We start from the raw sequence: 130,063 nt of genomic DNA, 5'->3' as shown, positions 1-130,063 counted from the left end.
AAGGAGTTTACGTTTGTGCCCAGCAAACTGGAGATATCGTCACACAATGCACGATCAACACCCATTCATCTATGTCAACAATGCAATGCATTTGTGGGATGAACAAGCCGCCGAACTATCCTCCAAGATGACAATGGATGTAATGTCTCTTAGTTTCCAAAAGGTGCTGGAGTTGTTTGTCAAATTGTGATAACCTGCCGCTCATCCCACAAATGCAATCTCCAAGGAAATGTTTTTGCAAGACGCAGTGTTAACACAAATTTATATGTATTCCAGATCTTTTATTGGGAAATTATATCTTGTGGGGTTTTTTTTAATCAGGTATGTAATGCACTTTGTGAGAAAATGGACTGTAAGGTGTGGAGGTGTGGAAAGGACAAGACATGTAGCAACATATAAAAGGGAAACAAATCAGGCTTTTTGTTTTGTCCATGTTTAGCAGTGTTACAAAAACAAAATATTCCACCGAGCACATATTTACTATTTCTGTGCATTAGATGGATAGATAGATAAATAGATAGATAGATAGATAGATAGATAGATAGAGGAAACAAAACAACCAGCGTCACATGCAAACAACCATCACAACATGCAAAAGAAACATAAGAGAAAAACAAAACATTACACAGGGACAGAAATGTAGTGGAGGATGACAGAAATGACCACAAAGCAAACACATTTAGAGGAAAATTATCCAAATATGATGAAAACCTGGAAACCAGCTCAAAATGTGGTGTAAAACGATCACAATTGCATTAAAATGAAGTCATGTGCAACAGACATGCAGCAGAGCCTAACCAAGCAAAAGCAGAGCATAACCAAGTTCAATCCAAAAACATGACACAAAATTGCTACATAAACTAAGAAGATGCCAGTAATAAGCAAATGATGGCTTTTAAAACAAATCAACCCAAATAAGGATAATAATAATAATCACACAAATATGAAATGTAAATTCAAATGCAAAATGACCGAGTTGAAGCAAAAAAAGAAACAAAAAAACGAAACAGGCATAATGATGTGACATCAAAATACACTGCTGACCCAGATCATTTTATAAAACATGGCCAAAAACTGAAATGCTTCATTGAGCTGCCAAACTGCTAAAATAACAGCAAATGATAAATAAGCCGACGCCAAACTACTGAAATAATGCAAATATGGTCACGCAAAACAAGCAGAGACACAATTCACCAGATCCTGTCCACAAAATGACCACATGGAAATGAAATGGAAACCTGAAAGAGACATAAAAAGACCAAGATGAGGCGAAACATGATCACACACAGACGCAAAATGATGAATAACATCTGCAGGATGGAGACAAAACAGCCACAAAGTCTTCCCCGGGTGTTTTTGCCTCCATCAGTTCGGCATCACTGAGTGGGATGATGTTTTATGATTCAGCCCTAATTTGATTTACGCACACTTTTATACTAACCTTCACTTTTATTAAACACTTTTGCTGTTGGTCTTCCTCGCTGCAGCAGTCTGAAGTTTGGAGATTTAAAAAAAATAAAAAAATAGGGGTCAACTCCAGCATGGACTCTCCAGGACGTCTACATCTGTGCTGCTGGATCCCCACGGAGAAGTACAAGCTGTGAATACAGCGACTCAACGTTGAAGGATAGTATTTGGGAGATCACAACATCCCATGCTGTGTACATAGTTGATGACTCTGCTGAGGCCAGTGCCCTGTAAATGGTCCGAAACCACTCCGACTCTCTCCCCCCTTTACAAATCGCCTCCCGTACTACAGCTAATTTACCAAAGAGATAGTGCGTTAAAGCCTTTTAGTGCATTTCAGCGTTAAATGTGTGCAGCTCATTAGAGAAAGAAATCTACCGCCGCATATTCCTCTGACAGGTTTTGACAGGCTACGCTAATTAGTTTCAGCTCATTCTTGCCGTGTAATTCAGATTATGTATGAAGTTATTCCACTTGGACAAGACATTCCACAACCTGTATTTGCCACATAAATATATGGCACATTCCAGGCGGGCTATATTGTGACCTAAATTTCAGCTGCAGTCTTCCTATGATGTCAGATGGGATTGTTGTTTTTTTTCTTCCCTGTGTTTTTCTTTCTGCTCTGCGGTTTGGGAGACCCCCTCTAACCATCAGGATAACCACCATCTCTTCATCCAGCCATCACGGAGGAGGAGGAGGAGGAGGGGGGTGACTGTTTATTTCTTCTGGACTCTGCTGCACTCGGGCGCATGTCTGGATAATCAAGCCCTCAATCTCTGAGATGCCCAATTTGTCAGCTCGGCGATAAAGCACGGGTGTTTCTCACTCGCCAGTTTTCATGTCAACAGCTGTGTTTCATCTGCAGCCAGATTCCCAGAGAGTCAAACGAAGCCCGAGACAAAAGACAAACGGACCGGTGAGCTGTTTTAAAAACTGTCACATTTGCACGAGAGGCATGTCTCACGATGGCCCGGCAAAAAACAGAAGAAGAAGAAGAAGAAGAAAAACAACACCTGCGTCGTCCTCTTTGAAGAAGTTATTAATATAACTGAGGGCGACTGCTTCAGTGGCTTCTAGGCCCACATGAAAGGCGCCAGTGAGAGCGACTGCATCAAGTGTTCAGGCTTTGGAGATTTCAAAGGGGCGTCAAAGGGTTGAGAGACGCACTGCAGACAATCGTTACGGGTCTGAAATGAACAACAGAAAATCCTTGAGAACAGAGAGCATGCTGAAGGGGGGCGGGGGGGGGGGGGGGGGGGGGGGGGGAGAAAAATCCTCATCAAAACTGAGGCACTGTCCGGGGACTGCCAGATTAATTTTGCCCGGCAATATGAATGTTCAGCTTTGATTAAGAATTCAAACACACTTGTGCCGGAGCAAACCTTCAAACTTGTGGGCTGATGAGAAGCATAAAATCATTTCTAGTTTTTTTTTTTTTTCTGTTGCCTGTAAGTAGTGTGATTTAAGGCAGGATCAGATTGACTTGAACTAATTGGACTGGAGCACAGTTAAACTGTGCATGTGCTAATGTCAGTGATTCAAACTGTGTGCTTCATTTATAATGGGATTATTAGATGAAGGCGATGGATATTCATTCACACGTGCTGCTATTTATAACACCAATATAATTACATGCCAGGTTCTTCCTTCTTGCTGTGATGTACATTTTTAGCTGAGGCATAATTCATTCTGCCATCACTGGCATTTATTACTGTCATGACAGGGCTTGAGTCAAACCGCCTGGGAAAAGGATATTTTGCGACATATCAGATGGAGAAATTTAGACAGAACCTGCTTGTTATCTTTATAAAAAAATTATTTTTTAAAAATCTGCTTGATCGTGAAACAATTTTAAACATCATTAACAAAATAATCAACAGTTTACGACACAAAGTGAGGAGGCCAGTTTCCTTTGCAGCCAGGGGATCTCACCTCTCAGCGTTTCTCTCTCCACAACAAAGTCAGCACTGAGGGCAGAAATGGCAGCGCCTCAGCAAGGAGTCTAACGACTGCCTGCATTGTTGGAATTCCGGCTTAACTTCCTGAGTCTCTGTCCACACCTGGCCCTCCGCCAGCACCCAGTTTTCTCTCATTTTTTTTTTCCTTTTCCCGTCCCTTTATCAAAATCATGTGCAGACTAAAACCTACTTTTGAGACCTAATGCAAGCCCTTTCAGCCTCGCCCAAGTGTAACATGAAGTTGAAGTGCTTTCTGTATCCTTATTACATCACATATCTAAGTGTTTCAACTGGATTTTTTTTGTTATCAGTGATATCTTAGACCAGAGCAAAACGTCAGTTTGATATATTGTTTTGATCTATTTCACACTGATAAAATAATGGGTTGTTTTTTTTCCCCTTCACATTACTGTGCTGCAGACTCGTGTGTAGCTTTAACCAGGAGACGGTTTTCATGTGGTGATTCGTGCTTCTGTGGGTGTGACAGACACATTCACACTTGTCCAGTGTCCAAGTGAACCCCTGTAACGAAGCTGGCAGCGGCGCGGCATCGCTGGAGCTCAGGCTCAGTCGACCATCTGTTCGGTTGCACGGATTCATGCGGAGTACACTAAAGTGGACCTTGTATGGACATGTTCCAGCACGACTGTCATGACATCAATGTTCACCACGAAACAGAGAAAGAAAAAAAGAAAAAAAAGAAAAAGAACCAAAACATTCCTTTCTTTTTCCTAATGGAAAGCGCATGTGAGGAGACTGACTCTCTGCCTTTCATGTTTAATCCAGGTTTCAGTGCTTTAAATAAATTGGACGCAGACACATGATAGGGCACGTATATTATGCACATTTTTAATCTGTACACATGGTTTGAATTGTGGCATTGCTAATAAGCCAGGATATTTGCTCTTTGATTGCACACCACAACGTCAACACAAAGCACTCGTGTTGATAACGCCGATGTGAAGTTTTGTGGACCTTCCCAAGGATGAAGGACTCGGCCGCGATACGAACTCTGGCAGCTGAGAGACACAAGTGATCCCTTTGTCGTGAATATAGACGTGGAGCTGTTCTCTCCCACACGTCTCCCCGCTGATAACAGACACCATCTCCGACCCTGCAGGGAAGATATGAAGCGTCATAGCTCGGCCTCTTCCGCAAGGACGAAAGTGGCGTTTGGCTGCAGCCTTCACACTAAGTACTCTAAACCCCAAAGGTGAATTGTTGCTGACCAGCCAAGTCAAATGCGGCTCTGCGAGGAAATGCTGAGTCTTGACTGTCGAAAGCCTGGCCAGTGCTGAGCCCTCCACTATACTTCAGAGCACATCGCTATCTTTCCAACCCTTTGTCCAGTGCCAGATAAAAAGCTTGAGGCTCACTTACATATAAACTAGACTTAGTTCCAGGAAAGATGTGTGGGAGGTGGAATCAAAGTATTTCCTGGGAAAAAAAAAAAAAAAAAGGTTGGTTGGGTACTGGGGTGTATATGGGTTGCCATAGCACTATATAAAGGAGGAAGAATAGCAGCATTTTCAGTGGGAGGACAGAAAGGGGAGGGGTTCAGAAGAGTGTAGAACTCCCATAAATAAAGCTAATGAAATGGCAGTTGAGTCTGGAGAGAGGTGGAATGGCTGGTTGGGTCTTACCCACTGTCTGATTTATCCTCAGTGTCCCTGTGAGCACAGTGGGGGGATCCATTACCTCACCTCATCAATAACATCCCATAGACAGGGAAAAAGGTCTGCTTTCCACACCGGCACCCACCCCGGGGACCTGCTCAGAAGGCTCACATGGAAGGGGGATGGGAAACTGGTGTAATGTAGTCACACATATAGAGAGCAGAAATGTCTCAGCTGGGGGATGGGTTACTTTAGGAGAGCTGCACATTGGGGGGGGGGGGGGGGGGGGGGTGCAGAACGCACTCAGCACATTGCTGCGGCTCGTGATCACATGCATATGTATCTTTATAGGCTGTGCAAATTGATGCATTCAGCCTTTCCCACTGTGTTTGTTCTTAATCTGTGGGCGGATGGAGAAAAGATAGATGTGCATCCTCTGAGTCAGATGATGTGGTGGGCTTTCATCTGCAAGGACGACGACTGACAGACTCATAAATGGTTGACAAGGTTCACCTGATTCATAAGCAATGCTGCTTATTGCCGCACAGGTGTATGCGTGCCGTGATTTCAAATGATTCCTCAAGGCATAGCATGAATATGAATGCACTGAGAATGGCTCTTCAATGAAAAAAAGCGAGTTGTGAAAATCAAGCACACGCATGTGAAGTAGATAATAAGGCCTTGGAAGTATTTTACTCCAAAAATGGGGTGAAACGTCAACAGAGCTTATGGTCCAGAGGGAGTTGATAACAGCACGGCGATAAGAGAAGAGTGCAATAGTAGATACTGTGACTGAAGTAATCTCTGTCACACATCCCTCTCTCCGTGCATGCGTGTGTAGTTGAGAATAATCTTTTATGTGCTTTTTGCAGCGAGATCACAAGATAGTGGCAGTGTCTGTGCAGGCTGAGTAAGACACCCTGAGGGAATGGCTTTTCAGCAGTGCAGTTGAAAAGGAGGAAAGCTCGACACTCCAGCATGCAGCAGAGAGACACAGAATGAAATCCTTGTCAATCACCCCACATCTCTGAATTCTCTGCATTCTCACTCAAGCTGCTCCGGTGTCAGCTCGGAATAACGTCGGACTTTCATCACACAATTGAGGATTTCATTCGTATCAAGTCGAGAATTCAGACATTCTCCGGAGGCATGACCCGTCGCTTCGAGGTGTCCGGGAAGGGAAACCACAACAATTCTCTGCTTTTCAGCTTTAGACAGAATAAACGACGATCCTCGTTCCTTGAGGCTAAAAGATAATGTGCTACGTCATCTAGTTCTGTCTCCTCCGTGTCAAAGTGAGGGTAACCAAGGTTCAGTTTGCTGTTGACTGCTTAACAGTGATTTTTAACAACTCAATTACATTCCATGTCAAAAAAAAAAAAAAGCCAGACCCCCCCCCCCCCCAGACTTGCAGAGGCTGCTCTTCTATGAATTGCTGCAGACCATTGAAAAGGCCAATGGACGAATGGGCTATTTCTTTTATGCCATTCTGCACAGATTCTTACACAGATTTAATAGTTTCACTCCCATCTGTATATGCCTCCACAATGATAGTGCTCCCTGTTGAATAGTCATTTCTACGATTTTTTTATTTGCTTCAAGCTCAGAGCCACACAAGAGACCAACTGCACAAAATATGATCTGGAATGGCTGAACACTCGAATCCCACTGTGCTGTCTCACTCAATGAAAATTAACTATTGCATTGTTTATTGTTGTTTCAAGCTGATTTAATAACTGTGATCTGCAAGGTTGTTTCTTTTTTTAAAGTTTCTCTCAGGCAATGAAAGAGACACCTATTTATGGGGATTGTCTCATGATAACAGAATTACGTATCATGGTATTGACTCTTTGGCTTCGAGGCAGTAGCAAAAAACGGTAAGCACAGTCTGTCAATGCTTTTATAAGCTGATACAGTGAATGTCTTAACATACAGCTGTCGATTTACACCGTTCATTCAGAGTCCTGTTTCTCAGCACAAAGCTGGGTTAAGTCTCACATTCGCACTCCTTTCAGGTTCGTTTTTAGTTTGAACTCCTGTTGGCGGTGTAAGCTGTGAATGTGCCACGCTGATTTTTTTTCTTGAACACATCAAAAAAGATTTGTATTGAACTGAATCCTGCCGAGTTGCAGTGATTTCCCAGGGTTTATGATGTTTCACATCAAGCAGTTGTTGAACACAGAGGTCAAACGATAAAAATAACTTGCATGAAAGCCTTTTTCTTACAGTCTTTACACGGTCGCATGAAGAGTTACATGCTTTGTATCGAGATATCAGCAGGTCAGGTCAGTCTTGTTTTTCATCTTATTCGCATGCAGAGGGGAGCACTGGTTGGTTAATCGGTCTCTGTCCAAGGTCTCCTTCCTATTCAAGGTTATTCCTTCATTTTAACCATAACAAAATTCATGCGCTATCTTGAATGTGGGAACATTTTAAAAGCAACGACTTCAATACCAAATGTGCCTGATCAAATTTAGCAAATATCCCAAAGGAAGTAGGAAGACATGAGAAAGATTTAGCTTAATCGTTTGAAGATGAGAAATGTTTATTCCCATCTTTACTGAGCTATCTATTCATCCACATAAACAGGTTGCCAGTTCATTAAAGGGTGAAAGCAGGGCAACCGACAATGAGTCATGTACACATTTAACTCTTATGATCAATTTGTAGTCAACAAATCACATAAAGCATTCCAAGCCATAAACCTTGCTGTTGTGAGGCAAAAGTGTGAATCATTGTATCTCTGTACTACCAGGATCTGATCTGATATTTCAGATAACTTAAATACCACACACATTAGAGTTTGTGAAAACTCACATGTTGAGAGAATAAATCTATGTTGAAATATTTAACCAGGGAGGTTACATTCCTTTTATTTGTTTGTTTGTTTGTTTTGTTGCTGTGTGCTGCGAGACTAGTTCAACTGCTGTTTGATGCCAGGCAGCTAAACCTTCGGAGGAGGACTAAAGGAAGTGCATGTTGGGGACAAAAACCTTTGACCTGCAAAACAAAGTTTGAGTCATATATTAACATAAATGCAAAAAGCTTTTACATTATCTGTATATGTATTATTTTAGAGACGGGCAACCACACACTCAGATTCAAAATCATGGGCCAATTAAAGTCACAATAAAAACCTTAAAGCTTCTCTGGACTTTGTGGTACAAGCGAAGAACTGTGAGGAAAACACAGACATGCAGGGACAACATCAACATGCAGAACTGCACACAAAAACACCCAGATGTGATTGCCATACGTCACCTTGCAATCTAAACTGGAGCCAGACGTAAAAGTTTTATCAAACCCAATCAAGTGTGTATTGGTGACTTCCAATGTTCAAACACATCTTAACTAAAAAAATTCAAAGCATGAATCAAAGCATAAAGTTTGGCACAACAATAACCAGTAGCTATGCTGACAGAGAGACACAGCAAATGTGTGTTTACCTGAGAGAAACCAGAGCTGTGTCAAGATTGAACCTTTAAAAAAGTAAGTAATTGTTTCCAGTGTTATCAAAACAAGACTATGAGTTCATGATGTGTGAGGTTGTACTGAAATGTGCATGATGACAATGTTCAGATGCTATTATGTTGCAGTGATAAGGGTTTTTAGGATGTCCAATATCTTGTGTACTGGAATGACATAGTCTGCTAATTAACTAAAAAAAAATCCATATTCCATATCAGGCTGAAGGGAACTTGATCCATAAACGGATGAAATGGGAACGATTGTAGCACCAAATTAATATAGAGGGAAAAACAACATTTGTATGATTTCTCTTGAGTGCAAGATCGATGTCGGTATTGGATTCCATGGCGATCCATCATAAAGTTGAGACATTTCAGTGGGAAAAAAACCCACCAAATGTCAACTCTATGGTAATAATGGGAACAATCCATTTGATAAATGCTCTGTTTTTTTTCAGTCAAGATCAAAGTGAAAGTCTAACATTGCTGCATATATTTTTTTAGCTGCAATAATTATGGGAGACATATTGTGTATCAGCAGGCTTCACACCTGAACTCACACTTCACGCATGAGCTACAAAAATACAAAGACATGCTGAGTATTGAGATACAATATAGGTTTAAAAAAAAAAGAAAAAAAGAAGCAGGCATTTTCATCATTTCCATCAAATATAATTCATAAGAAAAAATAAGGGTGAAACAAAGCAAGACAGTCTTGTGGTGTATGTCCTTGACGAGCAGAGGGATACCGTATTCAGCAGCTTTTGTTTGGCTGTGCTGACACCAAGGTCAAAATGTACAAACCCTGCTTGGAAGAAGCGAAAATAGTCCATCAAACAAGCAATGAACCAAGAGGCTGCATCCTGGAAACTGTTGAGGCAGGAATTCACGGGGTCCTCTGAGAATCGATGCCGCTCTGTAAGCATCCACCACGCTCCCTGAGCATTCACAGCTTGGCCTGTGGTCCTCTTTGCCCCCCGTGACCCCGCCTTGTGTCCTCTACAGACCAGGTGCAATTTCACTCAGGGTGTTTGCTCAAAATGCGTTTTCTTATGCTCTGATGAGTGAGAATCAAAATCGATAGGTTAGAAAATTCACTCCATCTCACTACAACGCAAAACAGTAGGTTCTTCAGGATAACGACATAGCATTAATATTTTATTTTTTTTTATGAGAAATTAGGGAGAAAAAAACTAAAATGAAGGCAATGGAAAAAGCTGAGCGAGCGGTCATTGTAAGAGAGTAACAGAAGAAGAATTTAGTCTTCCACTGCCAGAGTTAGTGAGTCATATCCGATCTGAGAGATTCGTGTCAGATGTGGGAGAGTGGGAGGCGTGTGTGTGGGCCGCAGAAATATGATATAGAAGCGCCAAAACAGCCCGCTCGCATTTTCTCTTGAACACCCAGAAATGAATCCATCCACCTTGGAAAGCCCTCAAGGCTTTTCACACTGAGGACATAATGTGTAAGTAGCAGACTTGTAAAGAGTCTTTGTGTGCTTGTGTCCCTGCGAGACACAGGGGAAATGCAGAAGGCAGGGAACAATGCACTGTACATGCTGGGGGAAAGAAATGTTTCAGATGCATGTTTGTTTGGAGATAACTCAGTGATACACTGGAGCTGCTGTGATCTTTGACAGGAGCAGTTAATCTCCCTGCCTTTGAGCAGCAGCGCATTCATTGACCTTTGCAAACATTTCAAACTCCCGAAGCTATTAACATCGCCTTGTCTCAATTATTATGTTCACCATTATTTCCCCCTTTTAATTTAATCAGCTTCTTGTAATTATTTGGTGGGAAATGATATTTTTTTTATTCCTCTACATCCCATCCATTCACTTGCACAGAGTAACAGCACTCATTTTGATCCTGGTAGTGATTGGTGCCCAGCCAGGTGGCAATAATGTGCCCATTCTACTGTGTTTCCTTCTCGGGGTCAGGGGTTCAGGGTGATTAACACACAGGATGTGACCTTTAATCCACGAGCAGCTCCTTTCAGCATTAATCTCCCCCAGCCAGCATTCAGCTCTGATAATGGCATGTTAATTAATGACGCTCTTTTGAGGCAGCGTCAGCCGGCACTAGAAGGTCCCAGAGCTGTTTAACACTTCACACATGTTTGCGAGCATTTCAGAATATCACACAAATGATGCGCGCAGTCAAAACCGATCATGAAGAGAGCAGGTGACACAAAACGTCTCCCCAAGGATCAGCTTGTAAGCAAACATGGTCAGCATGCACATATTTCCTCCTCCTACAAAACTCTGCCGCACGAGTGCTGACGAGGACCAGAGGGCGGGCCCACATCACGCCTATTTTAAAATTGCTGCATTGGCTCCCCGTTCGCTTCAGGATCGATTTTAAGGTTCTTTTACTAGTTTTTAAGTGTCTTAATGGTTTTGCACCCTCTTATTTATCCGAACTACTTTTATCATATCAACCCTCGCGGGCCCTGAGGTCCTCCGGCACCGGCCTTTTAATTGTCCCTCAAACAAGGACCAAGACTCACGGGGAGGCTGCGTTCAGCTCCTATGGCCCCCGTTTGTGGAACAGCCTGCCGGGGAACCTCAGGGCTGCAGAGTCCATTGAGGTTTTTAAAAAAGGGTTAAAAACTCACCTTTTTAATCAGGCTTTTAACTGATTTTATACATGTATGTGTGTATATAGTTATGTATTTGATCAATGTATTTATCTACTTCTATTTATTTATTTCAGATAATTATCTAATTTTCTTTTTTATCTCCAGTGGTTCCTCTAGGGGGCGCTACACTGGTGGTGGCCGGTTTTTGCCACTGGTGGAGCCGTCCCATGGGTTTCCCTGCCCGGGCACCTGGCAGGTCCCCCGCGTATGCGGTGGGATTGGCTTGTCTGCCCGGTTGGGGGGGGATCTGTGGGGCGGCGCCCCCTGTGGTCGGAAGTTGTGCCGCCCCCAGTGTGGACGGCCCAAATATGTCCCTTTCCTCACCTTAGTCCTCAGTGTCCTGCCATGTCTCCATATCACTCGGCATGTCTTCACCTATGATGTGTGTCTGCATGTGTGCGTGTGTGTTCACCTGCTTTTTATTCATCTATTTTATCTTTGCACTGTTTTTAATTTTTGTGGAAGCACTTTGTGTTGCTTAATGTATAAAAAGTGCTATAGAAATAAAGATTATTATTATTATATTATTATTTCAGAAGACGGTCTTCTAGTATTGTGCCTCAAAGCCTGGAACATGAGAGAGGCTGAAAAATGAATATGCTATATTGTGCGTGTTGATTCACAAATACACGTTCCAGGAACAAAATGTCAATCCATTTTCTGCTATCGCGCCGATAAAGCAGCTCATTGAAACACATCCACAAGCACACGAGCGTGATCCACCCAGAGGACTGTCACCACACCAGCTTATACATATTTAATCAAATATTTACATTCTCCTGCTCACTATTCCCCGCTGATGTAAGAAAAAGAGAGAGCTGATGAGTTCTGGGCTGAGTCTCAGTTTTGTGTGAGTCACAGAAGAGCGGCAAGGGCCAGGACTGTCAGTGTCTGGGAACTGTGACAGGATTTATGGGTCCCTCTGCCTCAGGGTGTGTGTGTGAGTGTGTTTGTGTGTGCATCTTTGTCTGTGATGGGGGTGGATGCAGCAGACAGCCAGTGATCAGTCACTTCCCATTCTCAGTTTCACTCTTTCTGCAGACTTCTGTTACTTCATCTCATGGACTTCTTATCTGCAACAATTGTGAAGATGCTCTAACGGCGTGCTGGTGAGTGCAGAGGCAGCAGCACTAAGTACTAAACACCTGCACACATGTTGTGAGTAAATTCTGAATACAAGCTCTCACCATGCTGAGGTTTGACGGCGATGTAAGCACCATCATTTCTGCTGATATTTGTTTATTTGTTCACCAAATTGGAAAAGTTGGGACTCTCCTGCGTCACCAAATTCACAAAGGTTCATCCTCTGCAGACAATGAATGGACTCTTTTGCAGTGTTGTATTTCTGTCTTGGCTCAGAAGTGAAGGAAATGCCCGAGTGACTGAATCTCACAGACATTTTTGCTGAAAGACAGACACAATCACGGACAATTTGTACACAACTTTGTATGTTGACATTTCAATTTTAGTGTTGAACATTATTGATGCGATCATAATATGCAACACAGAACAATATGTCAGTACTGTTTAGTTAACAAGTGACAAAAGTATTTTCATGCATGTTTTGTCCAGTTTCAGCATGTTTCTGTTGATGACTAGACAGCTGTAGAATCAATATTATAAAATGTTTCTTTGCTTATCCAAAACTCCCAAGCTTAACTGTCACATTTGATCATATTCAGCAGGTTGAACTAAAAGAAATGAGCCAAAAAGTCCGTATTGAAAATAAGAATCAGATTGCTTCATCAACAATTCTTCCTTGAATTGAATTTATTTCCCACAGTATGAAGATGTTGTGTTTACAGTTCGAGCAATTACTTACTGCAAGGTGGAGCTGAAAGAAGTTGAGATGAAACTGAAGCATCAGGAGAAACCATCAAACTCACTGAGAAGTGTAAATTAATATTAAACACATGCATTTTTATTATGTCATAAGCAAAAGGAAGCAGTGTTCAACACTTCCATGAGTTAGTAGAGCAGTGAAAATGAAAACATAGTAAAATCTCACTCTTTTATAACTTCACTATGCTTTAATATTTAATTTCAGGGAAGAAAATAGAACTAACATCTTGTTTGTAATGTTATATGATGTAATGATGGTGTAAAAAGTACATTTTACACCTTCCAACAGCAGCAGAAACCACATTGGGTGAGTAAAGAGGAGCAGAGTCTTGTGACACATGAGCCGTCTAATTTTGAAAAAGGTGTCATTTAAGGATTCCACTGACTTTCATAATACATCCAAATTATACGCATGTCGCACCACATAATTTCTTCTCCCACCAGGCACAGCAGGACTGACTCCTGCTGCTCGGGCAAAATATGATTTTCTCCCCCTCCCTGTTTTTTTTTTCTTATCCCTCCCCCACTTTTCCCTGCAGTCTCTTGTCTCGGCGGTTTAGGAGGAGTCAGTCTGTTGGCTCGTGTCTCTTTAAAGCCTCTGTGACTTCCTGGCCGAGGAGCTGGGATCTGCTCAGGCCTGATCCGGCCCCAGCTGCTGTCTGGGTCCGAGGCCGAGGCCCACAGCCTCCGCAGGTTGCGGAGAACAGACAGTCTGCATACGCAAAAACCATCACAGACCATTTGTGAAAGTATCCTGTCATCGTAGATTTTATAATGGCCTTCTAGCCGCTGATATCAGGCTGTGACCTCTGTTACGTTTGTCGGTTTGAAAGTTTTCAACTGCGGCCAAGAATGTTGTAGTTCAGCGATGGGAAATCTCAACACGATGTCTGAAAAAGTCATTGGCGAAGGAGCATTTTGGACGTCTCATACACGGAACTATCAGCAGCAAGGATTAATAAAGCAGGACAAACATCTGAGATCTGACTTTGAAAGACATTTTGTCAGAAGATGTGAGTTGTACTCTGGTGCAGGACAGAAATATGCAAAATTAAATTGTAAAGGTTTTTGTTTGGACGACTTTCAGTCAACTTGTTATTGTTCTCAGAAGAAAGAAAGGATACATTTAAAAAAAAATGGAATAATGACAATGTGTCATCTGATGTTTCACTTGATACAAAATGAGCCACACACTGATGAAACCGCCGCTTGTGAAGTAAAAGAGAAACACAAACAGTCACACACACATTTTAATTCTAACACCAGTTCTACGATAACCCAGTTGAGTGTTGCACAATGACGAGTTTCTCTACAGCGACACACAAAACCAACTCTTTTTACAAAGTCTGCAATATTATGTTGTGTTCAAAACCAATTTGAACACAATACTGTCTGGTAGCTGATACTATTACTTCAAGATATAAGTCAGTGGTGCCCAAACTACGGCCTGCAATCCAATGCAGGTCACAATTTGATTGGCTCATAATTTACCTCTATTTCATTAACATTGACACATTTAATACACTTACAGTAAACCAATATACTCCAGATTTAAAAGATCGACTCAGTGATCAAACAAACACTGTATTATCGTCTTGCTCCTGGAAGATAATCTCCTTCTGACAAGCTTTGATAGCCCTGCCAATGAAAACGTTTCCTGAAGAATCTCAGAGATTAAATTCCTGTTATTTATTTACAACGAAACTTGATTACATTAGCGTCCTGGTTCCATCTTGTTCTCTGCTGATGATCCCATTTTATTACCGTACATGAACTGTAGTGCATTAAGAAAATGACAAGAATCCACAGTTTTGCTTATCCTATCATTTTTTCTTCTTCTCCCCAGTTCTCTCCCGTCTCTCCATGTCTTCTTTCTTTATTTTCAGACTCTCACCACACTTCGGCGAAGAGAAGAGGCCCCCCAACTCAGATACTGGACTCCATCGCCTCATGACACTGTGTGTGTCTGATTTATGCATCATGTCCAGCCCCCCCACCCACCCCACCCACCCCACCCACCTTGCCCAACAAAGCCCTCTAAAGAAGTGTGTGAGGGGTTTGGGGGAGGTTCCCCCGAGAGCCAAATAGAATTAAGGAGCCAACTGGAGTCACTGAAACTATGCTGGAGCCTCTCAGCTGACAGCAGGAGCAAATTTGAAGGGGAGTAAATATTCTGTCCTCCAGCCTTCCTATAAACATACATGCACATCTACATACAATACCTCCGCATAAAACCCCTGAAGAATCCACTTAGATCAAGACACTGACAACCAGCCTTGACAAACGACGCATTTAATTTCCTCTCGACTAAGACACACCCGTCTGAACTCACAGGCTGGCATAGCTGAAATAAAGCAAGCACGCACAACAGCACCGGCATCAGTGCTTCCTCTGGCATTAATCTCCCACATTTATTCTGGTCAGTCTGCTTGCAGGCAGGAATTCACCAGGACATCTCATGTTGCATATCAACACTTCCATTTGTGCAGCGAGAGGCTTAAGTAGGTTAGAGGCACACATGCACACTCCACTTTCGTCTGCGAGCCCTCGGGGCAGTAAACGATTCTGTCAGAGAGGCTGCTGCTCGTTATCGACGGGCTCGCAGGCTGGAAGGAGCAGGCACCGCGGCGGATCCTGCACATACCAACGCGGCCTCAGCCGCACAGCCGCCACGAGTGATCCTATACTTTATGGATTGTATATGAGCGCATATGCACAGCATGCAACAAAGTTAAAACCAGAAGAATCTGTGCATGACAAGTAGTTACCGATTCAAGTGCAGCCCGTGGGAAACATGCAGCATGGAAAAATGTGAAGGCATGTGGTAATGGCTTTTTAATGATTGCTCAATGCAGCGCACAGTAAACAAAATTCTCAAGCGATGTTGGCTTTACCATCGCTGCGAGGCTGACGCTCGGGCAGCACCTCAGGCTGAGCACTGCCATGAACAGGCTAACAAGGTCCCAGTCACACATTATGACGTGCTCATGCTCACACTGCTGGTGCAGATTTTGTGTTTAATTCAACTTTATCACATGATATGAACTAACTGACTGTTATGATGGGGAAAAAAACACCCTAGAAACATAGGGCCTGGTTTAACTTTACAACGATGTAGAGAAGAGAGCTGTTGGAAAGAATTCCTAATTGTCTGTGAAATTACTGTTTCTGCAGTTTATGATCAACACAATGACAGAATCGATCCACTTTTGAGCTTTATCAAGAAAAAGATCCCAGAATGTAAGAAGGATTTAGTGAAAAAGAATTATGGTGTCGGATCTGGACCCGGACAGTCACTCTGGTGGCTTCAGCCAATGGACCTGACAGTCAACCAAGTAGAAGTTCTGTCTTTACATGGAAACGTTTTAACATTTTTGCGCTGAAACTGCAAAAACGCTGAATGTAGTGAGCATGTTGGACCATGTGTATGTTTTTGTAATGAGGCCACACACACGTACAAGCGGAGAATAATATGCTAACTCAAACTCTAATATATATATATATATATATATATATTGTTGCTTATATATATGTGTGTATTGCATTATATATGCATATGTATTGCATATGTACATTGTTGCATATGTATGCATAAGCAACAATCTAAAAACCTGTCTGCCCACAGTCAGCTTGGATTTGCTATTATAGAAAATGGCTGGATGGATGCACATGTACACATAGGCTACTGTCTTGAAAGGATTGTGTCGTTTTGATGAAACCACCTTTGGCATGTGTTGTTTAGTTTCCCACAGTAAAGCATTGTGGCTGCTTTGCTCCCTCCGGCTCTGTAAACGTCAAACGTATCAATGGAGTGATGAAGTCTGGAGATTACCAAGGCCTTTGCGGATAAATGTGTTGCCCATTGTGAGAAAACTACGTCTGAGGTGAAAGTCTGGGGCTCTTTAGCAGGATAATGACTTTTAGAAAGATGTTTGGCAGAACAAAGGAGAAGCTGAAAAGACAGAAATGCCTGTTTTAAATTGCTCAAATGAGTCATGAGGACTTGAATCCATATCACAAGGCATTTAAAAAAAACAACAACATATGCATATCAAAGCTGCAAAACCAAGTGTGATTATGGGTGAAAGCAGGTAACAAACTGGACACAGTGAGACAGACGCATTCACAGCTACGGATAATTGTAACTGTTGAAGGAATTCACAGGAAACAAAGTTCAACACAGAAAAAGGAATCAAATTCAACCTGGACTTGCACCGAGGACGTTCTCGCTGCTAAAGTTTGAGCTGGTTGTGGAGAAACGCTCATTAGGAAACCTCTTCTGTGGGGCGGGAGTGTTTTGATCGTCTCCATCGATGAGGTGCTGGAATACTTCTGCCTGGTTTCAAAGCAGTCTTTCATTTCCGCCACTCGGCATTAACAGAAAAGTGCTGGGTCGCAATCTGCTACAGCTCAAACCACACCCCGCGTAGCCCGGAGGTCTTTGAGTGCATGAGCCTGCCTTTTGGCGCCGTCAAAAACAGGGACCTTACAAGATAGTTTGACTGCGTGTCTGAATCTTCTGGCTGTTCGCTGCTCAGGACACTGAAGCAGGATTTACAGATGCGGTTAGACCAGAACAACAATGCAGAGATTAATGACCCCCCCCCCCCCCCCCCACCACCACCACCATTCCTCCGCAGTGCTTGGTCTCACTGTTGCATTTCACAAGTATCTGCAGCTGGAATGTGTGTGTTTGGATCGTGTGTCTACTGTATGTGGTGGGAGGCGCAGTGTTTGAGTGGGGCCCCTCACGCACCCCGTGACATTCACACTGAGGAGTGAACGCCTCCAGAGTTAAGCCAGCTGGATTGTATGATCAGTGTGTGGTACCTGTGATCTTTGACTGCAGGACCCCCACCACCACCACTACACTCCCTAAAGGTATACATGTGACAGTGAATTACACCATCTCCCACCAACCAGACTCCTCAACGCACACACATGGTTTATATCACGGTTGAGACATTCCAGTCGTTCCAGGAAAAGAGATCTCTGGTGGATGAGAAACGTCCAGAATAGAAGAAAAGGTAATCCACACGGAGGAAACCTAACGACGGAGCTCCGTTTGCATGCACAAGAAGGCTAATTTAAACCGCGTGCTCATTGTCACATTGCAGCCGAGTCCAGCTGGGGCGTATTATTTTCAAACCATTTGCACGTGCTAAAAATGTTTGCCGACACATTACAGCTTAATCATCGGAATTATGCAGTTAATAAATGATTATTATATCACCATTAGAGACGTGAGGAGTGTCATGACCTGCTGGCCAGACTTTCATTGGAGGGTTTATGTGGTTTATGACTCAAATCTCTGCACACAGTTGTTGTCCCTGCAGAAAGAGAGATTACACTGAAGCACCACCATCAACACCAGGCCTCGGCAATTCATTTTTCCCATTATGGAAAACAAGGATTGTCGTGAAGGTGCTGAGCCGGAACTTGACTTTTCAGTATCGAAGTACGCTCATGTCTCAGGATTTTACATTCGGCATCATTCTTTCTCTCTTTTATTTTGTACTCTGTTCCATTTTAGGTCTCTCCCAGTTACAACACGCCTGACGGCAATGAGGAGTTGAGAAGCTCGACGATGGCATTTAGGTGTGCTGAAGCAGGGTCGAGACGATTATGTATTTCTGGATTGTAGGAGTCCCTGGATCTCTGTTTGGTCAGCAAGACCTTTGTCCTATGAAAAAAAATAGTAATACTGCAGGATTCATTTGCACATTTGACTTATTTCCCGTTTTCCCATTTTCTACCATTAAACACCCAGGCCTAATTAACACTCTTTTTGTTCACATTTTGCTCCTGTGTTGGAATGCAAATGTAATCAGTGTGAATCTGTTGAATCGTAGGGGGGGGGGGGGGATTATACCTTCTACACATCAGCTAAAACACTCCTGTCAGGATTTAGCTCCCAGCCACATGGCGAAGACCTGCAGGAAGCAAACAGCCCTGTGTGGCGTCGTCTCTCCGCCACAGTGTGGATTGTGTAGATGTGCCAACAAGCGTGGGCACACGTCTGTGTAGGGAGTTATTTTTGGAGCTTCTGGGATCCCTCTTTGGTCCATCCACCACTTTCAAACCCGGAGACACAAACATAAAAACCAAGAGTGGCGTTTAGTGTGGAGACATAAATAGCAGAAGATCCTGTGATGTTTCACACTTTCCTTGCTCAATGTCACGTCTTCATAAAAGAAATAATACAGGCGCGTTTTGCCTTCCTTTGAGTTTTCACCATAGAAATTACAGGAAATATCAAACTGTCGACGATTTTGCAGTTCACCACTCAATCAGTGTCGACACCTAAAACTTCTGAAGGCACCTTTTCTTTCCAGTTGGCTGACAAGTATTTGAGCACGCCTCTCTGAGGACCTAAAGAACTGGTTTTGGAAGCTTTAGCAGCATCTCACAGGTTTGAAACATTCTGGCATTAGAGAATTATTTTCCAAGCTGCCTCTACATATGTGGTGATTTTGTATAGTGCTACTCATAAATCCTATATTCTAATCTTTATCAGTAAAAGTTGGAGAAAAGAAGACATTAACACAAAGCTGATGTGTCATAATTTCACTTCTACACGTGTTTTGATAATTGATTATACTATAAGCTTAATGTCAAGTTGAAATTCAAACACAATAAGTTGAAACAATAATTAGATTAGTTTCTATTATCAAGCTTTTATTTTGCATAAAACCCATTCACTGTTAAAATATTCAGGTTTTTCTTGGTGAAGTCCACTTCACCTACGCTCAGATGTGCCCCTTCCAGACATATTGGGGAACCTTTGGCATCCAAGAAACCCAGTTTATGGTTTGCCTGGCTTTACTCCAACGTGTTTGAAGGTGAAGAAATTCTCAGTCTCGAGTGAGAATGCTACGATAAAATCAATAGAAATGTTTTATCTTAATGCATTTCAGTCCGTGTGGATCGTCCTGATCTCTTGTCCTCTGCAAGGGCGTGAACAAGTAAAGTTTTTTTTTTTTTACAGAAGCAAATGTTGGCGACCCAATGATAGAGCTAGAGGTCATGCATGTAAACAGTGACTCAACTTAAGTAAATAAATAAATAAAAAAGCCAAGCATGTCCAGCTGATGTCAGCCGAGCTGAAATGACATGAATGCATTATCTTTATTCCCTGCTGAGGTCAATTCAGGAGCGGAAGGCTTTTTACAAAATGTAGTTGATGAGAGGAGAGGAGGAGGAGGAGGAGGAGGAGGAGGAGGAAGAAGGGGAGTAGAGGCAGCAGGGCCATCCGGGGGGGGGATCAGGATAAGATCAATGGGAGTGACAGGGAGTGCAGGAGGCAGCAGGAGATTCAAAGTAGGCCAATAAATAACACCCTAGTGAGACAGCGACTGCCTCCCCCTCGACCGCCACCTCCCCGTTTCCACCCCTAACCCCGATGGCCCCACTGACTGGGCCCCCTTGATTACTGGCCTCTCAGAGAGGTTGGGTTGGGAGGGGGGTGTTGCACAATACAGCTCTCATGACGGGGCCCTCATTCACCTCCTGCCTCCATTTGTTGGACATTCATCTTTCAGCATGTGTGTGAGTTTGTTTAGAGGGCGGGGGCTCAGCGGATGAAGGGGTGGCAGAGACGGGTGGGGACAGGGGGTGGGGAGTGTGTGTGTGTGTGTGTGTGTGTGTGTGTGTGTGTGTGTGTGTGTGTGTGTGTGTGTGCGTGGTGGAGTGAAGTGTCTTCTATGTTTTTTACATCAACCCCCCCCCCCCCGTGTTAGTCCTGGGCTCGCCGGCTCTGTGCTGCGGTTCCTCTGAGGGAGCTGGTTGGTTTATAAACGTTAGCCACTGTAGGGTTTTGCTCCACAGAAGCCCGGGGAAGAAAAGTATAAAACAAACAAAAGTCTTCTCCCCCACAATCTGGCAGCAGACACCGAACTTAATAAAACAGGAATTAATCTGAGTGTCACATGACAGACATTTAAAAAAACAAAACAAAATGGGCAGACATATCAAAGTTGGTGTCAAAATGATGTGGAAAGATCTGCAGTACTTCCTTCTTATTGTCTGCAAATCACACTGGAACTAAAGCGTTGGATCACAAACGTGAACAACAATCAGCCGAGGGGAAAAAAATAAAAATAAAAAAAGGATTGGCCTTAGCTGCTCTAAGTAAAACACACACAGGTTCACAGTAACTTACAATAATTGCACCTCCCGTCAGCAGCAGTGCCTTAAATCAGTGAGATGAGAAGACGGGCGTAGAAATAGTTCCACGTCAATCAGCAGGGACGGTAGATAAGCAAAGAAGTCAAAGTTTCCAGTAGTGCCGTGCACAGCAGTGTTTACTGTCGTGGGTTTTCCGCAGGTTGATCAACTGTTGTTAATGCTGGCGAGTTTGAAGGTGGAGACAAACCGGCTGAAAGCCAGTGACTAAGAGAATCCATGCAGGAAACATGGCTCCTGAAACTGAAACCAACAAAGAATGAAGTAAAAAAAAAAAACAACAACAAAAAAAAAAGCAACAATTCACACAGTAGAGAGCAAATACAACAAGCAAATAACAAGAGCAGTTTGTTTTCAGTCTGGTTTAAGCCGATTAACCTTCTCGTGTTACTCAATTTGCCTTTCAATATGCAAGAGGAGCTTTCATTTCATTCTACGTCCTCACTGGAGCCAAAACACACGGCAATATCATCGCTCTGCCCTTATGTGACCTCTGATTTATTTATTTTTTAAATGTATGAACAATACAAATCCATTATTATTTAGATATTATCCAGACCATTTTCTTATGTGGTAACAAAACAAAGTGATTTGTCAAAAACTCAGCATCCATACACACCTTCTCATTTTAATGCTGCGGATAAAGAAAACATTAATGTCAACTCTGTTTCTTCTTAATCTTCTGTACTATTTCATTTGGTCTAAATATCGTCGGCTCAAATCGCATAATGCACAAACGCCAATGTGTGTTAAATCCACGTTGTGCTTGAGTCACAGTCGAGTTTAAATCGTAGAAGGAAATAATCAAGATTTAAACAGGAAAATCTGAATTGGGCGTTAAGACCTTGAAATTGATCATAGCTTTGTGCTGTGGTAGCTGTCTAAGACCTCATTATTTCTCTTTATCACGAAACTGACAGGGGAAAAAACACTGTTTGTTGATTTATTCAGTGCTGCATGTCGCATCAGCAGCGGCATGCTTTACTAAAAATATTTCATACTTAGAAATCTCTGAATGATCCTACAAGAGCAACCTGTAAGACTAATGCCAAAATGGCCAAAACGTAATAAAGCCAGCAACATAGTAACTTAGAATAATGTAAGATGCAATGTGATCGTATATAGATAACTGTGCTATAAAGCAATAAGACATGGAGGCAGGAGTCACACGTTTGCTGTGGTGCTGCGACTTCTTTCCATGTTGGCTTTCAGTATGAACTGAATGGATAGAACACATCATATTATGTTTTTAGTGTTTTGTTTTTACCTACAAGATACACAAATTATAATAATCTTCATAGTTATTCCTCCACAGGGAGAGAAATGAGAAGCTTTCTCAAAGTGTTTGGCTGCTCTTATCTCCCAAAATACCTGCTTTAAAAATAAACCACCGATAAGCAGCGAACGTCTGCTTATCTTATTTCTGTATTTACGGCTTCAGAACCTTCTTGTTGTTATCTGTCTTTAGCAATTGTAAAAAAAGACCATTATTATCTGTTTGGTGAACTCTAGTATTTATCTAGATGTAGGATAGATAATCTTTATTTTTTATTTTTTTTAAGAATCCAGGGAATTTGAGTTAGAGTTCCTTCTTACTAGTTGCTGGGTTTATTGTTTTGCTCATAAAGGTGCCAAGCCACATCACAATGTAGTGCAAGTGACAGCTTAAATTTGTAACATGTCCATTCCCAGCACTCCAGTTCCAAACAGGATACTTGAATGTATGCTGCAAAATGAGCACAGTGGACACACTGGAGGAGTGGATTTGGCATGCAGCTGCATACAACTGAAAAAAAAGAAAAACAGAAATGTCATTCAGTCTGAGAGACTTTCTTGTCCTGTGTCAGTGGAGTGTATCTAAATAATTCAAAAAGCACATACAAGCACAGAAGACAGGCAGATGACATGCAGGTTGACAGGTTGAGGAGAGGAGAGGAGAGGAGAGGAGAGGAGAGGAGGAGTGTGTGAGCAGGGCCACACCTCAGCCAAGGTTATCGCTGAGGCTCGGCAGGGAGACCGAGATCCCCTCTGTGGTTCACAGCCACTCGCGTACACGACTGTCACACCACAAGACATTTGCGTGGAAGATGAGAGCGGCGGAGCGCGGTGAGCCGAGAGGAGGGCGGGCGGCGAGGAAGGAGCAGGGGAGGGAAGGGAGCAGGGGAGGGAAGGAGTGGGAGGAGAGCAAGTGGCAGGCTTCCACTGGAGATCTCCGTTGTGTGTTTCCAAAGTGCCAAACGACACTTCCTATCACCGTGTTCGGGGGAAGTGGAGCGCGGCAGCGAAGGCGTGCTCTCGCTGCCTTCTCGCATGCAGAGCAATTACCACTGGCACGTATACCCCCCCCCCCCCCCTGCTCATCCACCTCCACCTCCACCAGGAGGCGGAGGTGGAGCTTCACAGCAGGAGGCTGAAGAAGAACAAGTGAACTGAGCAACGCTAGTCTGGTTATGGGATGGTGGGGGGATCATTCATTACTATGAATGATCATTATCCAGAAGCAGCTGTGAGGCCTAATTTCACCTCGTCACCGTCCCACAGTTTGCCACCCAGCAGCTTCCTGAGAGCCGAGGGGGCGGAGCAACCTGATGTGTTGCTGCTGTGAACGCCACGTGGTGACGTTTGGCGCTCACGTGTTCACCTTAAGCTCCCAGCAGCAACAGTTAGTTCTGGGGTACGGTGGTGTAGCGGTGAGCGCTCTTGTCTCGCATTGAGAATGTGTCCGATCCGACCCCGAGGCCTTCATGTGGGGAGATTGCATGTTCTCCCTGTGCACGTGTTTGTTTGTTGTTGTTTTTTTTTTCAAACATGCATTTGTTGTGTCAGTTGTTGCTGTGTGAATGTGAGCAGTCGTGACGGTCTCTCTGTGTTTGTCCTGTGATGAAGTGGTGACACGTCGCAGGTGGTTCCTCTTCTCTCGGCTCCAGATGGATAAAAACAATAACAATGAATCAGGAACGACTGAGTAATATTCATTGTCACACCACATCAGTCCACGATCCCTCTACATCTTACTACCTCATTGACTGTTTCAATTTTAATTGATGTTTTTTTTTTTTGTTTGATTTATTCGTTATTTGTGCAGGATGAGTTCCTGCTGCAATAGGAGAAGGTCTGGGACTGGACCAGATAGAGAGAAGCCTGGGTGCTATAAATACTGTATATACTCAGAGATCTGTTAGCGTGTCTCCAGTTGTATGTGATTGTATTGAATTTGTAACTTTGAAAAAAGAAAAAAGAAATCAATTAAAAAAATGCTTTGAAAAAAAATAAGAGGATGGATGATTGGTATAGAAGAGGTGTGGAGTTACTTTCTATAAATGCGATAAATCCTTGTGGTACACGTCACTATTTAATAGTGTATCTGTGACATTGCAAGGCAAAGCTGTCGAGATTAAAAACAACAATGCCCTTGAATATTTTGAAGTTTATCTAAGTTTTATTGAATTTCACAGTTTTAAGATTATTGAAGGAAAAGAAAAGTTTTAGTTTTTCAATTGTTGGGCGATGCGCCGGTATCATCAGTAGAGCCCCTCTAATGCATCCTGGTCACACAAGTTGTGTTTTGGAGAATACTACAAGTTCTTAGTTACATAGTTCTTTTTCCCCCCTGTGTTATAACGTGGAGAGTATTTATTGATCACACACTTTAATGAGACAACATATCCAGGGGGGACGACGACATTATTGGCAAGACATTGAATCGGTCAGGTGTGAAAGAGACAAGCAGCTTTTGACATTACAACATAAAATCTTGGGGTTTTTTTGTTGTTGTTTTTTTTAGTTCTTAATGTCACGTCAAAGAGAAACCAAACAGAAACCTCTGGAGAAATTTTCTTTCTTTTTTCTTTTAAAAAAAAAAAAAGAAAGAAAGAAATTGTCAGAAGGTGTATTTGTGCGTGCGTGCTACATAAGCCATTGTTCCACTAGCCCTGTGATTTGCGCTGAAGGGGTCGGGGTTGGTTGCCACGGCAACCTTTCAGTATAGATGGCCTGTTTCTTCTCCAGCAGCGGTGATCATCAGCATCATTGAAGGAGCATCATTAGCGGGGAGCCCCCCGGGCCGTGTGATCAGTGCCTGGCCGATGGACAGAATCTGGCCTTTTATACCGTCTGCACAGTGCAGCGGGGCTCTTCTCCCTCTACTTACCTGCCAAGCCCCCACCCCACCCCCCCGACCCCTTCCCCGGTGTGCTGAGTATCGCCTCTGTTTCTGCTGCCTTCAGCCCAGCTTGTCTCTGAGGCAACAACAAAGCCCTGGCTGCGCTGATCTCCTCACTGTAGCTGTGTCAACACGCGTAATGATTGTATCATCCCCGTTTTCAGAGGCTGTCATTCAGACGCTCGCTCTGCTCCTCCAACATGCTCAAGGGGAGGGGTGGGGGTGTGAGGGGGGTGTGAGGGGGATCTGTGCAGAACAGCAGCCCTCATTGACACTGTTCAGTCTTCAGAAAAAGACCCCACTGAGGTAAACATGCACACGGTGGGATGGCAGATAAAACCCAATGACTGAAATAAAGCAAGACTGTTTCATTGAAAATCAAACAAAGGGGGGAAAGGAAAAAAAACATCAAGACAGGAGCATGCACTCCAAAGTGCTGCTGTGGCAGTGGGGGGGGGGGGGGGGGGGGGGGCTTTCTACACACAAACACTGTAAATAAATGTGTCACTCTCAGTTCCTGGATCAGAGGCCTTTTGTCTTTTTTCTCCTCCGGTTTTCAAAAATCAAAGCAGCAATGTGTCTGTGTGTTTACTGTGCTGTGTGAAAGCTGCAGTTTGCCCCCACCTCCCTCTCTCCCTCTCTCCCTCTCTCTCTCCCTCTCTCTCCCTCTCTCTGCTGTAAGCTGGCATTTGAATAAAGAAGGTGGGTAACAGAGAAATGGGAAATGGCTCTCTGTGCAGCTTTTCCATCAAATGCTCACATTCACAGAGGAGGTGTGAAGCCGGAGAGGAGATGAATGAGCAGCATGAAAGTGACGAGGTTTGTACTTTACCACAGAGGTCTGACAGGAGTCTCTTCCTTCAGGCCCTTTGACTTTTATGTGCCTATTTCTTTTCTTTTCTTTCTTTTTTTTTTAAATCCACCATCTCTGATTTTTTTTTTTTTTCACCTGAGTCTAAATAAGAGAGTCAGAGCTCAGGGATGGAGAGTGATGTCCTGGCCAAAAGGAACCAGCTTTTGCCCATCTGTTCTTCTGTGAGCCCTTCGCTTCCACCTCACCTCCCTTGTCTCCCTCGTTCAGGGCTGAATGTGGACTGGCCACTGAGTGCCAGCACACAGCAGAGACGGCAGGGCGTGCACCGAGGAGCAGATGGGAAATTTCAATGAGCTGGAAAATCTGGAGCAGTGTTTCTAGTGTTGGCCTTCTCCTGGAAGCAGGGGAGAGAGATGCTGGAGCAACAGTGACCCCTTGTGGGGATCCACTTTATGAGGTGAGAGTCTTCAAAACAAGTTGAGGGAGGGGAGGGAGGCTCTTTCTGCAACATTAAGAGCTTATACAGTATATATATATATATATAAAATCCTGTTGGATGAGTGTGACTCACTCAATGGACGTTTCTGCAGGTCATGCTGCTCTGCTGCGTGCAACACACCAACACTGCGCTTTGATAAATAATAGTATTATTCATGTGCTGACAACCTTTGACTTCCACCTCTTTGTTTGAAACCCTCGTATGGAAATGATCCAGAGTGTTCTTTAAAAACTCACAATACTTTGAAATGACGCAGGAGAAACAAAGCACACTTTTCGCCAATAAACACAAGACAGAACAAGAACCGTGAGCCGGAGTGACTCAGCTGCCTTAAAGATAGTGAGTCACTCAGTCAACATTGTATTAAAGCTGCTTAGCAGGATTCCAGCCATGTTTACGGAGTATAAAACCACCAAATGAACCCATGTAACCTGTACTCCATTAAAACACTTGTGTGTTCCATTTACAAGTGATATTAAATTATTAAATAAATTATATATATATATATATAATCATATTATTTTTCATATTCTTCAGATGTGACTGAGGCAGCCACACCGATATTTAAGAAAAATGTTTATCATGTATTATATGGTTGTCGTCAAAATAGAATTATTAGTTTGAAAGAAGAAATGCAGAAGTTACCAACTTCACTTGATTAAATAAAGGATTGTTTCTTTTTTTTCTAACATTTTGAATAAAGGCTTCTAATTTTTTGGTGTTTGAGATTAAATTTGCTTTCATCATCCAAAACTTCAAGACGAACGGGGCGGGGGTTTGTGGTAAAATGGGAAAACTTTGATTCCTTGTTTGCACGTTCTTCCTGCGGCTGCCAAAGTTTCCTCCTGATTCAAACCAGTGTGAGTTGGAAGCAACAAATCACACCATACTGCTGTATTCAAGTAGTAAGTCGAGGTATTTTCTATACCTGAACTGAAGGACTTAAGTATAATCCACACCATATCATTCTTTATTAAGGCTCAAAATTAAATCTCTCAAAACTCAATTTTACAATTAGCAACTGTATAGAATATATTTCAATAAGTCTTTTACTTACAATTTAAACAAATGTAATCATTGTGGATGTGGGGAGACTCGACTTTGTGTGTAAAAACCACCCGAGACAACAGTGGAAGTTGCAATCGAGACTTTTAAAGTCAACTGACGGTTCATTAGTGATTTGTCTCCTTTATTGCGCCGTGATGTATTGAAGTGTTTTCTACTTTCCTCTCAGTCCGCTGGAACGGGTTTCAACTCCCTGAGATTCTGACTTGAACGAAGCGTCGCAGATGACAAATGAGAGGATGGATGGACGTGACAGCAACACGTAGAAGAGACGATCCCCGTGAGAAACTATCGGCACGTTTAAAAACCAAACAGACGGAGTGTTGAGATGAATAACTCAAGTCGCGAGTCTGAATTTAAAAACTAGTTTCTGGAAATGCCCTTCGAAAGGCTTTTTATTTATTACATGCTGGAATATTTTTTACATTTTAAGTTGTTTTGATGGAGCTCAGTCAGGCGATTTGCGTGGAGAATGTCATTTTCCACTTTGGTGTAACAAATTGAAGACAAGAAACCTCAAGATTGGGCTGAAAAGCCACATTCCGCCTTATTCCAGTGTAAACTAAATACCAGACTGAAACCAGGAGCACATTTTAAGAATTCACAAGATTTTAAAGTACGTGAAACAATTTAATGAAACAAAAAGATGAATTTGTGTATAAAAACAAAACACTTTTATTACAATTAGGCTGAAAAATCCAATGAAAACACAACTACTTTACAAGTACAAATGTTTTTTGTTGATATTTACAGGTTTTTTTTTTCCTTGAACATCAATAAAAAAAGAGTTCATGAGAAAACAAAATACTAAAGTACATGTTTACAGTGTATGTGCTGAAATAAACAAAATGACTAAAGGAACGTGCATTAGTCTCCATTCAGTATCTACAGACGACAAGAGAATCAAACGTAAAAAGGGACTATTTATGAATACACTTATTCTAATGGAGAGCTTATGATCCGTAACCTTCAGCCTGACGTCGCTCGACGTGTGACGGATCAGGACACGACTGTTGGGTAAAAGTTTGCAAACTTCCGTCGGAGGAAACTTTCAATATCTCGTGAGACGAATGAAAAGCGAGAGGTTGGGATCCCGCCGTGCTCATGAACGGAAGGATCCTTGTTTGATCTGCAACAAGAGTTCAAGGTTCAGAACCCCGGAAATATACTGAAGTGAACGTTTGAAATGTCGGGAGTGGAGCGAAGCTCGGCCGATCCAAACCGACGCCCTCGGCTCGGCTTCCTCTTAACTGTTCCCCCCGCTGGGCTTGGCGGGCGTCTTGGCCCGGACGCCGCCCTGCCGGGCCTGAGCCTTGGTGGTCTGCTGGGGCTGGGCGGGCTGCTGCGCCGGGGCCTCCGCGGCGGCGGGCTGCTGGGCCGGGCTGTGCGGGGGAGGGGTCTGGATCTGCGGCGAGGCGGCGGCGGTCACCACCTGCTGCTGGAGGATCTTCTGCTGGACCACCTGAGCCGTCGCCGTCCCCGCGGGGATCATCTGCACCTGGGTGGGCGCCGACGTGGCCGCCTGGGTGAGGGTGACGGTCTGCGCCTGGATCTGGGAGAGAGACGACAACAACGGCGACACGTCACAAGACTGTCACACGTCGAAGCTTCGCTTTCGTCGAGGTGCAAAAACAAGTTTGTACAACGCCAGCAACTGAGTCGCCAGAGATGTTGGGGCCAGCAAGTCAGGAGGGTTTTGGTCTGAGCCGAGCTACATGCTACATGCTAAAGAGTTTCGGGGCTCACATGCCGGCCCTGCTGGACGCTGCTGGAGGCGGCACAGCGGGGACACGGAGGCCGTGTGGAGGTGCGTCATGGCCACGTTTTGCCTTCAGCTGTCGAGTACGAATTAGGGATTTCATGGCATTTAATAATTCCTTGTGTCGCTACTCAGTACCAGCATTCAGCTTAAGGTCAGTACTCGTACTGGTCCTTTAGTAAATCGACATTGGTGCATCGCGAGGGGAGACGTTTGAGAAACATGCCGAGTCGCTGCAGGTTTGCCGGTTCGAGTCCTGAACCAGTAGCCGAGTGTCCCTGAGCAAAGTCCCATAAACCCCCAACTGCCCCCGGTTGCCCCGGCGAGGGCATCTTGGGAAAGGAAATGCGTGAAATCATGAGTCCAGACCACATGATCCCTCATGGCAACAACTTTGTCTGAGTTCCACCAAACGTTTAGCTTTTACAAGAGTCAACAACAATGTTTTGTGAAAACTCATGCACACTACAGTTCAATGGAAACTGATAATAGGAACCAATGTGTCCACGTTGCTTTATCTCTTTTTAAATGTGTCCCTCGTGAGATATTTTCCTTTAGGGACAGTAAATGTGTTGTTGCATTATTGTAAAAAGACCAAAAGAGAAATAAATCAATAGCGGTGGGAATCTCTGGCTTCCAATAAAACGGAAAAGGAAAAGAACAAAGATCTGACGAAGGCAGCATCGTCTCGAGCTTCACGGCTCGTTTAGTTTGTAGTTGAAAGAGAAGACGGCCTGCGGTGATCGACCGCACACGGTCCCCCGTGAGCCTAGAATCTCTACCTGCTGAGGAGAAGAGACTATTTGTTGAATATTGGCCACAGTTGGTTGCTGCTGCACTATTTGTGGGAGTTTAGCCACCTGAAACAAGCAGAAGAACATCTGACATCAGCACACCGACCAACACGTTCTCTACAGATGCAGCGCCGGCGGCCGCCCCGGGTACCTGGATCTGTTGGGCTCCGGCCGTCTTCTGCGCCTGAGGGAGGGACGTGGTGAAGAACTGGGTCTTGATCCCCGGCTGGAGCTGCGTGGTGGCGGCGTAGGTCACCTTCTGCTGCTGCTGAGCCGGCTGCGCCGCCTGCACCGTCACCTGGGTGCCGATCTGGAAGGACGACACAGGAAACAAAACTCACACACTCCATCTTATTTTCCCCACGGGGAGAAACATGGCGTCCTGAGTGCATTTAAGAAATTAATGAGTGACAATATTTGTTCTGACTTACAGTATGTTTTCATTTTTATCTGGTTTTTATTAAGATTTATTTGGACCAAATACACCACAGTTCAAAATAAGAGTTCCTGTATTTGGATTTTCTACAAACTGAAACATGATGTTGCTTTCAGGGTTTAAAAAAAACCAGGTGAGTGAGTGAACCCACATGGGGAGCAGCAGCAGCTGCTGCTCTGCTAAACCTGTGGTGCATGCCACACTAAAGACATCACAACAGCCCAGAACTTTTTACTTCATTCAGCATCATCACTGCAAAAACAAATGATGATTCTGGGGTAAAAAACCCCTCAATAAAACACTTAAACCACCTTTTTTTTGGCCGTATACAATAGTATAGACCTTCTCAGGCACGTTAGACGGTCAGTATTCCTCATCACAGTTTCATTATGATCAAATAAAACATCCCAGTACTGCGTCTTACCATTATTTACATAAAAGCGACATGAAGTTCACGTATTTAACAGGACATGTATGACTGTTGTTGCTCGACTGGGATGTGGGTTTCCAGACAAATATTCAGAGATGACTAGTGAAGGTCCAGCGCTGATGACTGCGGTGAGTTTACCTTCTGCTGCACGGTGGCCTGCCCTTGCTGCGGCTGCCCTGCTTTCTGCTGCGCTGCGGCCGCCGCCTGCTGCTGCTGCTTCTTCATCTGGATCAGCTGCTGGACCTGCATCTGGGGGAACGGTGCGCTCAGCACGGGGCCACCTGACCCAGAGGACAAACAATAACATGATGAGGACACAATAAATGATCATTTTCAACAACAAATATGGTGAATCTCTCAGTGAGTGGAATCGGGTGGCAGATGGCTCATTGAGCTCAACGCGCTTTAAACACAAACACACCTGTCTTCTGCGCCTGCCCGATGGCCACACTGATGCCTGCCACGGTCACTGGCAGAGTAGTGACTCCAGCTGACGAGACCACGGCTGGCACAGAAACAACTGGAGGCTTGGTGAGGGTCACCTGGGCCGTCTGCCCAGCCTGGGCCTGGATCTGGCCCTGAGTGGGCATCCGAGCCTATGAAGGGGGAAAAAAAACAAAACAAAACACACAACATTGCTCATTTGACGGATTAATTCCAAGGGTTTCTGTTTTTTGTCCAGCCACTGCCTTACCAGTCTGGTGACCTGCAGGTTGGCCACAGTGGTTCCGGTCAGCACAGCTCCCGGTCTGGGTGCCGCCACAGCTGCCAACTGAGGATTGGCCTGAGCCGCCTGTGCAGGCTGCACCTGAGCGGCCTGCTGGGCGCCGGCAGCCTGCTGGGCGCCTGCTGCCACCGCTGCAGCTACTTGCTGCTGCTGCTGCAGCTGCAGCTTATGCTTGTGCATCTTCAGCAACTCCTTTGAACAGACAATGCCGAGTCAGGGAATTTAACACGTTATTATAAACCAAAAGGTCTTTATCTGGCAATGTGAGTGTGACTAGTTCATTGATCCAACAAGAAAAGAGGATTTGACATCATTTAACTTTGAGTCTTTTTCCCCCCCCTCAAAGAAAACTAGATTTGGGAAGCATCACATTTCTACATGAGCTAAATCTCCTTTACTGCCAGATTCTCGACTCATTTAAAAGCCAACAGTGTTCTGTGTTCGTGTCTCTTCACAATGATGCCCAAACAATAAACAGACCCACCATTGTTACTTTTGCCAGAAATAGATGAAGCATTATGATGTGATGGTTCAAAAATACGCACACAATGCACAATACGCCCACTTAATCAAAGCTATTTATATTGACTTACTGGGGAAATCTGAAATACTACAATCACAGAAATAGCTCCGTTCAAGCGGCTGAAGACGAGCTGAGACGAAGGTGTCTCAATCTGATTGGGCAACAGTGTGTGTGGTGTACCTGGGGCTGTTTGCCTACAGTTTTGATTTGAGGAGAAGTCCCTTGCTGTTGTTGCAGCTGCTGCTGCTGCCGGAGCATCTGAAGGTGGGCCGGGGTGAGAGGCTTTCCCTGTGGCAACTGCATACCTGCGGCTGGAAAGAGACAAGTCACATCTCACACACACCGACGACGGGACACGTGGGACACAGCAGGTCGTGTTCAGTCGGGTACCTGGTGTGACCTGAGTGACCAGCGGGCGGGTTTGAGACTGCACTTGGCTCAGAGTGGTAGACACTACCGCCGACGCCGTCACCGGGGTAACGGCTCTCACAGCCTGACCTGTGGCGATGGCGACCACTTCGGCGGGGGCGGCGGCGGCTGTGACAGCCCTCTGTTGTGCATGGACCACTTGGGCTCCGGCTGCACCGGCAGGCTGCGTCAACAAAAAGGAGAAACACAATGAGCCGAGGTCGCACCATTTGTTATTATGATTCTGCCTACAGAGTTTGGCACGGCGTGCCAATCTGAAAGCTTGTTTGCGTCAGAGCAAACTAATTCCCGTTAGTCAGTAGGTGGCTAAGTGGAGCCAGAGCAGCAGTGAACATGACTCACGGAGAGAGTGCCCGATATGACTGGAGATGCCAGGCGCTTGTTGGCCTGGAAGGGACTTGGAGGAACTCCAGCTACTGTGTTCACAATCACGTTCCCCGCAACGGTGGCTGGAGGAAAGAAGGAGAAATATATTAACTACTGGAACGTCATCTGCAGAGTAATGTGGACCATATGTATGTCAGCGTACCAGCCTGGATGGTCGTGCCCACAGTGGAGTTTTTAATAGCTCCAGCCTGAAGAAAACACAAAGCATGTGTTTAAAGCTTCCAGTCGGACAAACGGAGATCCAAAATGAACTCTCTTTCTAAGAAAAAAAAAACATACTAGTGATGTTCATTTCGACTCACCATCACACTCACAGCTGCATTCGGCACAGCAGCTCCGGCTACGGCGGCAGTCTGGGCGACCTGGGCTTGTCCGGCTGCGGCCGCCTGGGCCTGGCCCGGTGCAGCCTGGGCCTGCGGGGCTCCAGCCTGCTGCTGGGCCAACTGCTGAGCCTTCTGCTGCTCCGCAAGGGCCTACAAACAGGCAGCGCAATGACATAAAAGACTTAAACCAGTCCACAAGTCCTCCCTGTGCACGCATGGGCTTTCTGAGAGTACTCTGGTTTCCTCCGGTAGTTGTGAATGTGTGTGGGATTGCTTTTCTGTGCTTTTTTTGCTGTGATGGGCCTGTCCAGGTTGTAAACTGGGATTTGCTCCAGCGCCCTGCAACCCAGTGTTAAAAATAAAGCACTGAAGAGGAAGGATAAATAAAAAACTTTAACCACGAGGGGTTGACGATGTCTTTTCATTTTTGAGGGAATCAGATTATTTCATAACACTTGCGGTGGGATTTCACTTTCTGGGGAAAAGCATCCAAGATGCTCGAAGACAGGACAAATGTTGGCAATAACCAGATTTGAGTGGAATAGCAATAAAAAGTATTGAAGTTTTGACGCTGACAAGTCATGAAAACAGTCACACTCCGGTATTGCTTTCACTTATTGAATTGCGATCTGCTACAGTGACGCCTCATTAAATAAACACATCCACAAAGCTCACTGCCGACTCTCACCTTCTTTTCTTTAGCAATCCTTTCAGCGCGTTGAGATGCCACCTGGATTGGAGGTAACGGCTTGTCATAACTGATCCCACTGAAGAAAAGAAAAATATATTGCAATTCCTTCATCCTGAAGGATTAGAAAGCTACAGTCGAAAAAAAAAAACAACCCCAAAACAAACCTTTCTGCCAAGACTGAAGCATGTTTTGGATTCTTCTGGAATGGATTCATGCCGAGCCTGCAACAAGTACAAAATATACACTGAAACCAATCAAAATTGATCCGGTCCAGCTTTCAGCATCGTCAGACAAGTGCTTACAGCGGTTTGATTGGCGGGCTCCTCTTGCTGGCGATAATCTTCATGAGTTCGAACCGACTGTTGTAGAGCTGAATGTGAGTGGCGTTGTCATCCTGTGTGTAGATCTGGCAGGTCCTCAGAGGTCGGCTGTTCTTAGACTGAACGAGAAACAAAAACAAATAAATAAATAAAGACAATTGAAATCACAAAAGCTTTGACAAAAACCAAAGACCCGGCAGAAAACAGTACCTTGTATATGCTCTTGGTCTTCTTCTTGGGGTTTGCCTCATACACCAACTAAAAAAATATTCAACGCGAACAATCAGTTTATTGTTGTTTTCTTTCGTTTGTTTTAGAAAATAAAGTTGACAGAGAGTAATCATTACCTTCCCCTCTTCTCTGGGAATGATGACGTTCTCGTAGCGGTTGCGACACTGCTTGGGGGAGCGGTAGATGCGGCTGCACGAGTTCACCACGTCGCTCACCAGATCCCAGTTGGGCGTGTGTGCAGGAGACACGATGGTCAGGTTCAGAGGCAACTCCAGGAGCTGCTTTACAGCCTGACGGGGATGAAACAGTGTTTGCTTTAGTCTGTGACGTGCATTTATTCGTAGTTTAGAAAGAAGGCTCATCAGAGAAAGTGTACCTGAAGCAGAGCCCAGTCCTCACTGATGAGCCACTCGGGGTTGTCCTGGCTTGCCTCCATCGCGGGTTTAGCCAGCGAGGGGAGGGGCTTGGCGAAGGGTGCCTGCTGCTTGAGGGAGAAGTTCTTCTTCTGGTCTTTGCCATCCCGGCGAACTTTGAGCATGCTGGCCTTCTCGAAAAGGGATCGAGGAGGAATGACCGCCTCCCCGTGACCCTTCTTCTTCTTTCTGGCAGCTGCGAAGACAGTTAAAACAATTCAGTGCCAACAAAACAAAAAACATTGAGATGGATCTACTCTACATATCTTTAATATTTTTCCCTGAAGCTTCACAACTCTACAAACTAAACGTACATAGATGCACCTGAAGATACGTCACCATATATAAACGTGCAATTAAACCCGTGGAGGTCTTCAGTAGAAAGTTCCTTACCTGAGGGATCCATCTTGAGTCTCTTCTGTTCTTTGCGGATGTAGATAGGAGGCAGCTTGGACTCTGGCATGGGTGTGGTGTCATACATCAGCATCATTACAGAATCGATGTAAATGTCGTTGTCATCCTGCGGTGGTGTGGGTGGGGTCCAAAGCTATAGTGAAACATCAAAATACAGTCAGACATAGTCATAAATACAATAAAGCTTGTCATCTATCATATTCCTAAAGTGTATAACTTGAATATGTGATGTAGCTTAAAACCCTACTGATAATTACGGGATCCGAACCACTCCTACTAACCACTCCTCAAAAAATATACGGAAAACTCCATTTCTTTCTTCAAATACATCCCATGTGGATTCTTACCGGCATTATTTCTGTATGGCCATCCTCTGTATCAAATACGTATTCCTGTTGAAGTGTAGAGACAAGGCTGATGTCAACAACTATTCTGCACAATGCAAACACCGCCTCGCTTGATGAGCAGAGATCACAAGTGCCACCCACCATGTTGTAGGCATCCTCTCTGGTGTAGGTGAAGAGATCTTCATCTGCCTCCATTATCTGCCTCCCTTCCTCCTCCTCCTCCTTCAGCTTCTGCAGCTGCTGCCGCTCCCACCCTCTCTTAGAACACTCCAACCGCTCCTGGGGGATGTAAACAAAGAGTTTGCGTCATCCACTCAAAATGTCAACATCGTCGAGTGCATTTCACCAGCTGACTCATTCATACGGGAGAAAATCAGCAAATTTACAGCTGAGTTCTACAGCGATGAAACAGTTTACCTTCAGAGCAGTTTCATCGTCACCGACATGCAGGTACTCCAGATAATGGAGGGCATATCTTTCGATAGGTGTGAGCTGTTTGGAGGAGAAGGAGAACTAAAGTTGAAAAAACAAATATATAGCTATTTCATAGTCATTTATTTCATCGTACTTTATGTGTTCAGCTGTGTTTACTTAGCAAACTCTAAAAGTAAATCTACCTGCTCCATGACTGCATTCAGCTCCTCGATCTGAACGGGCTCTTCCTTGACTTGGTTGTTTGAGTCCTGGTCAGCCTCGGTGGACTCCTTGCCTGCCAGCGGCTCCTTCTCCTCATGATCCCGGTTCTGCTGTTCGTCCTCCTCTGTCAGGGTGTCCAGGTTAATGCTGTGGAGAGCTTGGATGTACGGCCTGGCTACTCTGGGAGATATGGCTTCTGAAACCGAGGGCTCTTGATGAAGAACCACAAACTCCTCCACCTTCTCCCCCGAGCCGGCCTCCACTTCAAACAGATCCTGGATTGTTCGCTAGAAACACGACAACACGTTACTTAAGGTCCTGAGCTGTGCAAGGAATTATGTTCAACTGGGAATGTTTTCAATTCCTCCGAGAAGTTTTAATTCATCTTACCTGTGTGAGGAAAGCTAAGGTGTAGTCGGTGCCCTGAGCCGCCACCTCTCTAATCAGGTCCTTTGTGCCGTTCTTCAGTAGTTTCTCTTCAATGGAGTTTCCACTCTCCAGCCTGCGCAACACATAAACATTTGTATTATGTCGACCTCAAAACAGTCATCTCTTCACTGGGATGAGTCCATATCGAGTATACAGTTAGAATAAATGATTCACTGTATTTCTAAGATCACCTGTATATATGTATGTCCTTGGAGCGTCCTATTTTGTCACACCACTCCTGAGTGCGGGCATCCATGCTGGGGTTGAGGTCTGTGTCGTAGAAGATGATGGTGTCTGCGTCAAACACCGTTCCGACAGTGGAGCAGCAGCGATTTGTCAGGATGCTGCAGAACACCTGTCTGTTCCTGTTAAACTTCTTCATATTCTCCTGCAGAACAAAGAGTCACAGAACAGAGACTACATTACACACAGTATTTTTACTCATCCCTGACCTGTGTGTCGCATTTAAATAATTATGAAATCTCAGTCTTAAGTGACTACTGGTAACAATTAGTGGCGTATTTCAACCAACATTACTACAGATGAGTTCTGGCCCAGAAAGACGTCATCACAGCCAATCGATCCAGCAAAATCAAGAGGAGCAATTGAGATTTCAATTTCACGGTTCATGAGGTGTTTTCGAACCAAAAAAGCATTAATCTTTAACACACACGGCCGTGATCAAAATTCACATCTGTAGAAAAAGGGAGGGGGGCATTCTAATTAAACCCAAGGGATGTTAGATACAAATGTGCAGAAAAAGTTAGTTTCCCTGAGGTTTACAGCTAAATGCCTTGGAAGTATAACCTTAAATAACTTGCTGTATTCTAAATAAAACTGAGGAAAAATGACTTGATTTGGAATGTGGTAGTAATGAGTGGGGTTCGGTTGCCTTTGCTAGAGAAAATGTGAAAAGATACGAGTCTGAAGTCACCATCAAGGATTGATAATGATAAGAACTATCTGTTGTTTATGGTTTTAAAGTTTAATGCTGGCAGAAGACAGAATGACCAAGATTTAATAACAGATTTAATAACAATCCATGGAACATGAGTTCCTCTTTGAAGTCTCTTATAGGAGCTCTGCAATTATAAGACGGAACACATGATGTGGAAATGTATAAACAACAGAGACTAATTAGACCTTTTTACTTGATCTTCATCCCACTGTTATTCATTCATTCATTATTCATTGGGGCCCATCCAGCTTTAAATAATTGAGCAATGAAGAGCTTCATACCATTTACCGGATAAGTATATATACGCATGTGGGTAGATGGGGTATATATGATTGCACACATGTTAAAATACCACGTCTGAAATTAATTAAAAAAAATTCTTTGATATGGACATGATAACACTGCTGTCTCTCTTCAGCTCCAAGTTCAACAAAAAAATGCCAGTTTTTTGTGGCTCCAGGTATATTAGTTGTATTTTGTGGTACTTCTTTTGTTTTTCAGTAGAAAAGATAAATAATGTAATTTATGGTATTGAAAAATATCTTGAAGTGAGCATGCCCATCACTCCTACCTTCGGAGGAGGTTCCAATGAGAAATGACTGCACTGACCAAGAGACCAGTCTTCACTTACCTGTGGTCAATAAAAGGAATCTGTTCATTTCACACAATTGTCTCTTTCGTCTTTCAATGTACCTGTCTTTCTTCCAGGCTGAGGCTTTCATCTATGCGCACATAAGCAAGTTTCCGGTAGTCGAGGAAGGCCTCCAAGATGTTGAGCATCTTTAACATCTGAGTGAAGATGAGCACACGGCGATTCTCTGACCGGAGCTTCTGCAGCAGAATGGCCAGAGCTTCCAGTTTACCTTTGAAGGAGAAGAACAACATACAAAGTTAGTATACTTACAGAACGAGGGCATGATGTCTGTGATCCAACCAATGCATGTTCAATTTCGATTGAGAATACCAGAAATAGTGACTGATAAATCAATGTTTTGATTGATGAATCAATGTAACATTAAAAAAATAAAGGTAACAGGAATGAACATAAAGATGTCGGAATTGCTTCTTTAAAATCTAATTATTTGGAATAATATGGTGTACACCTCAGAAATGGTTGTTTGTGGAGAGTAAATTCCTGTGTAAAATATATAAAATGCTATAAGAACGAAGTAGCTCCGTTAGAGACTGATATGCAACAATGACCCAAAATGCTATAAAATATAATGTAATATATAACTGGCCGAATATGTAACAATGCACTGACCCTGAAATATATTTTATAAAAATGTATAAAACCAAACATCTAATTGGTCATTAATGTACAGTAATTAACAAGAATTTAAATGTGTTTAATGCAAATACATTATTTTGTACTGATGACTGGAGAAATAGATAACAGATTAGAGAGAACAGAAGAGTATTAATGACTTGCGTAACAGCAATAATACATAAATACCAGAGTCTGTATATAGATATTAAGCACGTGAAATCTAGATACAAACATGCGCCATGCGAGTATATCGGTGTATATCCTTCAGTGTGCATCGGTGCAATTTACGGGTAAATCTGAGAAACATCGGTCACTGCGTGCCTGCATCGGTAAAATCCACAGTTGCATTGATTTTTTCACGTATTTTTGGGAAACTTGACAAGACGCAGGCAGTTTGTAAAGACTGCTGTGTTGCTAAACCATAAACTGGCAACAAGTGTTCCTCTGAACTAGTGTTGAGCACAGCAGATGTAATTGACAATATCACTATATTATTGTGACATCAGAGGCAGTCTGCTTCTCCCTGAACATGTGGACGAACTAATCTTCCTGAAAGAAAAAAAAACAACCTTGGAAAAAAGCCACATGAAATAAACCACCAGGTTAGAAGTTAGCAGTGAGAGTGGCATTTACAGACAGATCGGTTTTCAAAAGTGTATTTTATTTTTAAAATGTATTTATTTGTTGTTATTTACATTGAATATGACTCAGCGAGTCAGTCTGTTTACAGTAGCTGCAACTGCCAATTAATAGTTAAATAACAGTTGTGAAAGACCTACCTTAACTGTGAAAGGTTATTTGTATTATTTATATTTGAAATCTTAGTTTAGTATCTGTCGGGCAGACAGGAATATGGACATTGCACTATTGAAAGTGTCACTTTAAGTTACTCATTGATAGTGATTGTTTTTGTTGTCTTACTGTTTACTGTTTACGTTGTGACTGTGTGATAAAACTAGGTCCAAATGTGAGGAACCGATTCCTGTTCCTTATGTTGAATCTGGTTCTAAATCCCACCGCTGTGAAAAGGCCTGTTTTTTGTCTTGTGCTTTTTAGGAGGACAAAAATGAGATGCATAGAGTGATGCATAATTCTAGTATATTATAAGCAAAACGTCAACTTTTTGTTAAATTTGCTGCTTATGAGGATTGGAATAAAGAATAAATCCTCCGCCTCTAGTACCATATGGAGTTGCAGCTTCTTATTTTCTATTAAAGTTTTAGTTATAATTTCTTTGCATCATCTTTGCATCAATCGTATTGTATCACACAAAATCACATTGTATTGCATTGTATAGAATTGAATCGCCAACAAATCAATATCAAATTGTATCAAATTGGAAACAGGTGCATCGTATCACCAAGAAATTCAATGAATCGCTAATGGGTTGTGTCGCTGGTCAGGTATCGAGATGCAAATCAAATTGTTGTCAGTGATGGAGATTCACACACCTAATAGATATATGGATAAACAAATAGTCAAACATTTTAGAAGTCACATTCTTTCAGTGTCATTGGAATTGAAGCAGTTCAAGTTCAAATCCAAACTACATTGACTCACTTTATGAAGCAATAAAATTATTTCACTATGAGGGGAAAATATTTTCTCTGTCTCATAATGTAAAATTAAAAAGCTCAGCATCTCGTTACATTATTGACCAATTACATTTCAGGTTCTATTCCATTGCATTTTATAACAATTTTGGGCCATTGGTACATTTTGAGTCGTCAACAACAAGCCCTGCTTCCTACACAGGTTGAATGAGTCAGACCAAAACAAAACAGTTTGACTTAACTATGACATAAGCTCTACATGTTTACTCTCCTCGCCTGCTGCTGTTTCATAAAAAAAAGTACAAGGCTCACCTGAGTCCATTTGCATTATCTGCAAGTCAGGATAGCAGATGACGTGTGTGGATGTTAAGCGATGGATGTCCGCTCGGTGAGGCGCAGACACCTCCAGCAGCCGACGATGAAAGGATTTCTCTTCCAGTCTGTAGGGAACTGGAGGATTGGCTGCATACAGGTGAGGAGGCGGGGCTACAGCTGGAGGCACCACGCATACCAGCCTGAAACGAAACCGTATTTGAAAGATGAAAACATATGACGCGGCAATAGTTGTTGATCTACAACCCAAAGGAAGAAATGCTTTTTGAATATGGTTTGGAGTAAAGAGGGAGGTGAAGATGTGCCTCCATACCTCTGGATGAGGCTGTTGGCAGCTTCCCGTTGATTCTCCACAGAGAGCAGAGAGGACTGTAGTGTTGACGTGGTAGCGACGCATGTCCTCTGAGCCCGGAGGCAGCTCTCTCTACCAACCCACCTCCAGCCTCCAGCCGTCAGAGCCGTGTGACCGGGCTCGGCGCTCAAAGTGCAGGCCTGCAGCAGGTCTGACCCGTACAGCACTCGCCGACTGCAGCGTCGCTCATTCGCTTCAAACAGGCGACTCAAGCGCTCCTTCAGCTGTTGGCTCTTTTCTTCCAAGGACTCCTGAAGGCCACATTGACAGCCGGTGCAGATAATTAAAGACTAGAATTATGCTCGGTGAATTGTTTCAGTTGATTTTTAAGTGACGCTGGACATTGTAAAAGTGATTTCACAACAGAGTGATGGACTGACCTGAGAGCCACTTAGAGGGGCAAGCTTGGAGGAAACTGCATTTGTAGTTGCACCCAAAGCTTAAAAAGGAAAAGAAAAAAGATGCAGTGTCAAAAACAACATGTACATGATATCTAAAAAGAATACGAATGCATTCATCCATCTAAAACGGGGCTTTAAAAAACACACTGAAATTTTTTTTCTCACTCTGCTGACTAACAAGCTCAGGGACTGAAATCCCATCAACTCTTGCGTGAACACTGAGCGGTCGGACCCCAAGAGGATGAGGTCCGTGTACACGTTTGCGCTCCACATCCAGTACTGAACAGGAAATCAAACAGCATGTCAAAGGGTTAACAGGACCCCAGCTGAAGAAGTCAGCTGACAGTTTGTCTTTGGAGCGTTACAGAAACAAACTGCTTCCGTGATGTTGTAGGTCAGCTTTACATGGACCAATACTGACACCTTCATAGAGTGCATATCACGATGTATTGCAGAGAAAACATGTTTTAAACAAATACATTCCTGTGTATGTATACGGCGACAACTCCAATAGTCCAAGCCGCACAGGTAAACATAGTGAATGACCTATTTATAACACTAGCAGCAGAACATCATAGAGAAAAGGAGAGGCGCTTGTGTTAGCAACATAACTTGTAATACAAAACAATGTGTTAACCTTCAACGTTACAGTGACACACGTTTTCCAGTTGATGTTATGAAAGCAAGAAGACGGTATTAGTGATGCAGTGTCTTTGTTGACAATCGGTCACCTTGCTGAGTGGCGGACAGGGGAGGATGAGGTGTGCCCGGTGTAGCTGATGCACTGGACGCAGGAACAGCTTGAGGAATTGTTTGCATCACCATGGATCCCTGTGGCCTAATGATCTGCTGCCCTGGAGCTGACACAATCTGCAGGATGTTGCCTAAATCCATGGTATATATATATTGGGCAGTTAATTAGGAGGAGCCAGACACATGTTCAAAATGTTAATGTAGAATCAAAAATAAAATTAAAAAAAGTAACTATATACAAAGTCCTTATCGAACGTTCTTTTCCTCGAATGAAAAGCTGATGATCAACATTCAGGATTAGAGGAGGGGCATGTGACATAAAACAATGACACATACAAAACTAAGATTTACATGTTTTGTGATGCTATATTAAAAAAAAAAAAAAAAAAAAAAAAACGCAAATTGCATAAAAAGAGTGAATTGGACATAAAGGAAAGAATGACAAAGTGGGACAATGGGATGTTCATTACCGAGTGTACCTTGGAGCTGCAAGGGCTGTCCGGTGGTGAGCTGGCGCAGCTGACTGGGCGACAGTGTGAACTTGTTGCCCTGAAACTGCAGTGTGACGGGAGTCTCTGGCTGCGCAATGCGATTCTGATTGCCCGCTATGTTGGCCAGCTGAGCAATCTTCACTACATCTCCACCTTCAACACAAAAGAAAGAAGAACGACATGATCAAAAACAAAACTCAACAGACCAGAAGTATTTCTTACAGTGATAGTTAGTTAAAGGGTGAAAAAAGACTAGCCATGCAGAACCAGGGTGGATTAATCGGTGGAACAAGCACAGCTCCTGTCCACAACAGAATCATAGCAGATCCTACTTTTAAACCTTGAAAGGGGGAAGACATTACTACAAAGACAGTCCTCGGGTGAGACAGAGATCCTAAAACAAAAGATTTAATAAAAAAAAAAAAAAACAACAAAAACAAGTGCACTGAATTGCTTGATATTGTGAGGCACAGCTAGTGAAACAACAAACACTGTCCTGTTTTTAATGGATATTTGTGATGCTTCTAATAGAGCTTTCGTTTTTGACTTTTAAAACATCGATTCCAAAACAAAATGTGTTATATAATAACGCTTTGTTGTACAGTGGTGTAGATGAAGCACGTTTAGAAGTCTTCATGTCCACATTATTGCCCTCATGTTTTGTTAGGCAGTGGTCAGAGATAAAATTGATTCATTTGATTTCAGTGATGCACCAGTGGCAGACAAAATGTGTACAAATCATCTGAAACTTTCGTGACATCTGTTGAGTTGAAACCCAATCACATTCAGTCTCTCAATCCTCGGCGCTGCAATTCTTTGAACAGCTAAAAACACCAAGACAAGAAAGAAAAATGAAGACGGTAAAATACTGCACGTAAACTAAAAAGGCTTCTCTGTCCACATTTGAGGCTGAAAGGTCGGAGAACCTGTGGGAACATTTCCGCATGCTATGCATTTTGCTCAATGTCAGAATAACATCATAACATCAGCAAAGGAAAACAACAAACAAACAACCAAAGCTTTGGGATTTCTTCCTGCAGCTGGGCTAACACAAGAGACAAAAGACTTTTAGTAAACTGGGGAAAAATAATGATTAAAAGCCGGGTGAAAATAAAAATTAAGTCCAACAGTATAGTGACGTGAGGTGTAACTTAAGTGGGACATTCACGGTGTACATGCAGGTTTCAAGGAAGAAAATGGGGAAGGCTGAGGTTATGGGAGATGCTGCTGATATGGCTGCAGGTTTACTATTTCAACTATGAGTAGCCAAAGTAATACTCAGTTGCATGTACAATGTACTGATGCACAAGCAGTGCCACATCTGTTGGAATGCATAAAATATATTTTTTCTGGACAATATAAAGACTGAATACATATCAGCAGTGCCTCGAGTAAACGCCTCAGTGCAGGGCAGCCTGGACTGTTGTGCCAAAGGTTGGAGGGGGAAATGCCGAGACGGAGGGGATGGCAGGCCACTTACTAGGCAACCGTGCCTGGGCCTGGGATGTAAGAACCAGCCTCTGGGACAATAAGCTGGGTTGGATGGCATGGCTGGGGGCTATGGCCGGCCTCGGGACCTGTGTAAATCCAGGCTGGTTGATGGGAGCCATAGAGCCCACCACTGTGCCAGCTAAGGTCTGACCCAGGGCCACCGGGGCAGCCCCCAACACATGCTGACCAACGCCAATGTTCCCAGAGGGGGCTACAGTGCTGTTGCTGCTGCTGCTGCTGACAGGTGGGGTAGCCTGGGATCTCTGAGTAGCTGTTCCAGCTGCTGCAAAGCACAAGGCAATACGATATGGAGCTCCCATGTTAGGGGGGGGGGGGGGGGACTCAATATTTTGTCAAACAATTCAAACATTTTCCAAATATATTCATTTAGCTGTGGCAGAACAACATACCAAGCGGTAATAGGAATGTTGCAGAAGTCACAGTTAAGATGGTTAAAACAATCAAGAATGAGACAAAATATTAAGGACTGGACAGATTAGACTAAAATGTTTTTTTACATCCTGATTTTTTTTACAAAATATTTATAATAGTATATCATAAGTTTTGGTAGCAGAATGAGCTCTGAAACAAAAACAAAAACAACCCCCCCCCCCCCCCACAAACAACAATAATCTTGTACCATAAAACTTTACACTGTAATGTTGGTTGTTTTGTGAAATGGCACACACACACACACACACACACACACACACACACACACACACACACACACACACACACACACACACACACACACACACACACACACACACACACACACACACACACACACACACACACACACACACACACACACACACACACACACACACACACACACACACACACACACACACCGCCCTCAGGTTTAAAATTGGTATGAACATATCAGGTAAAAGCACGAACAAAATGCTAATTTGAGCATAAAGTTTGTTCCTAGTGATTTTTTAATGAGGAATCTTGATGTTTAAAACAGTTTGCTATCTGCAAGAGCCCCAGAAAGAATCTTACCATGAGAAGTGGGAGTGGTTGTAGCAGTGGTGACAGGGGACTTGCCCCTGGTCTGGCCTGCCTGGGTGGCGGGGGCAGATGGTGTGCTTGTTGTCGGTGAGCTCGTTGGGGGTCTCTGTCCTGCTGCGTTTGTAACGGCAGCAAGACGACCTTCCGGCTTTGTGCCATACTGCACTGGCTGAAACAACCTGGACAGAAAGTTTATCAAGTGATCATGTTATTAAAATTCCAAAAACATAAATATCAATATGCAAGGATACTTTGCGGAGCAATTTGAAAATGTACGAGTTTTTACTTGGATTAGATTTCGCCTTACTAGCGCTTGGAGATGTAATGCTCACCTCATGGGTTTTATAGGACATGGCTTTAGTCTTGGTGGTGGATCTGGACCAGAGTGTATCTCCTCGATGAGTTGCTGAGTGACCTTTAGTTTGGGTAATGCCTCCTCCGTCTGGTACCGGGTCAGTTGGTTCTCATTATTGATGAGGTCAAATATGGACAAGTTTGCCATCTGGGATGATAAGTGAATGTCAAGACAAAACTTGATCAGTGTGGATCATTTATCAGCATGGATGAAATATAAAAACAGAAAACACATTCAGACATAAGATACATTGAAAGGAAGCATGTCATACTGTATATATACATTTATATAACGCAGAAAAAAAAACTCGACGAGAACTGGATAAATACCTTGCTCGAGTCATTCTGAAGAGCCTCCAGCACCATCGACGGTGCGTTGTATTGTAAAGAGGGAGAGTAATAAGAACTGCTTGTTTCCCGGGGCACCACCAGCTCGGGGTGGTTACACACTCGCTGCAGCTGCATCAAGACCTGCAGCACGCTGACGAAATGACCCGTCTTCAGCGCTTCCTGAGCTCTGGGGTGGGTGGGGGGGGGGGCATGTCAGGACAACAAATACACAACAGCAACAATTAATTAGGCTAAATATATACAACATAGACAGCAATCATATAGATATAGAAACTGGTATCAAGTACAGTCCATAAGGTAAGTTTCCATTTACAGTGCAAACTAACCTCAAAGCTTTTTATATAGACACACGGGCTGATTTATCAGTCCTGTTGTAAAAAGTAAAATAATCCATAAGGATATCTCACCCTGGTTGAGTGAGAATGTCTTCATAAAGGCTCTTTTGTCGGCTGGACAAGCGACACTTCAGTATGTGCTCGTACTTCTTCGGCAGCTGTTTCTCTACATCTCTTTTGGAGCGCCTCAGTATGAAGGGTTGGATCATCTACAATAAAGATAAAAATGAGGGTTTACATGAAATGTAAGGCGAAGCATGTGTGACAATAGGAAACACAACATTCAGGATCTATAACCCACCCTGTGTAGGCGGATAACCAGTTTATGGCAGTAGTCCTGATTCTGGTCTGTTCCTGCCTTCACAGGAAAGTCGGAGTAGGGTCTGGTGATTCCTGGCAAAAGGAAGTGGATCATGGTCCACAACTCCTTGAGAGTATTCTGGAGAGGAGTGTTGATGAGGAGAATCCTCTGCTCACTGAAAGAAGTAGACAGATATTTCAAGCTTTATAAACAGAAATAAAGTGACATAATGAAAGACTGTTAAAGAATCTCTCACACATAAATAATGCAATCAGAACAAATAGACTAAAACTAGTCAAAGATGAATAAGTATATTTGTGTCCCAAACAATTCTGCTGCCCCTTCTCAAGAAATCGAAACATTTTGAACATCCCTCTAAAACATTAAACACTCACAATCTAATTTAGCCTGGCTCAAATCCACACGTCTATCTATATAAAAGAAATACCCAGACGATCTCAACCAACTCATAACATTTTCATCCTTATGAAGGCAGGCTTTATAGCAAACCTGTGAACTCGATCATGATATAAGTGATACAAGCTTAACTGAAGAAAAAGTGCCTCTTGCATCCATCAGAAAACTCACCTTCTGAGAGAGAAGATTGTTTCCCAGTGTTTTTCCGTCATGTTTTTGATTAGTTGCACCTCGTCCAGAACCAGATGCCTCCACCTTCTCTTGAGAAAATGATTCTGGTCTTTCATGAGCAGCTTGTAGGATGTCACACAAACATGGAAGCTGTTTGCTTCCCCCCACCACTGTAAATCAATGACACGTCATTAAAAGACAAAAAAACTTTCACATTGGCTGATTTCGTAGCCATGTTAGAACATTAATTACCATTCTCTTGGATCTGCGTTCCTTCCTGTTGCCAAGGTAAAGGAGGATCTTCAGGCCTGGACACCAGCGCTTGAACTCGACCTCCCAATTGAGTAGCCTGCATGTTCTCACTATGATAAGATGGGGTCCCCAAATGCCTGTTGACAAAAACAAGCGTTTAAAGTTACTCTACTGGAAGAAATCTTTCAAATATACGCTCGATAAAAGCTTTCACTTGTGCATAAATAATAAACCAATACGCAAAGACAAGACCACGTCCACTCACTTCCAAACCGTAGTTGCCTAAATCCATCACATCAAGATCGATATGTTTAAAAACAAACTGGAATTTGTAGCCATCAAACTGTGTTTATGTTTCGCTAACTGCCGTCATGTTTGGAAACCTGTTCGCACAGGTTTCTGGGATGTCAAAGATGGTGTTGCACCAGCTCAAGCGAAAATATCAACATTTGACCAATTCAGCCAGATAAAGGTCAGGCTTTCTCAAAGGAGTGTTCAAGCCACGAGAATAGTCTTAAATGTCAGTTGATTGTTTTTTCAGATGTAAATTGAAATCTCGCGAGATTGTCTACAAACGGCAGCGCACACGAACTTCAGGAGTTTCCTTGACGCTAAGATGACAACAAACCAAGGGATGTTGGGAAATACGTGATTTGTATGAGTGCAATGACCAATTTCCTTCAGAGAGGTATTGACAATGTATTAGAGATGTACATCAACAACTAAAACTGGTCCTAAAAATTTTAACTTTTCCCATGTGGATTCTGGTAGAGTAACTTTAAGCAGTGATTTTTAATCTTTACAAAAAAATTATACACGTGTGTTCTGTTGAACTGAGACATACCTTCCTGCCCAGCTAACTGAGCCATGTAAGCCACAGTCTGTACAGTCTTGCCAAGGCCCGTCTCATCGGCTAAGATGCCATTGAGGTGCTTCTTGCGAAGGTTTACCAGCCAGTCCACACCAATTTGCTGATACTCTCGCAGTGAGCCATGTAAGAGGGCAGGAGCTGGGCCGCGTGTCTGGTTTAAAGAAAAAAGTCAGTTAATACATTTTTTTACATTTTCTCTTTCTTAATGTGGTGATTATGTGTGTTCCTTACTGAGGAAGTGGTTCTGAAGCTGCCCTTAGGCAGGATTTGTTCAGTCGCAGCTGCTACTTCAGCGATGTCTCTGCCAGACTTTCCACTGGAGTCAGAGGAAGCAGCTTTGTCGGCGCGGTACTGGTCCACACTAAGCAGGGAGTCTATCAACACTGGCTCGGGAGAATTGCCTGCAGGACAATCCATTTCTGGAAAAAAAAGATTATTGAATATCATACAATCACAATCATAACCGCTTTAAAGAAAAATCTGATTTTCCAGTGATAAACTACCTCCAATCTCTTCCATTACATCATCGTCACTGCGAGGACTCGGCCACTCAAAGCTGTCGGCGTAGGCACCGGCATACTGTTTGATCAGAGCATCTAGAGGCATCTCAGCTGTAAGAAATTTTTAAAATAAATGAATAAAACTTAAATGAAATGCTACTAAGGCTTTAATTCACATATCAAGAAGAGTTTCCAAAGCTGACAGGTCTCCAGCTCCGTCCCCGTCACTTGAAGTTAATTTAAACTATGCGAAGGCTCCGGTTGGTTCATTTGTGGTTCAGTTATTGTCGTCTTTTACATTTGAAACCCCTAATTTAATAAACACAAGTGTGATGGACAGCTATACTATGACGAACATAATCTAAAGATCAGAGCAGAACGGAACCACTCTCACAACATCTGGAACACAGGCAGCAGGATTTACTGATCCTCTATTGCAAGCTCTATTGTTGGCCTTGTTTCAGCGACTTCACCCGTCAGAAACAGATCCTCAATCAATCAATCTAGCTATGTACCCAATATTTTCAACTTAAGCTAGACACCAACATTTTGAAAACACAAGTAAACCAATAATGCACAAACAAAATATATATATAAAAAAAAAAACAATTTATCCAGTTCAATTAAAATATTTACACGATTCAAAAAAGACATCAAGTACCATCTTTAGCGAGGTCAACCAGCTCTGCTTTGTGGTCCGTTTCCCCTTCCATGACCTCCTGTTCCTCTATGGTGCTCTCCTCATCAGCACCTAGCAGCAGAGACAGTATTTAGTCATATATGCACGGTTTTACTTTGTCCTTTACCCAGTTCCATTGTTCATATCACATACCATGTCCTTCAGCCGAGGAAAAATTCACTTTTCTTTTTTTAGCTGAAGATGAACCCTCCTAAAAAAAAATTATAATAAAAAAACAAGCATAGGGTGTAAGTATCTTTTAGGTTGATGCATGTGTGTTTACATCTATTAATATGCTACTGCTCCACCTACCTCTTTATCAACTTTATCCCCTGATGACTGACCTGATGCTGAAATGCAAAAAGACAAACTCAGTGGAAAACTTCCACGAAAAAATTAAATCAAAAATTATACATAAAAGCTGAGGCGGGTCGGCAATCATAAGCAGAAGAAATGGATGTAAATTATATCTCAGAGAGAACCACGAAAGATAAATGATGAAATCGTCAACTTTTAACATTTTTAGCAAATCTGTTCTATTTTATTGACAATAGTTCTAATAGTCACATGTACCTTTAGCCGAGGTTTGTTGTAAGCTAAGCGCTTTGAGCCTTTTCTCATAAATTTCAAACTGGAGCTTGATTTCTACGACCTGGAGAAAAAAAAGGAAAACATTCACCAGGTAAAAACTTTATCAGGCATGAAATGTTTGCATACATCAGTAAATAATTAAACAGACAGACCTGCTCAATGTTCAACCAGAAGAATTCAACCTCTCTGGCAATTGTGCTGGCAATGTGACGAAGATGAATTTCCCTTTCTTTCTTTGCCCTCTCTTCACTTTGCTTCTTCTCTTGATGATAACGGGCACATGTGCGAACAAGCTGCAGCAATGGCAGTGAAGAACATTACGTTTTCAACAAGATACCACTTTTAGTTGTAAATCTGTGTTGAGCTCAAATACAATTTAAAAACATGCCCTCCAGCAACTCATCACGTATCCGTCATACCTTCTTGGCAGCAGCTTCCTTCCACCGCCTCTCCTGTGCAAAGTCAGCTGCCATCCACTGCATCTCTTCCAGTAGGTAGTCCCAGTGGGATTTGGGCCGTGAGGCCTCCACGAGCTTGGGTAGTCGACTGGCTGACCACTGACCTTCTTTCCTCAGCTCAGAGACGCGCTGATGCACTTGATTCTCCTGGGAGAATGAAGCAGAGGTTGTTATCGAAAACATGATTTTCCTCCCACAAAATGTGCTTTTTTTTTAAAGGAGATGTATTTATGTGTGCAAAAAAATAAACAATACACCAATATAAGTATACACATCAAATAGAATCACTGCAAGACTTGCATTCATGTGGAATCTGTATTCAGTCAATGTGTCTCAGGAACTCACCAGTTTGGCTTGTTCCACTTGCTTATCTTGAGAACCCTCCTGTGAGGACTGCATGTTTGTATTTTGACCGAATCCACCTATCTTGATGGCAGAGATGCCATTCGTTCCAGTCAGCTTAGACTGGGTACTGGGATTGAGGTTCGAGCCAAGAGGACGGAGAGGACTTGCAGTGTGCGGGGTTGGAACAGAGTTGGGAGCAGTAATTGCTGCATTAGACACCGACGCTATTGATATAGAGTTGGTCAAAATCCTCTGAACTGGCTGGTTTGTCTCCGTGCCAGGGCGTGCAAGTGCTACAGTCTGTAGAAAATAGACAGAAGTATAGCAATATCAAGATTTAGACCACACACACACACACACACACGAAAAAGTACATCTTTCAAGTTTGCCTCCGACTGACCGCTTGTCCTGGCTGTAGAATGGCCTGGGACTGCTGCTGCTGCTGCTGAGGCTGCAACTGGAGGTGAAGACCCGGCTGCATCTGCTGCTGAAGTTGAGCCTGGAGCTGTGTGTGAGGGTTGACTGTGGCGAGGACAGCGCCCCCTGCTTGCACTTTCACCTGCGCTTGAAGCTGAGCCCCAGGCTGGGCCGCGCTGTCCACTAACTGAGCCTGCTGCGTGAGAGCCATGGGAAGGCCGGCCATGGGGAGCGCACCCTGAGGCAACCTGCTGGGGAGCTGTGGGGGAGGGGTGTGCAGGCTGGCAGCGTTCTGGACTGGTGGTCCCTTCGACGGGTCATACTGCTGTTGGTTCTGCTTCTGTCCTGCAATCTGGACCGCTTGAGGAGTAGGCGGCATCCCGCCTGTATACACAGTAACCATAGTATAGGACAAAGGGGTAGTATAGAAAGCAACACAGAGAAAAACAGTTAAACAAAGTTGTTTGACATTGTCTTCGCAAGTGAAGTGCTTGAAAAATTCTTGTGCTTTTTGTGGAAAAAAAGTTTTAAATGGCATTTGTTTGGTAACTTTCCCTTAATATTCATTTGAGAGACCCCTTTGAAAATACTACTTTTTTTTGTTTTTTTTATCTAATACTTTGATATAAAAATGGAATTGAAATTTCAAGACTACTTGAACTTGAGCTATTAAAGCTCCTCAGCCTTCCCTTAATGAACCAGAGGAACTGTATCCATCGTATTCAACAGTAGTGTACTACTTCTTTATGATCAGAGCAGAAACTAATGAAACTCATACAGCAAAATGATTACAGAAGAAATGAAATCAATATGAAAATCTACATGTCTCTCAAATAAAATACTACTTTGATTAATGCAAAACCAAAATATTGCATTTCAAATGTTGAGAGAATGTGGTTTAAAACATCAAATTTTTTTACATGCAATCTGATAAGAAGGTCTTAGAGAAATAAGAAATGTTATAAATGAGTAGAACAAAAGCTAGGAAAATCAAGAGACAGGGAGAAGGAAGGGGAAATAAAACTACAGAGCAGACACTCACAAAAACACCCATATGTTTGGCATGCATGAAGCGATGTCATTCTGGCAATAAACAAGGCATCTGGATGCCTCACATAGCGACAAAGCACACAGGTGAGCAAAAGGACACACATGGGGTCTTGCAGACAGCAGGCCTAAGCGGAGCTGTGCACACTAAAGCAGCACCTGCCTTACCTCCCTGCACGCCACACCACCTTGCCTAGACGTCATCAACACCTGGCCCTGACACACCCACACAATCGCAAAAACCTGCGCCGTGACCACAACTCCTCCAAATGTCTCCCCTCCTACTTAGACTGAGGGAAAGAAGCCAAGTCAGAACAAAATGTCATGAAAGAACATGGACGGAAATCAACCAAACGTGAGCATGGTAAATCAAGACACCCTTGAAGATTGATGGCTGATGATGCTGAAAGTCCTTTCGATGGCGCGCGGACGGACAATCGAAGAGGGAAGGACTTGTGAAGGAATGACGATGGGAAATCAAAAAGGAATCGTGAAATGTGGATTTGTAAAAATGGGAAAACAAGCAAAGCCCATTGGAAAGTGCTTTCATTCCCACAGGGCGCCCACTTTCTTTGATCCACCTCCAAATTAGCTGAAAAATCCATCAGCACAGGAAAGTCGGTCCAAATAATGACGACTAACAGGAACAAACTTCAGAAAAGAAGAGATGAATAACGACAGGTGATCGATAGTTGAAACAAAAAAGGAAATAATAAGACATGGCATCTTCCCAAAGAGTGGCTACTCTTCTTCAGTCATGGATTGTCTTCTTCCCCATTTATCCTGACAAAGAGAGTTGGAGCAGGTACAGCTAAACCTGAACCTCCTTTGGACTGCTGAGAAATCCAGCAGATGGATGAAGATCGGTTTGTCGATGCTGCTTGGAGCTTGTTTGTCAAAGATGAATGTTGTGGTTCACGTTTGTTTTAAGAAAAACTCCTTACGTTTAAGGAAAGGCATGGGTCCAGCAGCATCGAACAGAACACAGAATGGCCTGGTAGTAGCACTCCTACCTTGCGCAGTTGGCATAAGCTGCTGGAGTGGAACGCCAGGTGATCCTAAAGGAGCTACACCAGGATGCTGGAAAATCAGCCCATGGCGACCAACGTCAATCCGGGACCTCTTAGCCTGATCTGGGATTTAAAACACACAATACCCTCATAACGCAAAAAAAAGCACTCGGCACAGAGGAATAACCTTCCGCGGACCTTACAGGTCACCTCTCCTTCCTCGGTTTAAGACTTCAACACAGAGCGCTAGTAGAGGATGCCAAATATCTAAAAGCAGAAGCAATTAGAGGGAGAAAAGAAAACAAACAGAAAACAAAGCAAACGGGGAGGAAACAAAGCAACATAGGTGAGACACAGGTCTACGATCCTTGCCCTACCTGCTTGCACCATAGCCTGTTGCCTCTTAAAGGCATCCATGTCTCCAGAGTTTACAAGAGAGCCAGCAGCAGCTCCTTGGTGTCCCTGGAAAAAAAAAACACATTCTCCAAACGTGTCAGTTATATATTTTGCGATTGAATAAATCAAGAGCAGGAAGGTAATAAATATATAATTCCATCATAATACTGTGTTCAAGTGCACTTTTAATTACCTGAAACTGCTGCTGGGTGGAGAAAGCTGCAGAAACATTGGCAGGAAGTTGTGTTGATATGGCAACTGGTGTCACTGCTTGGCCATCTTTTCCAGTAACAACTTTTACCTACAAACAACCAAATCAAACAAATATTCCAACAATTTGACAGAGACATTTTCAATGAAGAGTACACATGCTCAACATTAAAAAATCTCCTCGCATCTCCACACCAAAAGCAGTAATACCTCATCATTGATGACCTCAGACTGTTCTTCTTCTTCCTCTTCATCTTCAAGGTCCAAGTCATTCTGTCGTAAATAAGTATATAAAGGAACGCAAGGCTTTTTCTTAAAAGCTAGGTAATCCATCATGTTCCCTTGCAGCTGCTGCAGAAAGAAAAGTTCAATCAGATATTCTTTGAAGACTTCTTTAAGGCTCTCCATCTTCTTGCTGTGGTGCTCCAAGCACTGTTTCCTCAGCTGGGCAATCTCTGGTGTGGAGGGTGCAATTTCCTCTAACTTCTTGGTGACCTGCTTCTTCATGCCCACAGTCATGCCGCTGGATGCCAGAGGATTGTTGGGGATCCCTTGGGGTGTACTGGTGAGGGAGGGGCTCGAAGGTGTAATGGAGGCAGGGACGCTAAAAGACGCCGTGGCTGTGGCTCCCACTCCGGCAACCACACCCTGTGCAGTCTTTTCAAATATAGGACGCGCCAGCTGCCCTTGAATGATACTGCTAATCTGCGGAGGTAGGTGGGAAGTGGTGATGTGACCAGGGCTGCCCAGAGTGGAGAGCGTAGCACCAGTGGCAGCAGGGCTCTGAGGTCCAAGGTGGTGGATGGTGCCTCCAGTCTGTGAATGCGGTTGAGACAGCCGACGTTCCCGCACAGAGCCAGGTGCCCCCGGAGAGGTGAGTTGTACCTGGCCAGTTGTGGCAGGGGCAATCTGGGCCAGTCCTGTGCCCTCCTGGTATACAAAATGTCCACTACCCGATGGACTGCCTAAACTGATTTGCCGCATTAGCATACCAGCTTCAACAAACCGCGTTGGACTCTGTCCACACACACCCAAGGCTGACGCAGGAGCTCCAGGCCTCGTCACACCCTGCAGGGACACTGGGCTATGCTGGGTTGGACTTTGAGGTTGAATGGGCTGGGGCACTGGTGACGTGACCTGGATGTAGGAGGATGGAGCGTGCTCGAATCTCCACTGAGGTGTCGTATGCTGGAAGCCGGGGGAGGCCGGGTTCTGGATGGGGAGTGGCGTCAGTGTGATCTGCTGGTTTGCAGTCACCATCTGCCCCACGTTTTGCAACGTTATGTTCATGTTCTGCCCAGTTACTGGACTGCGACTCATGATGATCTGATAATTGGGTGACTGGGGGGCTGAAGGACTGGCAGCAGAAGAAAAAGTGGTCACAGGAGACTGAGGGTGGTTAACAGTAGCTTGCTGCTGTGTAACTGCCAGGGCAGGCTGCTGCTGCTCCTCTGCTTCTGACCCAGTGACAGACTTGGATCTCTGGAGCTGTCGTTGCATGTTCTGTGATCCACTTCCATGGTGCATTGCGTGATGTTGTTACTATGCCCAAACACAATAATCTCTGAAAAGCAGATTAAAAAACAAAATTAACATTTAAAAAAAAAATCCTGATTGTGATAAAAAAACAAAAAAAACAATATCGCAAGAGTGCTATACAGTCAGTGTTAATTTAGAAACCACAAAATTCTTGTATGGAAGAAAGTCGCAAAATTAGCGACAATGGTTGGTACGTTCAGCTTAATCGCCGAGTTTCATCATAAACTGCCAGTGTATTGTTGAACTAATCTAAAGCAAACTCACATCATTTGGTTAATTTCATACAATATTTCATTCTTATTTAAGCAAAGTTGGATGGTGGTTAATTATACATTTTACAAGTACATTTATTTATACGAGTCATGTAAATAAATATTCCAACCAATCCAAACAACATTATCTGAAATTTTAAATATACAATATAAGAAGAAGCTACTCAATTTATAAAACCCCTATAAAGAAAGACAACCATCTTTAAGTCACCAAGTTAAATGTTGCAAAAGGGTTTAGACATATCAATTATCACAGAGATCAAACCAAACTCAACCATACCATGCCATTTATTTACATGAAGATGTTTAAAAGAATGTTGCTCAATATAAGAGACGTTGGTAAAATTGCAAATGTATTGTAGTTGTTGTGACATGTCTGTGCAGACTCTGTCATCCAGGTCATGGTATCCCCGTTTTTCTGTATCAACAGTAATTTCAATTAAATATACATACAGCATGTTTGCAACAACTGAAACGTAACCACTGATAGATGAGAAAACATATTATACATCAGCAAACAAAAACGACAAGACTGTTCTTGCGCTACAATAATTCAGCAAAAATGAATTTGCATTTCAAACAAAGGTGACAGGGGGAAGCGCTGCTGATGCCGGTGGATCACTGTAGGTTTGGATGTATACTGTAGATCAACAGTTAACATATTTACGAGATGTTGGTAGACTTCACATCTATAATGACTCCAAAGAGACAGGACTGGGACAAATGACAATTGACAGCAGCAATCTCTTTGTATCAATTAATATCGCCTTATGGCGCTGGCTTTCAGTTCTGCTCCGGGGCGTAACGAGCGCGAGCGTTAGCATGGAAACATATCGAATGCAACTGCAATAATAAGCAAACTTACGTGCACAGCTGAGTAAAGTTCAACCAAAACAACAGAAACAGCTGCAACGGGCTGAACCCGAACCTCTGCATTATAATATGCAGTGCCGTTTCAGTAATTATGATGACCCATGATACGGGACGCGTGCTAGCGTGCTAGCGCTTAGCTTGTTTTGTGCTAACAGGCCAGCTCCGGATGAATAATTGCAATTATCAAGCAGACGGCGTTACTTACAAGAGATGGAGACGCTGTGGCGGTTTGATAAATCCTAAGTCATATTTACAGGTGGTTGCGTGCCGCAACGAACGGTATCTTGATGGGAAAATAAATATCGATATTGCTAGCTGCTACTCAATGTTTTGGAGCTAGGTTAACTTCATTCAGCAACATGGCGGCCGCGGCAACCCCGTCCGTGTGACCCGGATGTACTTTCAGGACCAGGAAGACGTCTGGAGAAATTATTATTATTTTTTTTTTTCGTCTTCCTTTTTTTTTTATTGAACAACAATATTTACAAACTCTAGTGGTGGCTGGTTAAGCATGCAATCATCCATCAAAAGAGAACATAGAAAAAGCAAATAGAACAAACAAGTAGAAATTCAAGGGGGGAGGAGCAGTCAAATGTGCGTAAATAAACTAAAACAGGCTATCAATTATAAACATCTGGACTTTTTATATTGAAAAGAGAAAGAGTCATATCTTTGCATATTTTTTTGGAAACAGCACTTGGCATTTTTTTAGAGACGAAAAATACAGTATAAACTTAATTTTAAAACAGTTGGAGGGTTTCTTATCCCTCCATTTATTACAGTGTAAATTATATTTTCCCAACAAGAGAAATATATCTATAACGTCAGATATTGCAGGGTATGGATGCTTTTCTATAGTACAATATTTTTTAAATGACAAACCAATTAATTACAAATAAATGTATTATAATATTTCAAGCCTTTCTTGATTTCCATTTTGATCACAGGTCAAAACATGATACATAACACAGACATATCAAGTATCATTTATTATGGTGTAGTATGATGAAGGATTGGAAAATGGCTCTGGAACCCACGGTGGTCATTTGGGCTGGAGGCAGTACATATGAACATAACAAAATTGTTTTGAGTTAATACAGTAGATGCAGCAAGTCCAAAGTAATTGATTACTTGAGGAAGTAACCAGTGTGTTACTTTGAAGGGTCTCACTAATTCATTGCAGCTACTTAAAAAAAAAAAAGATTCATGAAGTGAGTATAATGATTGTTTTTTTGCAAAAACAAGTAAAGATGAAGTCACATTATCCATTCATTAAATGATGAGTAAATATTAAGGAGATAAATCAGAGTTTAGATTTTTGGAGATTAAAAAAATGTACAGATGCAGAAAACTGTCATATTCAAGACACCTTAAACACCAAATATATTTTTTGTATTAATTTGCTCCGACTTGATTTGTTACTTCCATATTTATTTTTCCCTAAACCTCGGTTATGAAATAGAAACCTCGGGTACAAAATACCTGCTCAGTTAAGAATCAGATATTGATATTAGCACCAATTGATCAGCAGTCCACCTGATGACAAGGCTGTTATCAAGATACTGGAACAATCATTTACTCTTGTTTATAACATGAATTAGATGTTGAAACAATAAGCCTAACTTTACTTTGTATGATCAAAAGAACAGATTAATAAGTTCTTGGTTTGTAATCTGAAATCAGCTAAACCCAGATCTACTGAAACGTAATCCTGTTTACCGTTTACTTATTTATTTACTGTCAAATCCAGTTTTAAAATGTTGGTTTTCTTGCTGATGTGACAAGATTTTAAGTTACTGATGCGTCAAACAAGATTTCTGCTCATGCAAACGTTTCTAACTTCAGGGTTTAGTTTTCTGTGTGCGTCCGAGTAGTTTTGAGTTCTGATTTTAAAAAAGTGGTTTCATGCAAAGAGGCTGGTGTGTTTTCTTTGGATGCATGTCGTATTATCCTCACTCACTGAGTTTGTATATCAGTGCCACACAATCAATCAGCAAAATGTATATTTACACAAACAGACGCCTCCAAATGACAAACTGAAGTGATCTGTTTTATCGTCTGTACTATACAGTGCTGATTCAGCACCTGTTGACTTTCAGGCTTGTTGAGATGAAATCAGCTGTAAAGTCATTTATTGTAATTAAAATAGCAGAGTTTATTAAACTGTAAGTGATCGTTCAGTTGGTTGACGGCAAAAATGCAATTACAAGTGATGGTGAGACTACACACTCAAGGGATTTACTTTTTATACATCCATCATTGGATTGTTATTTATTTTCTGATTTATACTGAAGATACAATTGGTGTTAAAGTTTTGCTTAGTCACAGGTTTACAAATTAGTTGCTACAGTTGGTAGCAGTGAGACTAGACTTAGTCTAACTCAAACTCAAAGATGTCATCAAAGATCACCAAACAGAGGTCTCAACAGGTGGATGGTTTTTCACACCTCTGTCATTCTCATGAGCCTCTTTGATTCTCATGAGCTAAAAATATCCAGAGAGAAACACGAGAAAACAAACACTTTGAGAGAGAGTTCATGTATTCAGCTGTCACTGGACACATTCAGAGTCAAGACATCTTTCCTGCTGCAATTATGAATCCAGACACTGAGTTTGAATTGTTATTGCTTTTTATATATATATATATATATATATATATATATATATAAAGCAGCTGGTGGATCCACACGCTACATAAGGCACTTTTAAATTCATGCATAATTTTAAGAGTTATCACCTTAAACTGAGTTGGACTTGTGTGCTTCCTTTTAAAAACAAACAAACCAAAAAAAAATGCATCCTTGACATGCTGATGTGAAGAAAATCCATGTTATATTAATAAACATTTATTTTGATCTCACATGTAACAACTCATTATGCCAAATTCAAGTGACAATCTTAAAAATACAGAATAAAACTTAATACATTCAAACAAACGTCCAATATTTCTACGTCATATTGGAATCTATTATCTCTGATTGCCTAGTTTGCCTATCAGGCACAATCATGTAAAAATTCATGTGACAATCTCCATTTATTACATCAGTGACAATCTCTGTAGTCAAAGCAGCAATTGCAGCATGCAAACAATGTCACTCAAAGTCGCTTAGAGCACTCAGTGATGTCATCACATTCTGGCAGCCACTTGGCTGCAAAAGTGAAATCCAATTGAATTGTTCCAACATACTTATTGCACTCCACAGTGTACATCTGTATGATCATAAGACCTCCAGTCATAAAGCAATTATCCAGTATGAGGTCAAAACATGAAACTGGCTTTACATCCACAACTCTGCTGATTACAAATGTAAGAAAAAAAAAGGCACTGTTTGACTAGAATCGCTACATATCAGCAATATTTGGTCATCTCATCCAAAATATTCAGACTCCTGTTTGCCAGTGAGCGTTTACAGGACTCATACCACAACGATTGCAAACAAAAGAACCACTTTTTCGTTTCAAGTATAACATTTTTAAAATCAGTTAATAATCTATCTGATTATACTCAGTGCAAAACCAACAAACGCAAACAATCTGTAACGATACTGAGAACAGTTGACCTGATCTCGGGTTTCAAATAATCATAACACCGTCGCAAACAAGACTTCCAGTCTTCTCTGTGCATTCTAATCAAGATACCAGGCTCAGTGGTGGGGAAAGAGCAGACGCTCCAGTGGTCGTTTCTCTCAGGAGAGGTCAAAGTGCTTGTGTACGGGACAGTGTCAAAGGATCCATCAGCATTGACAGCAGATGGATGAGACAGGACAGTCTTTGTGGACGCTGTCACCGAGCTCATTGACACAGTTATGTCTGCAGTGATGAGAGGCGTCGCTCAATACACTGCTTACCTGAAAATGTGAAAAAAAAAAGATTCAGTCATTACACTGGAAAAGGATGTATGTCCATCATTTCTGTGTCAGTGCGTACACCTACATTTATCTAAGGTTTCTATGTCGATTTCCTCTGTCAGGTTCCTGGACAGACCCTCCATCAGCAGAAGGGCTTTTTGATAACGCTGCACTGAACCAGTTCCGCAGTGAAACATCTCGTCGAAAGCAGCAGACTGCACCTAAACACAGTGAGAACACACATGGCAAACCTTAATGCTCAACATACAGAGGACAGATGATGATTAGCGGTATACATTTAATACTCTCTCACCATGTCCACAGTGTGACTGTAGATGAGCTTCTCTGCTGTGAGTTCATTGAAGTGGCTCATTACTTTCTGTTTGTCAAGTAAGAAAGTCTGAAGATGGTCGTTGAGGGAGCGGCAGAATGTCACGCAGCTCTTGTACAATTCATTTAGTTTCCTGATCACTGTCGGCACACAAACGAAAAATGCGAAGACCGTTTTAGCGTCATGATATATAAAACTAAACACAGCACAACTCTGCAAGACTGGTTCTACAAACGCAACAAGTGGTTCATCACTTTACCATATATTGGCTTTTATGCAAACACTTGAGGAAATAGTATTTTCAAGGGAAGAATTGAGATTATACAAAAAAAAGTATGGATTTGTGGCTAAGGACCATCTTGAAAATGGCAGTCGCCCGTAACCACTCTGAGTCTGAACAGAACCTGATTGAAGCATTTAAAGAATTCCTCCCAGGGATTTATAAAGTGATTCTGATGATCAGACTTTTCCTGCTTGCACAACATATGGTCACAATCTCGATGCTTCGAGTTGAGCTGGAGTAACAACGTTGAAACACAAAGCTGAACCAATCAGTGTTGCACTTCAATGCTCTTATAATGTTCACATTATGGAAAAAGACACAGTTTTGGGGGCACCAGGCTCCAGTCGCAGTTTACCTGTCTCCTTTTCACAATTTTAAGTACACCAGCCTACTAGAAAACAAGTAATAGATACTATTCAGATCTGTAAAAGTGATATGATTGATAATCAAAACGACAGAGGACTTGTCTCACCTTGTTTGACTGTAGCAGAGGGAAGGAGTTGGCCCTGCTTAATATTTTCTTTAGCGTTGTGCAACGCAGCTGAGAGAAACTCTTCAGCTTTCATGTACAACACCAACTGCTCGGCATACCTGGAGCAACACAAAAAAAAAAGAAAGCCAAGTCATTTTCAAAAAGACTGTACAAAAAAAAGGGGGGGAAACACGGTGGGAGAATGCAACAAACTTTGATGTTTCTCACCTCCATTCTCGACTCAGAAGGCTGATCTGGTCTGTCACCAAGCTCTGCTCTAGAAAGGAAACATCAGGGCTGCTGATGATTTCCAGTCCCGGATACTTAGATGAAGCCAGTTCCATGACACAATGCACAAAAGCCAAAGTGAAACGCAGGTCGTCCAGAGCGTCTGTGTGGGTTTGCTGTGAGAAAAACAGAAAAAATTAAATAAAATACAGGTACAAAAACTGTTCCAAGCGGCGTCATCTAAATCTATATAAACATAATGTTCACTTTACCTCCATCAATGTATCTTCAGCGAGTGCTGGGGGATGAAAAACGAGAGTGCTGTGTGGGACAGCCTCCATGGCGTCAGTCTCACTGTTTCTACGGCTTCCTCTCTGCAGAGGGCGACTCTTAAGTAGCCAGGCTGAGTTGGTGTAGCTGGGGGAGCCTGAAAGTAGTGATAAGAAAAAATTTAATAAATCCAGAAGAGCTGATAGAAGATATATTTGACTGACTGATAAAAAATTCAAAGTTGATAACCATTATAAAATAAACATAAATATTTTATGGACAGGTAATTTAAAAAATTTTTTTGATATGACTCTTGTAGTTTTCACCATAATAAATACAGCATTTATTAAAAACCTTAATATGAAATGTCTCTTCATACCTGAGAGCGCCCTGGATGCTATGATAGTATCAGGAGGTGTGTTTCCACTGGATGGAGAGCCCATTGTAAAGACGGCAGGAGGTGGACTATCTGCACACTGGAAAGCTCCGTGACAACCAGCAGGTGGCACTGTGAGAACAAAATAGAAAGAGTTTTAAGTCTGCTGGGGAAGGTTCCTATACAAAATCTTATGATTGTAACTGGAACCTCAACATCTGGATTTTGTAACTACTACAAGTTGCATACTTCCTTGCCATTATCCGACAATGTTTATTTAGCTCTTTATTACATATCCCAATTTAAAAATCTGCAGTAACAACAACAACAACAGATGCACAAATATTGATGAGGAACATTTGTTCCTCATCAATATTTGATGAGGAACAAAATAATTTGTCTGGAATGCACTGACTGCTTTCACTTGGACTTGTACCTGCTATATCCATCCCTTTTTCACAGTTGAGGTTCTCGTCACTTTCCTCAGCAAGATGATGCGCTCCAAAAGCCACCTTCAGCAGCATGTCAGACAATATCCCTGCGCTGTTCGATCTGGACCTTCAATAAATTGTGAGCATTTCATGGTTTATTCAACAGCTTATCAGTTGTACTGTGTGACATCTCTCGCAGCAAGATGGAAGGTTTTCACATTTCAATTACAACCGCATCATAAACAATAGTTATTCAAATTTAATTGTTTTCCCATGTCTTTATAGTTCTTCAGAAATAAAAATAAAAAACAAAAAAACCCCAGCAATTATAAGACATAACGATGCACCAGTGTGTTGTACTGACCTTTTAAAAGGGCCCTTTTCATTGGCTGATTTCCGGCTCATGTTGGCCTTTGAAGGAGGAGATGGTTCAAGAGATTGCAGGTTTGGCTCAGTCCTGGTTCGGTTCAGCATTTTGGATTGTACCAGCTGCTGAGAACAGACATGAAAAGTCATGTACTGTGGGAGCTACATGGAGATAATCCATCATAATTCATAGTCCTCATACAAGATGCGAAGAATGAGCCGTCTGTCAGATATGCTGTTAGTTATTGAAATGACGAAATGTCACTGATAGACTATGCCCTATCTCTTAAGTAACGTGTGTGTGTGTGTGGGCTGACCTTAGGGCTGGAGGTAACTCTCTCATCAGGGGAGCCTGTGATCAGAGTCCGCCTTGAGGTCTTTGGGGTCAGTCCCACTGAATTACAGATCATAACAAAAATTACATCATTGTTCAACACAGTACATATTATTTGTGAAGTCATTCATTCATTTCGCTCGAATAATTACATCAGTAAGACTAAATGAGGCAGGCTCAAGTATGCACATGAGGTGTTGAAAGTAAAAATGCATGAGTCAAAAGGAGGACACAAAAATAAAAAAATATATAAAACATTTCATATTGTTGCTATAAACCTGTATTAAGTGGGGTATTTCTTGTCATTACACACACACTGTGCAATGAGAGTGATTGCAGATCGTGATTTTGAGAAATGGAGTAAATCAGCCCTGCTTAGTAAAAGCCTCTTCAATACAATAATTCCCATTACGATCACTGATGAATAATTTTTTCACTAGCATTAACCTGAAAAACTGTCTTTTCAAACTTTTTAATCATTCAGACATGCGGTTATATAAAATAAACACCAAACACATATTTTTTCAAATATGCATACATAAGCAGACAGAAGTTAAAACATGTCAGCGTCCTGTCTTTAAGGCAGCAGAACTCAATGACTCAATACCAAAACACAATGTCGAAAGCAAACAGAGTTTTTTCTTTCTGCTTCCTCCTCAGTGCAGTGGATGAGGCACCTAACACTGCATGCACTGTCAGGTCTGAACGAAACAAGATTAATCCAAACACCTAAATACCTCAAAGGCATCACTTATTAACACTAAATGCCAACCAGGTTAGATCATCCATGTCTAAAAAAAACCAAACATCCTTGATAGATTACACAGAAACCAGGTGAGGTAGCTACCTTGTGGGGAGCGCTGCTGTGGTCGACTTCCTCCAGCTGCCAGCTTTGGAGAGTTAAAGGCAAAGCCGGCGCCACACAGTGGGGAGCTTTCCCTGCTGCTGCACCCGCAGCACAGTGTGACCCTGAAGAACATGATACAGAATTAGACATCAGAAACGAGCAGAGCGGAGCAAGACATAGTGTTAGGGTGGTCTTCTAGACAGAGGTGGCTGGACATGCCTGGTGGAGCCGTGCAAGCCGACGGGCTGCAGGTGCTGTTGCATACGCTGGTAGTTCTGGACCTGAGTTGGGACGGGAATGGGCCCTGAGCGGCTTCTGCTGCAGCCAGCACCTTCATCAGGCTTGCTGAGTGGTTCAAAGAAGAAGCCAAGGGAGTTAGACACAGAAGCATGAGCTGCTAAGAATGAACTCTGTTGATCTTTAACCTTCATGGGGAACGTGTTAAAGTATATATACATTTAAACTCTATAGTGTTGTTTCCTGTGTACAGTGTATATGCCAAAGCACAGTTTTTCCACATTTCTAAGAAAACGTTTGGAATATATTGAGTGACTAATAATACGAGGTGCCTTGAGGACAAAATACTGTGGTGTTAAAATCAATACCTCTAATAATAATTCCCTGAATTATTTGTTCTATAATTTATGGTTTCCTTATAGAGTCACAAGTTACTCAACATTTAAACAATAAACCAATCATTTAATCAACTATTAAGTAATTAGTCCTCCTCGCTATGGAGGAGGTTACCTCCAGAGGAGTCTCGTTTTGTCCAAACAAGACTGCTTTGTATCGTACCTAACAGGCTTGGAGGGAGAATGTGGGAGGGGAGACGGTGAAGGTGTCCTTCCTGGAGCTCCAGGGTTTCTCTCGGCCAGCAGTGAGCTCCTAAACAAACGGAAGTGTTAAGCATTATCTGAACTTTTCTTTAATTATTATTATTCCTTATCAATTAGTAATCAGCTATAATAAAACCAGCTTTGATTTTTTTTTTTTTTTTTTTATTCCAGTACATGCTTAGAAGTTAAGTGTTAAAAAGATTATTCCCTTTTGGAGGCCAACATTCTGCAATATATATATTTTCTAATTAAATAACTTTGTTACAGGCATACTCAACCGTAAATACATATATTAGTCATCCATGTAAGTTACTGTGTCGTACATCTGGTACTGAATAACTGAACACATTATGAGCCTCACAGTCGTGGATAACTCACCCACTGTATGTGAGGCAGCTGTGAATGGGTGACTCAACCTCCATCTCACAAGTGTATTCACCTACAGAGCAGAAAAACAGGAATAGCCCGATGTTTTTGTTTGTTACTAATGTGAAAAAAAGAAGAATCATAATACAGTATGTTTAAATATTGGGGCTCGGAGGTCGTACCAGGGAATTGGGCAGGGATCATGACATAGTCTTCTGTACAAGATGTGGCATTTGGACTCGGTTGAGTCACTGTTTCTTTCAGCTGGAAGCCCAGGTTGTGTTGTGTAGGGGAGTGAAGCAGTTGAATTGGATGCGTCTCTCCATCGGAATGCTAAAAGAAAAAAGTGGGGAAAAAAAAAAACGTATTGATTTTAGAAGTGATGATAAGTGAATACCAATGACTGACTGCTTCCTTTGGGAACTCTGTACATACTTGAGGCGAAGCCAGCTGGGACGCAGAGGAGCTGCTAGAGGAGCTACCGGAGGCTGAACTGGGGTAGGAGACCACGGCAGCTGGTGAGCCTGTCAGACGACACTTCTGTTACGACCTCAACTACATGTTGAACTACCTTCACTCCTACTGCAGCACACGGGAACGTCACGACAAACAGTTCATACATTTCTTCGGCGATGGGCTGGTCTCCAAGAAAGGATGGTGGAAGAACTCATCTGAAAATAGGAAAAAATGATGTGAAAGAAATGCTTTGAAGCTACACAGAGAAGGGAATTAAAAAAATATATATTTTAATTCTTACCGAAGCTCATTCGTTCCTTGTGGTTCCTCTGCAACAACCCCAGCAAGAGGTGTCTCAGGTTACTAGAGGTCTCTTTTGGGACACTAGCAAAAAATTAAAAAAAAAGTTTCATCTTCAGATTAGTTAGAACACTGATAAGCAAAAGTGAAAATCGTGGGAATAATAACAGCAAGATCCTTTTTAAGTACTGGCTAATCACAGGGATTTTTGACAGACAACACCAGGCTATGTGTGGTAGATCTGTGTGGAGCTAAAACCTTTACTATTCATACACACCCAGTGATCTGTAAAATATGTGCATTTTTTATGTAATGTATAGCTTTATTATTAACATGATAACACTCTGAGGCTGTGTGTGTGTGTGTGTGCGTGTTTATGTCTACGTTAAGCTATGTGGGTCATGTGGAGAATTATAGCCTTACAGGACACTAGCTGGCACCTCGGAGCAGTTTATATATAGAATGAGAAGAAAACAACAAATGCCTCTACAGACACATGGAGCATATCTTATCATCCAGCTTTTGCGAAATGATAAGCATGGCTGTGAGCCAAATACTAGCTGGCAAAGTGCGCCATGAAAACAGTGAGTAAACAGTCCATAAATCCCTTTGAATGTGTTCCAAGTCAAAGTTCTCAACATCAGAGATCCCTAACCCTAACCCTAACCCTAACCGATAACAAGGCAAAAATATTTAATCATAGAGAAAAATAAGTGAAGCATTGATTTGGGCTTGTGCGATTTTCATACAATAGTTATGAGAGCGGCTAATGGAGAATGTGCTCTATGATAGGTCCCGCCAGGTGTCTGTATCAGTTTCTTCCATATTACAACTATTTTTAGTGACGGCATCACACTTATTTACTGAGTGCTAATTATAAAAACGAGTGTGCACGTGTCTTTGCCCTAACACATGCTTTGTGACGCATTGAGACGTTATTAAAATACATACAAACGTGGGTGATTTCAATCACTCGCTCATCATCAATGTGACAGCCTCGATGACAGAAAATTGTGTGTGTGTGTGTGTGTGTGTGTTGGGTGAGAGGTCACTCAGGAGCACTAACCTTGGGAACAGGTTGCTGTTGCTCTCATAGAAGAGACGCAGCTCCTGCGGTGAGCTGGCCTGGTACAAATACACACAACAGCCAGTTACACTTTCAAAATGACCAATCCTACACTCGCGTATAATTGTGACAGATATATTTACAGACCAGCATTGAAGTCAAGCTTTTTTATGCATACATAGGGCAAGCAGTGTAAAACAATTTTTTAATTCAATTACTGTGTGCTAGTGTGTTTATTTTATGATCCCACTATCAGGAAAGTGGTATGTTTGCCAACTGGACTACCAAAATAAACATCATCATCATCATCATCATCATCATCATCAGGTATAGCGGCGAACTTCACACTAACGCTTGGACTGATCTAAACTCACCGACCTTCCCAGGTGAAACAGAAGTCAGTCTGACCTCTCACTAACGGAAAAAGCTTTCAAGGAAACTGCAACATAAATAATCTCAGTGTGTTGCGTTAGGATTAAAAGGTCAACAACACCAGAATGCTAACTCTTCTCTAGCTAAAAATATATGGACGTGGAAAAAACACGGGGTTTTTACAGATAAAGATAGAAGCAGAGAAGGTATAAAACGCTGGCACGTGTTTGCATACAAACAACAGCTGAGATAACTGACAAACTCAGTCCAACAGTTACATGTGAGCAGCCACGTCAACAGTGGAAAGCAGCGGCCAGAGTTGTGAAAGGCTATTTACGCTGGATTCAGAGAGCGTGGCTCACAGCCATTTCCTCACCCCCCCATTAGTAAACAAGGCTCATTTTTATCAAGCAGTCAAGCTGCAACAAGGAGATCTGGGTAAAAAAATATCAGCCAGGAGGCAGGTGGCTTTCAGTGGTTGTTCTGTGGCTCAAGTTCCTCTGAGTTGTGAAAGGGACATATCACATTCAAGCTTTGACGCCAATCAGTTTGTCCTTTCTAAGAACTAAAATCAAAACAATTTCACAAGTAAGCGTGGCTATTTAAAGTGTGACGGCAATGAGTTGTTTGCAAACCCGCCTGTTTACCCAAATGCAGTCCTGAATGAGATTTGGGGGATTGTTTTGCATGTTTATGTGAGTATCACTCACATGAAAGGGTGCTTTTCCAGTCAGGCACTGGTACACAATAGTGCCAATGCTCCAGAGATCAGCCTTGGCATCGTAGTTCTGGGACATGATGACCTCAGGAGCCTGTGACAAGGCAAACATAGCTCACAGCTCAATGGAGACACAGCGACATGACGCCTGACTGGCACAGGAAACCTTCATACTTACCATGTACATGGGAGAGCCACACAGTGTGGCTGCCATTGTGTTTGTCTGCAGGTGACGAGCAAACCCAAAGTCAGCTGCAAGATGAGAGAAATGTGGTGACAAACACATATTTATGGGTGGGGGTTCTTGGCAAGAGATATTTTCCATTCAAAGCAACTCTATTAAAATTGAGCCACAATTGTTTACCATATTGCAGCTGCAATTCCTCCAAAGCCATTACCTAATTTGATGCTGGTATTAATGGAGCTGGACCTGCGTCCCTCAGGGTGGCAAAGTAAGATGTTTTGGGGTTTGAGGTCTCTATGGAGGATGCCTTTGCTATGCAGGAGCTTCATGGCCTGAGCAATCTGCTGCAGGAACACACGGATGGTGTCTTCACTCAGGGTGCCCTTACCTGTAGGTCAGAGGTAAGGAATCAGATTGGGTCATATTGTGGAAAATCAGGTATATAGAACATGTATCATGAGTATACACACACACACACACACACACAACACTACTGAAGAAACGCAGGAGCATTACCATCCTATATTTTCAAATGTGTCTAAAAATTGACAAAGATATAATGACAAAATTATCAGCCTGAGAAAAATGCTATATTAGCCTCGATCCCCCTTAAAAGATTCACTTTAATTTGAGCGTTGTCACTCTCACGAGACAGACATGATGCAATATGGAAATGTACAACCTTAATGGCATCAGCATCACTGCTGTCATTCTTCATAGAGAGACATTTTGTTTATGAGGCTTCATTTGGAAATTAAAGTCCGAGCTGTCGACATACTAGCACCCCCCCCCCCCCCCCCAATCCAGCATTTCGAGCTGCCGTGTTTTTCCACAGGAGGACATGGGATAAGTGAGTGACAGATGGGTGAGGTCATGTGGGGGGTGCTCTGTGAACCTTGCCAAATGTGACCAAGTGTTGTGCTGCAAATAGCCGTACGGGCCTCCTTGGCACAAACACAGACTGGGCAACTCTTGTCAGAAGCGCTCGCACAGAGCAAGAATTAGACCGACACTCCACAGCAGTGCCTAAATACACCGACACCAACGAGCTAATTCTAGCCTGAGAAAACTAAACTCCGTGCCCTCAGCCGCCTTGTCGTATTTGGAAACATGGCTTGAAACTTGAGGCAAGGGTGATCTTTCTCACAAGAAATGCCTTTTATTATCCTAAGAATTAAGATGTGGTGAGATCACAAGATGCCTGGAAAACTGTGAGTGCATGAAAAATAAATATGGTATTTCAGTTTGGCCACAGTTTTCACATATTTTGTCTTGACCACAGGCCTGGCTGAGAGGTTTAATTTTATCTGGGTTAAGTACTTGGAAGTCTTGCTTGTAATTTACCCACTGACCTATTGGGACTTGTCAACTTTGGCTTTGTCGTCCTGTCAAAATCCTATTATTTCTTCAAACCACGGAGAAAAAAACCCCCACAATCATCTCAAAGGCTGCAATGACCCACAAATAATCTGGTCAAATGGGTTTACAAAAAACAACCTGCAAATCTGAAATACTCTTGCAACGCTGACTTGTGAAGCAAACTTACAGTGAAGGTACTCTGCTAGGTCACCTCCATTGCAATACTAAAAAGATAAGAAGCACAAGTATTAACAAACACATCCACAAGGTTGACATATAAATGTTATGTGATTTGAATTTTCAGATGAAAACAGATGCAACCTCACCTCCATGACCAGATAAATGCATCCTCCCATTTCCTATTGATTAAAGCAAAAGAGCAACTTAATGGATGAGTAAATGCATGCAATAAACAGGTATAGCATGTGCCTATGCAGAGCGTGGCAAGAATTACTACACGAATCCATCGATGTCTTAGCTGTGCTGCAGGTTACACAACAAGTGGCAACATATCGCTTCTTTGACTGAGCTGACATTTTTTTTTTGGCTCATCGCCAGTGACTAAAACTTCGCCAGCCTCTTGACAACAGCTGACTCTGGGGTCTGAAACTGTATCCAGACCAGGTTGCCGTCGAGCTCTGGGGCCTCTGAATCATTCAGGATCCTTTCCAATGCAGCACCCCACATTTATAGCCATTGAGAAAGTGACAGAGGAGCGAGGTGAGACAGGGTGGGCTATAACTGTGACTAGTTTATGGTGTCAGGTCCACCTGACTTCAATGGAAAGTAATAAGTGAGGCTCTCTTTTATATCACTCAGTTCAAATTAACAGGCTCTATGCGCAGGACTGAAACCTAAGAAATGTTTACCCCGTGTGCTATTGCATAAAAACCACCATGTGGCTATTATGGCCTGGTGTGTACCGCTACTGCAGATAACAGAGGGTGAAAACTATCCTGATGCCAGGTGGCATGACATGTCAATGTCCGCAGAGAGCATTTACAGTTGAACGTAGTGACTTTTCGTCAGTACACACAGACAGTGTTTTATAAGCCATTGTTCAACCGGCTGCACCCTGCCATCTGTCCAAAAGAGTGTGTGAGATCAGCTCATCCGTGTCTGGCAGGTGTCAGTAAGTGGAGAAGAGGGTGATGCACGTACATTTAAGTAAACTCCCTTTCTTCAAACACTTTGCAATATGCATGAATCCTTACGAGATTGGGTCCAAACATAAGATGTTATAGATGAGTTTTATAATGTCATTTTTTAGAAAAACTTTTTTATTAATTTTATTAATTGAGAGTTTTAAAGTTTCCAATTTTGGTCACTGAGGGGCATCAGCCCGATGTTAAACTGTGACATCCCACAGTCATGTATGCACCGTCCACTGTGTCTGAGATGATGTATGTGAGCAGACAGAGCAGGATGAGAAAGGAGGAACAATCCTCACCTGATAGTCAAGTAGTCTAACGATATTCTCATGTTTCAGCTCCTAGACAAGGTGGATGGAAGGGAAAAGAATCTTAATTAAAAAAAAAAAAAGTCAAATTAACAATGAATATCAGATACAGGTAATAGTAAACAGACATTACCTTGAGTATTTTGATTTCTTTACCAAGCAAAGACTGAGACTTGGCAATGTTTTTCTTGTTGATACACTTCACAGCAACTTCCCAGTCACGTTTCTTGGAAGTAAACAGCTCATGTAAATATACATAAACGTAAAAAGAATGACAAGATGAATGTCAGGGGCAAACTGTTACCTCTTTATGTCTGCCTTTGAACACAACAGCAAAGGCTCCGTGACCAATCAGGTCTTTCCTCCTGAACTCAAACCTCCCAACAGACTCCATGGAGCCAAATAAACGTGTTCAAGTATCCAGATCAGGTTCAAGAGGTGGACAGGCCAGCTGAAACTGAGTCCCACGACACTTCTTCTCCTGTGCCGGTAAATCCCATTCCATTCATCTACACTAAGAAAATAGTTCCCACAAGAAGCACGCTTTATAACCTGTGGAAAGCCACCGACTACACAACGCGGACGAGGTTTCCGTCAACACAAAAAGTTGAGGCAACGTGCGTCAGCGGCGTGTAAACAAAACATTAAGAAGGTCCAATGAGCGATTAGAACGAGGCAAAGCCTGCCGCTACTTTTCCGAAGTCGGTAGATACGTAAATAAAAGTGACATTACGGCTGTAAAACGCAGTTTGTATAGAGACTGTGAGCTCAGATATGATTGTATTCCTCACCTTTCTACTCAGCGGCTATTCATATTCACGGCTCGCGATGCGCCTGCGCAAACACACCAGCAGCTGTTTGACTGCGACGCCTTCATGTCAGCTCGTAAACTGAAGAGTCATATCTAAATTTGGATACTACTCATATTTTTAATGTTAAATAAAGAAGATTCAATTTTCTAATCGAGGACTTAATACGACTGATGCGTTTTAAATCCGTGAATAAAATGTATTGAATCAAATTACATTATAATCCTCACAGAGTTTGGGAAATCCCATACCTCCTCAGCCACCTGAATATACATTACAAAGTGCACCACGTGTACTGTACATCTGTCTTACCGTGTGGTTTATGGTGCCTGTACTGTATTCAAGGACATCTCAGGCATTCAAAATACACATTCAAAGTAAATATGTGCCACCCTCAACATGCTGCCCCACTGCAGACTCGACCACCTTCAGTATAGTGAGATGGATGTTGAAGGACCTCACCTTCACATTAAAAAGTAGAGATGACTCTGTAAAGAGCTTCAGTGTTTTTAATGGAAGACGTCTTCCATCTTCTATACTTCTTTGTTCTTTTCTGGTTCAGCTCATCCCAGAAGGTAGGATACCCCCCAGATATGACAGAGTTAATATCCACACACACACACACACACACACACACACACACACACACACACACACACACACACACACACACACACACACACACACACACACACACACACACACCCATACACACTTATGGGTAATTAAGCTCAAATGCATATTTTCAGGACTGTAGGAGGAGTACCTAGAGAAAATAAATGCTCTTAAGGCGACACATGCAGAAGCAACACAATAAATATATTTGACCCATAATTGAACCCATGACCTTGTGATGTGGCAACGGCACCAACCAGTGTACCACCATGCAGGCTGTAGGCTTGTAATCTAGCAATGTCTAACCAACAAACAAACAGCGGTAAAATAAAGACATGCTGTCTTTGTTGTGCTTTTAAAGCAAAGGTTAATCACTTCTTTCTGTCTTGAAACACTCACCACGTGTGCATATGGACTATAAAATACTTTCCCAGCACTATGAACATTTCTTCAATTACATCTAGTCTTTAAAACAATCCATCAATAAACCATAATTTCAGTGTTGCAGAATACAAAGTCTTTTTTGTTTTTTAATTGGGTTTTAGTGTAGAATAGATAACAACACAGAGTAAGAACTGTATGGGGGTAAGAAAAAACAAACAAACAAACTGTGACCTGAGAAGACACAGATTTGTTTGACTAATTTCCACAGTTGAAGCATCATGTTACTTCCAAATGAGTCATTGCCATTCGAGGTACACTAGGAAATGATCTTTTAATAGCCAGGAGGATTGATTTCAGCAAGTAGAACCTTTTTCATTCAATATAAACTGCAAATGACTGCAAAAGATTTTAAGTTCCTAAAAAAAAAGAAAAAGCTATATTTTACACTTGATACCGAGTTGAACTTTGTTGCTTTTGGTCTCTGGTAAAAAACTTCAGTTTTTTGTCATCCTTTCCCAAAGTGGATTTATGGACATTTGAATTATAGCTGCACAAAGTATTCACCAAATGGTCTTAATAACCTACAAGTCTACACTTATGAAGTTGGAAATCATGCAGTAAAAAGGACACTGGTTTCTGGTCATAAACAGTTTATTTAATAAAGATAAATGGAAGCATAGACCATAGTACCATACAACAACAGTCATTTACAAGCTAATAAAAACTGGAAAACCTAACTTTTGATTTGACGTGTCATGTAAGTGCAGAGAGACTTACAGTAAATCCTGTCTGAGGAGACTTCATGTTGGTACAGTGTAAAATCAATGACTTTTAAACAATCTCATCTCCCTCTATTCTCACAGTTTATAAAGAAAAGAAACAACCATATAATATTTCATTTTACAAAAAAGTAAGAAAATTTAAAAGAAGAGTGGCAACAGCATACAACATAAAACTTCACAGAACTGTATTCAATTAAAAAAAAACTAATGTTCACTATTCCTCAAGAAGCATTACATATGCCAGCGTACTATCAATGTGAGGTACTGCAACTATGCCAGTCAAATCAACGAAGGAGGGAAAACAACACATTTTAATACAAAAACACATTGATTGTTGAGCTGTGATAGTTTGCAGAAGACATGATGAAGAACCCAGAATCACAAAATAAATAAATACATTAATATCAGAGTCTAATCTATTGTTACATTGTTTGTGGGTATTGTGCAGTTATTGTGTTGTGGTGTCAGAAGAACGAGATTAAAGCTGTGTGATTTTAGGTGAATACTGGAGGAGTTCTTTCAGATTAAATCTGCAGTTTGTCCATTGTGATGATTAATACTGGTAACAGGTGGTGTAGCGTTTGGTCTTAACGCATACATTTAACACTATATTTTAGGAAAATGTAATGTTTTCCTTAGTCCTTTTACTATTCAATGTTATGCATTTGAACCCAACTGCACTCAGAATACAATCTATTGACTTCATAAAGTTGAATGCACTTAATTTTCTGTATTCAAATCAAAAATGGAATATGTATGTTATTGTGTAACACATTTTATGGCACGAGTCCTTTACCACTGTCATTTAATAAGACCTTTTGACATCATGAAAGATAAGCATATTTGCATTCATGCCAAGAGTTAGATAAAGATCATTCAGTCAAATTCAATCATGTCATTTTATTGAGGAAAAATAAAATTGGCATTCTGTTAAAGAAAATAAGGAATGGTTATTGGTTCCAATAATTATCAATAAGACAGTGTGATGTCAAAAAAGACATCACACTGATAAGTCCCTAATACCCAATTGTATTTCACTGTGTTTGGCCTGAGCTCCTGGTACATGCTCTTTTTGTGCATCGTAAAATGAAATGTACTAATTGATGGGCAATACAGGTGCTGGTATGTCAATTTTGGATATTCAATAAAAAATGTTGAGACATACATTTGACTTTCTTTGAAACAATTGAAAGGGTGGTATAATATTTAGATTGTATAACAATCCAGGAAAATATGACTGTGAATTGTGTTGAAATCTTCAGCGAACTCTGAGCAAGAGCGCAAATAAGCCTAATTACAGCAGATGGTCCATGCAATGGATAAATTGAGATGCTCTGTTCCACTGAGGATTACTTCCATACCCTGAACTACAAACACAGATCCTTCTGTCACTTTACTGACCTTCTCCTACGACAGCCAACAGACGATAGACCTGCTTTTGTAGCCTACTTAGGAACTCCCCGTTTTATTTCTTAAAAAAGAAAGTAAGGCACAGCTTTAGAAGTCTAGTTAATCTAAATGCTGAAGCTATCATTCAACTCCAGAACGCCTCTTTTGATATCACTTTCACTTGAGTGGCTGAGTGTCAAATGTATTACACAACGCAGTGGGAAAATACTCTGGCCAGTGTTTGCCATTCAACTCGACTGATCTTCCGATGACTCTGCAGCCTCAGACTCAAACGGCGGCCTGGAGCTCTACACGGCCGAGAGGTCGATACGGTTGGCTGAGTTGGTGCTTTTGTCCCACGTGTTCATCTTTGTAGGAGTTACGCCCTCCTTGTTTCCATTCATCTGTATAAGAGAATAATAGGGAGACATGGAGATTAGGGAGGTGAACGCCCACTTTTTTTGGGGGTCTTAAATCTGAACGTTTAATCACTATCCTGTTACTGCTGACAGGGTTGTTTTTTTTATCACAACTCCTACACTGTCAGGGCAGCACAGTAAGCATATATAGAGATATAACCATGCACATTGGAACTGAAAAAAAAATTATCAATGGATTTATGCTCCGTAATTTCTAAATGACAGAATTTTCTATCAAAAGATATTGTTAATTGCAACAGGTTCACATAGAATGTGCGATAAACTAATCAAAACACTTGACAACTCGAATCATTTCATGCGGTTTATTTCATCATTCAATCATAAGGCCACAGGGTAGATATCAGAAGCAGAAAACCTGAGCAAAAATCACCAAAGTTAACAAACTTTTCAGTTTATAAAATACTGCTGGTGAGAACTACAGACGTGCACATCATTGAAAAAAACCTGGAGAAAAAAGAAAACTTGGTGCACGCACAGCTGGTTTAAATTAGAGGCATGAGAAAGAGCGCGGTTATTTAGAAGAAGAAACCACAAAGCAGAAAGAAACTACAAAGGCATCAACATTACCAACATAAGTGATTGTATTTACCACAAATTCTATTGTTAGTGCAATACTTAACAATGTTATTGCATGTTCACCTAATATTGTGCAGCCCCGTGCAGTCATAAACACACTTTACTATTGAATCACTGCTTGATAGTGAAGGTTGGAGTTGTTTTTGGAAAAAAGAACAGAAACATTTACACAGTGCGATTACAATCACGAGAGAGTTAGTATTTGTACTCACGATGTCGGAGTTGAATGGTTTCACATTGATATTTCGAATGGAGCTGCTGGTGAGAGACCACACCTTGGTTTTGTGTTTGAAAGCAGCTCTGACCTGCAGAAATATGATGAACACAAGTAAAAAAAATGCACATTACATAAAATGTGAAATCATTGCAACTGAAGACACAACTCCTCTCCTGCAGATTATAAACAACATAAATATGAATAACAGAAATACCATGAACCTTACCTCAGAGTTGAGAAGACAGTGAAACAAAAAGACAAAGAACCCCTGAAAAAGTTGAAGGAAAATCTTTAGCAACTACATTTTTAATCAATTATAAAAAAAAATCCCTTTGGCAGTAAAACTTACTTGTAACGAGTTGAATACAGCAAAAATATAGAGGAAAGGCAAAGAGTGTGTGTTGACAGCAAGGACGCCGAATATCCAGGAAATTCCTAATATAGGCAGGAGCACAGCCACCGCTTTCACTGTCAGTCTGCAATCAGAGACACCCATGTATATGTTTATACATTATACAAATACAGTATTGTTTAAAAAAAAGTACACACACAATTGACCTGACAATGAAACCTTCATGAAACCTACTTGACTGCATTTGCATCTCCATGGACTTTGTAATTCTCTCCGCTGATGCGAGATATGATTCTGGTCACCGATATCAGAATCCCGATGTTCACCTGCAAATCAGAAAGGAGGTTATAAGTTTGTTAACTGGGTATACTATATTGTAAAACAATTGCAAATTAGGTCATATGATCTTGTTTTTTTCCCCAAATTTCTTACCACAATGACAAACAAAGCTGGTGCCACAAAAGCCCAAATGGCTCCATTCTTCAGCGACAGCCAGCAGCTAAAATAGCAAAGGAAGGAGCAAAAAGAAATACATATAGATTATGAATGTGTTCCCCTAAGTAAAAAAATAAATAAATACTTGCCATGATGTTTTAATGTAAATACAGAGTGACACACAGTGTAGACAGTTACCTTTACCCTGAAAGCTTTCACATAGCATCAAATCCAGTTGTTTCCACTTTATTCCCCTTGATGTCATTCATGTGCAACAGCAGAAAAGCTTTTACGGCTTTAGGTGACTTCCATTCATGGGCCATACTTACTTGTCAGTTTCACCGTAACTATCGAGGGCTGATGTCATGGACACTACACAAATCACCAACGGAGAACCTAATGAGAAAATGAAACCAAAAATAGAAACACACTCGTGTAAATAAAGCCCTAAAGCCAGGGCTGGGTTCACCTGCCATAGGGACAATGACCATTAATGAGTTCTCCTCGGATTATGTAACACTTATGTTGGGTGTTGAAACACCCAAAAAGGGCAGATTATAGCTCCATCCTTTTCTTTTGATAAGCAGATTGTTTCATTGTTTTTTCCATTAGATCTACACAGGATATCTTTAATCAATGTGCAGCACTTCAAACCTGCAGGCCCTGTGAATCGAGGCTCCATGGCAGTTTCTTGGAGTCGCTCACTCGTGGTTATATTCGTCTACTTTGCAGCTAATTGGTCACTTCCCTGAAAATAGCTTGTTGTATTCTGCTGCTTTGATTTTCCTGTGAGCCAAAAAGCTTCTAGCGTGCTATACAACAAGGAAGCCTGTAACTGCAAGGGAGGAAATGAGAGATAAAGTCGTCAACAGCCTTCATCACATCGCTAATAGCAGTGGCAATTAATTATAAAATGCAGATAAGAGTTATACTTTCTACAACAGATTTACTTCTAGCTGTCGGACCTCTCTTCATCATGTAATTCACAGTTGGCCACACAAAATGAAAAATTACTCTGGCGAGAAGAAAGGAAGTTATAAAAAAAAAGGATAGTTTTTCCAGTAATGGGTTCAACATGTAAAAGCGAGACTATACATTCCCCAGCAGGCGAAGGCAGTACACGTACAGTATGTCCCACATTTGTTATATCTGTCCATCAAACTTCAGCTCAGTCAGAGCAAGAGAGAAAAACATTCCAGTAGAACATGCAGAAAGTCAAAGCAGATTTATTTAACATGGTCACTGTCATCTATTTCCCAATAAATCATATCCAACTGGTGAGGTGAATTGAACGAATGCAAAAGTCAAGTTATCAATGATGGAACAGCTTGAGTTACGGAATTGATCAAATGTCAAAAAATAGATGACATAAGGGGAAATTAATCAGGAAAACATTACACACATGGGGCAGGTTTCTTTGTTTGCCAAGACTTTCAGAATGATGGTAGAGAAATATAGGAAACGTACCCCAACCGATACCGTAGTAGTAGAAGTGTTTGCTGCCTTCAGAGCCGAAAACCTTGACCACCATACTGTAGAGATGGAGACCCTCCACCAGCATCCAGGCAAAGGCGCTCAGGAAGAAGAAGTGGAGCAGGACAGCCATTATTTTGCAGGGCAGCTAGGATAGGAAGCACAACCAGGATATTACCATTTGCACATCTTCCATTAAAATATATATATTTTTTTTTTTAACCTGTTAATTCATGAATTCCTCATGTCAGTCATTGTGTTTTAATTAATCAATTCAACATTGTCATTTATATAGTCCTTTTTTAACTTTCTTGTTGCAGTGATTACCACTTTCATCCTCACTAATAGTGCTGTGCACTGCCAGCTTACCGTTCCCGGGTCAAAGCGAGCGCTGATCAGCAGTAAAATCTCCGCCACCAGGATTGCAAAGGAGAGATTGGCATGGATGTGGTAGCGCTGGTTGCGGATGGTGCTCACTGACCTGAGGATCATATCACATTATATATCGTACATGGCACTTTTACAATACTCGATGCATGAAGCATTAAAGCTGGGTGTTTTAAAAAGAGATGTCCATGTTTCATGACCGAATGGGTAGATTTGTGGAATTACTGATACTTACGACAAGACTGCAAAAGTAACCAGAGTGATGGTGAGGCAGAAGATGGAAATTGAGCACCCCACGTAACCGATGGTTGCCAGTGCCACCCTGTGGCCAGTTGTGAGCTGTGTGCAGAGGTGCATTGGCATAAACAATAGACACAACAGCAGCATGTAGAAACATTGTGGATGAATGCATGAGCCACAATATAAATTGGGGTTTAAAAAAAAAGAAGACAGAAAATCCCACACATCTCAAATCCTTTTGATTTTCTTTCTTTGCATGTTTGGACTATGACAGAGGCAATGTTGTTTTTAATGGATTCACAATAAAAGGACATCCAACTTCAGTTGTTTTGACATGAACAATAAGTGCATTGTCCAAAAACAGAACTAAGAAATAATTGTGTTTTATGTACGGTCACATCCGTAGTGTACAGCCTCTTGTGATTTTGTTGTTTTGCAGTCAAAGCTATTCTAAGTGATTGGGTTTGATTCTCCATTAACTGTCTACACATGTGCCTTGTCATTATGAGAGCAGAGGAGTCTCAGCCTTGCAGAAAAGGGATACGTGGGATGTTCCCTTGCAGCTGAGGGATGAGGCAGCCCACTAATTAGAGGCTTGCAGAGGGAAAGTATAGCATCAAATAGGTTGAAATACAGCACTGCCCCACATAGCTGCAATAAGAGGTCCACTTTTCTATTTAAGGAAGCCTTCGCAGATGAAAACCATACTCGGGTCAGGCATATTCCTGAATAACAAAGAGCTGGACAATGTGGTGACAATGCACACAGACTTGGCTTCCCCAAATGTTCAACACGCAGATGACGTGAACTGAAAACACTATGCAGGACCGTGTTCAAAGAAAACGAGAGGATGAATGTTATTCCAGATGGGTTTAGATCACAGTTGTCAGACGCTGGTTGAGAATGTGAAAGTATAGCCTTGAGGGAAGGATATCTGTCTGGTGCAGGAGCCCAAAAATACCACACGTATTCATGATTGTCCAAAGCACTTCTGATTAAAACCACCAGTCAACTTTGCATCTTAACCATGCATATATGCTCACAACTGACCTACGGGATGAGATGACACCCTGCCCAAAGGATAAAACAATGGTTCCTTTTCAACTATCCTTCCACATGTCTACTTTTATTTTGTTCAGAAATGCAGAACATGCAAGCATGGTAAAATGTCTTCATTTATATATTGCTAATGCCTGACTGAACTGTGATGAATTGCGTTTCCAGGTGCTGCGCTCATACTCTGAAAAGGACACTACCTTAAACATGAAAGAAAAGTTTGATTTATTCAATTATTCATAAAAAAAAATATCTTGCATTTAGCTGGATCGCTGTTATTTGGAAGAACAAATTCCAAGGAACAAAGTCATCAACATAATCTTCTAATCTTCTTCAGTGTTAGTACTTATCATGAATACTGAACAATATTATGGCAGATCGCAGGTTCACATTATATTGCGCATCCCTCATGGAAAGCCACTTGAAAGAATCAAGAACACACCCAAGAAATTCTCAGTCTGTATAATAATTTATCAAATTAGAGATAGATGAAGAAGTCATTCTCCATCAAAGAAAGTCTCAGAGCTGAAGGGAAAAAGGGTTGGGAACCACTGCTCTCACAGAAACAAATCTTTTCATGCTGACATTCATCTACAGGCCTTTTTTCATAACGGATAATTGGACTAGTAACAGCAGCTAAAGTGAAGCTTCACAGTGAGAAATACTTCATGCATAAGTTAAACTAAATGTGGCCGCTGATGCAAATTAACTCAACAAATCTTCCTTTCTCTGAATCCGCTTCTTTTTGTAGTTCACTGCATGCAGATGAATGTTTCTCAGACTGCCTCCAACTGGATTCTATTATATTCTATACATTGAGGAAGCTAATCTAAAACTTAAAAAGTCTGAAATGGAAATCTATTGATCATGCAATACATTGATTGTATTTTAATATGTAACTGTGGTCTATTGTTAGGAGAGAAAAAACACTCCAATAATGAGTCAATGTTAGAAAATTACATGAAGATGGATGGAGGGATAAAAAATCAAGCAATTATAGTCATAGAAATATATAATACACTTATTCTACCATGACCTAGGTTCGTTTTTACCGATTGTACACTGTGATTTTGCAGTTTTTAGGTCTACCTCTGATTTACCAGAACAATGAAATGAGTCTGTCACTAAAAGAGCATCGATTACACATTATGACCACTGACTCTATGGGAATGACCCAAGAGAAGCTGCTGAGACGCAAGAGGAGCCTGTTAGACATGACACCCACATTGGTAGATAAACAGCTCAGAAATTATAGTCGGAAATCCAATCAGGCTGTAAAACAATAACGCTGTCAAGAAATGAAATAAAATTTGACGGGCAATTCTTGTTAGATGTCAGACGGCTTGCCAAGTGAGAGAAAAGAAAGCATCACATAAATATCTGCCAATAACATTGACATGTGGCAGCGATAAAAGCTAAACAAATGCTGCAATTATTAGCTTTCTATTTTATGTTCTTTTTATAACTCGTGCTGTAAAATAATAATAATCCAAATAATTCATGAATCACCATTTCTGGATGTGTATGACCGTTAATGACTGCACAGGCTTCATAATCACTTAGTTTGCTACAGACAAAGTAAAAATCACATTTGTCCTGGTCGCTTCTTTAAAGGCTACTAACATGATCGTCATGCCACAAAAATCAGAGGGACGGTTTGCACATTGTGACGCTGGTAGAGTGGGAATTGGAAATTTGTTTATTCTAATAATTAAAGATCAAAATGACTTTTGGTAATGAATACTGATAAAAATACAGAGTTTTTGGTTTTGAGGCACATGTGGGTAATAAAACTTTATTTCCTCCCTTTATAAGGATGACCTCGCAGCTCAGATAAAGTTGAATATTTATTCTCTTTCATCCGATTCTCATTTCCAAACCACATCTTGAGAGAATATTTAAGCCTAAAATACAGAGTTGGGCTGGTTACATCAGATGGGATAGATAAATTTCTCACGGGAAAATTGTCTGTTGTTTCATCTTTTACCATCATTACTCAACTTAAGGATATGGGGGGGGGGGGGGGGTGAAGGCATGGTACACCCAGAAAAGAAATCCCAAGGATAAACATGTAAACTCCACACAGAATGTCTGTGCAGCCCTGGAAAAATAAAATACAGAGAAGCAAAAACAAACCTTTAGAGGCACGACTTGCATCAGAATGGCGAAGTTGGTGAGGTGATTGCACAGACACACGGAGTACGTCATGTTTCCATCTGAGCGTACACAACCTTCGTTGGACCACACGCCCTCATTAGAACTGAAAATACAGTATGTGAGAAAGTTTCACAAACAGATCAATGTAGGAATATACATACATTTTATTTGTATTGTTTCTATTTGGATGTAACTATATGATGACATAACAGTATGTAATTGAGCAGATTAAATATCAAACTTAATGGAAAAAAAGGAAAAAGAAACAAATAAATGATGCAATTTTGACGAACAGAAAGACAGTACCTCTATTGACTGCAAGGAAAATATAAGAATACATTTGTAAACTGGCAATATGAGTTGATAGTTCTATAATAGTTGGAGGATTATTCCAGTCAGAAAAAAAACTTGGAACTTAAAGGCACAACTCCCCACTTCTTTATTGCTTGTTGGGACAGAAAAGAAGGCATACAGAGAGGATATGAAGATGTATATGGCATTAGTGTTCTGAGTAACAGGAAAAACTGAAATGAATCCATTGCAATATGCATCAGAGTTAATTGTAAAGTTCCTTGGTGAATAGTGCAGTGATATACTGTATTTGATATGACATTGGGCCTTGCAGATGTGATACAGAAGATAGCATGGCAGCATTAGGAGATTAAAAAAAAGGGCAAGTATAGAGATTTAAAAAAAAGGACAAGTATAGAGGAGAAAAATTGTGTCTGAATACTAGAGGAGCATTTCAGGAAGTGATAAGTCAACATAACCTACGTGGTGGGAGGCATGGAGAGCTTTGGCAGGGCAACCTGACAGAGCAACCAAATGATTCACATTTTTCTTGAACTTCGGGGTGAAGAGGAGTATGAGGAGGAAGCCTTTGAATCCAATTTAAACACACTCCTTTTTAAGCACGATTTATGCTCTTTCCAAAGTGTTGTTTTGTTCCCTTTTTCCCAGATAACCATTTTATCATTTTTGGTACAGCAAGTTGTTGCAAAACAAACAGGTGCTTACACTGGATGTTTCTCACTTGAGGCGATCAAAAGGGAAATACATTCTTTAAGAAACGAATATTCAATGGGACAACAATGTGGATAAAATCCCTTTGGCTCAACGTTTGAATGAATAATTGAGACGTGTAAATCATGAGCTGACCCACCTGTAGTCCAAGAAGGCGCAGTAAAGGAAGACTTTATTGCTCTGATTTAGGACTTGATTCTGCTGTTCTTTATTCTGAAAAAGAATAACCAAAGACAGCTAAGATAGCTTATTCCACATTAAGATAAAAACAACAAACAAAACAGGTCATTGGAAATGTTTAATATTCAGGGAGGACAGGCCCAGTAATCCACTTCTAGAAACATAATTTACCTCTTTACCTAAGGTTGCATTGAGTGCACCTTCTATCTTCATGCTAAGGAGGAACATCACACCCATTATAATGTAAAAAGAAATTTTATGTTTCAATACTGATTAAAGGCCAGGGAAATTTAAACCAAAAAGGTCTGACATCATGCTTGAGGAAGATAAGACGCATATTGACTCTCACAAAGGCAATTAATACCCTGACTGAAAATCCCTTCTGACTTCAAGAATCTTATTTGATTACAAATTAGTTTTTCCACTTTCATTCCTTAATATGAGATTTGGAGACTCCAGAGACGATGAGCTAATGGCCACAGTGCAGGAATGCAGTAATCGGGGCTCGGCCCTGGTCTCGGGTCAAAGCTCTACACTCCTCAATGTGTCACTTGAAGAAAACAAGTGGTTGGGTATACACAGAGAGCCTGCACACCTCTCCTCATCACTCGGGCCGTGACTCTCAGGCTGAGTAAGTGTGCGATTGGACGGCCGGTGTCTGGACTATTTCCTTCTGGAAAAAGTGAGAGTGAGACTAAAACTGACAGTGAGGCTGTCTGTTTCCTGGCCCACACGCCCAGTGATTCATATTACAAAGCAAAGCACAATACCTTGACTTCATTGTGTAACCAAACTGTTGCTGTCATTCTGTCCATTTCACACACGCAGCTGTTTGGTCATGTATTCGTGAATGAATGTGAATGCCATGGACAAAATATTCATGTGACCCATAACAAGACTTCAGGACAGCGGTCCCAGAGCAATGAGAGTGTCGTAAACATGCCCCGTCATCGCTCTTCTCCGGCCAACTTTGGAGAACCGCAAACAACCCGTGGGTGATTTTAGTGGTGTCTTGTGGTCTTTAATAACTCCCATTTCTTGTTGGGTGTAAATAACAGGAGATGGTAGAAAGAAAAACTGCGACTGACCCTATACATGTTGCATTACACACACACACACACACACACACACACACACACACACACACACACACACACACACACACACACACACACACACACACACACACACACACACACGCACATATATATAGTGCTTTTCTTATGCAACTATTTGTGGCATATCCAGTTTGCATCTTTCCATTTTAGAGGTACAGAAATCTGAAAGTGTATGAATGCGCTCAGAGATCTGGCCAAGCTTTAAGCACACGCTGTTGTTCCCCCAGTGGCCTGGGGCCTCCGTTTCTACCAGCCAAGACTGCAGCTGGTGCTCCAGCTCTTTATTAACAACAGAAGGCCAGCAAACACCGCCCTGGAAATCACTTTGAGCCTCATGAGGCGAGTAGAACAGAGAGGAAGAACAGAGAGGGAAGGCTGGTGGCAGTGGAATGATGCAGTGACACTCCGATAAAAAAGAAACAAAAAAAACCAAAAAAAAACTAGAGAGTCTGAGTAAGCGAGGCTGATAAATCAGAGATAGTCAAGCTGTTTCTGCTATATTTATGTTGCTATGTTGATGTCGCTAACACAGCTTTATGTGAAATGCTTGTTAAAAGTATCACTTGTGGGCTGCTGGATGTCACGGTAGAGTTTCTTCACGTAACTTAAATTTCCAGCATAAAACTTATGATATCTATCCGTTGGTGGTTTTTTTTGTTGGTTTTTTTGTTGTTTTTTATTTCTTTTTTGGGTCTCAATCAGTAAAACATGGAAATCAGAATAAATCAGACCTGCTGGCGACACACAGACAAAAGAAATATGGTCTTTAATGCAAAATCCCATTGTGATTCACAATTACTGCATGGGATTGAATCAAGTGATCTAAAATCTATTTTGCATTGTTTATTATTTGGGTGGTCATTGCACCAGGTGGATTACTAAACTGTAGATTATATTATCCTCAATGTATTTATGTGATCTTTGATCTAAGATCTGTGTACCATTCTGGGGATTGGCCTTGAACAAAAGATGAAAGCTGGCCTGTTTCTTTTTAATTTACAGTTCTTTACAATAAGAACCGTCCTATTTCAAATAAATAAGAGAGGAGGCTTGAGTCTGTTTCTGCTGATACAAGGCAAAAGACAGAGTATGCCCTGGAGAACTCCCCAGTCCAATAGAAAGAAAATAAATACGAGACAGACCTTCATTCTTGCTCGCAGTCATAACTAGAGCCAATGTAGTGTCAGATAAGTACCTATTAAGTAGGTATTCAAAGAAAACACAAAGTCAGACGGCAGGCTCAAACCATCATTGTACTGCCTTATGTAAATATATTCATGCAAAAGCTGGAAATGAAACGTGGATAACATTTAATATGTCTGAAAAGTGGATGAGAATCACAGGAGTTAGAAATATCCAGGTTTAAGTCTGAGAAATGACTGTTCTGTTTTGTGTCTGTTCGTTCTCATGAACAATACTGTGTCTATCTCCTTCAACCCAAATGACAATCGTTGTTTTCCAATTTGTGGCTCTCAATTGACCGTGGGTGTAAATGTGTGTCTACTCTCACCCTGCGATGGACTTGCAGCCTTAGATGATGGAAGGAATGCAAAAAAGCAGAGGTAATCTGAAATATATGATACAGCAGTAGCAGTGCAAAATGGTCCGTGTACAGTATCTCAATAGAAAACAGCCGCCAATGGAATCACTGTGAGTCATTATGCAGCTTGTTTGGAGTCCAAAGTGACCTGATCATTTTTTACCTGTATGGAACGACAGGCATTGAGACCTTCTCCTTAAACATGAATAACACTGCTGTCAAACTTTGTGCACTTGCTTTACTCCAACAACAAAAGACTGTTAACATTTACTCAGCAAGTGAATTAGGAAAGAAAACACAGTCCATCCAACAGTTCCGTTTCAGGCTTTTTTGTCTTCATCTTTAGTTTCTTTTCTCACAAACCAAAGAAGCTTAAAAAAATCTGGAATGAAAAACTGTTTCCTTTATTATTTTTTTTAATTTATTTAGTGGCAGAAATAAATGTACGTTCCTTCTTGTTTTTCCGTCGCAAATTCAATTTGGTTTGACTTAGCAGTCATAACCTGTTCAGCTGGAAATAGCTACCATATGATGGCTGGCTGGATGCAAACAGGAAGAGGTTGAATAACCTTCCTGAGAACCCCCAGTGCCCACAATTGAATTCCAGCTGAATCCTCATGTTGCATATAATTCCTACTCTCCCTTTCTGTTTCCACTGGACAATATGATTAAGACTGCAATAAGATAAGCCAGAGCTCAACATATAACTTCCTTCCATGAAATGCAAACCTTAGATCTAATTGAATTACATTTTTAATTGAATAATTGAAAGAGTCAGAAGGGCTACAGTTTTCCTTGATTGGCTCTGTCTTATTTCCTATTATCCTGTTTACATCTGACGAGATATTAACAAATACCAGTTTGCATGGCCAGCATGGCACCCATTAAGAATAAAATTACCCATTTTACAGACAATGTCATCCTCTATTACTTTCTAGTTATCTTATGTGTTTCTATTTGGCTGCTCCGCTTACATGGGTTGCCACAGCATGTCATCACAGCTTCCACTTTACTCAGTTATTATTTATGTCAATGTTTGAGCATAATCTAATAATTATCTTTCAGATGGCTGTGAGGATGTGGAGTAAGAAGCATCAGACATTTATGAAAGGTCAATCCATCCTATAATGATGACTTAATAAAAGCAATAGACCTTCACAAATTGTTAAACCAACAATTTTTTTCACACACTAGCGTGGAATATGAGTTGAGACTGTTACAATGCAGGTTATTTTTACCCCGACTGATGATGCATTTGTGCTTTATTGGAACTGACCATCACCGTCTTATATATTAACTCAGTGACTTTTAGAGCAGATCCCAGGTGAGTATGGGTTAAAGCACAAGCACATCATACAGGAAACAGACACACTTTGCTCTCATATTAACACCAAGAAACATCAAATGCATATGCTTGGACTATGGGAGGAAAACAGAGTACAAAAAGATATTCTTGATGTGATGTGAGGATGCCAGTACAACACTGTGGAGAAGAGAATTCAAAAAAGCTCAACAAGGGAAAGCCTTTGGGATATTTATGCAATATGTTTGGCAAAAATGATGGCAGTGATTCAAAATCTTGGGTCTTTGATCCGAAATCCATTCACATTGCTGCTGCAGTGGACTTCCACTGGCCATGGTATTTGTTTCTCCACCCAGGTTTTGTCTGTTTCTTTTTAAAGATGACATCGATTCTTCTTGGTATAAATGGTGATGGATAGAAATAAACAATGTCCTGCATCTCAAAAGGACGTAAGTCCTAAATGACATACACACAGCCCAGCAATTTGTATAAATGCGAGCCTCTGTGTCCGCTGTGGTGCCTTTCAGACCTTAGACAAGCAGAGCTGGAAGCTTTCGCCTCGCTGTGGTCAAACTCACTTCACCAAACTCTGACAACTCATGTCTCAGTAAATCCCAAGACGTTGGGGTACTCCAGACCAATTTAAATCCAAGCTTTCGTCAGCTGGTTCTCAAGTGAAGTGCAAGTAAAGACATGAGGGAGAAAACTTCCCTTCAGCCATTATCCTCGTTCCAACAGCCAATTCAAAACGGACACACAAGTACAAGTTCTGTTAAATCCTAAAGACATTAAGTGGATTTACACACACACGTCATGCATTTAAATGATAATGAAAATGTTCAGATCGATAAATTTACAGAATCATTTTCATCTTTAGTTGTTGTAAAAATCACAAACATATTGCAGTAAAATGGGTTTACAGTTTAATGTTGAGATAATAAAAAGAAATTGTTTTTGCCAAAACAAATATAGATCAAATAGAGTCTGAAAGATGCCGTGCACTCGCGGATTGGTTTGTATTGTTCATAGTAAACAGCTGGAGTTTGCATGTTCTCCAATGCTTGGATCTGTTTAAGCCCTATGCAATCTTTCATTGAATAAAATGAGAATGACAAGGACATGAGAAACTAGTAGTCCATGTTTGTTTATCTGCCTGCAACAAAATTTCCTCAAAAATTAGGGAAGAATAAAGGTGAATTTACCACATCTGAACCCAGTATTGATTGCAATCCTTAAAGAATACAGTTCAACTGAATGGATTATCAGGTGGAATCTATCCTACACATTCAAGCTTTTAGCCACCATTTAGTTTGCAATATATCCTTAAATGATCCATTATAATTCAGTCCTTTTTTTAAGAGAGCATTACATTTCTGTGACTCCCACCATAATCCTCATTGCTTATCTGTGGTTTCATTTGAACAAAATGACATATAACTTCATTCTTCATCCTAGTTAAAAGCAAAACCCCAAAAATTCATCCAAAAGACAACTTCATCCATTCATTCCACCCAGCATCGAGCAATACGACATCAGGCCGGTCTGCCTGGTCTCTGAAAGGCCAAATTCCCATACAACAGAAAATGTAACCACGTGAGCAGTCGTCTCCTTTTTCTCTTATATCCTACAAATAGTCCAGAGCACAGAGAAGCAGGATGTAATTTAGATATCAAATATCAGTCTCGCAGCTGTCGACAGGCTCCTTAAAAGCACCAGTCACATTTTACACAAGTATGAGTAATTTCTTTATGTCTCACTTTTGTCACTCTATCGTCTATACTTCTTTGTCTAGTTCAGAGTTACAGGGTGCAACCCGGACAGGTCATCAGTCCTTTAATTTAAATTACTGATCGGCCTCAAATGCATGTTTTTGGACATCATACAAACTTCAGAAAAGCCCATAAGCCCAGCCTGTACTCCACATTCCTGCTCTCGGGTGAGAGTTCTGATTATCACATAAATGCACTGCGACAAATGTTCTGTATTTGTGAACATAAACACAACAATAGGTGCAAATGCTTGGGTCAAGAGAAAGGCAGACAAACTCATAGTAAGGGTTTGACAATGGGCAAATTGTTTCTCACAACGGAGACGCCATACGTGCACAAGCTACAAAAGCAACAGTGGCTGTTAAATTTAGCAAGGAGAGGAAACGCTTTATTGCTGTGTGTCTGGGAAAGGCACACAGAGAGGTATGGTGTAACGTTGCTTAATCCAGCATGCACTGAGGAAAAGAAAAAAACCAAAGTTCAAAAGCCGGTAATATAAACTAGAGCATCACACAACCTGTGAGGCTGATGGAGAACAGACCTCATGGTTGTTGTATCAGAGCTTTTTAATCAGAGCTTCGACTCATGTTGGTCCGCACACAGCAGGGTAACAATCTAAATCCATGCAGCAAACACAACCGGCCTGGAGTGAGATCATGGTGTCCAGGGAGAAGTAAAAAGACATGCAGCTGGTCTCGGCTCAGTCTGCGAGGGAGACACCGAAAACAACGAGACGCGATGATATTCAAGTCGGGTGTGAAGAGACATGGGGACAGAGACCCCCTCAGTATGAAGCTGTTTTTGATAATATATGAGCACGTTATTTACAATTTTTTTTTTCCTTTCATTGATTCCCAAAGGATTTGATACAGACCCACTGCAACGTTTCTCTGTTGTCTGGTGTGTTTCCAAGGAATCACATGTTTGCACTTAAATGATGAAGGCCACATTAAGGGACTTTGCAGGGAAGAGTGACTGTGGGAGCAACAAAGGGCATAAATGAGGGTAAATAAGATTTTTGCTTGATGGAGTTTGGTGCCTTGGCCAGTACTTGGTGTACATCTGAGGTTTACTCTGCACAGAAAGGAATTTAACCTGAGTTAAGGGTAAATACTTTGAGGCTGAAAATACTACTTTCAATGCTTTGTAGCAGAAGCAGCATAATGTATAGAAGATACTTGTCATTGTCACTTAATGCACTATTCAGTTATAGCAACACAACACTTCAAACCAAAATATAGAAATGGAAATACAATAGTTGATTGTTTACCTGATAAATTGTAGCAATCATTTTACTATTCATATGTCAGTTAATAAAATATACTAAATAATAGATATAGTTGAACAAAACATTAATTTTTAAGAAAAATGTACACCGTTATTTGTTTTATTCTTTATATTTAATCAATTTACTAGTATAGATTCAAAATAGATTAAATCAGTTGTGAAGCTATCATCATATTTGCAAATAACTATATATACTAAAACTCTTTCAGTCAGGTTTGGGCCTGAATATGAAGCAGAAAAAACTGATCATGAACATGTAAATTGCGTTAATTTGATTAATTTAAGTTATTGATGAAATGAACTACTGTGCTACATTTAGTGCGGCAGCAGCCCATAAAGATGAGCAAGCCTCCTTGTGCAGATAATCCCCTGTCACAACAATCCCCAGTGTAGTTTATAGGTGTGTAACTTCTTCCAACATTTTTATGACAAACGTTACTGCCTGCAATTCAGCTATTCATAAATTACATTTTGAAGCTTTTGTGGGCCTTTCAGAACAGCCTGAGCTGCAAGACGATACTGCACATTCAACTGTATCCACCAATTGAAAGTGCCATGGAAACCAGCCACAATAAATACTTTATTCATTCTAGAGGGAAAACAAAAATGTGTTTATATCGAATGCAGAAACAACAGACGAATGCCAAACTAACAGGTACTAAAGGATTGACATGTAGAAGTAAACACACAAATGGGATAAACTGAAGGCTCTACATTGGTATAGTGGTTGACACTCTTCACTATGAGCAAGGTTTTCCCCTGCATGTGTTTCCTGCGTGGGTTCCCTCCAGGTCCTCAGGTTTCCTCTCACGGTCCAAAAACACATTTGAGGCTAATTGATTACTCAAAATGTGCCCACTGGTGTGCATATGTGCATAAATTGTCTGGCTCTCCGTGTTTGCCTTGTGATAGACTGGTTTCTTGTTCATTGTGTGTCCCCGGCCTGTCTGCCCCGCGATCCTGAGTTTGACAAAGTGGTACAGAAGATGGTGGAATACGAATCGATAAGTTAAATAGTAACATAGATGTTATCTAAAAGAACAGATAACCAACTAGTCGTTCCACATAATGTGCGAAAGGTTTTTATTTAATGCCCACGGAAGAAATCTCGAGCGTTCCCTGCTTTCGCTCATCTCGTAGTGTGAGGTGTTGGTGGTGGCCGCGAGGTTGGAGTGGTGATAGATAGGGGGCGCTGAATGGGAGGAGCCCTGAAGAAGACTTCTTGTGAGTGAAGAATAGCAATATCCAGACCGCCATCTGTGATTGATCAGTGTCTTGGCTCACACAGTTTGTGTTTGTATGTGGTGTGTTGGTCTATGGATGGGCGTGGGCGCCTTGGCGAGAGAGGGAGAGAGCGAGAGAGGGATAAGAGTCTTTGCCCACAAGATTTAAGTTGGGGCGTGTGCTGGGAGTTATAAAAAGACTGGCAATAATAAACGATCACTATTGTGGCCGTAAGGACTGATACTGGCTCTGGCACCGGCCCCCGGCTCCATGATGGTACGATTATGAGCGTGGGTACCACAAAGTGTTCAATAACCTTTGTGTGTTTACTTTAAAATGAGCTGAACAATCAATCCATTATTTTCCTCATGTATAGGAAGCTCCAACAAGTCTAGACTTCACTGGGTAAACAAGACATGCATTTTCCCTTCCTGCTGCTTGACCTCTTTACTCACTTTCCTCAAGAAGCTCTCACATTTATGATGGGAGGGAACCGCTGGACCAGACCAAACAGACAACTTAGTCATCAGTAGTTTTTAGTTGAGTCACTTTCTGACTATTTGGACCAATTAAGAGTTTCTCAAGTCCAGGGCCAATTCTTTTTATGAACAAATTTGCACTTTATGAACATTTTTCACACCTACAGACGAATAGCAGTATAATTACTTGTTCGCCACATATAAAATTTTATTTAACAACATTGAATAACATTTGGATTTAACTTCACTTTCAGGACCTATTATCTAAAATTATATAGAAAATATGGCCGCAGTTGTGTTTATGTTTATAAACATAATTTAAAAAGAAAAACAAATGGAAGTTTTTTGTGTGAATAAAATAGTGGGGAAATTAAAACTTTCCTATACTATTGAAAAGCTTTGAGATTATTTGTCTCAAGCCACGAGAGACTAACTCAGGATTAATTGGATGAACAGTCAGAAAAACTCAGAATATCTGAGAAAGAGATAACTAAATATATGGTATGTTGCATTCATTTAAATTATGCTTATATATGTTCATTTATGGTTGTCTAAGATCTAGAAGCTTCATTTTAGTCTAGATTTAATTTCGAGAAATATTCGCTCAAACTACTTTGTTCAAACTCACTCAGCAAACGTTTGAGTTAAGTTTCCATTTTCAGAAAACCTGCAGATTGTTGTACCCTTGTCCTGAACAGAAACATGTGTAGGCTGCATGTGTTACATGAAACAGATACATATATTTCTTTCCAATTTATATGCGAGTTCAACATACATGGAGTCATCATGTTTAAGATTCGTGGCCAATGAAATGCACCGTAATGTGCAGGGTGGTGCATGTGAGAAAAAGTGACATCATGTTAAAGTGCTTCTCACGACCGCAGCATAACTTTATGGCTTTTGTGGTCTCAGAGCACTTCAAACAAAACAACAAATTTTTTTTTCTGGGAGTTTCTACTATTTACATATTTGGCAGATTTGCACTCCAAAAACTCTAAACTAACAGATAAACTCAGCTAATTACTCCCCGATTTTCACATCTTCCAATATAGATTATTGACTCAAGCTGAACTTTATTTGGTTGATCGTCACCAGATGATAGATACTGCTGCTCCACTTTTAGTAGGTTTTTTTTTCTTTTTTTATGAGCACTTTCCATTAGTGGGGCCTCCACACTTCTGGTGAATATCTTAACTTTTTTTTTTTTTTGGGGGGGGGGGGGGGATCTGTGTTGGCAGGTCTCTATTCACACCTTTGTTGAGTTTTATTCAGTTTTTCTTTTCCTTTCTTTCCTATCTTTCATCCCTTGCACCAGTAAATCAACTTTTGCCACACTTGTATTACATTGATACTTATATTCATGGTGTCACATTGCTTTGTGATCCAACTGAGTGGTCTGACTGGGAATAAATGCAAACAGACATGGATTTCATGCTTTATAGGATTTCTGTATATGCAGCAAAAATTAAAACCAAACATAAAAGAATCCATAAAAAAAATGAATCAGGTTTCCGGAGGTAAATTAAAAATAGCCTCGGCCTCCCAAAAAGCCAAAGATGAAAAGCTGAAGCATTTATGACAAATTCTTTAAAGTTAATAAAACTGTGTGGTACGACACTACAAATGACCGAGAGGTGTTTGAAATGGTGATCTGAGAGACAGAAAGTGGCCACCATCACTGTACTGACAGTTGGCTCTCCTTATGGAGACCCTGAACTAACACACCACTTCATAAAGTCAGGCACCCTTCTCAGAATCTGTTTTTTAAATCCTCGGTTTTGACCCTATAAATCCTTTTTGCTCATGAAATCAATCTTTCCATTCATTCACTTCATACCATCCGTGTGATGCTTTGCTGGAAGAAAAGGACAGAGAGGAGGTGTCAGCCTTTTTTTTTTTTTTTTTTTTAAATGCATGTATTAATGTTTAACTACAGACCCCAGTGCCTCCCATCCTCTTTTTTTTTTCTTTTCTTCTTTTCTCCTTCGGCCTGCTCAAACTGCACCGCTGTCAGACAGCCGCGATAAATCACCAATGGAGCCAGGGTCCAATCAACACCACGACCAAATGGCGTGAGAAAGCATGTGGGCCTGCAGCAGCCTCGATAACACCTTGTCAGGGAATCAAACCCGCTCCGCGCCACAGTGAGTGCGACGGCGACGCTGCAGCTCTGACTCAGTCCGCCGGGAATGACATGACCTCAGCTGGCATCAATCAAAGCAGCAAGGTCACTCAGACATCGACCACATGGCTTTGACCTCGGCAGTACGTGCCACAACACTGAACTTCTCAGAGCTTGGTGACTCCATGAATCCTCGCTATGGTATGTCTTCATGGCAGATGTCAGATAGTTGAAAACGGATGAGCCATGATGGTAGTTGGCTGTTTCTACACGGCACATAAGACTCGCTGAAGCAGCGTGAAAAGACAGATTAGGGAGCCGACACATTTCTGCTGTACGCACCACCAGCACACCCGCTACGTTTTAATGAAGTCACCGAGCCCGTGTCTGAATGAAGAGGTCGGCTACAATTCACCGTGGCTTACCCAATGCCCGAGTGCATCTCTGACATGTAGCTAACTTGTGCGGACTGTAAAGACCAACTTAAACAACGGGAGGTAATGTCTGCCACATACCGGGCGAGCCGCCCTCCCTGCCTCCAAACACAAGGAGGCGATAAGTATCCGCCGACTGCCAAAGACATTATAACTCCCAGAATAGCAACTTTTTGACTTAATCCAACTTAGGGTCTGTGTAGCAAACCAGCAAAAGGATCATTTCTGGATGCCATCATTGCCAAAAGTTCCACGTGCCAAACTACAACGCAGCTCCTCAATATAAATCGTCGTCTGAGCTCTGAGCTCTGGCATGGTGTGTGCCAATCAGCACGCGTTACTAATAAGTAGAACAGCTTATTTGTAATGGAGTAGAGTGGAAAGAATGCGAGAAACCTGATTTATCCTTACATCAGAGGTGAAGGCAACCCGAACCAAAATAGAAACACCTTGCTTTAACAGACGGCTGAGCATCTCCAGCGCTCCTATAACACTGGAGATTTTAAGCCCTCTCCCATGGTGTCTGCTAAAACAAACAAAGTAATCACTGTCACAGGAACCAAGCCAGATAATTACGGCATAAACATTTATTTCACCGGGGAAATGAAAGCAAACAAAGCAATATTGCCATGGTTTCATGATGCTACATGGGTTTCTGTTGTGCTTTTACGAGTTGGAAGAAAAATAATATTGCATTGGCATTCCACTTCTGTAGAAAATGAGTAAATATTGCAGGACATGTAAATGATAGAAGAACCATAATATGGTGGATTTTAATTGACTGCTTATGTTAACTGCCTCATTAACGCCGCTGGATAATTTTCTAATACACTATTAACACAACTCATTTATATGAAAAGAATGACCTCAAAAATTCTCATGCATGAATGTGAAAAATCATGGCAGCGAAGTATACAACCACATTCCCCACTTTAAAAGGTAGCAAGCCAAAGCAATGCACGATTTTAAGTTAATCCTCATTATTAGTTTCAAATGCATTTTACTTGGAAAACTGGCACAAACCTTGTCGTAAAGCCCCAAAGGGAAAAAATATGTTGTTAATAAAGGAACGTTATTGTTCCTTTCAAAGCAAACTGAGTTCTGCTGTTCAAACGTCCATAATCAGCCTCCTTTCTGGAAGCCACATGATCCAAGGAGGAACATTTAGGCAGCCTAATGAAAACCAAAATAGGCCTTGCTCTTCGTGCCGGTGAAAGCATAGCTGCACAGGCCTCCGTCAGTCATAGTCACTCTTCTTCTTACATAAGAGAAAACCAAAAATAGATCTAATGGATTTTCGGATGGAGGGATTTGACTACTGGAGCCACAGGCAAGCCTGGGCGCTCCACACCAAACAAATGCCAGCTCCAACAGGACAAATCATTTCACAATAATACAACCTCACAAAAAGAGGTAATACTCATATAGGTGTAAATCATTCTTACCAGGACGTGGGTGAGGACAATCTTGATGAGCGGCGCTCCGGATAGGTTGACCGACAAGGCCGGCAAAGGCTCCACTTTAAGAGATATTAGACGGCTTGCTACCAGGATCTTGTGATCCTTGAAATCGGTGGCTTCATTAATCCTAAGGGAGAAAAGAGTTGTGTAAATAGAGAATTAGAAAAAAATCATTTAAGATGGACACAAGGTGAATAAAGAGGTCAATCTGGATTAATCAGAAAATTGTATTTGGAGCTAAACAAACTATCTCTCAACAACTTTAATCCCTGCTGTCATCTGGCTTTCACATTTACACATAAGTGCTACGCATCGAACCAGAGCGGTAGCGTTTAGATGGGACTCGGGCTATTTGTCTATTTAATGAGTTGCGCTGACAGTAGCTCTTCAGGATCATCTGATATGTGACATTGACATCACACAGCCACCATCCGACCGTCCTGCTACAAAGAGACCTCCTCATTGGGAGTTGGTCACAAACATCCACATTCAAAATCCTCCGCTTTCATTTTTATGGAGTACTAAGTAGCTAAAACAGGCGTGTTTATCACCGTTATGTCACATTTGGTCAACATAAACACGGACGCACAACTGGAACAAACTGATCCAGTGATGAGACGGTAAGTCATGAGGGGGATGGGCATGGGGAGCTATTAGCAGGGTGTATCAGTCAGCAGAGGTTGAGTGTTGAGATGAGAGATAGACAAGAAAACCGATAAGGCCTTGGCTCCAGGCCTTGCAATGCAGGAAGCTGGGGCGCCTTGGTGCCAGTAGACCTGTTTCCCCACACAGGAAGTACAAAGAGCTTTTGGAAAAAAGAAAAGAGAAGGAAAAAAAAGTATTTGGCATTGGGTGCGGCCCTATTTGCCTACCTGGTTTTGATTGGACTGATTTCTTTGTAGTAATTCTGCATGTTGTGGTAGAAAAGTCCAACGATGGTGGTTTGAGCTGAGGGGCAGAAGACGACATGCCAAGGTTGAATGTGGAAGGAATGGGCAGAGGGTTGCAAATATAAAGCAGTCCTGCGAAAATGCTCACAAAGTGGGGAAGTTAATTATCATGGCCTCGCCACCACGCACTGACACCGGCAGGCTAATGGGCCAGCCTTATACTCACACATGGGTGAGAGGGAGAGCGCTGAAAATGGACTTTGGGAGACTTATGAAACATTTACATGACTTCACTGGAGAGAGCGGGAGGTCTGGTCCCCCTCCCCTGATCTGACCTATCAGTCAGCTCGGTCCCACCTCAATACTGCAAGATAAACAATCAAATTGGAGGAAATCCTTAATGGTCCTGTTCCTCCTTTCAAAGACCTTTCACTCGGGACCCGCTGACTACAACAACAAAAGCTTACAGATGTTAAACAAATGAATTTTCAACCTTCAACCAAAAAAATTATTTCAACAGGGGGGCCTCCTAGCAGGTCTCGCAAGAAACTATGACATAGCTGTTTGCTTGTACAAGTCTCTAAAGAAAAACAAAAAGAATCAGGAAAAAAAACCCAACAACAAATCACTGAGATGTGTAGCATTCTCCTTCCTCACTGAGATACAAAAAAAAAACTTCTTGGAGCACTTTGTATCCAGAGCTGTGGGTTAATTTGATCTTGGCTCTAAAATGCCAGGCTATAACATATACTCCATTCCTGAGAGTAGTCATTAAATGAATTATTAAACCAGTATATTCTAGTGTTTGTATGGCAAAACAGTGCATGCAGCAGCCAGGTGGAGCCAGGGGAATCTGACCTGAACGAAAAAGTCAAACAAACAGCGTTTTAATGCTCACTGTAATTACGGCACCCCCACCCCCCACCCTACTTCGCTACGAGGGTCGATCCTTTTTAACGACAGAGGAAAGTGAAGAAAAAGTGCTGTCCCTCTCATTCTCTCTGTTTTGAATAAAAGGGTAACTGCCAACATTAAAGTCATAGCTGGGTTTCTACAGCACGCCATAAAGCCACACAAAAGCTCATCACACTCCTGTCCTACACTGAGTGCTATGTTAGTAGTCCTAAATCTTGTCGTAATAAATCACTGGCCAATAACAACAGCAACTCAGCTGGGCAGTTTTGCCTTGGCTGCATCAGTGAACAAATAATATACAGTGCAATGACGCTAGTTTCCAAACAGAGACTCATGGCACCAAATAACCTCTTTGTTTTAGTTAATGAACATGTGAAATCTGCAGTATTTGCCCTTACATTGCATGGCCAACGCCTCTCCAGGCACGGAGATGTAGTTCTTGCCCGCTGTGGGGAAGCGGTAATGCTGTAGGTTGTAGCTTTGCGGGAGCTTCATCAGAGAGTAATCTGTGGGAGTCAGAGGTTTTTCAAAGGTGAGAGCTGTGTTAACAAAAACAAACCAATAGGCACGAATCAACCCCGGTCAGCTCTGCCTTGGGCGTATCAAAGATATGAGGCGGCCCCTGGGACAGACACACAAACAAGCTCAGTGGCAAACAAAATATCATGCGAAAGAAGACTTGTGAGAGGAAAAGTAAACCACTTCTCAGATCACTTGCATTTGTCTCATGAATTGGAAAAAACAAACAAAAAAGTGATGTTGGTACGTCGTTACGGCGAGCTGACACTGAACTGACCTGCAACCAGAGACGTCCCACCCAGGGAGATGTGTGAGTCGGGGCTGGGCTCCAAGTTAGTCACCATGTGATCCATCACTCTGTCCACCGTCTCAATCAGGCCACTGACCACCGGTGTGGACTGCTGCTCAAGAAACAAACGTCAGTAGAAAGATCACAACGGGTTCACAAGTGTTACAATTTAATTTCCGGAAGTGAATCATCACCACCGATTCGGTCAGGCTTGAACGTTTAAATTCTTCTTCCCGTCACAACAACAGTGTCCTGGTTTATGTTTTTCTCACAGTTTCTGCTTCCCGATTCCCACACTGATCCCAGTTTTTGTGCAGCTCTGTCATTTAATTGATATCTTCACTTTTTCCTCATCACATTTGTGTTCAGCCTGGTGGTCTTCCTCATGGAACACTTGTGTCTTATTCTCCTCCAAATCCCCTGGTGTGAAACACAATGTGTGAGTTTAGGAGTCTTAAACGTTTATTATGCTACACTGCAAAGTGGATTTCTTCAACTTGCGTACGACAGCAAGTCTGACTGCACAGCGTCACACTCAAATGAATCGGAGGTGACACCCATTATGACGGCAGTATGCAAGAGTGACCCTGTCATCCTGTGTGAATGTCGTAAAAGTACGACACCAGCAGCCTCAAGAAATACATGAAAACACACGTTAAAACAATTGATCCATTGTTCCTGTTGGATTTATGTACATGTAAAATGTTTTCTGTTGTATTTCAAGTGGTCGTGAGGAGTTGTAGTTTGTAGCAGCATTCAGTGAGCAGTATTGTGACTGCCGTTGTCAGATATTTGACACTGTCTCAGGCTGTCTCACGACCCTCTTGTACTATGTCGTGTATTAAACACTTAATCAACACCTAATCCTTATAACTCCTTTCCAGTTAATCAGCTGGTATCTCACTTTTTCCTCCACCTGTTTTATCTTAAATATCAATTTTACTTCACGTTAATTCTGTTTTAACGTATCATCATTTACCTATGGCATTGACATGATAACTAACTGTTGCCCTGAAGTGATAAAAAGCTCATCCTCATTTTCTTTTTTTTTTGGGGGGGGGGGATATTTTTTATAGATATACTATATAGGATGATGATCATATTCTTTCAGTTTTTCTTATCTCATGTTGCTTCAGCAGATTGATGTTTGACTTAGCACAGGTTTTCTTTGTCACACAATCCTTCCTGGAATTCAGTAGGAGTTGAATTCAAACCCCAACTTTCCATTCATGTTGTTACTCTCATTGCTTAAAAGGGACACCTCACTTCACTGAACTGGATGAAGAGTGTGGAAGACAGATGGGTGTATGAGGTACCTGGATACAGAAACAGGTGAGCATCTCAGTTTGGGTGATGTGAGTCTTTGAATAAATGTGTGTAGGAGATTTGAAAACAGTTGGAATCAGAGAAGAAAATATGCTGTTGGCTGCATTATTGGAGCTCTGACAAAATGTTTATGGAGCTTGGCTCTTATGCTCTGTGGAAAACTTTCTAAACATTGGTCAGTCCATTAATTGCCAAGAACAAACTAAAAAGACACAGTTAAGCTTGTTATGCAGGTGCCACTGTGACTTCTTTGCATTTAGAAATAAAGCTAAGAAAAGGAATAGTTATGAATATCAGAGTTATGTAAGACAGCAACAGCAAAACCCCTCAGTGTATGGCTATGTCAACATAAGCTATGATGCCTTAGAAAAAAAGTATAATTCAATGATATAATGAAATGACATAATACCCCTTTACATATATAATGTGTACAATATTCAAGTCAGATCAAATACAACTTGCAATGCCGTTGAATTCAATTATTAAGTGTGAATTCTGTGTTATATTATATTCCATGCAAAACTTCATAGCTTAATAAGCCTTACCACACAGGAGACTGAACACTGCAGTGTCCAAGTTTGATGTGAACATCTGTTTCAGCTTGTTTCCACAAAAACAATTGCGCTTCTTTCTGAGCACAGTGTTGAAACCACACACTTGTGTTTGTGTATGGGTGCACAGAGAATTGGATGACTGGACAGTGGAGGACGTGACCAATGCACATGCAAGTTTGTGTCGTGAGGCATGTGATAGCGAGCAGTACAAGCGTTTAACTGTGTACTGGGCTACATACTGTAAGCGTCTGTGGCTATACTGCCAGTTACGGTTACTGACTTTGGGCCCCAAAATATATGCCACATCAAAATCTGAAACTCGTTGATCCCCAAAGCGCACTGGATTTAGGTAATCGCAAAACGTTGTACTATGTCATATTTGGACAACGTACAATAGCAGCGTGAACTCATTTACCTCGGGCAATCCTGGAGAGGACAGCACTTCTTCCACACTTTTGAGAAAAGCCTGGGTGGAAGAAAACAGACGTCATTAAACCGGTTGCATCATATGAACATGGGTGGGCACTGTGTCTGTATTTTGTAACAGTAACATGTGCGTTGTGCTCAGAAGACCTGTGTGAGGTTGTTGGCAGTGTTATGAGGAATGGTCTTGTTGGGCAGCGCCTTCAGGAAGCCCAGTACTGGTATGGACTCGGGACCCTGGGAGCTCCGGACCTCCTCTCGATCGCTGACGGGGAGACTCGCTTCCGTGGCCGTCTGAAAGGACACGGCATCACATATTATGAGAGTTTCCGAAGGAGCACTGAGCTCCAACAAACACAGGAGTTTTAGTGACCGATAGCCCGAATTCAGGGAATTCTCTTTGGATAAGTGATGCAGTGGAGTTCCTATCCAGTCCGGTACCCAATAGGGAACCATTTTATGTGAAGCAGTGAGCATCTGTCTCCACTATCGTCTGTTTCTCTACCTCCAAAGGTTGAGTCCTCGCACATGTGTTCCCAATGTTTTTACCATTCATCATCAAAAGGAAACAATGCCTCAATAAGTAATGAACTGTTAGAACGGATTTGAGAAAAATGGTCTTTAACTCAATTTCATGATGTCTTTTGTGCTTACTTTGGCTCACAACATGGCTGCAATCTCTTATACAGTTACTATGTGCATGATGTATTTTTGGGGAAATCCCCCCTGAAATGGGCAAAAAGAAGAGCAACACCTACGATTGTTGGTGCAGTAGAAAGGACTTCTTTAGCCACGCTGGGTGTTGTGAGCGGGATCATGGCCTGCCCTAGAAAAAGAAAATGCAAACCACTAAATTGTAAAATAGACCTTTAAAAAAATAGGAATAAATTAGGAGCTACGCTGTTGACCTGTGTAAACTGCTACAATTGCCTCTTTGTTTTGTTTTTTGACGGTCGTTGAGCCTGACCAGGGCATGCTGCTGGATCTTATCACCATAAATGTTACAGCTTGGCTGTAGTGCCCAGTCATGAAATGAGATGGATTACAACCTCCACAAAACCAGGATAATCAAGCACATAACACCCTGCCACGGGCTTCTGTCCGGAGCGTGTAGACTTTTTATGTCTTTGCCGTCAATTAATGAAAACAGCATTAACCAGCTATCTGAAAATTGCCTTATATGGATGTATATTAGAGGTATCAGCTGAGACATTCCTGTTCTTCTTTGGTGCAATGTCACATTTAATATGGGTGCTCTAGAGAAGAATTTTTTTTTTCTGTAACCATAACAGTAAGGCTCTTTATGTCGAGTGAATATATTACTTTTGTTAATAACTATGTAGGAGAAATGAAGGATTTGTGCACTTTTTCAAATGTCCAGTCGAAGGACCAGTTGAAGACAGTCACCACTAAACAGGAATCAGTAAGATTCATGCACTGCAAAAGGTGGCTAAACTTGCAACCTACATTTCTTCAATTTTCAAATTACAACAGAAGTCACAATCATGGATAATCCTGCCGGAGTGGCCAGTATTTAAGAATTCTCATAAATGTCAACTCTATGTCCATTTATGGCACGCCGCTGACCAAAGGAGGTAAACAGAACAAAAACAGACAGGAGTCTGGGGGTTTTGTCCTTGCGTGTTGCAACTTGTCACATTAAATCAAAATGATCTGCCCCTTGCAACTCAACAGGCCTCTGCACACATAAAAATACTTATAAGGCAGAACTATGTGAGATGTGGCACTTATATGGTGTAAGGTCATGAAAATGTTTAGTGCACGAGAGCCATTTAGCAGAGAGGCAGAGTATATTTGTATCGTTTAATATCTTGTAGTTATGCATGGATGCTGTGGGCGGAATGTGGCGAGGATAAAGACGGAAATTGCTTTTTAACCTCTGTTTCCTCAGAACAGAGTTAGAAGGGAGGAAGCTCTTTAATTGTTGTGCCATGTACTAGAAAGACAGGAAACCCTCTCCAATAGAGCTTGGTGACATACCTATAGCGGCATTGTAGTAGAGCATGATCTGTTTTGGTGGAAGGGCCCGTTCCCAGATAACAAATTCATCAAAGGCGCCGGTTACGTAGTGGCCGTATGCCCTGTTGTTGCCGGTCCCAATGACCAGGTCAGGGTAGGGGTCTCCATAGTTCTCTGAGACACTTCCCTCAGAGTCACCAGCAGTGAAAGTCCCATTGATGTAGACCTTAAGACCGTTACTCTTTGTCCATGTAAAGAGAATATGTGTCCAGTATGGACCTGATAGAGGATAACAGAGACAGAAAAGAACAAAATAAATGACATATTTATAAGGATTGATATGGAATGTAAATAGCAGAGAACACTCGAGGAGGCTGAATATAAACAGGCTGGTGATAGTGCTCATGTAATATACTAATGGTTCATGGGTTCGTTCAATAAAGACGTGTTGAATTCTGGTGCTGATGTGCCAATGCCTTGCATGTTTTCAATTGTCTCTCTCCTGTAATGCACTTGATTGTAATGAGTCACTTGTGGTCTGGCTTGCAACATGCAGAATTCATAGACAATCTGCTCATTAGATTTAATTGTATTGGAGCAAGGGGCCATTAAAAACTTGCAGGCGGTCACAGTTTTGGACATGTTTTAACACCTACCATGTTTGTCATCTTAGTCTAACATGTTGTTGCTCCTCAGGTTGCTGTTTCACATTTTAGTATGTTAAAAGCCATAGGAACAATTATGTTGCATATAGAACCAACTGAAACACCTAAAAATAGAATTTGGAATGGTTAAAATATGACCATTCTTCACATAAATCAAGGCCTTGCTAAATGAGCTCTCGTTGCATCAGTCTCCATCCGACACTTCAGTACTGGACAAATAAAATTATCAACATGCTCTGTCAAGAAAAGCCTTTGCACCGGAATCTGCCATCCAAACACGATCATGCTAATAGTTCTCTATCTGCGGATGGATTTGTTTGTTTAATTATTATTCTGTGGCTTTTGTGATGCTCGTAGGGAAAGCACAAAGAGACACTCGTCTAAACATACTTGTGAGCAGTTTACAGTTATCGATTAACTGAGAAAGCATTTATTTGGACAGTGAAAATAAGTCAGAGTTACTGGAGATAACCCATGCAGGCTCAGGGAGAACATGCAAACTCATCAGAGAAGAGACAGACCTGGAACTGGAAGGCAAATGTTTTAACCAACTAAACAGCCTTTCTATGCATCAATAATATTTGGAAAACTCCCCAAAAAACCCCACAGACACAGGGAGAATGTGCTAACTTGAGCAAAAGGACTCAAACCTGGAAGCAGACGTGTTTTCTGCGTAAGGCAAGAGTTAAAAAAAACAACAACTCCACAACTGTTGTCTTTCCATTTAATTTCATAACACAAAGAGCAAGGAACTGAATGAACTATACAAAAGCTAGAAAAGACAGTTAATTTACAGCCTGAACGAATATCTGCCAGAGTAGTATACCAAACTAACCACATCTTTTTCATCTTTATTAATACAAACATGTGAAAAAGACACCCCACCCCCCCACCCCATCATCTTCCTTGTGAAGAAATATTTCTCTATGTATTGTAGATTGCAATATTGTCTGCCTTCTTCTCAATGACACAATCATTGCATCCTCAGGGTTTACCCTCAAAGCTTGTGTGCATTTGAAAGTGGGAGACTTTGACATTCAAGTCCTGAACTTTTGAAATGTCACACTGTATGTGAAACAGATGACATTTGAGCCTCAGTAAATGGAGGAACTGGAGACTGAATTTGGTTAATACAATTGTGAAGGAAACCCTGAGAAACTTAAGCAAAAAAATAAAAATAAAAAAAATGTCAAAAGTAATTGGCAAACTAACAAGTGGTAAAACGTCCATGTAAAGCTATTCCATTTTGTGAAAACATTTTACCAAATCATTTCATCTGATTAAAAGACTAACTTCATTTACGGAAATCAATTCCAACTATTGGTCACACTTTTGACTTTTACCGCAGTTCACATTTCTTTTAATTTGATATTCACTAATCACCGAACATTATTGGATTTGACATGGGAAATGACCGCATCTCCTTCAAGTTTTAGGCTTTCAGTAAAAATCTGGATTGTGCCAAATCAATTATCTGTGGCCACATCTGGTTTCAGTTAACCAAACAATAAATGCAAATACACAACTAACCATTTATGGTATTTAAAGACCAAAACACATTCCTCAGAACAGCCGATGTAAAATTAAAGTCAAATGCAACCACAGTACCTGGGACTCTGATGTTGGCCTTCCATCTGTGGTTATTGCCTCGAGTGTAAAACTCTACAAATCCAACAAAGGGATTCGCGTAGACTGAGAAGCCATTAGAGATAACTTTTCCTCCAGAGGACACAGCGAAACGTGATGCCTCTTCTTGGTTTTTCCAAAAAAAGGAGAAGGTAATTCCTAGAAAATAATGAAAATTGAATTGAAGCCAAGAGGCAGGAACAATCTGGAAATAGTTTGTGGTTTGCACACAGTGAGGCGCACTCACCCTCAGGACCGCACAAAGTGGGGTCGCTAATACACGTGTTCTGGTAGTTTCCAAAGTGGAGAAAGGTGCCGCCATTATCTCCATCAAGGTAGATACCTTTGTTGACCATCCCCTCCACGATGTCTGCGACACAGCACAAATCACTTAGTTTTGCTTGAAAACAATAAACGCAGTGTATTTTGGCTTAGTGATGTGAATACTTTGTTTGGCAACTCATCAATAGAAGGGTTTTTATAGCATTTTTGTCTGTACTATAACAATAGAAACACAATACTACAGTTCCTTTTTTGACTAACCATAAAGAACAGCTAAAGTTAAATGAAAGTCCAAAGATTCCCTTATGCTGTGCTGCAGGGGCAGAAAACTGGCCACGAAGAATAGAGTGCAATGCTCAGCTCAATGATGTGGAGACAGAGGAAAACACACAGCCGTGGGTGATGCATAAATGAATTTGGGTGATGGAGAAGAAAGAGAAAGTGGTGGATCCTCACCTACTGTTGCAGAAATGTTAGTGTATGCAGAGTCATTGGTATACACATAGGAAGAGTTATGGGAAGAGGGGAGCACAGTGTGGTTGTGGATTCTGAGAGCTGACAACAACAAAAGGACAACAGAAAGACAAAAAAAAAACACAGTAATTCACGTCAATACAGACACAAAAGAGGAGACACAAGAGAAGAGCAGGGAAATGGGAGGGACGTGCGGCACAGGTATGAGACAGAGTGATGCTGAGCTGTGTGCACGGTGGCAGAAAGACTCCACACATCATGCTCAGGTCTATACCCGATCCCTCGACAACTTTGAGCACATTTTCCATTGAACCTCGTGCTGACAACATTATTGCGAAATGTATTTAAAAGATAGAATTGTCACTGATCAAACCATAAAGAACGTATTACAACTTGAACCAAAATGGTATTCAACTATGCATAAAAAACAAGGAATCATCAAAACGCTTGTTCATTTTTTCTTTCAAATGGTGCCACATCTTCAGGAACATGCATTTGTCAGATGGAACATTTGTTAAATCTTCTCTGCAAAGTTGCCAAACACATTTTCTTTGCTTTTGTAATCACATTTTGAGACGTGCAGATGTCTGTTTTGAAAACAGTGGCAATCAAATCTCCACAGGACCAAACAAAGAAGACAATTCTCTCCAGAATGGGTTATCAGACTGCCTCCATAATTTGGGAGTGGAAAGGAGGGACCAGCAGCCCTGATCGGAGCCCCATTTATCAGCTCATGGAAGAGTGACAAACACAACCACCTTGGCTGATTTGGTTGAACAATGGGATCCATCCCACACCAGCGTGTGAGCAGACTGGTGACTACCATGAGGAATGGGTGTCAGGGTGTTGTTTGTTGAATTAATAAACTGCTGGATTGGTAAAATGTGCCTTGTTTTTTTTTTTTTATTGCGGAGACCAAACATCTCTGCTTATCTTATGAATGTTCCTCACAAATGTGGCTCCATTAGAAAGAGAAATAATCAAGCCTTCCAGTGTCATCTGATTATTACATGTCATAAAGAAATAATTAACTAAAAGCAGGATTTCTTACATTTTTGTAATATATACTGAAATGTTTAAGATAAAAACAAAACAAAAACAAACAAACAAACAAACAAAAAAACACAGCTGTACTTTTTTAAACCATGGCTGAAAAAATAGCGCATTGAATATACATTTAGTGATAGACGGATGCACATACTTATGTTACTGCCGTTAACATAACCTGGTCTGTTTCCAATTTGGTCCCACAGCTCATGGATCCCGTCCACCTCATCGAGAGGCCAATAATGCGAAGCAGTGGCCAACACCTGCAAGCCTGGACGGAGAGTTCACGCGTAAACAAGCATCCAACAAGTGTTTATGTAATTTCTGGCACTCCATTTATTAAACGGCTGTTAACGAAAGTAAATTAAGCAATGGCACATGTTGCATATGCAGCAGTTTGATACAATTTGTAGTCTGGGTGGAAGTAGACAGTGGATTTCAGTCGAAACTAACTGACATAACAAGTAACTGCATATTATAATCTCGATAAAAGACAATAGCCATGCTTGATTTATCCAAAGACATTTTTACTACCTGGATGCTTGGCAGGTTGCGCCACCTGAGCATATACCTGCGAAGACATGCAAGCATATTCTTAAAAAAAAAAAGAGAGAGAGAAGAAAACCCCCCACGTGGGGAACGTTTATAAAGAGTATGGGTGTTTTCATGAACTTACCTTAATACAGGAGACAAAAGCTGTAAAAAGATGAATACGTAAACAAATTTCCATAGCTTCTGTGAAATATAGTAGATGAATTGTCTTTTTCTAATGCGATTTAATTCCCAGCATGAAAAAAAGTCCAAGAAGAGTCAGTCATTATTCCAAGAGAATAAAACTTCAGATCAGTCCATGTGTCCAAGGTTTAATTAGAAGAGGGGGGGGAAAAGAACGAAAAGAATAAATAACAACAAGAACAGGCTGCTGAAAAATAGATTCAATTTAGAGTTCGAGAAGGAGGCAAAAAACCGTATGAGGTTTCTCAGTCATGATGAATTCTGAAGATCCAATGTCCAGGCTGAAGTCTGTAATCCGAAGTCTGCTTCTTCAAATCAAAGTAGAAGTTGTCCCTTTGAGATTCGGTGCCTGCATCTGGAAAATGCAAGGAGAAGCTCCGAGGAGGCGTTCTGGTTTGTTGGACTGAACGTGGGAATTGCAAAACGTGATGTCATTTTTTGGATGTTCTGAGGAGGGGCGTCAAACTTGTGCGTAAAAGGCATTACTGATGCGTAATTGGAGATTGAGCGGGGAATTAATTAGATCAGGATCATGCACAACGGCATCCAAACACACACACACACACACACACACACACACACACACACACACACACACACACACACACACACACACACATACACACACACACACACACACACACACACACACACACACACACACACACACACACACACACACTGTACGGTTTGGGGTTTCAATTACAGGAAAACTCCCCAGACGCTATGAGAAGAAAGTGATGCTGTTCAGCATGAGTGTAGTTTGTTATGATCTGTTCTACTCTGACATAATTGCTCTTGTATATTGACTGTACTTTGTAAACACTTAATATATCTAAAACTAAATCACTTGAAATAATGTTTTTGCAATTGGATGAGAAATTCGTATGTGTATTTGTGTCATTCGAGGGGAAATCTGGATATTTTAGTCTGGCAGAAGAGTCTTTGACTTTATTTTTCTTGATTGAAGTTCCTGGATTACTTTATCAGATCCAGTTCACCACGCGCACAGGTGAGGGAGTGTTCAGGCGAAACCCTCGCCCACACAGATTCATAGAAAGGTAAACAGCGCCATCGTGCGGTCAGGTGAGCAGTAGTCCAGTTGGTCGTCCAGTGGGTTGTGTTGATCTATTATTTATTAAAGTGTCTCATATAACTATCACGTGGTGCTATTACCTTGCTGCCTGACTATAAATAAATAAATAAACAAACAAATAAACAAATAAATGAAGCGATCTCCATCTGTAAAAAGCCAGAAAAACACAGAGAGAGCGAGAGAGAGAGAGAGAGAAAGAGAGAGAGCGAGAGAGAGAGAGAGAGAGGGGGGGGGGGGGGAGGCGTTTCCCTGTGAAGAGGTAATGTGGATTATCACAGTTCGCGCTTGTGCAGTGAGGATTATCGACCAAGTTTACCACCGACAACCAATCCAGGATTCATTTCGCTGAGCTGTACCTTTTTTTTTTTTTTTTTTTAAATTGTAGACCCAGTTTTGAAAGGTTTGCAACTTTTACTCTGAAGACTTGTGTCACTTTTGATGCCTTGGGAGCCATTTGGCTCTGCGTCCTCCGCACGGTGGATCGATGTTTCCACACATGGAGACTTGTAGAATGACTCTTTACTAGAACTGCCTGACCAAGACACGAGCTGATCGGTGTAATGAAGGATCGACTGGCAGAGCTGACTGCTGTAAGTGACTTTCTTTTTGATGGCCGTCGACAGGTTAAACACCAGAAAGTCTGGCAAACATGTTTTTTTTTAATTCATTAATTTTTTGGTTGTTGTTCTCACAGAGTAGCGCACAAGCAGAGGAGGATGTTGTAATTGCAGTGGATAGAGATGGCTTCATGGAGAGTTTTTTCAGGAGGGTGAGTATCATTGTGACTGTTGTTGAGATACATCTCAGGGATGGGAAACTTTCATTGTGGCCAAGAGCATCTACCAGAAGGATTTATGAGACCGTTGACAGCTAATTTAATGAAAAAGACTAATTGCATGTCTATTTTTTTTGGGATAATTTTGTTCTCAGTAACAGAGGTTATTGTAAGTTATTTCAATTGATACCAAAATGTCCTTAACGTCACAGTTATATTACTGTTAAGCAATATGTAATAATTCTTAGATTTATGGCTCATTGGCTCATGTCTGAGTTAATTTGTTTAACTTGCTCAGGTGGAAGAGGTCCGAGGACTCCTTGATAAAATCTCCTACCAAGTGGACGAGGTGAAGAAGATCCACAGCATGATCCTGTCTGCACCCAATACAGATGACAGTACGTATGTGCTCCTATAAAACTATTAGGACTCATTTTCAGTTGTGCTTAGTTTAGTTCACACCTCGTCCTTATACCTTTTAGTGTTTTTGCGAGGCATTTTGATTTTATGTTTTTGTAACAGTTTGAACAGAGTTCAAACTTTCAGGGCTGAACATGCAACAGATGTGTCATTTCCTTTGTTTCATTTCCCTCCGTATTGTAAATGAAAGGCAGTCCGAACGGAAACCTGTGAAGGAAACAGCTCACCCATTTTGACCCAAAACCTCATGCTATTGTACTTTCTGTCTGACTTGTCCTGTTAGGAACCCATCAAGGAACTCAATATGCTTTTAGTAGCCATATATTAACATGGTTGGATTGCCTTCATTGAAAAAGTTTTATTATTTTGTCTGATAATGAGTTTCAGGCCTCTCTTATAATGTGTGTGTGAGCTGAGATGCTTCAGTTTAGAGCACTACACCATCATCAGTCATTGTGTTTGATGTAATTCCACTGTTTTAATATCCATGCCGTTAAAATGATGGCCAGACGAAGCCTTTCATCACGTCTGCAATGTTGCCTGAGATTTGTTGCCAAGCAACCTAATGATATCAGAGTAAATCTAATATTTACAGGAGACAGACCCACAGCGATACAGTACATCAGATGACCTTTTCATTGCCATAAACAAAACCAGTCTGACATTTGTTTGGGGTTTTTTTTTTGTCTGTGAAGGAACAAAAGATCAACTGCGCACACTAACAAGCGACATCAAAGGGAACGCCAATGTCGTGCGAACTAAGTTAAAATGTAAGTTGTTCAAATGTAACGTCTTTGTCACGCTTACATCTTTCACTGAGAGGTGTCGCGTTTCATGTCGCCATCATGACTGTTCTTTCCTCTGCAGCCATGGAGCAGAGCATGCCCAAAGACGATGCCGCAACCAGAACTTCTGTGGACTTCAGGATACAGAAAACACAGGTCAGGAACCATGAAACACACACACACACACACACACACACACACACACACACACACACACACACACACACACACACACACACACACACACACACACACACACACACACACACACACACACACACACACACACACACACACACACACACACACAGGCCAGTGTTTGCTCTGTGATGGACTGCTGGCACATCCAGAAGGTAACCTGCCTTCATATTCAACTGAGATCAGTTCCAGCGCCCCTCAACCCTGAGTGGGATTAATGAGACTGCAACACAGAGTGCTTTACACCGACTAATAAGAATAATCCCATTAAATATCTTCATTTAATGTATCTCATTCATAACTTTGCAAGAGTCTTTTCTTTTGATTGACTATTAAAAAGTACAAAACAAAATTCTCCTTCAGTTTTTACCGCATCTTCCGCTGACCTCCAACTCAGACTGTTGAGCCAATCTGAAATGCTTATAATTCATCACACCCTGCGTCCTTGTGTTTTCACTTGTCCTCAGTACACGGTGCTGTCCAGGAAGTTTGTGGAGGTCATGACCCAGTACAACGAGACTCAAGTGTTCTTTCGAGAAAGAAGCAAAGGAAGGATCCAGCGACAACTGGAGATAAGTGAGAGAGTTATAAATGGACTGAGGGAATTATGTGCTGCCTCTGTATAGTTTCTAAGGATTTGAAATAATAATCAGTTCATTTTGTCACATCAGTGGATTGTGTCTGAGAGATTTGTGCGGAGACGATCTAATATGAAAAGGTGGCAAATAAAAATCTGATGCTGTGTGAAGACTGAATGCAGGAAACAGACCACATCAGCTTCCTCTTCTCTTCTCTTCTCTTCTCTGGAGACCAGCTAATCTGTTGATAAACAGAGACCAGCAGCAGGGCAGGGTTTCTTTCAGAGCTGATTTACTGCAACTGCATAGAAAATCTCAATTAATAGGGGTATTTTGGTACTAACAAATCAGAAGGGGAAAATAAGCTTCCTGGTCCTCTCTGTGTGAATCTACTGTACGCCACACAAAAGTTAGTCAACTGTGCATTAATGTTCGTTTTTCATTTGTTGTCATTTTTTCTGTGAATACTTCTTAGATAAGTTTGATATATCCAGTTTTTCAGACTCAGGTGCATTTGTGTCCCTCCACACACGTTTGAGTAACGAGAGACAACAGTGAAAAGCAGATAAATAGGATTGACTTCCACAGTCCCTGCGGCGGGCATTAATGAGCGGCTCCAGTTCTCCACGCTGCAGACGGGAGCGGCTGATACTGGAGACGGCTCGCCGTGTTTGCGTTGCCCAGGAAACCGGGCGAGGGCTCAGCGGCCTGTTTAACAGTAGTTCACCTGTCTTTGACACGACCACACCGCCGCTCGGCGTGCGCTGTTCAGCCACGCCATTAAGACCCATAATTCAGAGGCGATAACCATTCTTTGCTCCTCGTCTGTTGATGGGCCGTGCTCTCGGTGTGTGTTTTGCTCTGTCTGGCTCTATGGGGAGCAGAAGGTGTGTGACACACAGTGAGCACCTGCACGGCGAGCTGTTTCTCCAGGGAGAGGTCTGCACAGCAGGAGGCATGACTTCAGGAAGAGAAAGTGTTCTGTTTATAGGCTTTCAGCAAACTGTTCCTGTTTGAGGGGTGCCAGCAGCCCCAGCAGGATAAGACTATAATTAAGCATTGAACTAAGAGTCCTTTCCAACAACTGTTGCACTGAGATTTAGAGTTAATCCCCAGAATATATTTCAATACTCTTAAGACATGTAGTTCTGAAGAGAACATTTTAAACAATGTCCTTCACTGCAGCTTACATGAGCTCTGACTAAAATGGGATCAGCTCTTTATACTAGATTCTGTTTCTTTCAAGGACACCATACATCTCTCTCTTTACTCAGGGGAAGTTAGCCTTGTGTTTATAGCAGCGTCCCCCGGGTTAACAAGGGAGACGCTATTTTTCTGTCAGCACAATCAATATAACAACAATCAGACTCCTTTGTGTTTTACTAAGCAGTTTTCAACACTACCAGACAAATTTATTACCTTGCAATTATACGTATAACAATATACCGAATATATTTTACCGGGGCTGAGCACAGATATTTGTAATTGACATTATTGCAATCACTGCAACACTCACAATGCTGTTTTGTCTGTTGAATGCTGGTTGTGTTTTTATTGGTTTGCATTCAGCAACAGCGGTAAAGACATATTCTGCAGACGAGAGTCCCAAAGAAGCAGCTTCATTCAGATAATTGATCTTGAAACAACAGGAATATGTTTAAGCAGTTAATCAACTTCTCCCGTCCACTGGCTGCCTATTTACTGTCTATTCCCAGATACTGAATCAGTGTCTGAAACAGAATTAAAGTATGTTAGGTGAAGAGACTCAGTTTTCTCCATGTGATCTATCTCTACTAGAAAACATTTTACACTTAGTCAAGCATATCCAGGTTGTTGTTTTTGGTAGGTGAATTTATTAAGTTCAATCGAGGACGGTTGTGACAAGTTGTGATCCTGGAAAGCCACCAACCTGCATGTTATAGGTGCTCAATGACAACTGAGTCTTATAACGTGTCGTTATAAAGCCTTTCAGAAAGCATGATTAAAAAACCCAGTGAATTACAATAAGGAAGCGTGAGTACAGGGCGAGATCGACAACATGCAGGACACTCGCCCTCCGGGATCAGGATCTGACACCACTGGCCTAAATCTGTGATCCGAGAAAGCACAGTAACAATGCAAAAATAGCCGGCTTTTGTTTACTATTTCCCCAAGTGTTATACACAATAGTTTTTCTTCCAGGGTTCACTAGCATCTACTGCATGGCTATTTCCAGTAATACACTGTATTGTAGTGTTTTTAGCCAGAAAGTAGTCCATCTAGAGATATTTGATCCACCCATCTTTCATGCGGCCTTATCCAAGTCACATTGATTATGTCTTCACTCGTAGTCAGCTGACCCAGGCTGACGATGAGTGAAGGCAGGGATGAAACTTGAACTGTTCCCTGTCCATCTCAGGACAAACATAAAGACACAGACGAACACACATTCAGAGCTACAAGCAATTTGAAGTCACAATGTCCCTCCTCCTCCCTGTAAGAGGATGCAAACTGCATAAAGAAAAGCTGCCACTTGAATCGAATCAGTGCTGTGAGGCGAGAGCACTAAACACTAGACCGCTGTACGGCCAAAGGTATTTGTATCAAGCAAAAAAAAAAAAAAGATTTATCCCAGAGGAATTTTTAGCTTTTATTTGCAATGAACCAAATTATGGCTGAGTTCAGTTTCCATTAGATCTGACCTTTGACCTTGTCAATCAGAAATTATAAGTCAATAAATAAAATAAATTGTGTGTGATGCATGCAATACACCTGTGCTTAATGTTATTGGTAAAGTGGATGTTTTTTTTTTTAATGTGTACTTTTTTTTTTTCTTATTTAAACCATAAGCGAGGAAAGATAAACAACTTTGTCAGGGATTTATTGTTGCAGGACGAAATGTTTTCAACTTCACGTGAACATTTGAATAATATTTTAGTAAAGTCAAAGATGAAGTGACTGTTTTAAGAAATACAATGTAATTGTAATTTAATAGTAATACCAAAGAACACTCACTGGTTGATAATTGTTTGGCCTTCCACAGCACTGCCTGTTTTGCATCTGGCTCTTGAAAGTTGATTGCCCAGCTCTTCTGATTAAGATGCTTTACTTTTAGGGTTGATGGCGTGTGAATAAACCTGCATTCAAAAAGACTTAACAAGTTAAACTCTTTTAAACATATTTTTATCATCCTTGCCAATTTTAATGGTTCTCAATCAACATGTAATCACAAAACAAAAAGACCTCTGTTCCTGGATGCTTCACAACATGCTGAATCAAATCCAGTTCCAAACTTTCTTCCATTTTGATGGTTTCAGCTGGAAGAGTCACCACCAGTGAGGAACTTGAGGACATGCTAGAAAGTGGAAACCCCTCCATCTTCACCTCTGATGTGAGTGTCGTTACATCACTTTACATTGCCTATTTGTTGCTGTGGGTAAAAGCCTATTGCTGCCATCTTGTGGTGGAAAAGTGAATAATTTGGGGTGGGGTCTTGTTTTTTCCACAGTTTATCGCCTGCAAATGTTGTACTCTTGACTTTTAGATTGTGTGTGTTGTTTTTTCTTCTTCTTCTTTTTAGATCATTTCTGATTCCCACATCACACGTCAGGCTTTAAACGAGATTGAGTCACGGCACCAGGACATCATTCGTTTGGAGACGAGCATCAGAGAGCTCCATGCAATGTTCATGGACATGGCGATGCTGGTTGAAACTCAGGTAAGATAAGGCGGCTTTATTTGTACAGCACATCAACAAACTGTGAGTAAAGTGTATGTGATCAATTTGCTTTTTGTGAGGCCTTGAGCAGCAGCCATCCCAATCAGCTGTAACCGCCTGATAGATTTTTAGGAACGCCAGTAAACGATTTGAAATAGTTTCCTAAAACCAACGGTTCTTGTCACGATCAACAGGTGGTATTAAGGTGTGTGTATTGTTGAGTTAATGTGGCTGTTAGGTTCAGTCAGAGTCCATGAAAGTTTCTGCCATTTTCACTGCTTTTCAACCTTATAGATCGAATAATAGCACTAAAGTTTAAACTTTCCTATTTGGCTCCAAAAACGACTACTTTAATTTGATCTCCGTGAAGCCGAAGAAAGTTCTTGCAAATCTAAGAGTTGACTTGCTCAATAAACTCACATGCTGTTTGTAGTAGCCTGAATTCTCCTGCTGTGCGAGTCATATAGATGTGTGTATCGTCTGCATAGTTATGATAAATCACAAGTATATGGTGAAGTCTCATTCATTCTTCTTTACGACAACTCATAAGTGTATGAAACTGGAATTTAGGTCAGATGAGTCAATTAATTTGGATATGTTGATTCACAGGGGGAGATGGTTGACAACATTGAGAAAAATGTCTCCAATGCAGCTGAATACATCTGTTCGGCAAAGGAAGAGACCAAAAAAGCCGTGAGGTACCAGAAGAAATCCCGCAGGGTATGTAGTCCTTTCTAACAATGTTCAACTGTCACATATACAAACATTAAACTTACAAACAATACTGGCTGCCAGTAACAATCGTCAATAGTGTACAACCCACTAAAACCATGGCATTTTTTCTACTAAACACATATTGTTTTTTTTTTTTATGGTAAATGTATGGTATACCATGGTAGTGGTTTTCAATGGTAAGTTGCATTTTGCTTCCGTTGAAATAACAGATTGTTCTTGACTTGACAGAAATACATTATCATTGCCTTTGCTCTGCTCATCCTGCTGGCTGTCATTGCACTGATTGTTGGCCTGTCTGTCGGACTAACCAAACCCCCCGTATGAGACCTCAGTCCTGCATGAGGTAACATCTTCCACACCACAACTTCACCAACAAAACATTCATTCATCTTTGGTACTAACCCGTCTATTTAATTCATTTATAGATGTATTTTTCAGCCAGTCTTTCCCTTTGTTTATCCTGATCTTTTTTTTTGTTTGTTTTTTCTAATTGTTTCCACAGAAACTTCTGCTCTTTGCCATGTGCGGAGGCCTCCTGCTTTTACTCATCATAATAGTCGGAGCGTTTGAGTAATGGATTTCATGGTTCACAACCTCTCCGCCGCCGGCGACTCTCGCAGTGATGAAGCTTCTACCAGCTTCACAAAAAGACCGCTGCTCTCTATTCTTCTGCGTTACACAGGGGATGTCTTGAATAGATGTGTGATGCACTTTGCACAAGTAACTTCAGACCTCATGGCTCCATGTTCTGTACAGCCAGCCCAAGACTCGCAGCAGAGTTTTGCACGGGTGTATTCTGCTTTGGACCTCGCCTTCTTCTCCTGATGACTTCAAAAGGAATGGTTTGACACTTTGGGAATTTATTTGCTTTCTTTTTTGAGAGTTAGATGGGAAGTTTCCTGAAGTACATGTATGTCTGCATGCTATGGAAGTTTTTCTTTAATGCTGCCACACATTTAGCACGCAAAACAAGAGGATGCGAACTTTCGAACGATAACACAGAAACAAGGTAAAAAAAACAAAAAAACAAGTGTTTTTGTTTGTTTGTTTGTTTGTTTGTTTGTTTGTTTGTTTTAACAAAATCAAGCTATTACATTAATAGTAAAGAAATGGGACATTAAGTATATATTTTGTTTACATTTTCAAGTGTATGCTCTATTAGCTTCAACATTTTTCATTATTTAGTGTAATTCATGAGAACTGAATGTAAAACAGCTCAGGAGTCCTTTATAAATAGAAACATTTTTACTTGCATACAGAGTTGTGTGTTTTTATCTATGTATAATTAGTGAAGTTGTTTTGTAGTAGTTTTTATGTAGAAAGTAGAATTTCACAACCTAGAAAGTGCCTTTTTACCATTTAATATGAACGCTTACCTTATTATATTTATAGAGGATGCTATATTTATTACAACAATTGTGTGCGATGACTGAAATACATGTAGTGAAAAAAGTCATGCAGTCATGTATGACTCTTGGATGATTATTTCAAGAGCACACTTCATTTTCGTCTTGTTTGTAACTTATCCCTTTTTGTATGGAAGGAGAATATTAATTTCTGCTCATTAAATGAAATGATTAAGCAGCCTGCAGAATGATTATTTGTATTGTTTTATTCATTAACTGGTTAAAAACAGCAGGATGACCCCCATATACTTTAAATTAATGCCCTCTAAATTGGGCAGCCAGAATTAATGTCACTTTCTCTCTCTCTTTTTTTTTTTATTTACCATTTTGAGCTTCACTCTAGAAGAGAACAGAAAGAAATGGAGGATGCTGTTTACTTCAAACCTAATGAGCACTTTGCACAAAGCGCTTGACTTCCGTGTAATCAACCAAACAAGATTAGTTAAGAAAGTGGAAGAGGATCCCTGGAGGGGAACTTCTTTCTGCTTTTGAATTAGATCAAAAGAAACTTCAGAGGTGCACTTAGGTTGAATGCCAGTGAATGTCCCTAAAATCTGTAACATGAGCACGCTTTCATGTCACTGAGCGCAAGATGTCACATTGAGGGATATGATGAACCGGGATCCAGCAGTTTATTTGGATGTCTTGACAATCCTAATTTCCCTTTTAAATTGTATCTGGTTAATAAAGCACTTGTGTGCATATATGTGCATTTGTGGGATGAGCAGTCGAGTTGCGGATGTAGACTGAACAATTAGTTGAATGTTCTTTTCCTATGCCATATACATTTTTATTCTGCTGTTGTCATTGACTTGAGCAACTGGTGGCAACCCCATATCTCCAGAATGTTGAACCAACCACCTCCAAGATGATGATGCTGGTTTAGAGCAACGTTTATCAGAGAACAACAAAACCAGCAGCTGTTGTGCAAGACAACCACGGCCTTTAACAAAATGTTCCTTTGTGTTACAATCCATGGATGTTTAAGGGATTGTTTTATGTTCGAAGTGGGAAAGTAACAAAGTGAACATTAATGGGATGGATAAATGGAAATGATTTATTAGAATTTTTATCAGTACCTTAAATGCGATGACAAATGAAGCAAACCAACAACGCTTCATGATGAAACAGAGACGACACAAAAGGAATGACAATTGAAACCAGTTCATGATAAAAGCCACAATTCATATGAACCCTGCACATACAGTAAAGGACACTACAAACACGCACGCCTGCATGTAGGGCCTGTGCAGACAAACATTCATCAACATCCAGTCCATCATTATTATTTCTATACTTCCAGTACTGACAGACCTCAGTGTGCCTGAAAATATCTACAAATAGATGGAGAGAAATTCACAAGCAAAAACTCTGCAGTTGCCTTCTGGCAATTCCCAGAGTCTTCGAGAGGCTTCAGTTATAATTGGGTGACAACTAATTCTGTGGGGCCCTTTAACAATGGCTTCAACACTTGCACTCATTTTAATCACTGCGTTGTTTGCGGAGTGCAGAAAGTCCATGGCCCAGATAATATGACTAATATTCAGTGTGCAATTGGCTGGATGAAGTGCTATTTACTAAATTAATTTTACATTAACTGTCTAAGTGAACGCTGAAGAAAGATGTTAGTTATTCATTATGTTATATTAACTTCAACTTGGGATTTTAAAAGGCTTCTAACATATATTAATAGTTGTGGCTGCACAATATAAAGTAAATTGTTATGAGTTCTTTACATTTCCATTCAGGGGATTTCCTGTAGTGTTGTGGTTAAAATGGCCGGTACTGAAGCCCGCGGGTGCAGGATGATGTCCCGTCCACTTCCAAGCAGTGTCTTTTCTGTTTGTCCATGAATAGTGAATGGACAAACAGAAAAGCTCTTTGCACTGTCGGTTGTTTTCAACCATTCGCACACACATTCACACACTGACTGCGGCCATGCAGGGTGGTTCACTACCAGAGGGTTCAGTGCTTCAGTCTCACCCAAGTCCCAGTCTCACCTTTGGAACATGAACAGGATGAGATGAAGGATTAAAAACAAACAACGTTGAGGTTCTAAAATGCACCCAGCTGCCAGAGGTACACAAGTACTTGAAAGAAAAAAAATACAGTTTCAGGTTTGTAGTGTTGTGATCAAGACAACTGATATAGTCCAGAGGTCAACATTGTGGCATAATCAGAGTCTAAATCAAAATTATCAATGAAATCAAACTTGCTTTTGTATACAGAGTGTGACTTTGACGACTTTGAGATGTTTGCTTCAACATTTGTTTCCTCAGTGTCATTAAAAAGCTACGCATTACTGTAGTTCCACATAGTTTAACTTCACAAATACTGTTAATAACAAACAAATTAAATCAACTCAATAGAATGTACTGTTTATGGCACTTCCTCTTTCTTCCTTTCTTTCTTTCTTTCTTTCTTTCTTTCTTTCTTTCTTTCTTTCTTTCTTTCCCACTAATTGAAAACAAGGAGAAAAAAAAGGAAAGAAAGAAAAAGGTATTTACTATATTTTTTTTCTACAATTACAGGGGACGTTACATGGTGATTGACGTTGTTTAGAATCAATGAGAATTGGGAGGCTCAGAGTTTGGCCAATCAGATTACAGAGAAGGTGGGACCAACAGTTCCAATGGCTGTAAAGACGCTGAATGGTTTCTTTCTGACGCCTTGAAACGTAAATACGTTCCATGACTCTAAATGGTAGGACAATTTTGTTTCTTTCACAAAATATAGTCTATACATATATAACTCTTACAAGGTTTAAAACAAATCTGCTTTTTTTTTAATGTTTAAAAGTATTATCATGAGATAGTCGAATCTGTCAACATGTTTACAACTTTATCAAACAAAGTAATGCCCTGCTAACTTTGAACATCAAGCACAATCTTATCTCGTGCAAACTAATGTAAAATCATAACCAGAGAAGCTTTTTCTTACACAGGATTTGGAACTTTTTTCGTAACTTTTTCATAACATTTAGACATTGCTGTGTGTGCAGATGGGCCCTTACTATTGATCGACTATCATGTTTGGGACTTCGCTTCTCTTCTCTTCTCTTCTCTTCTCTTCTCTTCTCTTCTCTTCTCTTCTCTTCTCTTCTCTTCTCTTCTCTTCTCTTCTCTTCTCTCCAGCAAAGTAGAAGGGTATTAGGGCCTTTTGGTTCTTTTTCCTGGTGATGACATCTTGTTTCACATTATTAGTGATCAATAATGTGTAGGCCAGCAGCATTTGTGGGGCATTCATTTCATGGAGCTGAAATCTTATTGCTGCTTCCGTATGAATGTCCCGCACAAGCAATGGAGCACTAACAGTATTGTTTGTAGTTGAAATAAAATATATATTTTGAAAGAGAATATGTTCTGTAACCACATCAGTTTAAACTTCATACATTAGACTTTTATACAAAATATCAGTATCACGCTATAATCCTGAAGTCCTGCCAGCTATTTAGAATTGTAAAGATTATCTCGAAAAAAGGCTTTTCTTTCATTTTACACTTACAGTCTAAACAAACTCAGTCATACATTGTTAAATCCAATCCACTTTTATTTATATAGCACATTTGAACAACAACGTGTTCCCAAAGTGCTGCACATGTGACTGCACATAAAAAAAAAAAATAATAAACAGTCCAACACTAAAAAACCATAAAATAAAAATAAAAACAGATTAAAAACTACAAACACATTAAAAACTACAAATAAGAATACAACAATTTAAAAGAATAAATAGAAATATAAAAACGCTTAAAAGGCAATAAAAATAAATAAGAAGCAGTTAATGCCACTTTGCTGGTTTAATTTCATCAAAGGATTAACTTTAGGTGGAGTTTAGTAAAACTAGGTTTGACATGGGTAAAGGACAATTTAAATAATATGAAGATGGCCATTGAGTACTCATGCAATTCTTTATTTAAAACAAACTTTTTTTGGAAAAAGATTGTTAGTTTATTCATTTTATCTCAAGCAGTTTAACCACCTTTTGTTAATGTTTAGAGTTAATACTACTACATGTTTCAAATTTGTGTTTGACAGTTTGGTGTAAATTATTAACATTTAATCTGTTTGAAGTAAGGTTTTTCAGCTACATGCTTAAAAATGATTAAACCTTACAACATATATTAGCTGTGTGCTGTAAGATAAAAAATGACAATTCTTATTTGTGATCTGCTTCTCATTTCCATTTTGGGTCCTTAGATACATTTGCATTCTACCACTACTTTTACTCTGAGTTGATGATCCTGCATAACTATTTTTTGAAACAGTGTGGGCTGTATGTATGTATGTATGTATGTATGTATGTATGTATGTATGTATGTATGTATGTATGTATGTATCTGTGTTTCTGACATTTTTGAATTGTGGACATGGATTGGGGACCTGTACAGGGTTTACTCTGTCTTTTCCCCAAGTTTGTCTGCTCCAAGATCCAAATTGGTTTTGCTCAGTGACAGAGGAGGGTCGCAGTCCTCTCCACTTTTTAAGTCATTCAAATGTCATCATACAGAATTTTATATTTGTATGTTTCTCCTGTGGCAGCTGTGTTGTTTTATTCCTGTCAGGGTGCACCGACAATAATCCAACATCCTTTATTATGTAACTCTGCTGAATACAGATATTCATAATCTGAACATGCTGGAGTTATGACATCACCCGGCACTTCTGACCATGACTGGCGTTTGGGGAAGCATGCAAACTGTTCTGTCATGGTAGGTTATTGTTTGTAGCAAACAGGCCATCTATCATTGAGATTTGATGTGACTGGTGCATGACTTAACTTGATATCTGTTTTGTTTCTGTTTTTTGTTCCGTGCCAGGGGACAATGGGTTGTCAGAAGACTTGCGAGGTGGAGAAACTCCTGAGACATGGGGAAGCAGTGTGGAGCCAGAGACAAAGATTAGCCACAGCAAAGAAGAACAACCGGACAAGAGGCCAAGATAAGGTGAGCTTTGGTGGAATGTTTGTTTTCATTTTGATTTAAAAAAACCAAAAAAAACAGGGATTTAACAGTATGTGAGCACTGGCAGGCGCAGCACTTTTACACGCCTGCAGCCATAATCTGACCTCTGCCTGCACACTTCAGCCAGGATTCTTCACTGTCGCCAAGGCTCATCATTAACTAATTCAACCATATGCAATGCCTGATGAGTGTGTTTTCAGTCAATATGTCTATGATTTAGCTACAAAATAAAAAGACGCTGAAAAACTGGCTACTGTAAGTGGCGTTTGCTCATTTATAAAGAGATTACCCAACACGATATTATGTAATGTGCATTTCAGTAAATAAAGCTTAAAAATAAACAACATCCTCACAACACTTGCAAAATACTGCAAAGTAGAGCTTATCTGGCTATACTGTCCCCAAAACATTTTTTTTTATGTTTGGCGTGTCCAACTTATTTATTTAGCAAATGTAAAAGTGGCAACAAACTTTGTTCATACAATATGAGATCAGGCAATAAGCATTCTTATAAAGTTGATCTCTGTAGAATGCAAATTATTTGGCACTTGCCAAGATTTAAAATCTTATTTTTAGACATGACAGGTAATTTAGCTTGTGTTGAATGTTATTTACTTGTTTTTAGTCATTGATTTTACAGTATAATCTTGAATTTTGATCTGAAAATCTTCAAGATTTCAGATCAAGTAAAATTTACTTGTTGCACAGACAGATCATTTCATTAGCTTTAAGTCATTTTCTTTTCAAATGTAGTGTTTATATCTTATATATAGGGTTACCCTATTTTGCAGTGTATTGAACAGCTTCACACTCATTTTTAGGTGTGCTTGGTGATATTCATACTGTATTATTTGTTTGGAACCTTGGGGATGCAGGAATGAGTAGTGATGGCTGATGAATCTGGAAGGATCTGTTTACAGCTGCAGAGACAATTAATTCCATGGTTTTGGGAAGTTATTCAATGTAAAGTGACTATCTGAGGTGGAGGATGCAAAGAGTAATAATGGCACCAGAGTTCTGCTATAAGACATATATTTGGCAGTTGCCTGCAGATTTTGATAATAAGAAACGAGAATGAAAAACTCTTTGTGTTACCTGCAGAGGAACTAGCAGGGTTTTCATCCTCTCATTACCCATTAGCCTCTTAAGACACAGTCCACTGAGAAATAAATGTGTACGATTCCACAAGATTTGCCTTCCTCACAAATAGCTGCTTTCAAAGGCTTCAGATAATGTTAAGATGAAGGTGAAGGCGGCGTACAACTGCTCAGCGGAGGCTTGAGTGTGCAGGCAAACAGCAGGAGGCAGAGCAAAACCTGCTGTCCAAGCAACTTCAGCACAATTGAAGTCAATGCTACTGGTCTTTAACAACTGAGGCTATAAATTACGGTGCCCTTTGAAATGTGGAAGGATATAAACCTGCCCTCTACTCTGTCCTCTGGCTCTCTCGTTATCCTACACAAATCTCGAATGGAATGTTTTCCCTGTACATATTGTCTGACTGCATCAATGATCAGGCGTTGCTCCTTGTGTTGTTTTTGCTAATATGCAAAAGCCTTCACTGAAGGGAATGTCAAAACAGTTGTTCACACCTCCAAACCCGTCTCAGTCAGCCGGGCCGAGGCAGGCCTAGAGCTCCCGTCCTGCCTTCTGACATCCTGTGACAGCTGTCTGCACAGGTTTGGTTTCCTTTAACATTTGGAGGTAGGCAGGCATCCACTGACTCATTATTGAAAGAATGAAATAAAATAACAGACGACCGGCAGAAGCCCCGTCGACGAGTCGCTGCTCTGTCCTCACCACTGGAGAGAGGATAAATCGATCCAAGATGATTTCATTTGCAGCTTGTCATCGATGGCTAATAATTTCATTGAGCTACTTGTTTTGGATTTTGTCATTCAAGCTTGATTTATTTTATTAAACGTAACTTAAATTCAGTGTTAAGAACTAATAAAAAATAAAGAGCAGAGTTCCCAAAAAATGCATTAAAGGTAATAAAAACATAAAGTCAAAACAAAGTAAATCCCACAACTACGTAATGCAAAATGATTCTAACCTTGATTTTGGTGCTCTGGTGATTGTGAAGAAGTGCGAGCTAATGGTTTTTGTTATTTTAAATGACACTAATCAAGCTGCCGCCACAGATAATGTCACTACACAAAACCATTCTAATAGACTACTGAAAGTAATTGATAAAATTAATGTGAATATATTAAAACTGTTCTCTTTGTTTAGGCAAAATTCCTGTTCACAAAAAAATAAGAAATTTAATAAAAACGTAATTTCTTCATTGGTCTATTCATAGTAAACAAAAATGTGCTCCCTCTAACAACCCATTCACCTCACTCTCTCAATAGAGTCTGCATTTTAAAACATTTGCTGCCGTGCATTCCATCATCAAATGGGGCAACTTTACATAGAATACAGCCCAAAACAATGATGTTCAAAACTGTTTACTTATCTGGAAATAGCTCCAGCAATTGTATGGAGTGCTCTTTTGCATAACGGAAGTATCTTGTGCTTTGGAAAAAGGTCTCATGCTCCTTAAACGGACGTACATACACCGGGTCAGACATAAGGGACCACATCATTACTACATGGACTCACTGTAAGTTACTGTGTTACCATTGTGATGTATTTAGTAATGTCTCATTTAGCAATAAGTAAATAAACAGAATTCCTGACACAGTGAAGTGCATTCACTTAATAGGCTATTTGGGACAACCGTCGCAACTTGAATAAGCAAGGCATAGGAGGTGAGAAGATGAATGGATGATGAACGGTTTGAAGCAGCTCTACGCTGAGGTTACCCAGAGTCGGTGTCATAGTGAAACCATCAGGTACACTTTCTGTCCATTGTCAGAGTTCAGCACCTCCACGGTTAGTGTGTAGACAGCAGGTAGAGGACGTGGGCAGGAACGACTGACATCAGTCATGTGTGAATTCCCTTTGCCACGAGTCTTTAACGACGGCTGTGCAATATATGCTCTCAGTTGGGATTGGGGGGGGGGGTGGTTCGAAAAGGAGGTAAAGGGCTGCTGTGGTTGCTAGGTATCCAGGCTGAGGCAAGCATATCTGTTTTGGGCCCTGCTCCTCCTCTTTTTCCTTTTCCCACAGCTCAGCGCACCACCACTGTCGGCCACAGAGGGCAGCCACATTGCACAGGCTGTTCCATTCTATTCCACATTTTCCCCTATAGTGGGAGGGAGAAAAAAAAAAAAAAGCCAGGATGGCCCAAATAATCCCCTTTAATACCCTTCTGCACTTGATTTCCTGATCTGTGATTGGATAGTAATAGAGTTTCTGCTGTTTGTGATAGCTGATTGGTCTGGTCCACTGTTGGGTGAGTGAGGGCTTGTCAAGCTGAGCCTCTGTGGCATAATGACCCGTGACGAGGCAAGGCAGAGTCCCCGTGTCAGCTTGCGGAAGAAAGTAAAGGCAAGTAGAAAAAAAGAAATAGCCTGAGAGGTACTGCAACAAAACGAGGGGCACAATCAGAGAGGGGGAATAGCGTAGCACCTCACATGACCTTGCCAGTCTCAATCATGGCTGCTCATCAGTCGTGGTGAGGTGAGCGGGCAGGACGATGGAGCACGTTGCTGCGAGTGCAGATTGATGGGATTGTCTGTGACTGCCGCCAATAGAACGGAGACTGACCAGTTCTGATTAGAGAGGACCACAGACATCCTGGAGAGGGAGCGCTGCTCGGTGATGCTGCGCACTGCACTGCCTCTGCACTCCTGCGTGCTTGTGTCTGTGTGACTAAGCGAGTGAGTGTGTTTGTCTGTGTGTGTGTGTGTGTGTGTGTGAGAAAAGGAGCGCGAGAGAGAGGGGGAAAGGGGGCGTGTTGATGTGTGTGCTCTGCTGCACAGCCACGATAGTGTGAGCTGAATGATGCTCGCTAGCCATCTCTCTCTCTCTCTCTCTCGCTCTCTCTCTCTTGCTCACACGCTCTCTCGCTCCCTCTCCTCCTCTCTCTCTCTCTCTCACTCTCTCTCTCTTTGCGCTGCCGAGCTGTGCCTCTTTCTGCCGAGCACTGATGAACCATTTTATGCTACATAGCTGCCATAACCATCGTCCCGGTCCTGCCTGCTGCTGGTTGCTTTTCTCTTCCCCTGAAACAACAGGAAACACCTGCCATTTCATCCCTCCTTTCTGCTGAGGTGGTGTACCGTCTGCCGTCTGCTGTCAAGCCGGGTATGTTTTTCTGAGCTGGGGATTGTTGAACCGACTCTGCTGCAGGTTCTCTATGCTGCTGCTGCTGCTGCTGCTGCTGCTGCTGCTGGAGGGATAAGGATGATAACAACATGTCTTAATGTCTTTGAGTCTTAGTGGCAAAGAAAATTGAAATGCACTCAGCCACCTTCCTCACTCTCTTCGCCCTTTACCCTTGTAAGCATTTCCTCACAGATGCATCTGCATGTTTTGATACAAGAGTGCAGTTCTGTCAGCGAGAGAAGAGCTAGAGGACATTAGACATCATTTGCATGCAGTGAGGATTCAGTGACACATTAAAAAAAAAAAAAAATGTTGTTTCAGTCTTGTCCTGATGTGAAAAAAACTAAAGAAAATAAAAAATAAAAACCTCCCGTCAGGTGTTTAAAGAACACTTCAGCAAACATAAAGTGGCAAGACCTTGTTTGTGGTCTGTGTGGGATTTAACATGATTTTGGGGATTGACGTTGGTTCCGGTTGTCGCTGTCATGACTGTCAGATCATGTTTTCTGTACATTTTACATGCTGGGGGGGATGCGTTGGTTTTTAGATTGAGAAAAGGCTTACACTGCACTATCAGGGAACCAGATACACGGATGCTAATTGGTGAGGAGAAATACTGTGAATTTGATGAATTTTGCTTGAAATGGATTTGAGTCAAACAGATTCTCCATTAGTGGTGTACAGCATGATATATTGTGATCACAGTTGACATGTTAACAGCTGATATGGTACGATTGCTGTTGGTTGTTTTTTGTTGTTTGTTTTTTTTTCACAAAATGAAAGGTGACCTTTTTGTGGGTGTGTGCATGATGCCATGTGTTGGATTTAAGTGTTTTTATATATTGTGCCAAAGGTTTCACAGATCAGTTTCCATTGACCCAAAGTCCTATAGGTGGCAGTCGTGAGAGCAGGTAGCAGCAGGATTAATGGACAGTGATATTTTTTTAATGTATTTTTTTTTTTCACTTTGAGAAAAATATGTTGTCTGTGCATCTATGCGTGTGCGTGTATGCACAGGTGAGGCCGTCTCTGCTGGCACCCAAGGTCAATCATCTGAAGAGCTTCCATAATTAGGACTGTCAGTCTCGGGCTCACACATGAGAGAATACTCTTGACGCCAAACTCCCATTCATACTTTAGCTCCTCCTGCCCACCTTGACAAGCAGGCATGGCCATTCATCATTTCGCTGGTTATCCCTGAGCTGCCAGCGGGCGACTTTTATCTTCACTATGCACAGGAGACAAGTATTCATACTTCTAACCCAATTTGTTTGCTCCACAGTGAGTTGATTGCAAAAAAGAGGAGGTGGCAGGGTGATGCTTGATAGCAGTGCAAGGAGGCGGGGGTGGGGAGTGTCACTGACAGAGTAGGAATACTGATAAACAATTTTTAAAATCCAGCCCTGGATCAACACCAAAATAGATGGCAGTGTGAGTTTAGTCATTTAGTTTCTTGGCTGAACTGAAATTGAAAACGGATGCTACTTGATATTCACTCCTGCAGCCTAAGAAGGAGAGAGAGAGGAACACCAGAGTTTTAAAACCTGATGTTAATAAAAGAAGGGGCAGGTTCACTTGCAGGCTTGAACCTACCTGTTTGGAGTTTATGCCTGTGAGGCGTTTCCATCGAGTCCTCGGACTGTTTCTCACAACCCAGAATCAAGCTTCTGACGTTAACTGACGACTTTGAATGAGGCGGTAGGGACATCGCTCCGTGTTAACTCTGTGATACACTCACAAACTGCCCAGGTCGTACGCAGCCTTTCCCCATGTGTTGGATGGAATTAGCTCCAGTAATCTGTTTAATGTTGATATAAAAGATGATGGATGGATGATATAAATTTGCTGTGACACAATTCTGTCCAATATTTACTGAGCATGTCAGTCAGGCTGGGCCACACACTGTTGTGGTGTTCAGTGCTCTCAGCCCATAGAAAGAAGGTTGTTAAGATTGAGGCCGCATTGAGATCGAGGCCCTCTTTGTGCGCAGTTTGCATATTCTCCCTGGGTATGCCGGCTTCCTTCAACAGCCTAAAAACATGCGTTTGGGATAAGATGCGATACCAACTCGCCAGTGGGCTTGAGTGTGTGTGAGAGAGACTGTCTGTCTCTCTGTGTTTGCACCGTGACAGACAGGTGACATGTCCAAAGTGTACCCTGCCTTTGCCCGTAGCCAGCTGGGACCGGCTCCAACTCCCTACGACCCTGCGGTGGATGACGCAATGTCGAAGAAGAATGAATAAATGGATGGATAGATAACATTCAAAGTGCTTCACTGATTTTTTTTTTTTCCCCCC

General features: G+C 41.5%; 4 protein-coding genes across 11 annotated transcripts; 1 reads left to right on the top strand and 3 right to left on the bottom strand.

The window, feature by feature from the left end:
* Nucleotides 1-28,374: 28,374 nt before the first annotated feature.
* ep400 (E1A binding protein p400) lies at nt 28,375-57,364 on the bottom strand. 6 transcript variants are annotated; one of them, XM_080500136.1, is made up of 53 exons: nt 57,223-57,364; nt 54,544-55,897; nt 54,317-54,424; nt 54,105-54,189; nt 51,654-52,054; nt 51,254-51,553; nt 50,870-51,055; nt 50,603-50,743; nt 50,433-50,511; nt 50,172-50,209; nt 50,013-50,070; nt 49,842-49,931; nt 49,184-49,291; nt 48,912-49,099; nt 48,654-48,831; nt 47,810-47,946; nt 47,558-47,727; nt 46,970-47,144; nt 46,741-46,877; nt 46,313-46,499; nt 45,961-46,130; nt 45,620-45,807; nt 44,598-44,891; nt 43,097-43,270; nt 42,605-42,757; nt 41,853-41,911; nt 41,434-41,723; nt 41,100-41,302; nt 38,658-38,827; nt 37,198-37,394; nt 36,968-37,079; nt 36,559-36,864; nt 36,359-36,433; nt 36,083-36,220; nt 35,942-35,986; nt 35,574-35,727; nt 35,144-35,376; nt 34,884-35,057; nt 34,747-34,794; nt 34,519-34,655; nt 34,381-34,437; nt 34,214-34,292; nt 33,505-33,675; nt 33,345-33,390; nt 33,158-33,264; nt 32,777-32,978; nt 32,567-32,697; nt 31,831-32,055; nt 31,558-31,732; nt 31,275-31,417; nt 30,422-30,580; nt 30,259-30,336; nt 28,375-29,269 (listed from the first exon to the last, which is right to left on the bottom strand). In XM_080500136.1, the coding sequence occupies exons 2-53, from the start codon at nt 55,858-55,860 to the stop codon at nt 28,964-28,966; spliced, it is 9,282 nt and encodes a 3,093-aa protein (XP_080356262.1). In that variant the 5' UTR covers nt 55,861-55,897; nt 57,223-57,364; the 3' UTR covers nt 28,375-28,963. The 6 variants fall into 6 exon arrangements, with proteins under 6 accessions (XP_080356262.1, XP_080356264.1, XP_080356263.1 ...); XM_080500138.1 differs by having other exon boundaries at nt 32,585-32,697; XM_080500137.1 differs by having other exon boundaries at nt 43,106-43,270.
* A 2,576-nt stretch (nt 57,365-59,940) lies between these two features.
* On the bottom strand, nt 59,941-72,700 carry ulk1a (unc-51 like autophagy activating kinase 1a). 3 transcript variants are annotated; one of them, XM_080498910.1, is made up of 27 exons: nt 72,224-72,700; nt 72,053-72,145; nt 71,911-71,952; nt 70,787-70,819; nt 70,648-70,684; nt 69,316-69,489; nt 69,096-69,169; nt 68,910-69,011; nt 67,828-67,886; nt 66,763-66,845; nt 66,626-66,676; nt 66,441-66,529; nt 66,188-66,338; nt 66,018-66,078; nt 65,599-65,688; nt 65,023-65,148; nt 64,804-64,925; nt 63,940-64,016; nt 63,621-63,748; nt 63,262-63,383; nt 62,829-62,957; nt 62,452-62,606; nt 62,180-62,355; nt 61,952-62,070; nt 61,179-61,336; nt 60,951-61,086; nt 59,941-60,865 (listed from the first exon to the last, which is right to left on the bottom strand). In XM_080498910.1, exons 1-27 carry the CDS (start codon nt 72,311-72,313, stop codon nt 60,822-60,824), a joined length of 2,721 nt encoding a protein of 906 aa, XP_080355036.1. In that variant the 5' UTR covers nt 72,314-72,700; the 3' UTR covers nt 59,941-60,821. The 3 variants fall into 3 exon arrangements, with proteins under 3 accessions (XP_080355036.1, XP_080355037.1, XP_080355038.1); XM_080498911.1 differs by having other exon boundaries at nt 63,621-63,745; XM_080498912.1 differs by lacking the exons at nt 59,941-60,865; nt 60,951-61,086 and having other exon boundaries at nt 61,234-61,329.
* Nucleotides 72,701-74,367: 1,667 nt separating this feature from the next.
* Nucleotides 74,368-108,911, bottom strand: adgrd1 (adhesion G protein-coupled receptor D1). The gene is made up of 25 exons (XM_080498908.1): nt 108,837-108,911; nt 108,695-108,731; nt 108,315-108,431; nt 106,605-106,727; nt 106,340-106,516; nt 104,088-104,345; nt 102,845-102,912; nt 102,237-102,380; nt 102,079-102,129; nt 99,772-99,895; nt 99,374-99,481; nt 98,043-98,118; nt 97,156-97,297; nt 84,394-84,467; nt 83,211-83,334; nt 80,014-80,117; nt 79,761-79,872; nt 79,386-79,539; nt 78,248-78,314; nt 77,916-77,982; nt 77,718-77,809; nt 77,481-77,607; nt 77,358-77,399; nt 77,127-77,219; nt 74,368-76,302 (listed from the first exon to the last, which is right to left on the bottom strand). The coding sequence occupies exons 1-25, from the start codon at nt 108,888-108,890 to the stop codon at nt 76,207-76,209; spliced, it is 2,631 nt and encodes an 876-aa protein (XP_080355034.1). The 5' UTR covers nt 108,891-108,911; the 3' UTR covers nt 74,368-76,206.
* Nucleotides 108,912-110,515: 1,604 nt separating this feature from the next.
* stx2b (syntaxin 2b) lies at nt 110,516-118,734 on the top strand. Its single transcript, XM_080499803.1, has 11 exons — nt 110,516-110,581; nt 110,686-110,760; nt 111,065-111,164; nt 111,882-111,956; nt 112,054-112,127; nt 112,637-112,745; nt 116,044-116,117; nt 116,307-116,444; nt 117,054-117,164; nt 117,408-117,522; nt 117,682-118,734. The coding sequence occupies exons 1-10, from the start codon at nt 110,552-110,554 to the stop codon at nt 117,501-117,503; spliced, it is 882 nt and encodes a 293-aa protein (XP_080355929.1). The 5' UTR covers nt 110,516-110,551; the 3' UTR covers nt 117,504-117,522; nt 117,682-118,734.
* The last annotated feature ends 11,329 nt before the right edge of the window (nt 118,735-130,063 follow it).

The sequence above is a fragment of the Blennius ocellaris genome (genome assembly GCF_963422515.1).
Source record: "Blennius ocellaris genome assembly, chromosome: 7".
Taxonomy (NCBI): Eukaryota; Metazoa; Chordata; class Actinopteri; order Blenniiformes; family Blenniidae; genus Blennius; species Blennius ocellaris.
This window is presented reverse-complemented; position numbering and strand designations above follow the sequence as displayed.

Coding starts and splice junctions, on each gene's coding strand:
- ep400 (XM_080500136.1), bottom strand. CDS start 55,860: ATGCACCATGGAAGTGGATCACAGAACATGCAACGACAGCTCCAGAGA. Junction 46,878..46,969: donor TGGTTATCCGCCTACACAGG/GTGGGTTATAGA, acceptor TCTTTATTGTAG/ATGATCCAACCCTTCATACT. Junction 46,131..46,312: donor TTCAGAATGACTCGAGCAAG/GTATTTATCCAG, acceptor TTATCATCCCAG/ATGGCAAACTTGTCCATATT.
- ulk1a (XM_080498910.1), bottom strand. CDS start 72,313: ATGGAGTCTGTTGGGAGGTTTGAGTTCAGGAGGAAAGACCTGATTGGT. Junction 70,820..71,910: donor TTAGACTACTTGACTATCAG/GTGAGGATTGTT, acceptor TTTAATCAATAG/GAAATGGGAGGATGCATTTA. Junction 66,530..66,625: donor CAGCCCATCGCCGAAGAAAT/GTATGAACTGTT, acceptor GTCGTCTGACAG/GCTCACCAGCTGCCGTGGTC.
- adgrd1 (XM_080498908.1), bottom strand. CDS start 108,890: ATGGAAATTTGTTTACGTATTCATCTTTTTACAGCTTTTGTCTCCTGT. Junction 108,732..108,836: donor CTTTTGTCTCCTGTATTAAG/GTAAGTTCATGA, acceptor ATGTCTTCGCAG/GTATATGCTCAGGTGGCGCA. Junction 78,315..79,385: donor CTACTACGGTATCGGTTGGG/GTACGTTTCCTA, acceptor TTTTCTCATTAG/GTTCTCCGTTGGTGATTTGT.
- stx2b (XM_080499803.1), top strand. CDS start 110,552: ATGAAGGATCGACTGGCAGAGCTGACTGCT. Junction 110,761..111,064: donor TGGAGAGTTTTTTCAGGAGG/GTGAGTATCATT, acceptor TAACTTGCTCAG/GTGGAAGAGGTCCGAGGACT. Junction 111,165..111,881: donor TGCACCCAATACAGATGACA/GTACGTATGTGC, acceptor TTGTCTGTGAAG/GAACAAAAGATCAACTGCGC.